General features: G+C 43.4%; 2 protein-coding genes and 1 long non-coding RNA gene across 5 annotated transcripts; 1 reads left to right on the top strand and 2 right to left on the bottom strand.

Annotated features, from left to right (window-relative positions):
- Positions 1-12756: 12756 nt before the first annotated feature.
- On the bottom strand, positions 12757-14258 carry Lipt2 (lipoyl(octanoyl) transferase 2). The gene is made up of 2 exons (XM_034510951.2): positions 13793-14258; positions 12757-13392 (listed from the first exon to the last, which is right to left on the bottom strand). The coding sequence occupies exons 1-2, from the start codon at positions 14256-14258 to the stop codon at positions 13163-13165; spliced, it is 696 nt and encodes a 231-aa protein (XP_034366842.1). The 3' UTR covers positions 12757-13162.
- A 39164-nt stretch (positions 14259-53422) lies between these two features.
- Positions 53423-57360, bottom strand: LOC143443155 (uncharacterized). Of its 2 annotated transcripts, none has more exons than XR_013111924.1 (3): positions 57132-57360; positions 55960-56059; positions 53423-54345 (listed from the first exon to the last, which is right to left on the bottom strand). It is a non-coding gene; the product is annotated as an uncharacterized LOC143443155 (long non-coding RNA). The 2 variants fall into 2 exon arrangements; XR_013111923.1 differs by having other exon boundaries at positions 53423-54324; positions 57132-57356.
- Positions 57361-57399: 39 nt separating this feature from the next.
- Pold3 (DNA polymerase delta 3, accessory subunit) lies at positions 57400-96124 on the top strand. 2 transcript variants are annotated; one of them, XM_034487917.2, is made up of 12 exons: positions 57400-57559; positions 59111-59166; positions 65920-66022; positions 69659-69698; positions 71333-71465; positions 75820-76081; positions 77558-77630; positions 80532-80694; positions 83667-83773; positions 87189-87292; positions 88350-88428; positions 92788-96124. In XM_034487917.2, the coding sequence occupies exons 1-12, from the start codon at positions 57500-57502 to the stop codon at positions 92988-92990; spliced, it is 1383 nt and encodes a 460-aa protein (XP_034343808.1). In that variant the 5' UTR covers positions 57400-57499; the 3' UTR covers positions 92991-96124. The 2 variants fall into 2 exon arrangements, with proteins under 2 accessions (XP_034343808.1, XP_034343806.1); XM_034487915.2 differs by having other exon boundaries at positions 83661-83773.
- The last annotated feature ends 23552 nt before the right edge of the window (positions 96125-119676 follow it).

The raw sequence follows: 119676 nt of genomic DNA, 5'->3' as shown, positions 1-119676 counted from the left end.
TGCCTCTGACTACTGTCCACCCTGTGTCTGTGGAGGACTGGCTCCAGCAACTCTGAACACTGCAAACTAAGAATTCTCAAGTCTTTTGTATGAAAATGGTGTGACATTTGTATATAGTCTGTGCACATTTTCCTACACAGTTTAAATCATCTTTAGGTAATTTATAATACATAATACAATATAAATATTGTATAAAGAGTTTTTGTACTATATTATTTTGGGGAAAATGACCAAAAAAGTTTGTGTATTGCTGGGACAAACTTGAGATGTCGCTCAGTTGGTAGAGCGCTGCTATAGCGGGCACGAAGCTCTGGGCTCGAGGCTCAGCAGCACAAGACTGGACACAGCAGTGCAGACCTACAATCCCAGCACTAGAAAGCTAGGGCAGGAGACCAGAAAGTCAGTGTCATCCTTGCCTAAATAGCAAGTTTGATGTCAGACTGGAGTACAGGAGATCATGCCTCAAAAAAAAAAAAAATATTAAAAACAAATCAGGACAATCCTTCCTTCCTCTTTCTTCTAAATATTTTCAATCCATAATTCCAACCAACTACAGGCAGGACCTTCTGAGACCCAATTTCCAACTTCTCAAAACAGGGTGAATAATTTAACCATTGGGCATTTAAAATTGTGTATGAGATATCTCAGGTATACTGGGTCCTGATGTTTTGGGCTGGGAAGGGGTGAACAGTTAATGATCTGAATGCCAACAGCTCTTGTCATTTGCCCAGCTTTCCAAGGGGCTCTGTCCATTCTCTGACTATGGATCAGGGTCATGTGTCACACAGGGTCCCAGCAGAAAGCAGGCGGCACCCTGACACTGGGCAGTTTGAAGAAAGTATGACAAAGGCTTAGCAAACCAACCCGGAGCAAGGCAGAACACCTGTTAGCAGGGGCAGGAAGGGAAACCAGCAGGAGAATGAGAAGTGGGGGTGGGGAGGGACAATGGTGGGGAGGGCATCCAGACTGGAGCCATGGCATTTGCTAAAGGCTACAACCAACCATGCTGGAATAGGTTTCTCTTGCTCCTCCTCCTATTGGTCCTCTACCTCTGCCTCCTGTTGGCTCAGCCCAGATGCAAACTCCAGAGCAATGAGGACTGTGCTGGGCAGAGAATGTTGGCACATGGAAGGACAGGGAGAAGGACCTAGCACAGGCAGTGACAACAGCCAGGAAGAGTGGCTCCTCTCCTGTTCACTTCCGGCCCTGGGTCTAGGGGTAATGAGATGCAGTAGAGGGGAGTAAGAGAACTAAGGCATGAGGAGGAGGGTTGATTCTCCACAGAAAGTAGACTGCAACAACCTCACTTTCAAATGTAGCCATGTGTCCTCCATCCTTGAGCCTCTGGCTGTGCTATCTTCTCTGCTTGACATGCTTCCTCCCAGGAAGGTCTCCTGCACTAAGTCAGATGTCCTCCTATCTCTCTAAGCCCCATTCTCCTCTATTTTCCCTTTCCATGCAGTATCACCCTGATTAAAATCCCCATTCCTGGGGACAGTACTGTCTGATGTGGGAAGAATTAGTTGCCTGGCTTCTCAAGCCTCCAAACTGATGAGAACTATGCCCTAGCTGGGGATGGGGCAGAGTGGGGTGGGAGGAGGAGGAATGGGGGTAGGAGGAAGGGGTGTCCTCCAGTCTGAGGGTGGTGATGTTGGAGCCCCTGAATCATAAGTGCACTGTTTGCTTTATTAGGTGCTTCAAATCACCCACCTCAAGAGTCATCGAGATATTCAGAAGGCTAGCAACAAATGTGGCTGTCTTTACTAGAGCACCATCTGAACACAGAAGTGCAGAATCTCCTAGTTCTTCCTAGTCTAGAAGCCATGTAGACAGTGAAGGCTTAGACAGAGTGGACGGAATAGCTAGCTGAAGACATCTTTGGCTCTGGGCCCTGGGCTAATTTACTTTAAGCTTCAGGATCATTACCTGCCAAACAGGAATCTTGGTCCTGCAAATCTCATAGGGTTCTAAGAAGCAAATGAAGGTATGGCTGACAAAGTACTCCAAAGTCTATTGTCTTAGGGTTATCGTTGCTGTAATGAAACACCATGAACAGAGCAACTTGGGGAAGAAAGGATTTAATTTGGTTTTTGCTCATCACTGAAGTCAGAACAGGAACTCCATTTGGTTTCACTTTGAGGCTTTTCTCAGCCTTTCTCCCTTTTAGAGAGATTTTGGCAGTTTTTGTTCATGCAACATGCAGTCCACTTAACAACTGACTGTTCATTTTATTTACAGATGTGTCTCTGCTACAAAGCTGTGACTCCTACAAAGGGCTGGAACCCACCCATCTCTGTCCTCAGAGTACAGGAGCTACTGAGACTCTTCATAGCAGATGGTGCAAGACACAGTATCTTCAATTGCAGGCAATACAGATTAAGCACAAGTTGGCCAATGAAAACCTGGTAAGGGGTCTAAAATCCATCTTACATGAAACAAAAGAACCAGAAAAGTTTTTCTTGAAGAGAACACTTCTGAGAATCCACTTGCTGATTCTGCAGACTGTTTCTGGGCATCTCTTCTGTGCAAGACCTGAGCTGAGGATCAGGAAGCCACAGGTGCACGACTACCATCCCAGCAGCAGCGCTCACAGTCTGGATGATGTTGGACACACAAATAAGGAACTATGACTCAGGGCCACCAGGAGGCATGAGGGTATGCCCAGGGAAGGCCTCTGAGAAGATGTTGCAAGAGGGTACAATTGAGACGACATTGCAGAAGGGCACAATTGTGACAATGTTGGTAACAGATTTCAGTTTACGATGAAAAATAACTATCTTTTAAAAATAAGATTTATTGCTTTTTGAATATATGTGTTTGGTTGAATACAGTGGCTCACAACTTTAATCCCAGCCATCAGGAGACAGAGGCAGGCCAATTTTGTGGATAGGAGTTCAGCCTGGTCTACATAGCAAGCTCCAACCCATCCGAGGCTACATAATGTGACTGTCTCAAAACAACAGTAATAAAAATTTATGTATATGTGTGTGAGCCTGCTTGAGTATACATGCACTGTGTATACTCAGGAGTCCCTAGAGTTGGAAAAGGGCATCAGAACCCCTGGAACTAGAGTTATAGGTGATTATGAACCATTATTTGGGTGCTGGGAACCAAACCTGGATCCTTTGAAAGAGCAGTAATTTCTCTTAACTGAGGAACCATCTCTCTAGTTCCAAAGACAAACTTTTGAATGATCAGACTGTGCAATAAGAAGTCATTCATACTGAAGACAGAAAAATCCAAGTTCAAAGCCAGCTTGAGCAACTTAGTGAGAAGCCAAAAAAAAAGGGGGGGGGGAGTGGGAGGCCAGACATAAACGTGTTGGTCTGTAATCCAGCACCCAGGATGTGGAGGCAAAAGGATCAATTCAAGGCCTGAGCTACGATGTCTCAAAACCAACAATGCAAAATGAAAGGTGGGAGCAGGGATGGGTGGAGCTTTGTGGTAGAGTGCTTACTTAACCACGCATAAAGCCCTAGACTCAATCCCAGTGCTAACAGACAGGGCAAGGGCCTCTCCAGAGGAACTGCTCTGCATCTGGAGGCATGTGAGTAAGGAAGCCGGGCAGCCCACTACACAGACTGAAGACTGCTGTGCGTTAGCCAAAGGACAGATGTGAAGGCTCATCCCAGAAGCTATTAAGTCACCACTTCCTCCAACATGCTAGACACTAAGGATATAAAACAGAATCAGAAGGCAGTGGCATAGTGGCACATACCTTTACTCTCAGCACTCAGGCAGAGGCAGGCAGAGCTATATAGTAAGACTGCACAAACCAACAAACAGCCACCAGAATCAGTCTCTCATATAGAAAAATTCACAGTTAGGGGAATTTAAAATATTAAACAATATGGCTTTAGTCTAGTGTAGTGATTCTCAACCTATGGGTTTTGACCCCCTTGGGGGTCAAATGACCCTTTCACAGGGGCTGCATGTCAGATATCCTGTATATTAGATATTTACCTTATGATTCATACAAGTAGCAAAATTACAGTTATGAAACAGCAACAAAAATATTTTATGGTTGGGGGTCACCACAACATGAGGAACTGTATTAAAGAGTCCCAGTCCTAGGAAGGTTGAGAACCACTGGTCTAGTGTCTGTTTGTCATTCTTTTAAGACAGGGTCTCATGTAGCCCAGAATAGCCTTGAACTTGGTGTGTACTGGAGGATGATCTTGAACTTCTGTTCCTTCTGCCTCCACCTCTTGAAAGCCAGGATTACAAGCACACCAAACCAAACTTGGTTTTCTGCAGTGGTGAGTATCAAACTCAGAGCTGCATGCACGCCAGGCAAGCACTCTACCAACTGAGCGATACCCTGGCCCCACATCCTTGTTTTTAAACAAAAGATTTTTGTAAAGCAAAAGATTACTAACAACTTTAATGTCTCCACTAGGAGCTAGCTAAATAAACACTGGCACAGCAAATCATTCAATGGGATACTAAATCATCCTTTAAAAGAACTAAGTGTTCTTTATGTACTGATCTGAAGCAACAGGTAAAGCAGAAGACTAGCACACGGTGTGCTACTATGTGAGAGACGGTGCCCATAAGCACATATATGCATTCATTTCCACATACACAAATCTCTCTAAGACATCTAAGACAAACAAGAAACATTCCCTGTGAGCTTCCAGGGAAGAGGGCTGAGTCTAAAGGGGTGAGGGACTAGAACAAGACTACATTCAACATGCTGTACCCTTAACTTTTTATTATGAGTACGTGCATCAGTAAAAAGCTGAAGGCCATGCCTGGAGCTGCATGGTGATGGACTCCCATCATCTGAGCACTTGGGAGGCAAAGGCAAGAGGTCAGGAGTTCAAGGTCATCTACAGCTGCATCATAAACTCAGACAAACCAAAAACTAATATAAGTTTTTACTAAAACAAAATTAATTCATTAAAAAATATAATCATATGCCAAGTGTGGTTGCATACATTCACAATCCCGATACTTGAGGAGCTAGTACAGGAGAATTACAATGACTTTAAGACTAGCCTAAACTACATATTAAATCTTTTAAAAACAACAAATATATATATATATATATATATATATATATATATATATATATATATATGTAATGCATGTATGCATAATTATAAAGACCATATAACAATGTGGAACACTGATAGTAAGCTTTGTATAAAAGGGGCTTTTTGAATGGAGCAAGATACACCTGGTCATGCTCCCAGAGCAGGTTCTGTCTAGTTTCCTGGCCATCCTCACCAAAGGAACAAGAGCCTGGACCATTAATTGCAGCCAGTCACGTCCGTGCCTTCAATATTGGCCCACCAGATCCTGAACAATCTGTTTACGCATGAGGAAGAGCTTCTGAACAAACAAGAGGGGGCTTTCTCCAGGGGGAAGCCAGGGTGCTAGATATCTTCCTCTTGCTCAGCTTCCTTCCTGGAGGAAGGTCCCCAGTGGGAAACCGGAGGTGAGCTCTGTCCTGGCAGGAAGGAGTTGGGAATCTGCAGCAGTGGTGACATGACGACGCCACAGTCCACTCTCTGCTAAACTCTTCTATTCTGTTCCATGTCTTCCCTGGCTTGGCCCTCCAGCTGATAGAGGCCCATCTCTTTCCAGACACCAGTCCCACCCCACTCAGAAACCAGCCCCATGCCTCTGACCAACTGTATGATCTCACTCAAATCACTTAGTCCCTCAGAGGTATTTTTAAAAGAGCTACTTCTTTTTCTTTATGTGTTTGAGTGTTTTGTTTGCATGCATGCCTATGCACGTTCATGCAGTGCCCAAGGAGTTCAGACAAAGGTGTTAGATCTCCTGAACAGGAGTTAGTGCTGGTTGTGACCAACCATATAGGTGCTAGGAACTGAACCTAGGTTCTCTACAAGAGCAAAAGGTACTTTATCTGCTGAGCCATCTCTCTGCCCCATCCTACCTTTATGGTTTCCACCCATAAAATAGTCCTACAGGCTACTGGGCAAATGAAAGAATCGTTAACTCTTTCTATGCCCTGTGCCAGTTCCATGGCCCCTGCTTGTCAGTCTCCTTGATCCATTCCTCCTCAGCCTGTACCTCATATATAACAGCCTTCCCCTCTCTCTCCTAGGCCCCACAGACTTAAACCACCACTTATTACACCCATGCACCAGATCCAGCTATCTCTGAGTTTTCTCCATGTTCACCTCCCATGACTGTCTCAAACTTGATCCCTCAAAAACTTAGCATTTTCCTCTCCAAACTTGGTTCTCATCCACTGCCTTCTGTCCTATCGATATCTCCTGGAGTCTGGCATGCATTTACCTGTACACCTGTTGTGTCCAACCCAGTTTTCACAGCATCCTACTATGTGGAAAGGGACAATAGAGAAAGATTGAAGCATGTGGCAAAAGGTACAGAGGATGGGTTGGTAGGGTTCCCAAAGGGTGTCAATTCTCCCACCTCAGGAGGATAAGAGATAGTTCATTCTAGAACCAAACATGAGTGGTCATGGCCTGGGAACATGATTTAGGTCACCTTGAATTCCAAGTTGCAGGAGGCAAGTAGTTGCATGAAGCTTTTATGGTAACAGGACAAAGAAAGCCATAAATCATGAAACACCAGAGAGGTAGGTTACAGCCAGGCTGTGGAGCCTCAGCTCTAAGCCTCAGATGCCATCTGATACCATTCATACCCGATGGTTGGTGGAGAATGGGGTTTTGTCAGGTTAATAGCTGTTTGTCAAGATCTTAGGTCTGACTTTATCTGCAGGTGGTAGGATGTTAGGTCCAACGCAGAGGTGAGCAGGGAATGGCTTTTTAGGGGCTAAACCTAAGTCATAAGAAACCGTCATTAGGTTCTGGACCTGCAACACTCTCTACAACACTTATGTTTAACCAGTTGGTCTGCCTTTGCAGACAACCTCTTTCCAGAAATTTTCATTCACGAATGCTTCATGTCCTGCTCTGGTCCTATCCCAAGCCTCATGGGTGCACTGTTAGGATTCCAGAACCCTTTACAGTAACTTCTCTTTTTGTTTTGTGACAGGGTCTCACTATGAAGCCATGTAGTGGCTGAAACTTGTTCTGTAGACCAGGGTCTTATTATGCAGACCAGGTTGACCTTGAACTCACAGGGCTCTGACTGCCTCTGCCTCCCTAGTGCTGGGAGTAAAGGTGTTTGTTATATAAATGCATACATAACATACATGTATACATGTATGTATGTATGTGTTGGGAGCCGACTTTAGCAGAAAGCGGCTAGATCAACTTTGCAGCCATCTGGAACCATATACCCTGACGAAAGATTTGGTTTTCAATAGCCTACAACAGCTGAAGCACACTCTGATATCCCACATATTTTGTGTTGCTGTTTACTGCCCCCAGGTGCAAGGTGCACGTGGTAGTCACGCCTGCAAGGCATTGCAGTTCACGTGCTGTCCACGTGCTATCTACGCCATACATGCCTTTAAGGCACACGTGCTATCCACGCCTGCAAGGCATTGCGGTGCACGTGCTGTCCACGCTATAGACGCCTGTAAGGCTTACGTCATATCAACACCTGCAAGGCACGTGGTATCCACGCGCCTACAAGGCACGTGGCAAAAGCCTATAAATAGCTCAGAATTCCCTTCAATAAACGAGACTTGATCAGAATCTCTGTCTTGTCTCCATTCTTCGCGTCTCTTCCCCTTTATCCCCACTCTCTCTCTCGCTAGACCCTGACCCTCGGACCGGAACGGGCAGTACGGGCTGCAACATGTATGTATGTAAAATAAGCTTTGTATTTGAGTAAAATAAGTGTACCTCTTTATGAGGTACAATGTGATATTTTAAGGTATATATGGATCAGATCAGGGCGATAAACATTAATTCCCTTAAATATCATTTCTCTGTGGTGAAAACATCCAAAATCTACTCTTCTAGCAAAACAGACACTTCATTAACTGTTATACACTTCATACAATAACAGAGCACCAAAACCTACTCTTCCTGTGCCCTGAAGACTGACCTCACCCTCCCTTCTGCCATCTTCCCTTGCCTCTAGTAACTATTATTTTAGTCTCAATTTCTATGAGATTGACTTTAAGATGTCTCCTTGTGGTGGTTTGAATGGTCTCCTATTGTCTCAGGAATTTGGATACTTTGTTTCCAGTTGGTGGCTGTTTCATCAGGCTTAAGGAAGTGTGGCCTTGCTGGAGGGGTGTAGCCTTGTTGGAGGGGTGTGGCCTTATTGGAGGGGTGTGGCCTTATTGGAGGAAGTGTATCTTTGGGGCAGATTTTGAGAGCTTAACAACTTGTACCACTTTGATTTTCTCTCTCTGCTTCCTGTTCTCAGTTTGAGATGTAAGTGCTCAGCTGTTTCTGCTGCCATGTCAGGTGCTTGCTGCAACAGTTGCTCCATAATGGTGACAGACTCCTCTGGAACCATAAGCCCCAAATTAACCCTTCCTTCTAAAAGTTGTCTGGGTCATGGTGTTTTATTACAGCAATAGAAACATAACTAAGACACAAATACAAGTGAGAGGATACAGCATTTCCTTTTCTGATTCTGATTTGTTTCACTCGTGGATGTCCTCCAGGTTCACTCAAATAACAGGGCCCCTCCTTTTCTAAGGCCGAGTAGTATTCCATTGCAGATATAGTACATTTATGTCATCCATTCATCAGCTGATGAACATTTCCATCATCATGATGGTCACTCACTGCCACTTCCTGACTATTGTGACTAAGGCTGCTGTGAACTGAGAGTGAACATATCTCTATGTTCACTAATTTCATTTATTCTGCATATATAGATGTGATGGTTTGAGTCAGAAAAGTCACCCATAGGTATTTAAACATTTAGTCCCTGGTTGGTGGAAGTATTAGGGGAGGTTTAGAAGGTGGGCCTTGAGACAGGAAGTATGTCTCTAGGGACAGGCTTTAAGACTAAAAGCTTTAAGCCATTTCCAGTTTGATCTCTCTGTTCCCTGTTTATGTTGAGATGGGAGCTCTCAGCTTTTTGGTCCTGGTGCCGTGCCAAGCTGCATACAGCCATGCCTCCTACCATGATGGACTCCTATCCCCTCTGGAAACGTAAGCCCAAATAAATTCCTGTTAGTTTCTTTTGGTCATGGTGTCTAATCACAGCAATAGAAAGGTAACTAATATAATTTAATAGTGAGACTTCTGAATCACATGGAAGTGGGTTTTTTTTTTTTATTTCTACTCTATTTTGTATGATGACTGTTCTAATCTACGTTCTCATCAACAGCATTTAAGGATCCTTTTCTGTACATTCTCACAAACTTTGTTACTCTTTGTTTTTTGACACTGGCCATGCAGCAGATTGAGGGAGTGTCTCACTGTAGTGTTTGTTGCCTTGGGTTTCACTGACCACTAGTGATGCTGAGTGTTTTGTTATATATCAGTGGGCATCCTGGTCCCTTCTTAAAAGGCCCCTCCATGGCTGCAGCATAGAACCAGTGCCATGATCCTGGGGTTCACACTCTGCTGCATCTCAGAACACTGGACCATCTAGACTAGGTTTTATAAACTGGAAGTGGATGTCAGCACATGGGCTAGTTGAGAAAGGAAGGGTAGTCCTGGAGTTAAGGAGAATGTAATTTAAGCTGTGCCTGCTTCCAGCTTCCAATTATCAATCGGAAGTCCATTTCTTAATGCTGGCAATTCATACATTTACATACCAACATACATGCACAAATCCTGTCAGCCAAAGAGAACACACCTGCAGACCAGCAATAAGCCATGAAAGCTGATGCCAGTGTGTGCTCCCCAAGTCCAAGCAGGGAATACATTTTGGCCTCTGTAGGTGTGTCCACATCAAAGGCATGGTCTTAGCTATTAGCACATACCCTAAAGAGACATGTTCTGCTGAGATCTCCCACTCCCAGCATAGCTGTAGCTGTTTTGTTCCATGCCTGCCAGCTATTTCATATTGTTGCTGTAATATGCCTGCCAATCATTGACACAGAAAAATAACTTGACTCAGAGTTTGTTCTCTATTATGTTCTGTATGTTTTGAGGTTTGTTAAACCTAAGAAATTCCACAAAGTTTTATGTAGGACCCATCAAATTAAAGGTCAATATGTACTGTCATGTCTAAAACGGCTTGAGTCAGAGCCAACCGCCAGGCAGCACGTCCTGCACATGCATATGACCTCATTATGGTTTTTGTGTATTTATCCTTTATAATTATGCTGGTGCTAAGAAATGTTCATCGCTGTAGTCTCAGCTCAGGAATTCTGAGCTATGACCCCGATCGATCAATATTAAGGTGTGTGTTCAATAAACCAGGCCTGTCTGACTGAGATTGATGTTTGCATGGTTTATGGGGCGACTCCTGGATCCCAACATGTACCTAAAGGGTCACATAAGAGCTAGAGCTGGTGTACAGCTGGGTAATATTGTAGACTGTGTATAAGCTTGTATCTGTGTGTATGTGTTGGGAGCCGACTTTAAGCAGAAAAAAGCGGCTAGAAAGCAGCTATCAACTTTGCAGCCATCTCGAACCATATGCCCTGATAAGAGACTTGTTTTTCAACAGCCTACAACAGCTGAAGCACACTCTGACAAATATCTTGTTTATCCCACATAGCTTGTTTTGCTGTTTAGTGACCTCAGCTGCATGGTGCACATGGTAAAATGTCTTCACCTGTGTTCTCCTGCTTGTGCTTATAAATACTCAGGATTTCCTTGTAATAGAGTCAATAGGTGGTGGTCAGTAGGAGGTGTGAATATAGTCTGTGGGAGACAGTAAAGGAGACTTGACTACAGATCCTCTGGCTTGTCTCTATTCTTCGAGTCTCTTCCCCCTCTATCCCCACTCTCTCTCTTGACCAGAGCACTTAGCCCCAAAGCGTGGGGCAGTGTGGTCAGCAACATTAGTGGCTCCCAAAGCGTGGGGCCGCCAAGCATGGAGAGTGCAGTCCACAACATGTATGCATTCCTCTGCTATGTTGTGTGTGTGTGTGCCATGTGTGCTGTGGTGTATGTGTACATGTGCGCTCTTACAGGTGTGTTAGCATTCATGTCCGTGGTATGTGTGTAGAGGTCAGAGGACAATACTGTCCATCTTACATCTTTTGCTGTCTTCAGTAAATTAGCCAGCTCATTTGACCCCACAGGTTTCTGGTGTCTCTCCTGTCTCTGCATCTCATATTACCACAGGAACTCTGGGTTTACTTCTGTCTTACTTAGGAGTTCTATTGCTGCAGTGAAACACTATGACCTTGTGGAAGAAACACTAAGATGCTGTGGAAGAAAGGTTTGTTTGGCTTACACGTCTATATTGTAGGTTGTCTTAGTTATAGTTTTATTGCTATGAACAGACACCATGACCAAGGCAACTCTTATATGAACAACATTTAATTGGGGCTGGCTTACAGGTTCAGAAGTTCAGTCCATTATCAAGGTGGGAACATGGCAGCATCCAGGCAGGCAGAGCTGAGTTTTATATCTTCAACTGAAGACTGCTAGCAGAATACTGACTTCCAGGCAGCTAGGATGAGGGTCTAAAGCCCACACCCACCGTGACACACCCACTCCAACAAGGCCACACCTCCTAATAGTGCCACTCTCTGGGCCAAGTATATACAAACCATCACATAGGCCATCATTGAAGGAAGTCAGAGCAGGAACTCAAGCAGGGCAGGAACCTGGGAGCAGAAGCTGATAGAGGACATGGAGGGTGCTAAGTACTGGCTTGCTCCATATGGTTGCTCTGTCTGCTTTCTTATAGACCCCAGGACCACAAGCCCAGGGATGGCACCACTGAAAATGAGCTGGGCCCTCCCCCAACCATCACTAATTAAAATTGCTCTACAGGCCTGCCTGCAGCCTGATCTTAAGGAGGCATTTTCTCATTTTCAGCACCTTCCACTCACATGACTCTAGCTTGTCTCAAATTGACATAAGACTATCCAGCATAAAACTCAGCTATAGCAAGCATTTTATCCCCTGAGCCATCTCCCAGTCCACAACTGGAGACTTTTTACATGGTTCAATTCTACTCGGTATTTATGACTGGTCTCCTGTATGCCAGGCTCAGTAGTTCTCTGCCAGAGATATGGAGGAAACAATACAGTCACAGCTCTATTCTTAAAGGAGCGTGCTGCCATGAGGGGAAGCTACAGGACCCAGGGATAGCTCCCTTAAGAAAACCAATGGAGGCAGGGCGGTGGTGGCGCACGCCTTAAGCCAGCATTAGGGAAGCAGAGACAGGTGGATCTCTTAAGCTCAAGAACAGCCTGCTCTACAGAGTGAGTTTGAGGATTGTTAGAGCTACCTGTCTTGAAAAACACCCCCCCCCCCCGCCGCCCAAAAAAATTCAGTGGAGAACAGAATGTAAAACAATCATAATGAGAGCAGTTCCTGAGCACTGGGTCTGTGCCGATATTATTCTCAGTGTGTTCCCTGTCATTAAGCTGTGTGACTCCTCTCTTGCCTAGGCAGATGCCTTCATGCTCCTTCACACAGTGAAAGTGTGGCTCGGGAAGGTCAACTCAGTCACCATGTAGCTGTTCTCTATGACCCAGAATAGTACAGGGGGGCTCAGACAGGATCAGGAGTTCAAAGCCATCCTTGGCTACATAGCAAGTTCTAGGTCAGCCTAGGCTACATGTCAAAAATCAAGTAAATGAAGGCAGGCATGGTTTCCGGTACATACTTAAATAGAGGGGTGGGTGGTCAAGTGAGGCTTCTTGAAAGTATAAAGCATTCGCTGAATTGTTGAAGACAGGTATAAGTATAAAATATTAATGTTATACTCCTTCATAAAGCTTTTTTAAATGAATTGAGGCAAATGTATTAGAACCATTAAAGCTTTTTTAATGAGGCTCCCAGGAAATGTCAGACTGCAGTGCAGTTCTTGCTGCATTTCTGGTAAACAGCACTGCAACCAAGAGAGGGAATAACTTCCAAAGCTCCACGAGTGAACCAGAGGCTCAGCCAAAGCTCCACTTTTCACAAGCTATGGGGACCAAACTAAGATGGCTCCTAAAAAGCTTCACAGGAATGCTTTATGTAGCATGCGATTTTTCATAGTATTTTCATAATGATCCCTGAGGTAGGTGAGATACAGGAAGTAACAGCTCAGGACCTGTCCTCCATCGTGGTCAGGAAATCAGAGTAGTTCTAGGGACTCAGTCAGACTAGGAGCTTTCTATTTATTGCAGAACCATCATCCCAAGACTAAGGTGAATGAGTGTCCTTCAGCTGGGGCTGTCCTCAGAGATTAATGTGCACTTGAAAGTCTCCTTGAAAGCCACAAGGAAAGATGGCATTACTTCATCCACAGTGACAAGTCTCTGAAGTGCCTCACTCAGGGACGTGACTCCAGTCCCAACCAGTCCACAAGGCACAATGTGCTCAAACCATGTGAGGTCGGTAGAACAGTTCAGAGCCAAGCCGTGGGATGTGATGTGTCTTCCACAGCGGACTCCTGCAAGGCAAGCCAAAATGTCTTAGCATAGCTATACTTCCCTTCTTTGGGGTTTCAGGATCCCACTAGTGATGAAAGGTAAGTAGGCCTGGGCCGAATCCCTCGGAACCTGGATGGAACACAGACTGGGTCTGGGGGCTACGTCAATGGCGGTGGGGACTGTGGTTACACATCGGCCGCCCTTATTTTCGAGATTCGTTTAACACAAGAATTGCGTTTGCATTGGGAGTTTTAAATTTTGGTATTCTGTCCCCCCGTTGTGAGTCACAGAAAGTAACCAGGCAATTCATATTGAACTAGAGGACTCTTCTGTCTCAGCTACTGGAGGGAGGTCAGTGGCATTTCTAGCCTGGAGCTCCCCTAGGTTGGCCCTGCCCCGGTTCCGCCCCGGCGCGCTCACCGATCGCGCAGATCTTGCGCTCGCCCAACCAGACGCCAGTGTAGGGCGGAGGCCGCGCGCGGGCGCCCCGCAGGCCCCGGAGCTCGCACAGACGCACTGCGCACGCCTCCAGCGCCGCCACGTGGGTGCGCAGGCGCAGGCCTAGGAGCCGCAGGTCAAGCACCGGGTGGCAGAGCAGCTGGCCGGGGCCGTGGAAAGTGGCCAGGCCGCCGCGGCCGGTGGCGCGCACCTCGGCACCCAAGGCCCTCAGCCGCGTAGTCTCCTCGGGTGTTAGGCCACCGCGTAGCCCGCCCGTGTACACGGGCCCCGCTGGCTCGCAGACCAAGAGCACACCCGCCTTGGTCCCTGACAGGGTCCCGGGGCGAGGGTCGGTCTGTAGCCGCCGTAGCCAATGCTCCTGCAGCGCCAACAGCTCGGAGTAGTGCACCCGCCCGAGCCAAACCAGCCTGACCACGGGCAGCGACATCGCGCGGGAAGCGGCGTGCGTGGGCCCCGCCTTCTGTCGGGTCTAGGGGCGGGGATTCTGGGCCACGCCCCTTAGCTACAGCCCTGAGTGGAGCTTCAGTTCTTGCCTACCTGTTGACCTGGAGTCCAGCAGGATTGCTCTTAGCCACCCATTCATTCCAATAATCTTTCTTTACTATGTTCTGTGTTCTGCAGGCCCAGTCCTATGAACGTGGCACTGCAGTGCACAGTGTTTGAGAAACGAAGATCCAACCTTGGGAGCTTACATGTTCACAGCTGACAAGCTAATATTAAAGTTTTATAGTGATGAAAGTAAAACAGAATTCAGAACTCAATACGTTGAGTTCCTCGAAAACTGAAAGGGAGACTAGTGTGCAAAGAGGTTTATTGTGGGTTGGTGTGGGATGTAGCAGGTACTTCAAGATATATAAGACTTGATAGAAGCAGGAGTAGGCAGAAGCTGTAGTTGAGCAGAGAAACAGTTGCATTAGATTCCTTCCTTAGCTATTCCCCAGAATGCTCTGAGTCTGGCCTGACCCATTAGAATTATTCTAGATTAAAGCAAATGGGCAGAAATGCATGTCCTATATGTCGCAAAAACAAGCTACTCCTGGGAAAGCACTGTTAACTTTGTAGGGGTTGCTTTCATTATAGAGACCTCGTCTCTGAAGGGAATTCCAGCATGAGACATCAGAAACCAGTTGGCCCAGAAACCCTTCCTAACCTGACATTCATACAGCAGAGACTATGCCAGAAAAGCCTCCAGAACTACAATTTGGAGAGGTAGATGCCATGTAAAAGTCCTATAAAGGGTCCTGAGCCCTCAGTCCCCAAGGCTTTTAATTAGCCCACTAGCTCACTCCCGTTCTTGGGAGTGTTTTTCTTTTTTTTAATAACTAGTCCCTGTTTCTAACCACACCATGTGTCTCTGGTGCAGTACTCTGACCTGGGACATGAACTCAGATCTGCACTGGCCACTAACTTTTTATTTCCTTTCCAGATATTGGCCTAAAGCCGGAGCCTTCATCCCTGCACTGTGGGCTTCCTCACTCTCTGAAAGCCCCCACCTCTGCCATGCAGACTCGCCTACCACCATTGCAGAAGATCCTCCTGCCTCTGCCTCCTAAACGCTGGGATGGATTTTGACTCTTGATAGCTCCAGTAACACTGGGTGTGGATGGGGCAGGAAGCAGAAAGAGGAAGAACAGAATAACAACCAGAATGAGGCTCAATGCCAAGAACTAACAAGGCGGACAGACTGGCATGGGCAAACATATATAACAGTAGGTTTCAGAGCGATGACAAAAGGTGTGAGTCATCGGTGGTGGGGATGTGGCTTTAAAAAAATAAACATTTCGATAGCTCCAGGCTCTGGGAGAAGAAGAGACATTGGGAAGCAGGATTACCTAAGGCCTTGTTCTGGAGCACCTAAATCTTATTAATAATTCCATATAGGGTAGGGAAAGTAACTGCAAGGATTAGGTTCCTGTACAAGATGTACTCAATGTTCCTGCTGAACACTTGTCCTGGTGTGAAGCATAATAAGCAGGAAAGCCAAGGATCTGGGGTCATTTTCTGTCTCGGTCACTGTGTATTTCTACTCCTTTAGGGTAGGTAATGCACAGTTTGATTCTTGGGTCCTCATCTCCCCTAACTAGCATCTGATACCTATAAGGTATCTGCAGAATGAAAGAACAAGCGGTTAAATCATTTGTTGTGCGTGTCATTGAACTGAGACCCTTCACCAAGGGACATGGCAGCCTCCAAGCCCCTAAATGATCCCAAATTTTCGGAACCTAAGGTGATCATCACTGTACAAATTGTTTACTTGTAGCATGCCAAATCCAATCTACACCCACCAGGCTCAGCCCAGAGTCTTCCTTCCCCAATCTGCCTGCCTCCTAATTCCCTCAACACTATGTCTGAACCTGTGTTGACTCTAATCTACGTAGGTTATCCTGGTTACCTGCCCTCTTGCCAGTCCCATGGCCCTGGAGCACAGATAATAGCTGGCACTTAGATAGTATTTGTCATGTGTTGGACATTCTAAAAACTTTAAAATCATCAATGCCTTTACTATCTGTCATGAGAATGCTATGTCAGAAATATAGATGGATACATTTACATCTTTCCACATGTCAGAATTTATTTAATAACAATAAGTTCATAAGATACATTGGTTGTACAGGCTGCTATTTGTATTCCCACTTTCCCTTGATAGCTGGCCAAAGCAAACACTGGTTCTTTTATTTCAGTCTTAACTACTAATTTCAGCTCTCAGACCACAGGTTACAGATCACACAGTAAATATATGTGTAAGTATGTATACATGTATGTTGGGGGCTGACTTTTAACAGAAAGCAGCTATCAGCTTTGCAGCCATCTTGAGCCATATACCCTGACATGAGACTTGGATTACAATAGCCTACAACAGCTGAGCACACTCTGATAATCTTGGTTTAGACACCTTGGGTGCGTGAGATTAAAGGTGTGTGAGATTAAAGGTGTGTGACTTAAGAGTGACCTAGAGATCAGATTTAGAGACAAGACCTAAGGGCATGATTATAGGTGTGACCAAAAGGCATGGCTTAGAAGTGAGACATATAAAAGGCAGAGGCAGACGGGAGAGAATCGGACACTTTTAGGAGACACTTAGAGGAAGAGAGACTGAAGAATAAACGGGATTGAAACACACTCTGTCTGGTCTCCATTCTTCGAGTCCGTCCTCACTCTCTCTCTCTTGCTGAACCCCAACCTGCGGACCTGAGTGGCATCTTGGACCGGGATACAGTGGCCACCAAACACGGGGCAGCCTGGGCCTCAACATTTTGCTTGGGCTGCGACATTTTTGGTGCCCGAACAGGGACTCGAGCTTAGGTTTCAACATTTTTTGGCAGAACGTGGGGCTAGTGCGGTTCTCAACACATGTAGGTTACAAAATGGCTACAAAGTATTGCAGTGCCCCATGGTGGAGTTCAGGAGGTTTCAAAGAGGTCAGAAACAAAGAGAGTCACTGAGAGTGGTCAGATAAGGTATTAATGAACCCAGCTGAAGGTATTGGTCACTGGCAGCTGAGTCAACTCAAACCTCCAGATCAGGGTGAGCCCCTCAGGCAAGGTGTGAGATTGTGGAGGTCACAGAGGTGAAGCAAAGGACTAGGTCAAGCAGATGAATGGGTAGACACAGATGGGAGGATGGTCAGTGGGGAGAAAGCTCAGGCTGCAGTTCTCGGGCAGTTGGATGTTCTCAGGATAGTTGGACATTCCCAGGACAGTTCTCTGCCTGTGATCTTTCAAAGCATATGCAGGTGGACAGAGGATGGGTTGCTACCACAGTGTTAGACGCCTTCCTCTTTGTGGGGTTCAGGCAAAGGTGTTGCACCCTTTTCTCTATTCGAAGTGTTTGATACATTCTTGGGTCTGGATTTCCTGATACCATTTTAATATGCCATGTATTCCAATATCCCCAATTTACTTTGATAAGTTTATAGGATGGCACCCTCTTTTTTTCTTTTTCTTTTTTAACTTTTGGAAGTAAATTATTTGTCTGTCAGTGGCTTGGGGGTGGTTCTAGACAGATGGTGTTATTTAAATACCTAACAAGAGCAAAGTCATCCTGCCTCTTTTTACAATCAAAATGGAGTCAAATGCTGCTTGTAAAATGGAGTCTTTCAGGGCAAGGAACAAACTGAAGAATGTCTGTTTTGCACACTATATATAACGGAGTAGAGGACAGTCTGATGTGAGCAATATTTTAATAATCCATAAAGTAGATGCTATTATTATCCTCATAGAACAGTTGAGGAAACTGGAGTTTCTAGAATCTAACTTACTTGCTTACTGCTAACTACCAGAAGGTAGCAAGGAAAAGGTTCACCTCTAGTTGGTCAAGTGCCAGAGTCCATGGTCTTAACCTTCTCTAATTGATCTTTAAATACACACACACACACACACCTCTTGTTTCACACATAATGGGCAGAAAATGCTTGCTAGGCAAGTGGATAAATGGATAACCATAGGAAGCTGAGTGTCTGAAGTTGCTGTGAGTTCCTTCCTAACTAGTGAGCCCCAGATTTTCCCTTTACTATGCTAGTAAATCCATCCAATGCAATACTGTCCCACCCCACATTTTACCATCCCATAATAGGTGACAGGGATTCAAAATATGATTTTTCTTGATATGGTGGCTCATATCTATAATCTTAGCACTTGGAAAATTTAGGAGGGAAATCAAGAACTAAGGTCAATTGGGCTAGCTACATGAAACCTTGACTCAAAAAAAAAACCTCACAAAATAAAATCAATGAAAGTGTGGTTTTTTTGTTCCTGTCTTCAAGAAGCTGCCAATCTTTGGGCAGAGATAGACCCATTCACAGACAACAACAAAGCAATATGCAGAAAAGGGAGCCATGAACTTTGCCCTAAAGGGTCAAGAAACCTGTCTTCATCAACAGGACAGAGTCATCTATATGTCCCCCCTGACCCTAGTCTACAGTACAAGGAAGAACAATCTGCCTTCTTGGCTGCTGCCTACAGTCCTGCCATCATGCTCCAGAGTTGCCTATAGTTTCAAGCCTAGTGTTCTTGCTGGCTGTCATGTCTCTAGATGGAATCTCACCCCTACTCCATGGAGTGTGACCATTGTCTCTGATCACCCACAACTACATGAGGCATACAGTCAGACCTGGGACTTAACTCTCCTGGTCTTCAGAACAGTTGGCAACATCCTCAGACTCTATTGAGGACTAAAGCTGGAACAGCGACGTTGTATAGAACCACCAACTCTTGTTGGGCCTCTTCTGTTCTTTCTTACAGATAATCTGAAATTGGTTTGTAGTAATGGTCCATTTCCCAATCAAATCATACACAATGCCCACCATTTGAAGTTGATGGCCATTTGAGGTACAGGAAGGGAACTCAGAAGGTCCCCTTCTTAGCCTCTTCCTCCCTGTATCAGCCTTCAAGTCAGTTTTTATTAAATTTGCTTGACTGAAAAATCATTTAGATTAATTTATATTAAGTGTATGAACATTTTGCCTGAGTGTACATAGGTGCTTCCCACAGAGGTCAGAAAGGGTTTTAGACAGCCTGAAATTGGAGTTACAGATGGTTGTAAGCCATCATACAGTGCTTCTCACCCCTTCCTAATGCTGTGACCCTTTGGGTTTTCTTCTTCTTTTTTTGTTTTTGTTTTTGTCTTTGTTTTTGTTTTTGTTTGGTTTGGTTTGATTTGGTTTTTCGAGACAAGATTTCTCTATGTAGCCCTGGCTGTCCTGGAACTCACTCTGTAGACCAGGCTGGCCTTGAACTCAGAAATCCACCTGCCTCTGTCTCCCAAAGTGCTAGGATTAAAGGCGTGTGCCACCACTGGCTCTGCTGTGACCCTTTAATACAGTTTCTCATGTGTGGTGACCCCCAACCATAAAATTATTTTCATTGATGCTTCATAACTAATTTTGCTAGTTGAATCATAACGGAAATGTCTGTGTTTTCTGGTGGTCTTAGGGGACCCCTGTGAAAAGGTCATTCAACCCCAAAGGGGTCGCAGCCCACAAGTTAAGAAACAATGCCCCAGAAGTACCAGGCTTTTAGACCTTCTGAAGCTGGAGTTATAGACTGTTGTGAGCCACTTGATGTGAGTCCTCAGAATAGAACCCAGGTCCTATGGAAAAGCAGTGCATGTTCTTAACCACTGAGCTGCCTCTCGAGCCCCACTCAATTTCCCTTTTTTCAATCACCAGCTTTTAACAGTCAGGCATAATGGCAACTCCCTCCCTCCAGCTTGCTCTCACCTGCTTCCTCCTTCACTTCTACAGTGAGCCAGAAATCTTTCAAAACCCCATGGCTGTCTGTAATGTGCTCTTAACCACTGAGCCATCACTCCAGCCCTAAAAGGCTTTGTTTTGTTGAAAGAAAATTTCCTGCTTACAGACTACTTTGGCCTAAGTATTTTGAAGTTTACATAACGCATACCCCCCGTGTTCAGCAAGAAGCTCTCACTGTGCTTCTCTGGCCAAATTCCTGAAAAAATCTTCCCTCTAACCATGCAAGAATGGCTGTTTGATTTTCACTTGGCAAAGAAACATGTTATGGATCGCTTCCACTTCCTGGTGCCATCCTAGTTAATGAAGCACTGACACAAAGATGCTCACAATCTTGTCCATCTTTCTGACAATATGTATTATGTTCATTGTGCAAGACAGTGAAGTAGATGCTTGAACAATAAACGACTGTAACAGTCCCTCTTTCTTTGTTGGTTAAGCCAGGTAGTTCATCAATTTTTTGTTGACAATCAAAAAAAAAAAAAAAAAAAAAAAAAAAAAAGGAAAAACAATCACCAAGAAAGGGTGGTAATAGAAATGAAACCAGAGAGTGATCTGAGGTAATGTCCACAGAATGGTCCCTGTGAGAAGGCTGAAGACCAAACTAGTGCTGCCAAGAAATACCCCAAGCACAGAGAAGAGCCTGTGTGAAGAGTTGGGGGCATTGACTGAAGAAATAAAGAAAAGGTACGTATTGCTGTTGTGAAATGAGACCAGACCATGGAGAGCCCCAAAGGTCACTTACCCTGAGATTGTCATTTACATCATGCCACTGTCTTAGAACCATTCAATCTTTCCTCCCCAAGTCCCCTTTGATCATGACAACAATAGAAACCCTTACTAGGAAAAAGTGGTAGTGATTTAAATGGTGAAACAAAATATAATTTATTATCTGTCTTTTTAATTTTCATAAAATTTATGTCAATGTATATATATATATATATATATATATATATATATATATATATAAAAGCATGTACTCTATAGTTTGCTATAGTGTAGATCCATAAATAACACGACCATGAGGCTGCATTCTCCTCCTCTTCTAGATTTCTCTCCCACGGGTTCCAGGGCCAAGAAGCAGGGCAAGGGAAAGCTGGCAGGGTACTGAGAGTGGAAGTGATTGAATGTTGAATGAGGGTCTGGCATTTGTGAGGTTGAAGCCAGGATGGCCCACTGGGAAGGCCAGGCAGGCATGGGAAGGTGAGCTGCCTCCCGGTCTGGAAGGAAGAAGGATGTCCGGGGTTAGGGATGACGATGACACTAGTGTTTGGGGCCATGGGAGAGAAGTGAGCTATCTATATTAAGGAGGTAAGGTGGGCGGAGGTTTCAGGATGTCCATTTTGGCCCATGTTGCAAAAATAAATGTGTCTAGAAATAAATATATACGGAAATAAGTAAAGGATTTTTTTTTGTTTTAGATTTTTTGTGGGTTTTTTTTTCCCCCTAACTCCATGTTTCTGCTTCACTTTACCAAGGACAAAAGTCAGCATTATAAACTGAAAAGGGAAACAACGAGATTTTAGATTTCAGCTGCATGGGGAAATTACAAATGAGCGCTGACGCTATCTTTGTTTCTTTCCAGTATGAAAAATACCTTGTCTGAAGTGGGCACCCCGCCACCATTGGGAGAACCGTGAGAATCTAGTTTGTTCCCAAAACAGTGCCACCGGGAGGTGAGGTCATCGGGAACATTACTTTTCCCGATGGCAGACCTGATCAAAAACATCTAACTGCATAAGTAACAGACAATGCCCCGGAAGAAACTGAAGTGGTTGTCACACAGCTTCTGGGTTGATGTAATTATGTCTGACCTGGGTGCCCCAAGGCCAGTGATTGTCCGGGTTTGTACTTCTGGTCTGTTCCAGAGAAAAGTGAGGGTGCTTTCATGTCCTACGGGTAAGCTTTTATCGCTCAAGCATAGTGTCTATGAGATGCTCTTTTCAAGCTCTTACAGAGATTGAACTAGGAGTTGGAATGAGGAAAGAAACTGCTAATCTGCATGGCAGAACTGAATATTCTCAAACTGACAGAGAATCTGGAGGGACATCCAGTGAACTTACTCACTCTGTTCGTTCGTTCATTCATCCATTCCTTCCTGAGCCTACTCTACCCCAGCATAGGGAAGTGAGGACCTGGCAAATGAACAGACTCAGTCCCTCATCCCTGCCTTCATGAAGCTTGCAGTACAGAGGAGATGACTTGGAGTGGGGGTGGGGCCTGAGGAGGGACAGACCGGAAGTGGAATGAATAATTGTGCCTATGCTCTGCAGGGCTGAGTGTGTTGCATGGATAGGGGTGCAGAGAACTCAACTTGTGGAAGCCAGAAAAGGTTTCCAGAAAAATCTACTCGAAGTGCGAGGAGAAGTTTGCCAGCAGATAATGGGGAAACTCCAGTACAGCATTACTCAGTTGCTTCGGTGTAACAGTCAATCCAATCCCACAGCACCACGGCCCTGCTTTATAGCTTTTGAGGTAAAGCCAGCCTGGGGTTCTGGAAAAGATTAGAACAGTTTCTCAAAGCCTGCTTTATGGAAACTCCTGTAGGGCCCGAACTTATCCATGAAAGCTTTTTAATGTTTTACTCCATTTTGATGATAATGCCAATAAGTGAAAGCTGACAGGCTATTGGGAAATGCTCACCTGCCCTGACACTTTGATGTTTGGCACCTTTGTGTTTGGGAGTATTCTGGTGCCAGATAGTGCTTCATTAACTAGGATAGCAGCAGGAAGTGGACACGATCCATAAGATGCTTCTATGCCAAGTGAAAGTCAAACAGCCATTCTTGTGCCGTTAGAGGGAAGGTTTTTTTGTTGTTGTTGGGGGTTTTTTTGTTTTTGTTTTTTTGTTTGTTTTGTTTTAAGAATTTGGCCAAAGAAGCATGGTAGGAGCTTCTGGCCAAACACAGGGCTGAGTTTGTAGACTTCAAAATACTTTGGCCAAAGCAGTCTGTACTCATAGAATTTTCTTTTAACAAAAACAATGCCTTCTTGGGCTGGAGTGATGGCTCAGTGGCTAAGAGCATGTACTGCTCTTGCCAAGGAATCCGAGTTCAGTTTCCAGCAGCCACACTGGGCAGCCCTAGATGCCTGTTACTCCAGTCCCAGGGTATCTGGCACTATCTTCCACCCAACATGTGCACTGGTGTGCACAAAGCTGTAACGCCCCCTCCCACATACACCTACTTAAAAATAAAAATAAAGTCTTTTTAAAATGATGCCTTTTGATGCATGGCACAGAAAATGTTTGTTTAAGTTTTAGAAGGTCAGTGATTTTATTTACCACTTACTTGCCTTGCTTGGTAGATCACAAAGAACCCAGACTGGGTTGAATGAGCACACGTAGGCAGCTTAGCTCTGGTCAGAATATCCTTAGTTTGAATGAGTATGGCCTTCGGAACTACAGAGATTCATCTAGCTTTGCAACAACTAAGTTGTTTTACCCAAGGCACACCCTTTGGAAGTGAGGACCACTTGTCAGCTATCTAAGAAACAATCAAGCGTTTCCTGGCTGAATGCTCCCACCCAGTGAAATCACCCACACCTTCTGCTTAGCTGGGTCCCCAGGGCCTCATTTAGGGATTTGTTAGATTGAATGGAACTGAATAGAGACTTAACTCTGCCTAGCTCTTGTCCTGCGACAGTACTGTTAGATTTGACAAGTCACTTCCACTCTCTGAGCCATACACAGACTCTGCTAAACAGGGTAAGAACACACTTGAAATGGATGTTGGAAGAAGTCCTATCAATCTTTAGTGTTCTACACTTTTAAAGCTGTACTGCAGCAACTGTAGGAGCCTGGTGGTAAGAATATGCCTATGGCAACAGGGTACTCCCAGGGTTACATTTGCTGCAGTCCATGCTCATGAATTATAGCAAGAAAGGGGGACATGGATGGCGAAGACACAACCTACCACATGTGATGCTGTTTGCCCAGAAAAATGCCCTCATCAGCTTTTCTATGTGGAAGGCAAGCCTCCTTCCCTCGATTGTTGTATAGAAGGTCCATTTGATTTTAATTGATTTTATTGCCTTTATTAGCTTATGACATATAGCACTTTATCTCTTTGGCATTTTCCATGTTTCTATTTTCCTTTCGGGCACATGGTATATAGTTTTAATAACTGTTTTAATGTATTTCTATGTTTGCTCTGATATCTGCATCCCTTTCAGATCAATTTTCCCTCAGTTCTCCTTACTATGGGCCATGTTCTCCTGCCTCTTCCATGTCAGCTTTGATTCACTCTCAGCCACTGGGATTTCTTTCTCTTTGAGGGGCTTCTTTGCTTGTTTGTTGAGACAGGGTCTCACCATGCAGCACAAGCCTCCCTTGAACTTGCAGTGATCCTCCTGCCTCAGTCTCTCAAGGTCTGGGATTAAAAGTGTGAGCCACTGTACACAGACACACACAAAATAAAATGAAATTTAAAAATAATAAAAACAGCTAGGATGTGATGGTTTTTAATCCCAGCATTCAGCTTTCAGGAGGCAGAGGCAGGTGGGTTTCTATGAATTTGAGGTCAGCCTGGTCTACAGAGTGAGTTCCAGGACAGCTTGGGCTACACAAAAAAACCCTGTCCAAAAACAACAATGACAACAGCAATAATAATAATGATAATATTTGAGACGAATCACTCATCAACAATGAGGACTGTATCATTGATGACAGGTGAAACAAAGACCAAACCTCTTACAAGATGGAGACAGAGTTATTAATACTCTCACTGTGATGGATTTGGGTGGAATGGTTGTGGAGGGGAATACACCATCTGAAAAATTTAGTATTGGGAATTTGTGATCATCTATTTTCTGTTGTTACTATAGAGTATCAAAAGCTGGGTACCTTATAAGGAAAAGATACTTATTTAGCTTCCAATTTTAGAGCCACAGCAAAGGTGTTGCCCTCTGCACAGCTCTGGTGATGACCCCCGTGGCTCATCAGTATCCCATTCTGCTGAGCATCAGGGCGGGAACACATTTGAGAGGGAGCTATCTCGTGGTGAAACAGGAAATAATAAAGTGAAAAAGCTGGTCTCTTATAATAACTCATCCTCAGAAACCAACTGATTGTTAACTCCATGGGGTTTAAAGTCCCCATAGAAACATGCCTGTGGGTATGACTCTGAGGCTATTTCCAGGAAGGTTTAACTGGGGAGGGAAGACCTACACTGTATGTGAGGGGGACATAGGCTGGAGGTCTGCACTAAATAAAAAGGAGACAGCTAGAGGGCCACCCACATCCATCTCCCTTTGCTTTGTGACTTCCTACTCAATGTGGCCAGTTTGTTCCTGTCTCTGTTGCCATGACCGTCCAGCAGCCATATCAGGGACTGCACCCTCAGGCTGAGAGCCAAAACAAGTCCTTCCCTTCCTTGCCTTTGTCAGGCATTTTGTCACAGCAGTAAGAAAAGTTACTACTAGAGATTCCCTGAGAACTACATTAGTTCCTTCCAAGTGCCATACCCCTAGTGCCCTAATTATAGTGCCCAACATTCAGCTTAGAGGCTCTGCCGTCTCCTACACTGCCACGCTGTGGACCAGGCTTCTAGTACAGAAACTCCCAGGTAACCCTCAAGCCATATTTAAACTGTAGCAGAAGTATAAGAGAAACAGCAACCATTTCTATCATGGAAATTGGATGACAGTAATAGAATTGAGTTTTGCTAGGCTCATGCATAATTTAGATAATAATGAGAAATCATAGGCAATAAGCAATGAAAACTTAGAAAAAGGCTCTCAGCACCTACATGGGGGAGAAAGAAAAACCTAAGACCTGAGCTGGGAAATAGATACAGTTGTCAGTCTCCAGAGGAGACTTAATGGCCAAGCAAGGATGGTCAGACACCAAGATGTAGGACTCTGACTCTTGGATGGTGGAGTAGGGGGATACACAGGAGTAGGGCTGGGTTCTAAGGAATCTTGATCAATGAGACCAGAACACGAGGCAGGTAGGGGTCTTATGGATTTAACGATAAGCAAAGTCAATGGTCAGAAGCATCTAAAAGCATCACAAGCTGACATCGCACATCAAATGAAGGGACAAAGTCAGGTTTGTCAATACTTACTGTGAAAGGAAAAGGGTGAAGTCCTGGAGGCCTTCATGGTAGGCTGAATGGTTTTAAAGATCAAAGTGTCTCTCCACAAAGTTATTCCAAAATTTACAGCAGTTACTAAAGTCACAAGAATGTGTGGGTGAGGAATGGTTCTCCTCTGTACCAGGACTAAAGTACAGAGACTTGGACACCTATGTACTCGGATGGCAAGGTGTAACATTGTTGGGGGCTGACTTTTAGCAGAAAGCAGCTATCAGCTTTGCAGCCATCTTGAGCCATATACCCTGACATGAGACTTGGATTACAATAGCCTACAACAGCTGAGCACACTCTGATAATCTTGGTTTAGATACCTTGGGTGCGTGAGATTAAAGGTGTGTGAGATTAAAGGTGTGTAACTTAAGAGTGTGACTTAGAAGTGTAGAGATCAGATTTAGAGACAAGACCTAAGGGCATGATTATAGGTGTGACCAAAAGGCATGGCTTAGAAGTGAGACATATAAAAGGCAGAGGCAGATAGAGATCAGAGAATCAGACAGAGGAGACAGAGAAGAAGACACTTCAGAGAGTACAACTTGGAGTAGGAATTAGGCATTAGGTAGCAGGCACTTGGAAGAGAACTTGGAAGAAGTAACTTGGAACTTGGAGGCACTAGGAACTAGGGACTAGGAACTTAGGACTTGGGACTTGGAGAGAAGAGAGACTGAAGAATAAACGGGACTGAAACGCACTCTGTCTGGTCTCCATTCTTCGAGTCCATCCTCACTCTCTCTCTTGCTCAACCCCGACCCGCGGACCGGAGCAGCAGCTTGGGCTGGGATACAGTGGCCAACAAACTTGGGGCAGCCCGGGCCTCAACATTTTGCTCGGGCCGCGACATAACATGAAAGGAGCTGAACAATGATAGAAGTCAGGCAGCAGTGCCTAATCCCTGTGCTGTGGAACTGACTGGAAACCAAGTAGATCATATTGGGTACTACTGTCTATTGGAACCACCCCAGTGCCACAGAGGTGGCTGTTTACCTCTTGGTGTTTGGAATGAGAATGTCTCCTGTAGGCTTGGGTGTTTGAACGCTTGGTTCCTGGCTGGTGGTGCTGTTTGGGGGAGGTTTAGGTGATGTGTGCTTTCTGGAAGAAGTGTCTCACTGAGGGCTGGCTTTAGGAGTTCACAAACCTTGCCTTCCAGTGTGCTCTGGCAGCTGTGTGTTTGTAGATGAGGCTGTCATCAGCCACCTTCACCACACCTCCCGCCTTGATGGATGATGGAACCTTAGCCCAAAGTAAACTCTTCCACAAAGTGCGTTAAGTCACTGTGTTTTTATCACAGCAACAGAAAAATAGCTAATTCCATTCAGTCACACTATTACCTCCCTGTTCCCTTTTGTCAGTCCTTTGTTATCCCTGAACCGAGTCCCTAACTTACACTATGGAGGTGGTCTTTGCTACTTTGTGGGTTCTTCTCTTTCCCACCCTTTAACCTGCCCCTCCTCCCCAGTTTCTCCTCCTAACAGGAATTTTCCTAATTCCTAAAAGAATTAGGACAATCCTGAATCTAATTTCTTTCCTTGTGTTTCTTCTTTGACTATGGCTACTAACAGGCACAAAAACAACCTCCTTAAATGACCAACAATCACACACACCTCTTGGGGCCCTAGCATTTATCTGTCCTCCAAAAAGTTTCCAGAATTCCAAATATCATACAATCGCAGAAACTATCTGCAGCTGACAACCCCATTCCTCTGCTGGAGTCAGAGGCAAATCATAGTCAGCTGCTGTGGACGGTCTGAAGCAGCCCCATATCCCTACACCTGGGATTAAAATGAAAGCACATTCATATAGTATTTCTTTGTTTTTAAAGAAACCAAAATTCCACAATTGTCACCACAATTCCCCCCTCCTGTTTTAAGACATTAATTATGCTGGGTAGCAGGAAATCATAAACAGACATTTTCAAAAAAAAAAAAAAAAAAAAAAAAAAAAGAACTTTTTGGGTCAGTGGCCAAGGTTTTCAGGAGACCTCTTCTGCTCAATTCTAATCTTTATCAGTTTTGATGGGATCAACAGCTTTTCATTTCCTATAGAAATGTAAACAAATCTGTGTCCCCAGTGCAAACCTTTCACTGGCTTTCATTCTGATGTTACTACATCCTTATAGTATATAGGCTAATTTACTGCCACAGTTTTTTTCTATAACCCAGTGTCTCTGGCAGCTGTTGTTCCTTTCTCATTGACATTCAGAAAATTTAGTTAACAGAGAACTATTTAGTCTATTCCTGGGGGGCTTTTCTTCCTTTTTGTTATATAAGCATTTCATTTAAGGTGTGATTAGACAGTTCTACAACTGCTTGTCCTGTAGGATTCTGTAGTATACCTGAAGTGTGCTTTATATTATCATATGCAAAGAATTGCTTCATCTTACTGGGGACATATGCAGGGGTACTGTCAGCCTTAATTTGAACTGATGTCCCCCATCATAGCCATTACTTTCAGTACATTTGTAATTACAGAATCAGCCTCTTAGAACTCAAAGCAGTTGCCCATTGAAACCTTGAATATTTATCAATGGTATAATATACAAACCTTAGTTTTCCAAATTGTGCAAAATGAAACATATCCATCTGCCAGATTTCATTTCTTTTGATATGACGAGGGTTACTTCTAGCAGGTAATGGAGTTTATTTATACAAAGAACAAGTAGGACATTTTCTTATAATTTCCTTTACTTGTTGCCAGATGATAGAAAAATTATTCTTTAAACCTTTACTGTTAACATGGTGTTTTCTCATGAGAACTTGAGGCTTTGAACCTATTTCCTATTACTAATAGGTTAATCTCTTCATTTCCTTGTGCTAATGGACCTGGCAAGCCTATATGAGACTGAATATGGGTGATATATAATGAACTTTCTATGTCTGATTACCTGTTGCAGTTGCATAAATAACAAGGTTAATTCTGAATTATCTGGAATAAAGTCAACAGTTTCTATATGCAGAACATATTGAGAGTCACATATTGAGAGTCAGTAATTATACTAAAAGAGTCAGGAAAATCTAATAATACACTAAGAATTGCATACAGCTCTGATTTTTTAACTGACGTATATGAGCTTTGAATTACTTTAGTCATTTTATCTGACGTGTGGCCTGCCGTTTCCAACTTACCCGCATCAGTATAGAATGTAGGTTCTTCAGGAATTGCCATTCTTTATATAATACATGGGAGAATCCAGTTAGTTCTCTTTATAAACTAAAAATGCTTGCTTTTAGGATATTGATGTTAATTCCTACCAAATAGTTGCTACAAGCTCTTCGCCAATCTTCATTGATTACCAATAATGACACAATCTCAGCATTAATACAAGGTACTACTATTCCTGCTAGTTCTGTTCCTGGCAATTGAAGTAGTCTTATTCTACCTTTTATGATTAAATCAGAAATGTTTTCTATGTAAGTCTTTAAATTTTTAACTTTGTTTGTGTGCTAAGAAAACCCACTCCACAATACTATAGTCCTTTTGCATAATAAGCCCAGCTGAAGGCAAAATAACAAAGATACAATCAAGTTTGGGATCTATGCAATCCGAATAGGCATCTTGCAGTCTCTTTTTATCAGAATTAACTCTCTCTGCTTCAGCTTTAACCATCTTGGAGTGTTTAAGTTCAAATTTCCTTGTAACATTGGAAACAAATTACTTAAGTCTTGATTAGTTAATCCAATGGTAGGCCATAGATAGTATCTCTCATTAATTTTTGAAAATCATTAAGATTTCGCAACTGATCTCTTCTAACTCTACCTTTTGTGGTTGTTGGTTTTTTGTTGTTGTTGTTTTTGGTTAACTTTTTTTTTTTTTTTTTTTTTTTTTGTTTTTTCGAGACAGGGTTTCTCTGTGTAGTCCTGGCTGTCCTGGAACTCACTCTGTAGACCAGGCTAGCCTCAAACTCAGAAATCCACCTGCCTCTGCCTCCCAAGTGCTGGGATTAAAGGTGTGCGCCACCACTGTCCGGCTGCTCAGCCAATTTTTCAACAATTTTTGAAACAAAATGTATGAAGAAGAAAAAGAAAAAAACAGAACCCTTCTGTGGGAGCAAAGTAGGAGATATCCCAGTAGTAGGAACTGGAATAAATGTTGTGTTGCCTTCTTAAGAAATAATATCCATTCTTTCATCCCTGCCATTTCCTCTATGGCATTTGAAATAGAATTTCCCATTTTTTTCTGTATTGAGCCCCACATTGGGCACCACTTGGCAAAGGTCTTTGCTGCTTTCCGGGTTCTTTTTTTTCCCCACCCATTAGCTCCCTGGTTTCTCCCCCTAACATTAGAGAGGGAGAAATAAAAAATAGAGGGGAGAGAGGAACTAGAAAAATCCCTGAATCTAATTTCTTTTCTTTTGTTTCTTCTCTGACCATGGCTATTAACAAACAGCAACAGCCTCCCTAAATGACCCACCTAGGGCCCTCTGAAAAATTCCCAGAATTCCAAATACCACACAATCATAGAAACTATCTGCAGGTGCAAAATCGTGCCTCTGCCAAAGCATGAGACAAATTATAGTCAGTTGCTGTGGGCAGTCTGCCCAGCCCCACATCCTGACACCTGGGATTAAAATGAAAACACACTCTTATAATATTTCTGTGTTTTAAAAGAAACCAAAATTCTAGAATTGTCACTATAACACTCTCTTTGTTAAAGTGTCCTGTATGAACTCTGTTTTTCTGAATGACCTAATTGTTGCAAAATGATAAACCTATCTAGGTTCCCCACTCAGCTCAATACAACTGTGACAGGGTCTAGTAAGTATTCTGTTTTTCTTTGAGTGTCCACTGAGTACTAAGCACTTAAACATGTTACCTCATATGATCTTTTGGGTATTGTTTTATAGTTCAGGCTGGCCCTGATGCAATTACAGGCATGTGCTACCATGCTTGTTCATGAGTTTGTTTTATTTTCTTTATTCTAGTACTGGAGTTTAAGCTCAGTGCCTGGCACATGCTAGGCAAGTACTTTCATTTGAGGGTGTCAAGGGCAGCTGTAGCGTGAGGTCAGAAACTCTCTCCTAGCTTTCACAACCGGATTGACAGAAGAATGTGGGAGGGATGGTCCTGTTCCTGCTGTCTTCTCATATGCAACCCTTTGGAGTTGAATGACCCTTTCACAGGGGTCATCTATCAAATATCCTGCTTATCAGATATTTACACTATGTTTCATAACAGTAGCAAAATTATAGTTATGAAGTAACAATGAAATAATTTGATGGTTGGGGGTCACCACAACATGAATTGTATTAAAGGGTTGCAGCATTAGGAAGGTTGAGACCCATTGCTCTGATATTACATAAAAATCATGTGTATGCTTTCTCTTTTATGAATCTGGGACTACAGGTGTATGTAACCACACTTGGTAGAGGGTCACTTTTAAAGACGGTGGGCCAATTCCCTTTATCCAGATTCGAACTAGTTCCTAGAAAATACCCAAATATAGCCTCATAGTAATAATGGGAGAACAGTTTGCTCTTGGCCTAAAATTCCATCAAATCTCTCATCTTTAAATTCCTCAAGCATACGCTCAACTCACCAATTTCTATCTTCTGATCTCCAGTGTCCCCAGATATCAAGCTTTCTGAGGGTTTTATGGAAGTTTCCTAACTCTGTTAGCCTAGAGAAGAAGAATACTTCTCCTTCTACACATGGACCATGGCTTAGTGCAAAGAACACTGGTATAAGAGATAGAAACTATGAGCACCTGTGATAAGTTAAGATTATATCCTTAACATAACAGTGTCTAGAATTATCTAGGAGACAAGACAAGCCTCTGGCATGCCTGGGAGGAATTATCTAAATTAGGTTAACTGAGGTGTGAAGACCCATTTCAACCATGGGCTGCACCATTCCTTAGGCTGGAGTCCTAGTTTGAATAAAAATGGGAAAAAAAGCTGAACGCTGGTATTTACCTCTTACTGCTGTAAGTAGACACCATGACCATTGCAAGTTTTATAAAAGACAACATTTAACTGGGGATGGCTTACAGGTTCAGCGGTTCAGTCCAGTATGATTAAGGCAGGAAATGAAAGCATCTAGTCAGGCATGGTAGAGGAGGAGCTGAAGTTTGTCTGAAGGCTGCTAGCAGAATACTGACTTCCAGGCAGCTAGGATGAGGGTCTAAAGCCCACACCCACAGTGACACACCTACTCCAACAAGACCACACCTCCTAATAGTGCCACTTCCTGGGCCAAGCATATACAAACCATCATAGCCTCTCTCTGCTTCTGATGGTGGGTTCACTATGACCAGCTGTTTCCTGCTGCTGTCATGCTTCTCTGCCATGAGGGAATGTCACCTTTGACTGTGAAGCCCTTTCTTCTTTCAAGTTGATTTTGTAGGGTATTTTGTTACAGCAATGAAAACGATAAGGAATGCAGCTCTTGTCTGGGTTCTGATACTAATTCATTATGTGTCCTTTTCAGAAACTTGCTCTTTCTGGGTCTGCCTCCCCTGCCTCAGTGAAGTGCAGGTGCTATTCTGAGTCACCACCCACTTATTTACGAGCCAGTGACTATAGTAGGCTCTGGGACTCATCCTAGAATAAACTATTAATCTCTGTACTCTTCCTCATCCAGTTACCACTCACCCCCAAAGTGGGCAAATCGATGAGTCCTGGCCTCTAATCAGAGGCAGCAGTGTGTAGCCTCCTCCTGCAGGGATATTGATGGGATCTGGGGGAAGGGGTGGCATTTCCTCTGAGGGCTGCATTGCTGTCTGATACTGCCCACCAGCCTGGTCTGTCTGGCCTGGAAGTGTGGCCTGAACAACTGCAACGGAAAGGTTTATTTGTAGAGGCCAGGAAGTCCCCATGACCCCTCTCCAGCCACCTCTGAGACAGGAAGCCCTAGGAGGAAAAAACAAGAGATGAGACACTGGCTGACTTCCCGGCTCCTAGCACTCTGCCACACTCTGGCCTGGAGCATCCCTCCTACCCAACAGACAGTGACCTTCCTCGGAAGCTCTTTCCTTGTCATTGGGCCCCAGCTCCTCAGTTCCTTTCCTGGGGATCCAGAAGGAATTAGGTGATGCAAAAGGGGTAGTGAAAAGATGAAGAGTCTCTGAGAAAGGATGTGTGATGTCCTATCCTCACTTAAGTCTGGCATCTGGGAGGAGGGAAGAGGAATGAATGGAGTGGGAAAAGTAGGCAGTGTTAAGGAAGGAAGCAAGTGACTCAGCTGCCTGAGCTTCATCTAGACTCTCCAGGGCCACAGACAGTCCAGGAAGGGGCTGGGAGTGACTTCCAAGCCTCTGGGCTTTGTTGATTGGATTCCTTGGGGACAACTTACCCACAGCACCCCCTTATGCACATACCACATCCACATAGTAGCTGAAAAGAACACTTTCACAATTAAACTTATTCTATGTGGAGCAGAAGAATCAGACCCAGGCACTTGAGCATGCTAGGGAAGCACCGTATCACCAAGCTACGCAGGAGTCCCACAGCCAAACCATGGATAGACTTATTTATGGGAACAGCGAGGCAGACAAAGTACGCTTGGAGCCCAGATTGTGAATTAAGGAAGTTCGTGGGTTTGAGCATGCCTGCAGGGATAATAAAAATAACATTTTCTTTTATTTTTTAAAGATTTTATTTTTAGTTTATGTTAATGGGTATGTAACTGTGCATGGTATATGTGTGCATACATGTGAGTGCAGGTGCCTCCGGGGCCCAAAAGAGGAACTTTAATCCCCTGAATCTGGAACTACAGAGCTGTCTAATGTGGATGCTAGGAACTGAACTTGGTTCTCTGGTAAAGTCGTATATAGTCTAAATTACTGAGTCATCTCTCCAGACACACATGAATAAATAAACATAATACAATGAGAGAGAGAGAGAGAGAGAGAGAGAGAGAGAGAGAGAGAGAGAGAGAGAGAACCTATATTTTTGTTTTGCTTCAGGCCCTATAGTAGCTTATCCTGACTAAGTTAGGGTCTGTTAGACGCTCCATACGCTCCTCTCAGCCCACAGCTGTGTCAAGCTGGGAACCATGACCTCTGGGAGGAAATGTAGGGTTAGGTAAGTAATGTGCTCATGGTTACATACTTAGTACGGGATGCAGTCAGGATTCAAACCAAAGGCCAACTCCAGAGTCATTGCTGATCCTGTCTTTAGTGCTACCTTGCCAATGCCCGTGTCTTTTCTTCCCACCAAGGAGGAATGTAGGTGGGAAGGCGGTGGTGGAATGCAGAGCAGTGCCTGGGGAACTGTACCACAGCTGGAATCTCAGGGAATTATCTATATGCACACTCACACACACTCACATACCCTGGCTCACGCTCTCACATCTTCACATCCACTTACACTTACCACCTAGCCCAGGGCCTGCCTGCAGCCATGGTCGGATTGAGACAGGATGACCCCATGACAGGCTTCATATTGGCAGTTCAAGAGTCTAGGCCTAAATCTCTGTTTCCAAGAACTGGGCAAATCCAGGCAAGTCAGTTACTGAAAACAAACAAACAAACAAATCAGGCCTCAGCCAGCCAGTCAGATACTGCTCTGCCATCAGAAGCAGCCGCCACCTGGCCTGAGGCACGGGCAATGGGTCAGCAACAGTTTCCAGACTTCCCCAGCAATAGTTTTCAGTACCCCATGCCCCAGCAATGGTTCTGGGTCATCCCAGATAAAGATAAAGGTCACCTACCCTTCCCCAGAATTTCCCTAATGTGCTTTAAATCAGGCCTTTGAGCTCATTTGGGTGTCTCCATCTTGGAAATGTGACCTGGCCCATGGGTCAGTCACTGGGGTGTGCAAGAGAGAGAGTGGGGATGGAGGGGCAAGAGATGAGAAGAATAAAGCCAAGACAGAGTATCTGATCAAGTCTTGTTTATTGAAAGAAAATCATGGGTATGTAAGTACAAGCAGGGGAGTGCAGCTGGAGACACTTTACTACTAGTGCCTTGCATCTGGGGACACTAAACAACAAAACAAGATGTTTATCAGAGTGTGCTCAGCTGTTGTAGGCTACTTGCAAGTCTCTTGTCAGGGTGGAAAAGTATCAACCTTCAAATATATGGCCCGAAATGGCTGCAAAAATGATAGCCACTTTCTACTAGGAGTTTGCTCCCAACAGTAATGGAAGACACGCCCCACTCCCCACCCCCCACCCCCTCATGCTAGATTTCTGCAGAATAAAACGCTCTTTGCTTTTGCATACTATTTGAGTCTTGGGTATCATTCTGCTGCACCATGGACCCTTACAGGATTATAGTTGTCCTTATAGAGACAACTTCGAAAGGACTGCTGGGAAGCATGTGACCTAATCATGTGACTCCTTCATTTGGCAGATGAGAAAACTAAAGCTCAGAGAGGGATGATACTCTTTAGATGGCATAATTTCCAAGGAACAGAGCTGGGGACTGTTGGTCTCAGGATCAGCTCTAAACCCAGTGACATCACACCTAGGCAACAGCAACCTGCACATCCATTGCCAAGGCCACATATTCCCAGAATCCACTTGGCTCACCTCCCACATTTACCTGCGAGCTACTATGTCACCATTCAAATAAATAGGCAGACCCCTCTGACCTGTCTCTCTCTCCCCTCCCCGATTCTTCTTCACTGCCACCTTTGCCCTTTTCTCCTACAATAAACCTCATACACATGGAACTGTTTCGGTCTGGTGTGGTCTGTCCAGACACGAGCCGCACTTTTAACTCAACAGGGAAAACAGGCTAGCCTCCAGACTCCAGTTTCTCAACATTGCATGAGAGCAAATTATTGGGGGTTGAAAGGGAAACCAGGTGTATCAATCCTGAACCAACCAGTCTCTCCCTCTCCCTCTCCCTCTCCCTCTCCCTCTCCCTCTCCCTCTCCCTCTCCCTCTCCCTCTCTCTCCTATTGTCCTTCCAGATTGGACTCAGGCACTAGCATCTGAGAAGTACTTGGTTCTGATGCCTGCTGGGCACCCAGTTTCCCCACTCACCTCCACCTAAGTCATTATTGCAATTCTATTACTCAAGACTCAAAGCCACCTGCTTTGGGGATCAGGCAATGGGAACTAGAAAAACTAAGTTGTTTCTTCATGCTTAAAGAAGACAAAACACAAAGGAAAAATATAAACAGGACCAAGAGGGAGAGGCTTAAATCACCCCACAGAAACAAAACAGCTTCTGTGGAGTAAAAATACAGAGGAGCAGGCACCATGCCTTGAAGGGCTTACCCTTGATGGGTCAGGGTGCTGAGACTTCCTCTGGGCAGTCTTCTGGGATAGCTCTCCAACTCAAGTTTAGCATAAGGCTAAAAACCCAGGGGTTTCACACACTCCAGTGTCTATTTACCCTCCAGCCCCTATAATTTGTTTGTTTATTTTTTAAGTCTTGTTTGATCTGGGTTCAAAATTTGACTGTCAGTAAATGTGATTTGGGAACATTGTAAGATCTCTCTGAGCCTCAGTTTTTTTGTTTTTTTTTGTTTTTTTTTTTTAGGTAAGCATGACAGAATTTGTCCACACCTGAGGAGATTGCTGCTGTGTTGTAAAGTCCATGTCATGTAAAGAACATGCCAATGGAAAATTGTCCCTTGACCCCTTCCCTTCCCAGAAAGGTGAGGCCACATGGTCCCAAGAAAAACCACAGGATCCCTCCCTTCCCAAGAAGGGTGAAGACAAATGGTTCCAAGAAAAAAAACAGTCGTTATCAGACAAATAGAGCCATCTGGCAGCAGATAGTTCCCCATTAGAGGGTGCCCCCACAGCCCATCAATGCCAACCGACCAGTTTATTGCTAAAAAACTGCCCTGCTCAAACTGTATATAAGCTTCTGTCCAAGTGCGTTCACCACTGCTTCTTCTGTGTGAGTGAACGGCCCCAATGCATTGGACCAATAAAATCCTCTTGTAATTGCATCGATTACTCTCTACGAGCTTCCTTCTTGGGGTCCCAGTAGTGCAGCCATAGGACTCCACAGTGTGAGACTAGTCGCTAGCATCAACAGAGCCCTGGGCAACTCAGGTCTAAATCTCTCTTCTATTGCTCTAACAAAATACCCAAGACCATGGGTTAATTTATAAAGGATGAGAGGACCTAACTCACTCCATTTTAGAACAGGCAGCCATGTTAGACCTTAAGCTTCAGAAGGACAGCCCAGGCTTCTTGGGGGAAAAAAAACGCAGAAAAAGGTCAGCCAATCAGCAACTGCCCTGACATCTGGCCAGGGGCTTACAACAGATATGAAAAAGTCCCTATATAGTAGCTCTCTCTCCCTCCAGGTACAAACCAATCAGAAGTATACAAATATACCATACCATAAGCTCAACCAATCCTGATGAAGGTTACCTAACCACTACTGGAAGACACCTAACTGGATTTAAAAGGGGGCTTTGAGCCCTTCCCCCACCAAGTCATCATTTTGCTTGGATGGTTGACCCCTACATGCTGGCTGTTTCTGCAGAATAAACGTTCTTTGTCTTTGTATATGATTCCAGTCTGGAGTCTTCTTTTAGTGACTTTGGGACCCTTACAAGAAGAGGAGGTTATCTGACTGCCATCTACTATGCTTCTATTGAGGACCATGTGTTGTGACTTACATGGTGGAAAGCAGAAAGGACAAATAGGACAAGTGGAAGAAATATCAGGCGGGAGCTGAGAGCCAAATTCACTTTTATAGCAACCCACCCTTTTAAAATTAATCTAATCTCTCAAAAACTGCATGCTCTGTCTGAATGCTCCAATTACCTTTTAAAACTTAATGACTTCTTTTGTTTGTTTGTTTGTTTCTTTTTTTTTTTTTTTTGACAGGGTTTCTCTGTATATCCCTGGCTGTCCTGGAACTCACTTTGTAGACCAGGCTGGCCTTAAACTCAGAAATCCTCCTGCCTCTGCCTCCCAAGTGCTGGGATTAAAGGCGTGTGCCACCACTGCTCAGATATTTGTTTGTTTTTTGAGACAGGTTTTTCTATGTATGTATCCTTGGCTGTCCTGGAATGCACTCTGCAGTCCTGAGCTGGCTTTGAACTCAGAGATCGGCCTGCCCCTGGTACCCAAGTGCTGGAATTAAAGGAGTGTACCACCACTAACTAGCATGTAATGACTTCTTAAAGATCCCACCACCTCACAATATTTGCCTTGGAGACCACATGTTATTAGGGCTTTGGGAAGGGGCAGACATTGGCTGTCACCTCAGGCTATTAGGAAGATAACGTTGACAAAGCAGTTATCACAGTCCTTGGAAGACAGCTTTTATTTCAGAAGTGATCATCATCCTTTCTTCCTGCCTCAAATGTTGAAGAAGCATGCTCTGTGTGCCACACTTGGTATTGAGCGCCGTTAGTCACTGTTCTATCGCTGTGAGGAGACACCATGACCAAGGCAACTCTTACAAAGAAAGCATTTACTTGGGGTCTTGCTTACAGTTTCAGAGGGTTGGTCCATTATCATCATGGCAGGGAGCTTGGTAGCAATCAGGAAGGTATGGTGTTGGAGAGGTAGCTGAGAGATTTACATCTTGATTCACAGGCAGTAGGCAGCCAGAGCAAACTTACCAGAGAGGGGTAGGGGGAGAGAGAGGATGAGAATGAGCTTGGAGTAGGCTTTTGAAACATCAACACCATCCTCAGTAACACGCCTACTTCAGCTAGGCCACACCTCCCAATCCTTCCCAATCTTCCTTCAACTGGGAACCAAGGATGGAAATATATGAGGCTAAGGGGACCAATCTCATATAAACCCCATAAGTGTACAGAGCATATTTAGACCCATGATCTAATATAATCTCTATAGCAGCCTTAGAGAGGAATTCGCATTTGGACATCCGAATTTTATAGGTGAGGGAGTTGGCAGTGACTGACTTGTTCATAGTCACTCAACAGATGCGTGGCTCTTGACTCATCTGTGTATCCTCCAATTGCAGAAGGATGCTGTCACTCCTAATCTTAGTGAGGAAACTTGCTTGAGATGATGTAGTGAGGGTGGTGTCTCATGATGAAACCAGAGCCTGAAGAGATCAGAGCTCACTGTCTCCAGCAGGAGAGGAGACCTTAAATAAGCAGCTCCCTACAAATTAGGAGGTAGCCCTCAGCAAATACTGAGTCTACAAGCATCTCAATCTTAGACATCTATCTAATCCTCCAGAATCATGAGAAATAAATATTTGCTTTTTTAAGCTGTGTTATTTTGTTATAGTAGCTCAAGCTGACAAAGACACAGGCAAGGGGCCAAGATATAAATGTGTGTTGTTTGATTGCTGAGCTTAAAGACTATGATGCCATAAGACAGTCTTACTTTATTTTTTCATTTTTGTTCGTGGATTATATGCACGCTTGTGTGGGTAAGCGCATATGTACCTCCAGGTGTACATGCGCATCTGTAGGGCCAGAAGTCTGCACCTGGCTTTTACATAGATGCTGGATGTAAACCTGGGTCCACGGGCCTGCTTGGCCAAGCATGTTACTAACTGAGCTATCTCTGCAGTCCTGAATTCTCGGTTTTAACCTTTCCTCATCCTAGTCCACCCAGGCTGCTCTCAGCACTGACATCTCAGCACTGTCAAGCCTGATTCCTTAGTTGTAGGTACCCCAAAGACCACTGAGGAGCCAATTCCAATGTAAACACATAAGGATCTTTATTATGAGCTCGCAAGCAAGCTCTCACAGCCCCCATTGCAGCAGGTGAAAGTGAACGCCCTAAGTCTAGGGGTGCAGGGTATTTACTGTGGTTACAGCAAGCTTGGGGAATTTCTGTACGGGTCAGCATGTTAATATTTTTAAAATTTTATTTCTGGTGTAATCAACAGGAACCAAACAGGGAGACAAAACCACCTAACAAACAGGATAGCTAAGTTATCTATTCTCTGTGGGATGTCTTAAGTTATCCATATGTACCTTGACCCTGCTATTGCAGCCTGACTGGCTGTTGCTAATGGAGGTGAGTTGCTTTAGGATGCTTACTCAGGAGGACTCTGATTTTCTTCCTGGTATTGGAGTTTAGCCCCTGGTCTTGCACAAAATGGAGTTCCTTCAAAAATGGAGTTGATTGGGCTTTACACTGGTTCTTGCCATACCATAGCATGGCTCTGTCATCCCTTAGTTGCATGGGGCATGACTTTTATACTTATCTTCAAAGGCCGTAAATGATTACTTGTTTTAGAACCAAATATGAGTGACCATGGTCCAGGAAGACAGAATTAAGTTACCCCAAGTATCATGTTCCAAAGCTGTAACAATTTATAAAATTTTTGTAGTAATAGACCAAAGAAAGTTATCATTTCAAACATATCAGTGGAAACATCCAGAGGGTGGGTCACAGCAAAGTGGAGAAAAAGTGCTACTCTAGGCCTCAGACACTATCCTGTGACATTCTTAGCCTTTGGGTGGAAGCCAGTGGTCTTTCTGCCAAGTTTGCCTTCCAAATGGTTTTATCTGTTAGTCACAAGGATGCAGAAATGGAACCAAGAGTGGCTTTTGAGGGGACCACAGGCAGCCCAAGACACTCTGTAGTTAAGCTCTGGACCTGCAGCAATGCTACCTCCCCATAGTCACTGAAGTTCTAAGCAGTTATTCATCTTGCACAAGGCTCAGTGGAAGCTGTGCCTTCTTTCTAAGAACTTCCTTCCCACTTTGCCCACATGGGTTTGCCCAATACACTTGACTCTTTTATGCCTAGCAAAGTACCAGCTCTGTTGTTTTTTTTTTTTTTTTTAAGACTCTCTTCAAGGTCATCTCCATAAAAACTTTCCAACCTCCCTCAACCCAACCTCAAGCCAGGCTAACAGGCTGTTCCTTTGTGCGCTTTGTACTTTTGGCTGGGTCCCTTGTGGTGTTCCATAAGTGAGGGAGCGTCTGCAGGGAGAAGGCTTCACAGAGAGTGTTCTGTTCCTGGTTCCATGAGGCTCTCTCAGCAGTGGGTCTGGAGCTTGTAGGTACTTAATAAATTCTTACAGTGACTGTAGGCATGCATGGCTGAAGGAGTACCTGAATGATAGGTTAAATAATTACATTTGAATAAGAACTACATTTCTAGATGTGGGTGCCAGGGATTAGCACTGCTGTGGTTGTTGCCTGGCTTGCTCATTTGGTTGGGGCCTGACCTCCAAATACCTCTCTTAAATGATGAACTCTGCTATATGAGTCTTGGAAGGAGGTAGACCTTGTCTCTCTTAATAGAAGGGAAAAAAGCCAGATATTTGGTTTCCCACGCCACCCCCAGAGCTATTCTATGCACACACATCGGAACATATGTCTAGACAAACAAGTACATTTCCCCAGAAATGTAAGAAACATAAGCCACACGAAAGCAAAGCCAGGCCTGGTGAGGCAGTGCAGTAACGCAGCGCTTGGCAGGTCAAGGCTGGAGGATCTGAGGTTCAAGGTCTTCCTCAGATACATAGTGAGTTCCAGGCCAGCCTGAGAATATGGGAACTCCTGGCTCAATAAAAATAAAAAATAATAAAAAAGTCCTTCAAATTGCCCTTCTAGAATCTTACTGCAGTTGCAAAGGCTAACTTGAAATTCAGCTTTTTCTTTAGGGATCCACATGCTTTAAAACCCTGCCTCTCACCTGGCCTGGCATTCAGGAAGTGAGTAACAACCACCCTCCTCATCTGACCTAACTGTTAGCCACAGTGCAAGGACACATAACCTTTACTTTTTTTTTTTAACTCGGCCATTGATACTAAATAATTGTTTAGATTTTTTTTTTCTTGTTTATTTTTTGAGATAAGGTCTCATGAATCTAAGGCTGGCCTCAAACTCCCTCTGTGGCCTAGGCTGGTCCTGAGCTCCTGGAATACCTGCTTCCATCTCCCAAGTGCTGGGATCCTAGACCCTGGCCTAGTATCTGGCGTTCTCTCTCTCTCTCTCTCTCTCTCTCTCTCTCTCTCTCTCTCTCTCTCTCTCCTACCTCCTCAACTCCCCTCCCCATGCCCTAAATAAACTTTATTCTATACTATACCATCCTGTCATTGGTACCTCAGGGGGAAGGGATGCCTCAGCATGGGCCCCTAGAGGCATCCCCTTCCCCAACACTAAACATATTCCTGGCCTTTCTTATCTTTTTATAAAACAACAGTGTGCACCACCCACAAACTGCCAAGATTGTGTGTGCCATTTTTAGAAAAGTTTTACTGAGCCACCATTTTACATGTGGTATAATTTGCCTATTTAAAACATACATTTCAACAACTCAATTGAGTCACAGATATGTGAAACTTTTCCCATAGTCAGTTTTCGAACATTTTAGTTATCTTAGAGACTCTGTCTATAACAGCACTTCCCACACCATCCCACGATCTCCTCAGCCCGGGGCAGCCACTGACCACTGATCCACTGTTTGCATTATTTCCCTATTCTGGACTTTCATATGAATGGAATTGTGTAGTACAAAGTCATTATGGTGGCTGGTTTCATTTAGCTTGTTTATAAGGTGCATCTATGTGTAACATGTATCTGAATTTCATTTCTTTTTCTAGTTAAATATTTCATTGTATACCATACATTGCTCACTCATTCTCTAGGTGACAGTCATTTGGGTTGTTTCTACATGTTTCCCATGATGAAAAGATGCTACTACGAACACTTATGCACAAGTTCCTGTGTAGACATTTTGCTTTCTGTCCACTTAGAAATCGTTTTTAAAACATATTTTAGTTTCCATCTGTATGAAGTCTTCACCTGTGTGCATGTATGTGCACCACTTGTGTATCTGGTGTCCATGGAGGCACACAGAGTCTGTCAGATACCCTGGGAATGGATGTATGAGTGGTTGTGAGACACTGTGTTGGCAGGTGAACTCTAGTCCTTTGAAAGAGCAAGCTGAGCCCTCACTCCACACCCTAAAATACTACTTAGGTGCAAAATCTCCTGTTCTTTCAATCTAGGCAATCCATTCAGTTAAAGTTTGTCTCACAGAGTGTTTTCTGATTGATGAAGTCCTCTCTTTCTTGAGAAAAACCAGAACCTTTTCGTGGAAGATAGCGAAAGCAAGCTGTCTCTGCAATCTGCTGCTCAGTGTCCCACATTCCTGCCAGCCCTTTATGAGGGACCAGGCTCCCCCCTAAAAATCACATCTGCAAGCACGTTTGTCATGAGACATCTACTCAATACCCTCATTTCACAGTTGGGGTGTGTGGGGTACCTAAAGGTCTTACATCCCAACATCCAGAAAACACATTACCGGTTCCTACGTGAAGCCTGAGAGCAAAGTCTGTGCTCTGCTGAGCATCTAGCGCTTGCCCAGCACAGGGACCAAACATGCCAAACATGGCTGAAGATGCAGGAGAGGAGAAGTAATGCCACAGAAGACACCGGCAGAGTTTGAAGGCCACTAAAGACTTCTAGAAAATGGACAATGGCTGAGATAAATAAGCAAATGGAAAGAGGTCTGTTATGGCGCGCGCGTGCGCGCGCGCACACACACACACACACACACACACACACACACACACACACACACGGTGTGGGGCATTAAATAACCATTAGAGAAAGAAAGCCAGACTCAGATAGGCTCTGGAGAGGAACGGGTGAGACTGCCAGCGCCTAGCAGAGCGTTGTACTTCACGCTGCTGATTACTTGTTATAAAGACTTAGTTTGATCCTTCATTAACCCAGCCTAAGAAACAAAGGAAAAGAAACCAAACCCAAAACAACAGTAACAAAAATAAGTTTCAAACCAACTCTAGCCTGCTTTGGCTTCCTGGGAAATCTGTCACTATGTGGACACTAATTGTTCCTCCCTAACCCCTGTCCTCCCCTCCAACCAGCTATTAGGAACCCTATAATGGTGAGGGTCAAGAGGCCTAAGTATGGATCCCCAGTGCATCATTTTATGGCTATGTACCTTGGTGGAAGTCACCAAACACCTCAGAATTTAGTTTTCTCAGTTTTAGTCAGCCCATCTGAATGATGGACCATGACAACCTTGGCTCTCTTTATGCTGGGCAAAGCTCCGTACAAGCTAACGTCTAACACCATCTTAATCTTACTGAGTCCTCACAACCATGAGGAATGGGGATACCATCACTCCATGTTCTTCTGAGGATACTGAAACTCCCAGAGTAATGGAGCAGCTCACTGAGGAGCCCTTCCCCAAAGGGTGGCAGAGCTGTAAATCATGCCCGGCTTGCTTTGTGCTGAAGCTTTGCCTCTTGAATCTTTCTCAGCCTTTGCGCTAAATGACTTACTGAAACTTCATGGCTTAAAGAACAATAGTTCTTTCAACAGCTGGCAATCACATGGGTTTATACAGTATAGCCCACGATTATGGCCTTGGTCATCTCATTTGATCTATTCTAACCTCTATGTGCGTCTGGTCAGCTGGTGAGTTAGATGTCACTGGATGATCTAAGATGCTCTAACTTGAATATTTGGTGATTGGCAGTTGCTGAGACACCTAAATTGTCCTCCATGTAGCCTCCCGTCCTCCATTATCTGGCTTAGGTTTGTTGACATGGTGGTCCAGGGATTCTAAATATAAGAAAAAAAAAAATCAAGCCTCTATAGTCAAGCATTTTCTAGTCACTGAAATCACTGAGCCAAATCAGGAAGCGTGGAAGGGTACTTTCATCAGTGTAGGAAGGCTTGGGAACGGAACTCAGCTGGCACAGTGCTTATCTAATGTGTGAAAAGCCTTGTGTTTATCTATTTAAAAAGGTTTCAAATTGGCTACTTTATGGGTTCCTAATTCTACCACCTTTCTCCATCCTTATCCCTTCCAACCCTCTAACACTGGGTAGACAAGAAAGAAGGCTAGAGGGGAAAGGGGGCATTGACTGATTAGGGGTGTTAAGTTCCTTGGGGGCAAGTTTGATCTTTGCAGTCAGGATATCCAATTTCTTCTTCTCATCACTTTGTGGATGACCACTTGACAAACGGTAACAGCAGCAACCAGCAATCACTATCACCACCACCACCACCAACAACAACAATAACAACAACAGCAGGAGCACCAGCAGCCAGCAACACCCCATTTGGGGCTCTTGCATTTATAAACCCTCTCAAGAGTCCCCAGAATTCCGAATGTCATACACTTGCAAAAACTATCTGCAGCTGGCAAAATATCATGCTCCTGCCAAAGCATGAGGCAAATCATAGTCTGCTACTGTGGACAATCTGTAGCAGCTCCATATTCCACATCTAGCATTAAAATAAGAACATATTCCCATAACATTTCCCGGTTTTTAAAGAAACCAAAATTCTCACTACAACTTTATGTGTAGGGGTGTTTGCCTGCGTGTATGTCCGTGTACTGCATGCATGCAGCTCCCTCAGAGGCCAGAACAGGGCATCAGAGTCATTAGAACTGGAGTTACAGAAGGCTGTGAGCTGTCATGGGGGTGCTGGGAACCAAACCCCAGTCCTCTGGGAGAGCAACAGGTGTCTTTAACCCTTGAGCTGCCTCTCCAACCTCAGCAACTTCATTCTTCATTGTCTTGTTCTCTAATCAGTTTTTCTGAACAAAGCTTGTTTCCTCAATTAACTAACAAGTCCTGAAAGACTTAAAACTCCCCTGATCCCACTCCCACCGTGTGTGTGTGTGTGTGTGTGTGTGTGTGTGTATACACATTATTGTATATATGTGCAGTCTCTGTGGGCAGCTATCAATGTCAGGCATTCAGTGAACACTTATCAAATGATTGAACACCAGTTATCACACAGGTCCTGAACAGTGACAACACAGAAGTAAATAGCATAACTTTTCATAAGAAACTCCTAGGGGCTGGAGAGATGGCTCAGCCATTAAGAGCACTGGCTACTCTTCCAGAGGTCCTGAGTTCAATTCCCAGCAACCACATGTTGGCTCACAATCATCTGTAATGGGATCTGATCCCCTTTTCTGGTGTGTCTGAAGACAGCAACAGTGTATTCACATACATAAAATAAATACATCTTTAAAGGAAAGAAAGGATTTGCCTAGTAGAAGAAACAAACTGACATTGTAGTGTCCTTGAGAAAACCTCAAGTGGTAATGGGGACACAGAAGATCCTTAAACTAGTGGTACAGGAGGAGTGGGGAGGCAGAGAGGGCACCAGGAAAGTTAAGTTGGGCGAGGGTGTGCTTCTGAACAGGCCCAGCAATGCAAAGACTCACTATAAATACAACCAAATGTAGGATTGAGAGTGTGGCTCAGTGAGAGTCCTCTCGTACCACACAGAAAGCACTTGTTTTGATCTCCAGCACTGCAATAAACAAATTAATATAAACCAACTAATCAGCTAAATGTTCAAGGATTTAACATCAATTGTGCTGGTGGAGCACAGGAAAGTGACACATAAAGGGTTTAGTGGTGGGATAAAAAGGTTTAATCTTAAGTTCTAGATCCTAAGATCCATCTAACAGATGTGAAAACATGCTCACACCGAAACTGGCATGCAAACTGTTTAGCATCCAAACTGGAAACAACCCAAATGTCCATTTTTCATTAAGTAAACAAAATATATCATACTCATATAATAGACTACTACTTAACAGTAAAAATTACCAAACTATTGATGATAGTTTGGGTGTTAAGTGTGTCCAAAGGCTCACGTGTTGAAGACTTGATATCCCCGATGCAACAATGTTCAGAGGTGAGACTCTGGGATATGGTTGAATTAATCCAGGCATGGATTCATGTCCATGGGCTATTGAGAGGTTGGGATGAGGTATAACTTTAGAAAGTAGGTTGTTGGGAGAGTGCTCTTGGAGTACTCTTGGAGGGTATACTGTATGTCCAGACCCTTCTCTCTGCTGCCTGGTCACCATGAGGTGTACTGTGCTCAATGCAATGGAACTAAGCAACTGTGAACTTAAACTCCTAAGATGGTGAGCCATGTTAAACCTTCCATCCTGGTCATCCTCAGGTTTTGTCCCAGTGTGTGACTGACGTGTGCACTTGTGGGTAAGGAGCTCGAGTCATTTGCTTGGGCTGCAGCAATGAAGAGCTGCAGGGTAGGTGACCTAAACAACAGGAACTTATTTTCTTGATAGAAGTCTAAGATTAAGGATTAGTTGACTTCTGAGCTTCTCTTCCCTGCAGGTAGATATCACTTCCCTTTGTCTCTACATGGTCTTCCTTTGGGAATAGAAATGGCCTCCTCTTCCCTCTAGGGCTTGCATCCTATTAGATCAAGGCCCCTCCCTGACCCAGTAACCTCATTTATAACTCAGATGATCTCTAAGTACAGTTATGTTCTAAGGAACTCAGGATTCAGATTTCAACATAACAATCTTGGAAGCATAAGAATGTGTGGGGTACATAATTCAGTCCATAACGGCAACCATACACACCCTCCATGTCATGTGATATAGGAAATTTCTAGAAAAGGCAAAATGTTAGAGACAGAAAGGAAATGAATGCCTGCTTGGGTCTGAGGGGTTGGAGCAGAGATCGACTGCATATGTAAGACATGAGTCTACAAGAGAATAGGGGTGTGTGTGTGTGTGTGTGTGTGTGTGTGTGTGTGTGTGATAGAAATCTTCTAAAATTTGATTTTGATGATGTTACCACAACTTTATAAAATTTCTGAAACTTATCCAACTCATACTAAAATGGATGGATTTTCCCAGTTAAAGCAGTGTGTGCCCTAAAGCATCTTCATGTGGAGTGGCCAGCCAAAGTCTGTTTGGCATGAGAACTGTGCTTGTGAATGGGGAGGTGGAACCACAGGGAGCTGAGGTGACCTTTGCTCAGGGCTGGACCAAAGGAGGAGAGCCACCTGGCACCTGCCCTTAAGACAGCTGACCTGTGGAAAATATGGCCCTTAAGACAGCTGATCTGTGGGAAATGTGGCCCCTGCTGACTGCCAAACAGGAGGCTAGGTTTCCAGAGGAAGAAATGCCTCGTCCAAGTCTCATTCTGTGCCTAGAAGAGGGACAGTCCCTTTTTCTGGCTTAGCAGAGTTTTAAGAGGCAGAAATGGCTGACAGAGGCAGATGATAACGTTTGCAAATGAATCAGAGAACAATGGGACAATGGGCAGTGGTAGGCAGTCAGAAACTCAACACTCCAGACTAGGAACATTTCTGACTGGCCTGCTATCTCTCACTAACTCCATCATGTCTGGTAGCTTGCTTGTGGCCTTGCCACAGTAGGCCCAGCTGAACTGCACTGAATCAGACACATACAGGACCTCACAGCAGACTCAGAACAGAGATGTGGATACCTTCAAAAAATTAGGGGAGAGAGAGAAAGAAGAGAGAGAGAGAGAGAGAGAGAGAGAGAGAGAGAGAAAGAGAAAGAGAGAGAGAACCTCCTGAGAAGCGATTAGTACTATCTATGATACTATGTTCTGTGAGGACATAATAATAGCCTATGACATTTTGACATTGAAGAGAGAGATGAAGACAGGACAAGATCTAGGAAACCCAGAACCTTTTCTTCTGTGCTGAGAAATTGAGACTTTATCCTCGGAGCCATTAGGAACCATGGAGGAACAAGCAGGGAACATAAGGTCATCTTGAACCTGGTGCTGGGATAGACCAGGACAGGGCAGGAGAGATGGGGACACAGATGGAGCTAGAGAAGAAGCTAGTGAGCATGAGTTTCCTTCTTAAGAAGCCAACAACTTAAAAGAAGAACAGGGATGATGAAGAGGATGAATCACAGCAGGAGCAAGGAGGTCCAAGGCTGTGAAGGAAGTGCCCTGGGGATACAGCGGAAGGGAAGCCAGCAGGGCCAGTGTGGGGAAGCCTGGCCTCTGATTCTTTTACTCCAGGCTTAGAAGAAACAATGGAAAGGTAGGACATTTCAATTAGTCAGCCTAAAGTATATGGTATACTTCTTTCTTAAAAAAAAAAAAAAAAGATTTAAAATTACACGTTTATATATGTGTCTGTGTGCAGAATGTGCACGAGATTGCAGATATTCACAAAGGCCAGAAGAAGGCACTGGACCCCTGGAGCTGGACTTGCAGTCGGTTCTGAGCCATCTGATGTGGGTGCTGGGAACCAAACCTTGGACCACTGCAAGATCAGTACCTGCTGTTAACCTCTGAGTCTCCAGCCTTCACAGTATGCTTCTTAAAGTTGGGTCATGCAAAGGCTGTGTGTGTGTGTGTGTGTGTGTGTGTGTGTGTGTGTGTAAGGGACGTTTGATACAATCCTCTGGGGTCTCTAGCAGCAGTGTGCCTTATAATACTCAAGCCAGCTTAGAACCTGGATTTGGTCCCAACTGTTGCTTTTTTGGGCCATCCATCTTCCTGCATATTTCTGATCACTGGGCCCTTGAAGTAAACTGGATTTCCCCAGGTAGCTTATCAGTAATGGCTACCCTGATAACAGACCATAAAAGAATTTCAGTGGTGGAAGGAAAAGGAAACAACGCCTTCCACAAACGATATTCTATAGCTCAACAAAAGGGATTACAGAACAGAACAATACGCAATTCAACTTCACCCTTCTATCCATTCAATTATCTGTCGACAAATATTTGCTAAGGACTCACCCCAAGCCATCTACAGCTAAGTGGGCACTGGGGGTTGGAATGAAAAGGCCTTTTGAGGATAGCCCATTCCCTGGGAACCAAGGCTGTGCTGAATGCCACCCTTTTGCAGATTCAGCTGTTAGTTCCTGCAGCTAAAGGCTCTGACTGAGACCCCTCCATGCAGTCCAGCTCATGATTGCACTTAAAATAGTATGAGTTTTTGTTGCTGTTGTTGTTGGTGTGTTTGTATGTGTTTCTTCTAACTAGATCATGCTGGTTTTCAAGCATGTACTCTTTAGATAAAAATGTGTCATGATGTCAACAAATTGGATACCCTAACCTCACATGGAGGTGCCTCCAGAATGCTGATCATGATTGTCTTAGACAGGGTGTCTATTACTGTGAGGAAACACCATGATCAAAAAGCAAGCTGGGGAGGAAAGCGTTAATTTGGCTTACACTTGCATATCATTGGAGAAAATCAGGACAGGAACTCAAGCAGGGCTGGAACCTGGAGGCAGGAGCTGATGCAGAGTCCATGGAGTGGTGCTGCTTACTGGTTTGCTTCCTATGGTTTGATCAGCTTGCTTTCTTATAGAACCCAGGACCACCAGCCCAGGGATGGTACCACCTACCATGTGCTGGGTTCTCCCTTAATGATCAGTAATTTAGAAAATGCCTTGCAGCTGGATCTCATGGAGGCATTTTGTCAACTGAAGCTCCTTTCTCTTTAATGACAGTAGCTTGTGTTAAGTAGACACAAAACCAGTCAGTCAATGACAGTTGCTAATACAGATACCTGGTGCGTTTCCTCTAGGGGAGGCGCAGATGTGCTAGGAACCACATAACCCTCCACAGCCCCTCCCAACTCTTCATTTCCACCTGGCTAACTGGCCAGAGGCATCTCCAGATCTTCTCAATTTTCCTCACCTTTCACCTCACAGAACCCTAATTGAGCCCACACTCCCTGGCTGATGTCTCCAGTGGCCTTCTAATTACCAAACTCCTCTACAGTGACAATGAAGGGGTACTGGTACTTTTGGCAACTGTAATTCACGTCTCCTTTTGTTTCCAGTGAGCCCTCCCAGGGATCATCCTCCCTGTCAGTTTCCTTTCTAGGCATCTTCTTCACTGTCCCTTAACTGCTAGTCTTCCCTGAGTGAAGGTCTGTTCCCTGGGTGATCTAATCCTCCTCACTGCCTGTCACCCTGTATAACTAACTGTCAGGCTATTAATCCAAGCCTGAGGACAGGCATGGTCCGGAGCCTGCTGGACATGTCCAAATGGGGATTCTTGTTTATTTTCTCTTACAATGTGATCTTTTCCAAAGCATTCTCCAAGCCATGCAAACCCCCCCCCCCCCCCCCGTGAAAGGAACAAGTGAAAATATTTAAAGTAGATGCAAGAGGGGAATGGGGGCTTCTGGCTTTTTTTTTTCTTTATAAATGACTGAGTTATTAAAAATACACATGGGAGGGATTGGAAAGATGGCTCAGAGGACTGAGTTTGGTTCCCAGAACCCATTGCCTGTAACTCCAGCTTCAGGGGATCTAGTGCCCTCTTCTGGCCTCTGTGGGTACCTGCACACATGTGCATACACACACACATACAATTAAAAGTAAAATGAGGACTGGGTATAGTGGTACATATCTTTTGTTTGTTTGTTTGTTTTGTTTTTGTTTTTTTCGAGACAGGGTTTCTCTGTGTAGTCCTGGCTGTCCTGGAACTCACTCTGTAGACCAGGCTGGCCTCAAACTCAGAAATCCACCTGCCTCTGCCTCCCAAGTGCTGGGATTAAAGGAGTGCACCACCATCGCCCGGCAGGTGGTGGTACATATCTTTAATCCTTGCACTTGAAGGCAGAGCCAGATAGGGCTCTGTGAGTTCAAGGGCAGCCTGATATACACAGGGAGTTCCAGGACAGTCAATGCTATATATCGAGATACTGTTTCAAAACAAACAAACAAATAAACAGACAACACTAACAACAAGGAATACAACAAAGTCTTTTTAAAAAAAGATACATGACCTTCTGGAGCCAGGTGTGGGTAAAATCGGAGATAGGAGGGGTGGTGCAGGTGGGAAAGAACCAGCAACTTTGTGTTCTCTCGGCTCCCACACTTATTTTTGATAATAGATTTTTACATTGACACACTGGTGTGTCTTTCACAAGTATTTGGAAGCTCATCACACTGTCCTTTGGGCTCCTGTCCAGAGGTTGATGTAACCTGGCTTTGCTGGCTTTACATGCCATGACAGTGCTTATACAACATGTTACACGTTGTCATAGAAGAACTTTTTAAAAAAAAAACACTGTAGGCTGGTGTGTGTGTGTGCGCACACACATGCGTGCTTTGCCTGCATGTGTGTCTGTATACCACCTCTGTGCAGTGCTGACAGGGGCCACAAGAGGGAATCAGAATACCTGAAACTGGAATTATAGACCGTTGTGAACCACCATGAGGGTGCCGAAAATCTAACCCAGGTACCTTGGAAGAGGCAGTGCTCTTAACTGCTGGTTCTTCTCTCCAACCCCTAGAAGAACCTTTTTGAAAAGAGGAAATGTGGGCCTGTTATTTATTTTTAGGACATACTAAAGACAATATTCTGAGTTCATTTTTTTCACATATTTTGCATGAAAAGACATGCTGTCTAGCCTCAGATACCTAAGTTCAAAGTTATCTCCTTATTTCCTATTTTTAAGTGTATAGTCACCCCCTTTTGGCATCATGTGATGCTCTAACATAACGTCCAATTGTAACCCCAGGCTGTAAATTCTAAAATGAAGACCATGTTGTGTCCCTATAAGGTCATATAAGATCTGGTATATAGGCAACGAGTACCAAATGCATTAATATCCATCTGACACTTCTGTGTCAATAAGGCCTGTTTCTCAGTCCTGGAGCCCAGGGTGGGGTTCCCCTTCCTATCAAAGGCCTACCCCTTTGCCGGTAACTGGGTAGGTACTATGTTTCTCACCCTGTCCAACACTGAGGCTTATCTGTATTCCTACTCAGGTCCCTGACAGAATCACAGTGCTCACTGCTGTCATGGTGGAGAAGATGAGGAAGCGAAAGGAAAGGGCAGCCTTCCGGAGCTGATGGCAACCTTAGGCTTAGCCTTGATTCTCTGGCTCCCACTGCTGGTGTCATATGACACTAACATGCTTAAGTTTTATTAATTTTTGGCTCTCAGGCTGACTGCTGGTCCTGGTTTCTGGACGACAATTGAGTTCCCAGCAGGACACACTGATATTAAGCATTGTCCTCAAGGCAGAGGGAGTGAAGGTTCCATTTGCTCTAAAGTTGTGTCACAAAAAGTGTAGGCAAAAGTGTTAGCTTCACTCCTTTTTGAAGATTTGCAGTTGATGTCTCAAATATGGAAAACCTTTCTGATATCTGGAATAAGACAATGGATTGATTTTACATTGCTTACTGCTTCATCCTTTTCTTTTTTCTCTAACTACAAAAATTATATAGATCTGTAAAAAGTCAAGCAACTGGAAAAAAGAGAAAAACAAAAAACAAAAACCAAAAACCAAAAAACTCCCAAGGATTAGAACAAAAGGCAGCCCGATGCTACCACTAAGGCAAGCACAGCTTTGAGCAGGTGGGCATCAGCATCCCTGGATGGGCAGCTTTGAGTAGGTGTGTGTTAGCAAACTTGGACAGGAACATACTTGCTTCTTATGCGGCTGGGAGCAAGCTACTTACTCTGAACATTTTCTATAAAATTGAGACAAAGACTTAAGTTATGTGACATCTATACATTAGTATACAGGTAATATTCACATCCTAGGTTGTTGAAGAGATGACATGAGAATCTTTATTTTTTTCCATTTTTATTGGATATTTTATTTACACTTCAGATGCCATCCCCTTTCCCCATTCCCCCCCCCTTAGAAAACCCCTATCCCATGCCCCCTTTTCCTTTTTGCACTTATACATTTTTTAAAAATGTTAATCAAAGGCTTTATAAGTTTGGTATTGCTTAATCAGAGGTGTAACTCACTACCCAACCTAGATATATCAACTATCTTTGACTGGTGGAGATACATGAACATCTGCCTCCCTGTCTCCCCCCTCTTTCTCTCTTTCATCACCTAGCTTCTCCTCTCCTTCTTCTCCTCCTCTCCCCACTCCTTCTCTTCCTCTCAGTACTTCTCCCACCTTAGCTCCTCCTACATATCACCCTTCCTGTTAAAATGAAACTTTCTTCTCAAAATACAATTAGAGCATAATTATGCCAATTTGTACCAGTGAGGTACAAGATAGTCCCAATACCCAGTCCATCATCCTGTTGACCAACCAGAACCTCTGTCATCTATCCTAACTAAAACATTTAGTTCTGAACCTGGCTTTAGGATGAATGTCAGCTGACAACCATCCACTCAAATCTTTTCTCTCAAGGTAAATAGCCAGGATTGGCTATGAGGCTATAAGTTTTCAACCCCGTCAGAAATCCAGAATGACTGAGTTAACTATAATTGTGGGAAGCACAAAGCATAGCTTCTAAAATTTAGCCAATTTATAGAGACCTCTGAACACCTGGACACTCCCTCTACTACAAAACATTGGAGCATCAAATCTTCAGCCTTCTGGCCCAGGATCATCTGACAGACCTTAGTGCTGCAGAATTATTAAGGGCTGATTACTCTGTCTAGGCAGATATAATCAGTCGACTGTTCTGCCAAGTGTGTCCTTTTCTGGACAGTAATCTGTCTGTAGAAGGAAAGAGGCAATTCCTGTCCATCGGCTGTCTCACCACAACTGGAGTAACTCCAAAGATGCTCAATTTCTTCTTAGAATTCAATACAGGAAGCTGTCAGGAGCAGACAGGTCTCTAATTAAAATGAACATTAATACAGAAATGTTTGTCACGGACATGAGAATCTTTAAATACAAAGTCTATCGTGGCACCTGCTCATTCAGTGATGGTAAGTCACGATGGCTCATCTGAGCTCGACTTCTTTCTCAACAGTATTTTCTCTTAGATCTCAATGCCTTCACTGTAACTAAACTTCAATGAAAATATATTTATTGAGAGTCTATTACATGTGGGTGTTATGACATTATGAAGACAGTAAGTTGGAATTCTTATTTATTAATTATTGTGTGCATGTATGGGGGCCTGGGTGTACCATGGTGTTCGGAGAGCAAAGGACAACTCCATGGATTCAGTTCTCTCCTGCATCTTTATGTGGCTGCCTGGGACTGAACTCAGGTCATCAGGTTTGTGTGCAAGTACTGTGCCTGCTGAGCCATCTCACTGGCCCCAAGATCATATTTAAAATAGTTTTTGACCCTAAAACCTTTCAGTGAATTTGTAGACACAACTGTAATCTCTTTGACATGGTTCTACGTTTATTTACAGGCATTTGTTATGATTCTCTATGAAACCCACACAATCCATTTGCTGGGTTTCTATGAGATTAAATGAAATATCATTTTAAAAGCACTTGTTCAATATGTCTGTTGCGTAATAACACAGTTACCAACTATTATTAGTGTGATCGTGGTGAGCATAGTTTGAATGCTTTATGTGTATTATCTCATTTACAACTCCAGCCAAATAGAATGATTTGATTTCTCATCTGCTCTTTTCCCAGTCTTTTCACATCTTCCAGGAAACCCCTGGTTGACCCAAAGGTCATGCCCTAATCTAGTGCCTCACCTGTTTCTTCTGCATATGCCTCATCTAACTAGCAGCTTTTTCTTTCTGATTTTAAAAGAAAACCTAAACCATGCAGTCTTTTCAGTTTTCACTATCCCTATTTGGTTTTTTGTTTGTTTGTGTTTTGTTTACCCCCTTCCCTTCTCCCTCTTGCTCTGGCCCTGCTCACTCTGGCCCTGCTCTCTCTGGCCCAAAGGTTTTTTATTTATTTATTATATGTAAGTACACTGTAGCTGTCTTCAGACACCCCAAAAGAGGGCATCAGATCTCATTATGAATGGTTGGGAGCCATTATGTGGTTCCTGGGATTTGAACTTATAACCTCCAGAAGAGTAGTCAGGGCTCTTAATTACTGAGCCATTTCACCAGCCCCTTGTCTGTTTTGATACAAGTTCTTACTATGTAGCTCTGGCTAGGTTGGAGCTCCATAGGTAGACCAGGGTGCTCTTCAGCTCACAGAGATCCACTTGCTTTTGGTGGAATAAAAAGTATACACCACCATGCCTGACAGGACTATTTTAAGCCACTTCTCCTCCCCTTCCTCCTCCCCCTCCTCCACCCTTCCTCCTCCTCTTCCCTTACATCTCTCTGGAGAACGTAAGCTCCATATGTATTCTTGACCACAGCTCTACCCCCTCCACCCCAGCACCTAGAAGACTATGTGGCCCTTTGTAGGCTTTTGCAAATTATATCTTATATGAATTCATGCTGCAGCAAACCTTTGAAGCTCTTATTCCCATCTTACAAATGAATAAACAGACTCTTAAACATTAAATAACTTACCTAAGAGCACACAAGTAGCAGATTCAGGACTCAAACCCAGTCAGTTTACCTCCACAGCCTTTCCCAATTGGATTCCCAGGATTGAATTGAATTACAGTGGCTAGAGGTTATTAAGGAGAGAGAGAGAGAGAGAGAGAGAGAGAGAGAGAGAGAGAGAGAGAGCAAGAACAAGAGAGAGAGAGAGAGAGAGAGAGAGAGAGAGAGAGAGCATGCTGTTAGCAGAAACTTAAGTAGAAATTTCCCAGTCTAACAATGTTTAATGTTTCTCTCAGTTTTCCTGAGAATAAAGTTTATGTGGCTCCATTACGAAGCTTAGTAGAGACAGCAGGATCTGATTCCTTCCATGTGTCTTCTTCCAACATTTCAGTAGTTAAGAACAATCTGAGACAGTCTTTCTACCTCTTCCCCTCTGGAAAACCTTCACCAATCTCTTATTTTTGAGGGATTTTAACAGGTAGTCCTTTATCTATCTCTTCTGTCACTATTGCCCCTCCCTTGCTGTGTGCCAGTGCCTGAGAAACACTTACAACAGAGCATCCACTTAAAGTTTTGGCTGAATAAAGATATCAAATGGCAAGTATGGGGCACGTCATTTCACTCCATTGTTGATACAAAACCATAGTTCTCATCTTAAAGGAAACGAGAAATAGTTTATTCTGGGGCTATTTTGAGTGTCTATGGCCTGGGAACCCAGATTTAGGTTATCCCAAATTCCATGTTCCAACGAGGAAGCAGTTTCATGAAGTTTTTTATGGTTCTACAGAACAATGAAATTCACAAATCAAGGCAAGTTTAAAATATATTCAGAGAAGCAGCTACGTAAAGATGGGGGAAGCTTTCCTATAGGTTCAAGATGTTATCTGATTGCATCCTTAACTTTTGGGTTGGTAGGAAATAGTAGTCTGCTAAGTTAATAGATTCCAAAAGCTTTCTATACGTTAAGTTACCAGTGTTAATTACGATCCGGAAGTGAGTACGTGAGGCTACAGAGGGCTAGAACTAGCCTAAGATAAGGCAATTAGTCTCTGAACCTGCAACATTCCAAGCTCTTTACAGTACAGTAATCAGTCAATCAATCTCTGCAGGCTTGGCCTCTTTTCAAGAGTTTGGTTCACACCACCACCACACCACACCCTATTAGGAATAAAGCCCAGGCTAGGAAAGTGAGCTACCATTGAATTCCAGTGTTAGACAGCAAGAGATATTTTTCTCACTTTCCAAGCGGAAAGACTCTAACTCATAGCGGTGAAATATATGGTTATGAGTCAGTCTACTTGTGGCAGCGGACAGATCCGAAAAGTTCTCAGTTGCACAAGGACAACTACGGTCTCATGCCTCACTTCCGGTCGGTCTGACTCCAACTTCCCCCTTCATCAGTCCTGGCCGGCGGCTCACTAGTTTGGCCCTCATCCGCCGCCGTAGTGCGGCGCCTTGGTTGCCCTAGGAGACGACCTGTGACCTGAGCGTGAGCAAAGCTGTTTCCCGCCGGCGGGAGCTGAGGCTGACGCGGGTTGAGCGAAGGGCTCGGAGCCGCACCACCATGGCGGAACAGTTGTATCTAGAAAACATAGACGAGTTCGTCACGGACCAGAACAAGATCGTGAGGAGCTGGGACCTGGGGGGTGGGAGGGAGGTGCGGGCGTGCGAGGCGGGTGTGACGGGCACTGGGCCTCCCAGGTCGGCTGGGGGTCTCGACCCCTGGTGCCTGTGGCTTTACGGGGACCGGCCGAGGTGGGCACTAGTCACCGCAAAACACCGTAGGGGAGACACGCCCTGCGGGAAGAGCCTCCGGGGCGCGCCGAAGCCCGTGGGCCTTTGCCTGGATTGTGGGTTCGGGGGCGTGGAGCCTGGAAAGCAGGCGGGGTTCGTGAGGGCTCCTCTTCCTTTTCTGTCGGACGATGGCCCCCTCAGGTCCCAGGGGTGCAGTTGCGTAGGCAGGACGACTTAGGGGTGGTTTACTCTCCAGAGACAGTTTCCTCTTCCTGGAAATCCTGGAAATTTAAATATCGAAAGCGGCTCGACCCGTGCTCTCTGGGCTAGTGTAAAGATCTAGAGAGACTTGGGTGTGAAGGAACTTTGCCCTTGTGAGCCCGTGGACACAGTTTGGAACAGGGTGGTTACAGTGACTCACACCTCCCAGGTCCTCTAGGCTTTTGTGTTATCCCTAGAAGTGGGATTTAGCCAAGGGCCAAAAGACGCGTTTATGGGCCATTAGTACTGATTAGATAATTCTTGAATCCTACGTCTGTCTCTTCCCCTCTGCCTCTGTCTGTCTGCCACTCTGCCTCTGACCAATCTTCATTAGTCTTCTTATTGAGAATGCATCATTTAGCATTGTAAGAAACAACAGACATACCGGGTCAAGGAAGGATGGCCGCTTGATGCCTCTAGTTCCTAAAATTACCCCGAGGCTACATTTATCCATTCTTCTCATTTTTTCTTTTGATCCCCACACCACCTGTTCCTCTTAACGTTTATAGTTGCAAATTTACTGAGAAGTTCCTGGGTTGTATGCTTTTCCATAATGTAGGTTTTAGATAAATTTTAGGATAGTTTTAGGTAGCTTCTCAAAGACAAGAGTGTCAGAGAGCTTAATAAGACAAGGGGTGTGAGCGAAATAATCTTTGCATATACTTGACTTGGCTTGGTAGATTCTTAAAACGTTTTTAAATTATGTTTAGTCTCTATATAAAACTTTATATATAAAATTATATTTAGTTTCTCTCTCTCTCCCTCTCTCTCTCTCTCTCTCTCTCTCTCTCACACACACACACACACACACACACTCACACATTCACACACTCCCTTGTGCTATGGCACATGTGTGGATGTCAGAGGACCAGTTCTCTCATCCCACTCCAACAGATGAAACCCAGGTTCTTAAGGGTGTGGTAACAAGTGCCTTTCCCACTGCCACTGACCGTCTCTCTGACCCACCTTTGTAGATTCTTTTGTGTTGATTAGTCTGTGAAACATTTTAGTGTTTGTAAGTTCCCTGGCCTTACTTGTCACATGTTTTTCTCTAATTGGTATCTACTGTAGTTTATAGGACATAGCCATCCAAGAATAAGAATCTTTCGGAGCAGTCTCTTGACATTAATCTGTCCTCTGAATCAACTAATAAAACCTTAAAAATTGTTTTTTGTTTCAGGTGACTTACAAGTGGCTAAGCTATACACTAGGGGTTCATGTTAACCAGGCCAAACAGTAAGTTCATTTTACTGCTAATTTTAATAATGTTGGAATTTTTCTTTCACTTTGTTTTTATTTATTATTTTCAGCATAATCTTTTTATTGATTATTTGGGATTTTTACATCATGCACCCCAATCACACTCACTTCTCAGTCCTTCCAGGCCCAACTCCTACACTTGAGGCCTACTCCCCGTCCCCACCCCCCACCCACTCCCAAAAAATCAAAAAATTGAGTTCAATCTGAGTTGCCTGTATAGTCATGGAACATGGTCAAACTCCCAGTGGCCAGCCCCTGGAAGAAAACATTCACTTCATTTTAATTCTCATAGAATACTTAGGTTCAAACTGACTTTCTTCCTGGGTTAATAGGAAAGAATATTATTTTCTCTACCTTTGACTACTTCTGTCTGTCTTTTGAACTGTGTGGGTATTCATGTATGTGAATGTGGTTGCACACAGGCTACTGGGCACACGGGAAGGTCAGAGGACAAGCTTGGTTTCATCCCTACCTTTCTAACCAGTTTGAGATGGGGTCTCTTGTTATCTGCTGTGTACAGCAGACTGGTTGGCCTGCAAGCTTCTGAGGATGCTTTGGTCTCTGCCTCCCTCTTACCACAGGAGAGTTGGAAATCCAGAACTATGCTACTGACCCAGCTTTGCTTGGGTTCTGGGAATCTGACCTCAAGTCTTCATGAGTTTCCCCAGCCCTGGTTTTCTCTCTTTTAGATCAGTGAACTTGTATACAAATGTGTTGTGATAGTTTGCAGCCTCCGGTTAACATTACTTGTGTAGTGATTTGAATGAGAATGATCCCCCATAGGCTCAGATATTTGAAGTCTTGGTCCCAGTTGGTGGCACCCTCCTGAGAGGTTTAGGAGGCCCAACCTTGCTGGAGGCACTGGAGGCAAGCTTGACTGTTTTATGATCTTCCCCATTTCATGTTCACTTTCTCTGATTCATTGGTTATGCTTGCATTTGAAGATAGGAGCTGTCAACTTCCTGCACAAGCACTCTTGCCTGTCACCCCTCTTTCCATGGTGGCCTCTTATCCCTGTGTACACCCAGATAAACTCTTTACTCTGTAAGTTGTTTTTGTCATGGTCTTGTATCAAAGCAACACAAAAATAAATTTAAATGGGCTAACCAGTTTTATTTATAGCTTAGATTTTTTATGTTTGTTGTCTTAGATCTTTATGTTTTCACATGTGTTTGTTAGACCTAACTTTGGCCCATATTTTCATAATAGTTCCTGTTGCTGTGATAAAACACTGACTAAAACCAATGTGAGAAGGAAATGGTTTATCTGTCTTACAAGGCGAGAATCTAGAGGCAGGAACTGAAGCAGAGACTGTGAAAGAGTACAGCATACTGGCTTCTGACTTGTTCAGTTGCCTTCCTTATACAGCTCAGAACCATTTTGCCCAGGGACGATACTGCCTACTGTAGGCTGGGCCCTCCATATCAATTAACAATTAAGGAAATGCCCTATCCTCAACAACTGGAGCAGGGGCTGTCCCCTGTGGGTCCCATTCCCCTAACTTAGCAGCACCTTGTCTGGCCTTAAGGGGGTAGGATGTACTTAGCTCTTCAGTGACTTGATGTGCCAAGGTGGGGTTATTGGGGGGGGGGGGGTGGAAGGAGCATCTTCTCCCTTCTCAGAGGAAAAGGGGAGGGGAATCAGGGAAGGGATGTGTGTAGGGTGACCATGAGTGGGGGTGGAGTTGCAATCCAGATGTAAAGTGAATAAATTAATGGGGAAAAAATGTCCTACAGATATACCCATAGACCCATCCAGTGGAGGCAATTCCCTGTTCCTAAGTGTGTCAGAGTTGACTGGAGCTAATGATGATTTAGGTCAACATGTGTTTGACACTAGCTGCCTGATGGTATATGGTATGAGGACTAGAGCCAGTGAGATGGCTCAGGTAGGCAAAGGTGCTTGCTCTTGAGCCTGGTGACCTGAGTTCAATTCTGGAGACTTGGAAAGGGGGTAGACTCTCAAAGGCTGTCTTCTGATCTCCACTCTTGAGCTGTTGCATGTATTATGTGCACACACACACACACAGGCGCTCTTTTGATCTCCACTCTTGAGCTGTTGCATTATATACACACGCACTAATTATAATAAAGATAGAGTGTTTGAGTGAAAGTAAAGCAAGTCCTCAGGATGGATAGAGCACTGCTCTTCTTGATTCTGCAACACCTTTTTATTTCTTTTGTTAGAACAGATCTAATTTGAGGCCAAAAAAAGAAATGACAACTTTTAAGTTAATGTTAGAGCATTAATCTGCAGAGCTGCAGAATGTTGTCCAAAGAGGAGGAATTATTTATCACTTAATCATTTGAGGACACACGTATGGGCTAAATGCCTTCTTTGGTTTGCTCTGCTCCTGGACAGTCTGGCTTTCATTTGTTTCTTTAGTAGTAGGAGCTTTCTTTGAGCTGTAGCAATATGGTACATGTCTTAGAAACCCCTGATTTCTTGAGCTGACTGGTTTGGCTTTGAGTTAACATTATAGGTGTAGGAGACTGACTTTAGCTGTGATGTTCAGGTTCTTCAGAACTGAAGCTGTTAGCTCAGGGTTAGATTTAGACCTGTTTTTAACAAGATTGCTCAAGATCAGCTTTGGTTTAAACCTAAGAGTTGCAGTAACTTTGGGAGTGAACACAGATAAGAGCTTTATTTATTGTTTGTAAACAGGGCCTCACTATGTAGGTCTGATTGGCTTGGAACTCACTTTGTAGACCAGGTTAGCCTTGAACTCAGAGATCTGCCCACCTCTGCCTTCTCAGTGCTGGAATTAGAGGCATGGACCATGACTGGCTGTGCTTTATTCATTTCAATGATAGGTGTTTGAGTATGAAATGAAGCAACTGTTATTACAGTCACCTAATAGACATTAAAGTAAAGGTTTGAAGGACTAGAGTTATAAATGATTGTTCTAGCCTTAACATGCCATTGGCCCTGTGTGCCCAATTGGGTAGTGGTTGTGTTGTTCAGACTCCCCTGTACTTGTGCCACCTGGGCTAGCTCTACCTCTTTGCCTGGGTGAGGGGCGGGGCCAACTCTTATTTTTAACTGTTTTATAAAATATATTTGAACTATATTGAACCACTAAATAATTTACCCATTGAAAGTATATTTAATATTGTTAGTGTGCAGCTGTCACCATAGGCTCGGTTTTTTTGGTTTTTTTGTTTTGTTTTAATCTTTCAAAGCAGGAAAGATATTTAATGCCAATTCAGGAATCATCCCATTTGGTAAATCAGAAGCAACACAACAGATACATAAGCAAACACTTTGAACCATTTAAAAAATAACTAGAGGTGCTTCAGCAGTTAAGAGTACTGCATGCTCTTCCAGAGAACTCAGGTTTAATTTCCAGCACCTGCATGGCAGCTCACAGCACCTGTAACTCCAGTTGTAGGTGAATCCAACACCTCCTTCTAGCCCCCAGGAGCAGTGCTCACATGTTGCACAGATGTACATGCAGTCAATCAAACATTCATACACATTAAAAACAAAACAAAATAGCTCTTAGCGTCACTACTGATGAGTCAGATGCAAATTCAAATGCCTGGGAGGTACCTTTTTCTCTCAGTACCACCATAGTTTTACAGTGTTTCACCACTCCAGCTGTTTTTTAACCTGTCTCTTCACCTCAGGTCTCCTAGACAACTATTAATCTTTCTGTCTATAGAATATTATACATGTACACACACATACATATCCATACTTACCTTGTTTTTTTCAATTAATGTTTCAGAGTTTGTCCAAGCTGAAGTATGTATTGGTTTGTATTTGTTTTTATGGCCAAATACTATTCCATGATGTATTAGTTTCTTAGTTCCAGGGTTGCTCTAACAGAGTTCTGCAAAACATCAGAGGTTTATTGACTTCTGTACTGCCGGTTGTCTATGCACATTCTTGGTGGTGTTCTTTGAAGCACAGATGATTTGATTGTTGGTCAAGTTTGTCACTCTTCTGATTACTGTGAATGTGTAACAAATTAGTCCAAACTTTAATTGAAGAAATAACCTTTTTTTTTTTTTTTTTTTAAATTTATGAGACAGGGTTTCTCTGTATAGCCCTAGCTGTCCTGGAACTCTCTCTGTAGACCAGGCTAGCCTCGAACTCAGAAATCCACCTGCCTCTGCCTCCCAAGTGCTGGGATTAAAGGCATGTGCCACCACTGCTTGGCCACAAATAACCATTTTATCACTCATAGATTCTGCAGTGTGGACAGGGCACAGTGGGAATGGCCCATGTTAGCTGAATGATATCTGGAGTCTTAGCTGGGATGTGTCAGCCACTGCAGCCCAGTCTTTAATCATCTTTCTGTACATCTGGCAGTTGTTACTAGTTATCAGCTGAACTTTAGCTGGGCTGTAGACCAGGGTGTTACAGGGCTTGGGCTTCCTTGCAGCATGGTGTCTTGAAACAGTCAGATTTCTTATACAGCTGTTCTAGCACACAACAGAAGCCACTCATCTTTCTGACTTGCTTCACCCTCAAGCAGTCCCTCAAAAGTCCTCCCTGACTCAGTGCCTGGGCTGCACTCCTAATAAGAAAATGTATAACAGTATCTAGGGAGGGAAATACTGTCTCCGTCATGTTTAGAAAATATAAAATGTAAATTAAAAGGTATGGTTAAGTGCGTTAATCCCAGCACTTAAGGCAGAGGCAAGTGGATTTCTGGGTTTGAAGCCAGCCTGATGTGCAGAATGAGTTCCAGGACAGCCAGGACTACACAGAGAAACCTTTTCTTGAGGAAACAAAACAAATTCTTGTTTTTAGTTTTTTTTTTTTTTTTTTTTTTTTAAGTATTATTTTAGTCTTTCACAAACAAGATCCTTCCTCAGTGACTTAAACATAACTTCAGATTGAGAAAATGTTACGGAGACTAAAATTGGTTTAGTTCTGGGGGAAGTTGTGATTAGAACTGATAAGGAGAGGAAAGTGAATGGTCTCAAAGGGGAGGTTGTAAGTCATCATATGTGCAGGAAATATATTCTGCAGGAAGTCAAGGTTTTTCACTCATTTTAAAGACTATTTCACATGTATTATTAGAAATAGATTACTTGCCTTTATTAAATAAGAAACACGTTAAAGTATAAATAAATTTCTTTTTTAAAGGCTTGTTACAAACTCAGTAAAAAGGGAACTATATTAAAAAGAAAACAAAAGCAAGTAAGAACAGAAACTAATAAGAGAACAAGTGGGGTTTATTTGGGAAAACCTGTGCAGAAGACAGTGACTTGCTGACACAGGCAAAATCAAGAGCTGTGGAGAAAAGACTGCATTTGACTGACATGCTTGAGAGCATGGTGGACATGGTACTTGCCTTTTTGGTTTTCTATTAGCATGGCCCTCATTATCATAAACAGTCAAGGGTCCACCTCATCTGCCTTTCTAACATAATCTCTGCAGTGGGGAAGACGCAAGAGAGCAAGGTAGAAGAATCCGTAAAATTAGCAAATAGTGCACATTTTGTATGTAAGCAACTGATGGTGTACAGAAAGGCAGCCATATAAACCTATGGTAGAGTGTGGTGTAATAGGCATCAGAATACGTGATAGGGCATAAACTCTGTTAGCACTCAGGAGGCAGAAGTGCTCTGCTTGGCTAGTCTTGTTAGAGAAGGCTTGGAGTAGTAGGAATTAGATGGGTGGAACCAGCCCTGCCTGGCCTGGAATTCCCTATGTAAGCCAGGCTGGCCTCAAACTCACAGAGATCTTCTTGCCTCTGCCTCTCCCTCCCTAGGATTAAAGGGAGGCAACAGATGTCTGTGATTCAAGTTCCTGCCAATTTTAAGCTTAACACTCTAGGAAAGACATGGCTGGTCCAAATGGGTAGGAGCTGTGACTCCTTTGTTCACTACTTAGAACACAAGTGGGCACTCAGGGAAGTTTTGATTCATTTTTTAATCTGTTGGCTTTTTTTACTGACTTGCATTTTAAAACTTCACTATGACAGCCTCACAGATAATGGAGGTGAAAAGGGAATACAGTTGACCCTTGGACTTGAAGTAGTCTAGTAAAGCAGGTTGGAGGGCAGAGTCAAGAATTAGTTGGGAGGGAAAACAGACTTGCAACTCATTGCATAATAATGACTCCCAGATTTCTAGCTAAGGTGGGCTGAACAAATGATGATGTCATCAGGGAAAAACAAAGCCATGGAGTTGAATAAAATAGACGATAAAGAATACCACAGGGTGCTCAAGCATACCCCATGTCCCAGGAAACCTGAATGGCTAAGGGAAGGATGTCATGGGAACTGACTGCAGGAAAAAAATGAAGCAGTGTAGCAGGAGACTCTGGGCTGTGGATCATGGATGGTAAGATATTGATATTAACTGTCTGAACTTGGTTATAAGAGTTATTCATGTAGTGATGGCTCTTCTGCCTTATGCTTGAAGATATGAAACCGAGAAAACTTTATTCTGGATGCCATAGCTAGATAATTGAGTCACTTTTATATCTGCTATTTAGCCATTGCCACTGTTTGGCTATGGGTTCTGTCCTTCTTGGCATATTTCTAGATTTACCTCAGTTACTTCCTGGGTCTCTCAGCCAACTTAAACAAGTTGGCTCCAGTCCAATGTTCCATCTAAAGTTCATCCATTGTTTTTTCAGAAATCTGTTCAGTAAGTAAAAACTTGTGCTGTTGAAAACTCTGAGATTTTATATGTGTAACTTCCAGGTCATGGGTCAGTTGATGAGGAAGATACACACTAATGAGTCACTTCTGCCTTGTTTGGAACAGGATGCTCTATGAATATGTTGAAAGGAAACGGAAGGAAAATTCGGGAGCTCAGCTGCATGTTACCTACTTGGTGTCTGGCAGTCTTCTACAGAATGGACATTCTGTAAGTTCTCTTGTAACAAAGCTTCATGGTCATGAGATATAAACATCATTAGAAATAACGGGAAAGAAACAAGATTGAATGGTATGGAAATTTTAAAGTACCTCTTTTTTTTTGTTTGTTTGTTTTTTGTTTTTTGAGACAGGGTTTCTCTGTGTAGCCCTGGCTGTCCTGGAACTCACTCTGTAGACCAGGCTGGCCTCGAACTCAGAAATCCGCCTGCCTCTGCCTCCCAAGTGCTGGGATTAAAGGCGTGCGCCACCACCGCCCGACTTAAAGTACCTCTTAAAGAGAGTGAGCATTCTGAAATTTTAGACTAAATCTGACACCCAGGAAAGGTTATGTAATCTTGGCTGTGATGAAGAGACTATCACTGTTAGTTACCTAAGAAATGAGACGTTAGGGAATGGCTTTTCTTTGAACCTCTTTTTCCTTTTGAATATGGATTGAAGACACTAGTATTTAATTTTCATCCTCTTAAAATTTCAAGTCACAGATTCTGGTGTTAAAAAAGGAGGAAAAAAAATTAGGTGACTTTGACCTTTCTGAAGGCTTAGCTGCTGGTACAGACAGAAGCATGGGCTGGGGAGTATGTGTAGTCTCCTGCGTCTTTTTCTGTCTGGTCCCATCTGCATCTAACCCACCAGCATAGGGTACTGTTGCGTTTTTCATCTCAACCACGAAGAAGTCTTAGTCTCAGGTCTGGTGATCTTTTGTTGACTTCCATTTTTTACCTCAGAGGTGGGCACAGGTATCACAGGTACCTTGCAAAGAAGCACCAGAAGCTCTGTTGTCTTGTACTGAATCCAGGGAACGTTCGTAGTTATTGCACATTGGCTTCCTGTCCAGCAAATGACACATCTCTGTCCCCACTTTCCTTGAGCCTGTCTGAAGACACCATTATTTCATTGTCATCAGCCCCAGGATCAGGCCCCTCATGGAGATTACTAAAATGTCCTTTTTACTTTCCTTTTGACTTTCCCTCAGAATTATACATTTACAGCCTCAACTTCATTTGCCATAATACTGACGGGAGTTGTGTTTTCACAAGAGTCCCAGACATGTGAGATTTAAAGCTCTTAGGTGAGCTTTCTGAGGAAAAGCAGAACTTTAGATTCAGATCCCTGTGTTCTGCACCCAGTTCTGTGTTGGCATACTCTTGAAACACTCAGGTGTTTAGTCAGTAGTGGTTCTCCACCTGCTAACACTGCAACCCTTTAATATAGTTCCTCACGTTGTGACCCCAACCACAAAATTAATTCATTGCTACTTCATAACTGTAATTTTCTATTGTAATATAAATACCTGATGTGCAGGATTTTTTATATGCAACCCTCCAAGGGGTTTCCAAACTACATTTTGAGAACCACTGGTTAGTGGGTTCTTGTTATGTTAATTAGGGCTTGTCATTACAAGTTCTCATTAGCTTTTTTATGTAGTGATTTTTAGTTGTGAATGATTTTTTAAAATCACCACCTAATTTATTATTCATTTACCAGACATTACGGAATAGACAAGTTTTAAGCTAGAATCTATGAAGAACTTTTTTAAAGAACAGGTTTCATTGTGTAGCTTGGCTGGTAGACTAGACTGACTTCGTATTCACGGATCCACCTGCCTCTAGTGCTGGATTAAAGGTGTCAACCACCACACTATGAAGAACTTTTAGTTGTACATGCTTATAATTCTAGCATTTGGGAGGTTGACGCAGGCAAGTCTGGCAAGACCTCTCAAAAATGTAAAATAAAATTCTTAACAGGTAACAGAGTTTGTGATGCTGTGCTTACTGGGCCCTTACTTGGCAGGTGTCACACCACTACAGTAGTCAGCTCTGTGCTGATCTGCACTGTTGTTGCGCAACAAGGTGGCATGTCCACTGTTGAAGCCTGTGCATTTTCAATAGCCCCAAACAGATGACCACTTAGCCAGTCTGAACTCCCTGGCTGTCTAGACTATTCCCTTAGGTATCAGTTAATTACTGCCTCTACGGCTGCACTGCACATCTGCAGTGTTTTAACAGTTAGTTCTTAGTGCCTTTTTTTTTTTTTTTTCCTCATAAGCTCTGCAATTTTGAGTAGAATGAGATCTTTTGGGGAATGTCTGGTTTGTATCTATGATCATGTAAGTGTGCAGGTATGGGGTGTGTGTGTATGCACACATGCATGTAATGTATGCATATGTCTAAGGGTATGCAAGCGTTTGTGAAGGCCAGAGGACAATCTTGGGTTTTACTCCTCAAGAGTTGTCTCCTCTAACTAGAAGAAGCCAATAAAAAGAATTCATGAATTTTCTTAATTCAAATTTATGATTACATTTCTAAAAAGCTTTTTTTGATATACTGGAGAGATTGCTCAGTGGTGGAGCACAGTTGCCTAGCATGTACAAGGTTCTGGGCTTGACCGACAGTACTGAAACACCAAAACAAATAAAAATTTATGTTGTTGCCAAACATGGTGGCTCACACCTGGAATTGGCAGCACTTGAGAGCCTGAAGCAGGAGTTACTAAATTTGAGGCCAGCCTCAGCACAATGTGAATTTCTGTCTCCAAAAAACCAATCAACCAAACAAAAAAGGCTTGTTTGATTTTTATATTGCTCTTCTATAGTGAGGATTTTGGTGGTTCTTAACATTGACATAAATATGTATTGCTGTAGCCAAAGGTGAGATTTCGAGGAGAAAAATGATTATTTTTACTAGTAATTACCGAATTTTTTTTCAAGAATTTTTATTTTGCAAGTTTTTTTTTTCCCTGTAGTATATAGTCTGCTTTAAGTTACCCATTGTGTCAGTTTATCAGTTTAAGATCTATTTTCTCAGTTCTCTTTCCTTCAGGAAAGGGCAGGCCTCTCAGGGATATCAACCAAACATGGCATATCAAGTTGCAATAAGATTAGGTTGGACAATAGTTGCAATAATATTAAGGCTGGACGAGGCAATCCTGTAGGAGGACCAGGGTCCCCAAAGCAGGCAAAAGCTTCAGAAACAGCCTATACTACCTCTGCTAGGAATCTCATAAAAATACCAAACTATACAACTATCACTCACACACACGCACACGGCTTAGGTCAGTCCTATGCAGGCTCCTTGATTGTCAGTTCAGTCTCTGTGAACCCCTATGAGTCTAGGTTGAGTGCAGGTTGGTTGATTCTGCATGATTCTGCAGGTTTTCTTGTAGTGTCCTTGATTCTTCTGGCTCCTACAATCCTTCCTGCCCCTCTACTGCAGAACTCCCTGAACTCTGTATAATATTTGGATGTGGGTCTCTCTGTCTGTTTTCATCAGTCGCTGAATGAAGGCTCTCTGATGACAGTCTGGGAGTATAGCAGAATAGACAGATGTAACTTTTATTTAGTTTCATAGATTATATATAGTTATCATTTTTATTAAAAATTGCTTTTACACCGTTTGAGATAGTTTTGTTTCATAAAAATACTGAGGCTAGCCTCTCATTTTCCTTAATCTCTTTTCAAGATGATGTAAAATATGCAAATTAAAAATTAGTCAGACTGCCCTATACTGTAGTGTATTTTCAGGGTACCCAGTGTTTTTCTAATTTCATAGCTAAACACAACTGAGTGAAGGAAGCTGAAATTCTGAGTTCTGTGACTTTACTACTGATGAGGTGTTGTTCTTTGCAGTGCCACAAGGTTGCAGTAGTGAGAGAAGATAAACTGGAAGGTAAGTCTGAGCAGCTGAATAAGCTTTTCGCTTTGCCTCTTACAGCATTGATTGTGTATAGTCTGTATAAAGTGTGTTTGGCTATTTAATCAGTCTTATATTTCTTTTACTAATGGCTTTTGAATCGTTAATCTTTTTACATTTGCCTAACTTCCCAGTTTTGAGGCTGATCTTTATAAAGTACATCTTTGACAGAATTTCAAGACTCATGATAGACGTAAGAAAATTGTCATGAATTCCAGATGACATGGCTTCTTAAGCTATGGATTGGGATACTATGTGAGGTTGAATAACCGAATCTAGACCTTGCAAAAAAAGATTAGTAAACTGAACTCAGAACAACCAAGACTTAATAAAATATCAAATGTGGTAAACAGTGAATGTAGCAGTGTATGTGGGATGATGAACCCACAAAATGTGTGTTTCGTGGCAGTGCTCACGCATGTTACATCATGTAACCTCACTGCAGCCTTAGTTCTAAGCACATAGTCAGTACTCCTTACCATCTTGCTATGCAACACCAGTGAGTGTGGCCTGAACCACCTTGGCCCAAACTTGAGCCTGTGTATGACACATGCTTGGTGGATGTTCTCAGTTGCAGTCTTTTTACTGTATGTGTAAACTTCCGTGCTCTTACAGAAACATAATACTTTAATTACAAAAAACAAAGAATTAATATTTTCCCACCATCGTTCCTTAGTGTATAAGTATCAAATTAGTGTGTTGGGGGATTGTATTTATGTTAGGATATTAGATTCTAAAGAGTGCTATTTGAATTGCTCCTTGTTTTATTTTAAAAAAATATTCAGTAAATTTCAGCTTGGGTTAGAACAGAGTGACTAACAAATTGAAATGGCCTAAATTTACCTCTTCTATTTTGTACTTTGTATTTCTGCAAAGTGATAGCGTTGTCAGCACTGATGGCTATAAAAAGCAAAATATTGATCAGCTACAAAGCATTGATATGTCCTACATTCTGCAGGATCAAATATTCAGCCAAGATTTCAATTAATAGATATTTAAATTGTGTACTTATAGATATGAAAATGTATACATTTGTATAAAAAATCTCTGGGTAAAAAGGAAATGTTAAGAAACTCCATCATATGTGGTGGTTAATATGTTCCAGACTCTGTGCTAGGCTGTGGGGACAGTGAACAAGTTAGGCACAATTCCTTCCCTTGTAGAACCCATAGTTTACTCCTATGATAATCATCTTTTAATTTTGTTCTGTAGACTCAGTTCATTAGTAATAATATGTAGTTGCTTTCTGTAAACTGAAGTTGAAACATACAAGTAAGTCTCGGTAGAGATAAATCTTCTCAGGTAGTGATTACTTAACTGACTGAAAACAAAGCTTCATAATCATTAATCATCAATCACTATTTGCTGACTATCCCTGGGTGAGTAATACTCTCACAGGTGCTATACTTAGAAACAACTCAGCACCAACATGTCCCATTGCAGACAGAGGCTTGATGTTCTTCTACTTTATATGTAGCTATTTGGCCTGTTAGAGTTTTTGGACCACCATATAGATTGCAAATGGTTTTAGTGCAGAAGAGTTTCTTGTTAAAGTCCCCACAAGCTCTGAAGTTGTGTATTAACAGACTGCTTTTCCTGTTGACTTGTAGCAGTGAAGTCCAAGTTAGCTGTGACTGCCAGCATCCATGTGTACAGCATCCAGAAAGCTATGCTAAAGGACAGTGGGCCTCTGTTCAATACCGACTATGACATCCTTAAAAGCAATTTGCAGAACTGCAGCAAGTAAGCTCCTTAATGTTCTTGTGGGCTTCTTTACGAATTGATTTTGTAAGGTGTTTACACAGTGGCTGCCTCTTAAGAGTGAGTGCCAAGTCTAGTAAAACCCCATTTATCTTGCAGTAAGACACATGCCTAGTTTTATTAGTACATCATAAGGTGAAAAATAGCAGCCACAACCCATATTGAAACCCCATTGGACTCCCCATAAATCTATTTCTCATATATTTATCCTGTCATCACCACCAGAAATGTTTGTTGTGTCCCTCAATACCCCTTTGCCCTAGTCTCTGCTTGTCTGACTCTTACCCATCCTTTAGGAGGTAGATAAATGTTGCCCTTCAAAGAACTGTCTCTAAATTTGACATCCCGTTTCTTCCAGCCAAAAGTAACTTGTCCCCAAAGCTCCATAGCCAAGATCAGATCTTCTAAATCTTTTGTGTTCAGGGCACTGGACAGTGACAGGCTATGATGTGTGTGGATTTTAGACACTGATAATCATAGGTTTTAGTCATGTTTTGCTACTTAATAGCCCAGTGCCTTTGGACAAATTACTTAATACTTTCTAGCTCCGGTTTCTTTATTTTTAAATCAGTTATGATAATTCCTACTTTGTGAGATTGTACTGAGGGCCCAAGTCAGTTCTTTAAAAATATTCTTGGGTATCTACCATTTTGATTTAATAATAATTTAAATTCAGGGGCTGGAGAGGTGGCTCAGTAGCTTAGTGTACTTATTAACCTTGTAGAGACCCAGGTTCAATTCCTAGTACCCTATATAGTGGCTTACAACCATCTATAACCCCAGTTCCAGGGGATCTAATGCCTTCTGACTGACCTCCTTGGGTACTAGGTGTGCATATGGTGTACAGACTGGCAAAACACTCTTTCATATAAAATCAAATAAATTAATTAAAAGATAATTTGAATTTTTTTGGTGTATATCTGCTGTGTACCATTGAGTTGTTTTGAGAATGAGGCCTAGTACCTGTTCCTGAGGTTGGTGGCCCCCCGAGAGAATACTACAGTACAGTGCTATCAAGAGGAGTGGCATGAAAAGAGTTTGGAGACAGGCATTTATTTCCAGCTTCTGGATGGGTGGAGTTAGGGGAAAACAGGTGGTTTTTCCAAAAGGTTGAGGCATCTAGGTTAAGACTCAAAGGTCCAGTAGAAATTGTCAGATAGTAGTGTCAGAGTAAAGATGGAGCTGAGAGAGAAACCTGACATTGCATAATCATTGTGGTTAAAGTGTAGGGTGACAGACAGTTGGGAAGTAACTAGAAGACTGGAGTCAGACTCCTTTTTGAGTGCTTTCATGGAGCTTAGGCTTGATTCTGAGAAGAGCTGTTGGGGTTTGGATATGTAGATTTGCTGGATATCTCAAGTAAGGATATTTATTTCAATAGTTAAGTCTCAAGGTGAACAGAAGGACTTTGGATTCACATAAGCTGCTGGGCCAGGGCACAGATACAGCCGTGAAGAGAGAGTGTAGAATGAAGGACAGAAGATGAACCTAAAGGTCATAATTTTTACCAGTTATCTGACTTTGGACAAAATATTTAGCCAGGCATGGAGGTGCATCCTTTGAGCCCAGCACTTAAGAGGTAGAGGCTAGATGAGTAGTAGTTCAACATCATCCTCAATTATGTAGGAACTTGAGGCTAGCCTGTACTACATGAGACCCCAAATCATGGTTTATCTTCTTGTTGCTGACAAAAGTAAACTTTAAGGAGAAAGGTTTTATTCTGGCTTGCAGTTCAGTGGCACAGTCCATTATGGTGGGGAAGTCAAGGCTGCAGGGTCTTGAGGCGGCTTGTCATATCATAGTCCCAATCAAAAATCAGAGTGCAATGAAAGCATGTTCAGCTCACAGTCTCCTTTTTATATAGTCCAGGATCTCATTCCAGGAAGTAGTGCCACCTATGGTGGGCAGGGCTTTCTACCCCAGCCAGATCAAGATATTTCCTTACAGGTGTGCCTAGAGGCCAGACTCCCAGGAGATGCTAAGTCTCATCAAATTAACAACTGAGAGATTAACCATCTCATCCTTTTGGGTGGAGAGCGCCGGTTAGAGACAGGGTTTTTCTGTGTAGCCCTGGTTGTCCTGGAACTCACCCCATAAACCAGGCTGGCCTCAGACTCAGAGATCCTCCTGCCTCTGCTTTCCAAGTGCTCGGATTAAAGGTGTGTGTCACCACAGCCCAGCTAACCATCTTGTCTTATCTGGGGGTGGGACATAAATTAGGAAGAGAGGAGAGGAGAGGAGAGGAGAGGAGAGGAGAGGAGAGGAGAGGAGAGGAGAGGAGAGGAGAGAACAGGAGAGTTTATCTCCAATAAAAACATTTGTGCTTATTCTTAAGACTTTTGTGTTTTAGAAAGTCCTGTGAAAGCAAGGAAGCGAGAGCTCAGGTGGAGCAGTCCTCTCCTATTCTCCCAGGACCACTCCAGCCTAACGTGGTCTCTTCCTGGGTGCCAGTTGCTGGTCCTGATCCTAAGGTGTGGAATGCAGACCAAATAAAGAGTTGTCTTAGGGCCAATTTTAGATGCTGACAGTGAAATAAAACATTGCCGTTAATGTTAATATTTAGAACCGCGTTTTCTTGGGCTAGGCGGCAGCAGCTCTGCTTAGCTCAGGCCGCCATGCTCAGTGGCTAGAGGCCACACGCTCCACAGCTGGAAGCGGCCAGAAGCCACCAGCTAGCCAGAAACACCGACCCTGGCCCCCACGAGGCGCCAGCATGGGAGATGGTTCTGGCAGTCTTTCACACTGTCTCCACAAGGTTGGGCTGAGCCCAGACCATCCCGCCATCCATGCGGTACCTATAGAAATGAGACTAATGTTTAAAGATTATCCAATAGCTTTATATGTTTGGTAATGCTCAGATAACAAGAAGCCCACACAATTAGCCCAATACTTAACCTGGATATTACAACTACCTTAGACTGCTAGGGACATGCGTACATCTGCCGCCATTTTCCCTTCTCTCTCCGGTCCACCCTCTTCCTTTTCTTCCTTTCCTCACTCCACCCACCTCTCATACAGCCCAGGCGCTGAGCTTTATACAAATGTACTATTGCCTTTTCCATTGTACCTGGAAGCGCTGCAAGGCTAGAGAGGAAGACCAGTGGGTAAAAGTCAATGATTTCCGTCTGCTGTCTTAACCAGAGGTATTCTGAGTGGGCCATAGTGACTCAGTGGAAGGTTTGTGTTGCTCTAAAGCTACTTAGTCAAAAGTTACTTCTGAAATGAAATACTGTCAGTGACCATTTGCGTAGGCAGTTATTCTAGTTAGTTTTTAATAGCTCCTATTTCCACATGGTTTCTATATTTCTCTTTCAAGTTGAGGTGATACACTGAAGAAGAAAGGGAAGCTAGAAGCTCCCCCTGATCTGCAAACCAGTCATTCAGCCCAACTCATATGCTGAGTTCCTATAATACAAAGAATGAAGAGGGCCTCCAGGGAACTTTCACCTACCCCCATAAGCAAAACACTGGGAAGTAAAATGTTTTCTTAATTAGGAAAAGCTGGGGAACTCTGCCTTATGTCTGACCCCTGAGAAGGCTCAGTAGGTTCCCATCCACATCATGCACTGTGGCATTACAGTCATGTGAAACAGGCACATTGGCACTTACTGCAGACTAAGAGGTAGACTCTTCCCAGTAATACGCTAATGCAGACTATTATCCAGACGTCACTAGCCTTCGGTATGTTGCTCCGTGGTCTAAGTTGGTATTTTTAGAAGTGAGAAACAAATGGATGCAAAGGAGCATGAGTTAAAGAAACGAGTGGCTCTATCCCTACTTCACCCTTTAAAGTATAGCACACTGGCTAGCAGAGTTGCCAAGAAATTGGTTAGTAATGTATGACTGTTAGCTCTGCTTCTGTTGATAGTTACTTCTCGAACTTGGTCAGAGGACCTTCTGGTTTTCCATAGATGGTGAGATTATTACTGTTTGCTGGAGAATAAGACGTGAATAATAACAAGTATAGATGCTGGGCTGTGGAGGTGCATACCTTGAATCCTAGCACTCCTGAGGCAGAGGGTGGCAGATTGCTGTGATTCAAGGTTAGCCTGGTCTATACATTGAATTCTAGGACAGCCAAGGCAATGCAGAGAGACCCTGTCTAAAACCAAAACAAAAAGAACCAAAATTCAAATAAACGAAAAAACAAGTGTGTTCAGTATGATGTGATAGAATGCAATTAATGAGAACTAGCTTCCTGACTAGGTAAGTGCAAATTATAGGCCGAAGTTAAATTCCTTAGTTTTATATTAATGTGGAAAGATATCTAGAAGGCACAGAGTTTGAAAATGAGGTTTGATAATGACATTAATCTTATACTCACTTCTTTCCTTAGGTTTAGTGCCATACAGTGTGCAGCTGCAGTTCCCAGAGCTCCTGCAGAATCCCCATCTTCCAGAAAGTTTGAGCAATCAAATCTTCAGGCAGCAAGTGAGATACAAGCCAATGAGCTGACTACCAATGGCCATTGTCCACCTGCCTCCAAACAGGCTTCCCAGCAGCCCAAAGGAATTATGGGAATGTTAATCTCTAAAGCTGCTACTAAATCCCAAGACACCAACAAGGAAACCAAAACAGAGGCCCGAGAAGTAACAAGTGTAAGTCTTCTTTCCAGTAGGTCATTTTTATGTAACAGGATGGGGATCTAGGAAAGCCTTCATGGTTTCCATGCAAGTCTATTTGTGTATGGGTCCCATGATCAGTTCTAAGTTGTCTACTTTAGTTTAACATTTATGATTATTTGAGGTCTTGCTATCAGGTCCAGGCTGGCCTCAGACTCTGGCTCCTCTTCCCTCTTTGCCTCTCTAGTGCTGGGAAGAAGCACTAGAAGAGCCACCATGCCTAATGTAGTTTGACCCATGTTTAATGTCTCCTCTGATAGTCCTTTTCCCCATAATACTTCTCACCAATATTGGATTCTCTTTTTATAAAATGGTGATACCTGGCTTGTACACTAATAAGATTGTTGTGACAGCATTGAAATAACGTACATAAAAATCACCCTGAGAACCTGCAAGTTTGAGGAATTGTGTATCAACAGTGTGACATTTGAGAATACGTAGCTAAGGTTTTGCCATGTGTGTCTTCCTTCCTGGCATATTTAACATCCTGCTTTTTATTCTTGTCCTTATTCCTCATTCATTTCTTTTTGCTTTTTATTTCTCAGTAATCTGAACTAACTTAAGGTTGTTTAAAAAAAAAAAAAAAAAAACAAACCTGTCTTGGTTTGGTGGTACATGCCTGTTATCCCAGTATTCAGGAAGTTGAGGCTGCATGATGAGACTCTATCTAAAAAAGAAAATAAGAGAAAAATGCAAAATCTAGAAAGTGCAGTTCTTGTTGCTACTAATTCTTCCCGTCATTGTTGTTTTCAAGCTTCTGCTTTGGGAAAAAGAGGGAAGATGGGGAACAATCCACAGTGAATCCCTTCTGTGCACTAACAGCCTGGTCTTTGTGGAAAGCCACCTGTTTGATTCTTACTATTTTTTGTTGTATGGGTAAGACTTGAACCCAGACTTGTGAAGCAATTTGCCTGCAGGTCATACTGCTCTGAAATGGTAGGTCTAGGATTCAGATTCACTTCTGAAAATTAAAAATACTTTACCCTCTTTCCCATTGTTTATCACACCACTCCCGATTTAATTCTTTTAAGACAAGTAGTTTTTAAATGTGCTCAAGAAAAGCTCAGATGTATTCACAAATTTTATAAATGGAAAGCAAACCTTGGGAATTAAACAGATGTTGTCTGGTGATATGGATTCCTCTCCTGGGTCCCTGTAGCTAACATCTGCACATTTTGCTCTAATCTATAGAGTCAGTGCTGTTAATATAGAGTTGGTACTGTCAAGGTGGAGTGCTTTGTTTTTGTGACAGTTCTTCACCTGGCCTGTGGTGACTTTGATCTTGTTATGTAGCTGAGGATGGCCTTGGCCTCCTGATCCTCCATGTTCCACCTCCCATGTTCTGGAATGACAGTCCTGAATGTCTAGAGATTGCCTGAGGCATGTACTCCAAGAGCAGCCTAAGTGTTAAACAGAATTTAAAATTGTGTGTTTTCTTTTTTATTCTTTTAGGCATCTTCCGCTGGGGGCAAAGCACCAGGAAAAGGGAATGTGATGAGCAACTTTTTTGGAAAAGCTGCCCTGAGTAAGCACGTTCTTTATGTCTTTGAGCTCACAGGTGAACAACTGTAGTGATACAGAGGCTGAGGCGGAGACCACTAGTCTAGTTTTTGCCTATCCAGGCGTTTCTTCTTCCTAACATTCACAGTGTGACGACCAATGTATTGATGAAAGGAACCAACCACTCAGGACACTTTCTGGGTGTACTTGAGAGCTCTTGGAGGGCAGTTTATATTATTTCTGCTTTGACTTTTTGCCTTAGAAAGAAAATAAAATAATCACTTAATGGAGCTTTTGGAAATGGGTAATTAAAATGAGAGAGTGACTGCCTATATAGAGTTACACTTAATACCATGGATACTGGCTTCAGTTTGCTTGGTGTGATTCTAACTATTACTGTCTCTCCAGGGACCACAAAAATAAATATTTTGCCTTTCTTAAGTTGGTTTTTAAGGTTACTTACAGCACTAAATTACATGTCAATGTGAATATAGGCAGTAATGGTTGGGCATTAAAAATGCAGCTCTTTTTTTTGGAAGGAAAGATCTCTTATTTAAATAAGAATTCTTTCTTCATGGAAAGAGCCAATAGTACTTGTCATATCAAGTACTCATCCCCTGGGGATACATGGCAGAATACCAAGAAGAATGTAGGAACCACAGGGTACTTACCACACAGAGATCTGTGGCCTTTTGTTGCATTGCTGATCCAAGCAAAATTAATGTGAATTTTGCTTTTCCGTGATGGTCGGTCAGTACAGGAGGAGGACTGGAGTGATGGTGTTTTATTTGCTGTGGAGGCTCTCAGAATGTTTTTCATTGTGAACATAGAAAGTGTTTGGAAGGTATCCAGAAGCATGTGGTGCCAGAGCAGTACATAGGAGGCTCCTGTTTCTGTGATCACACATCACACTGTCATTAGCCTGTATGCCTGGTGCTGGGACATGATTCAGTCCCATACCATTTCTTAACAATTTCGATGCTTGTGTTGTTGTTTCATGTGTTTGTAATCTTAAGATTCAGTGAAGAATTTTAACTATTGAAAACTTTTTGATTGCTTGTATGTGTGTATATCTGTGGGGATATGTTCACATGAGTGTAGTTTACCATGGAAGTCAGAAGAAGATGTGGGATCCTCTGGAGCTGGAATTACAGGCCATTGTGAGCTGCCTGCTGTGCATGCTGGGAATAGTTAGAACATGCTCGTAACTGCTGAACTTCTATAGTCCAAAGTAAAGAATTTTTTGCTTTTTGTTTTAAAAATATGTAAGATATGGGAATATTTTCTAATAGTAAAACAAAAAGTCAAATTATAAAATGTTAATTGAATACCTACTATGTGCTTGTCACTATTGCACATTGGTGATAGAATGGAAAACAAAACAAAAAAATCTTTCCCCATAGATAGATGCAGACAATGATAGTTTACTTAGCCTTTAAAAGAGTGAAATTCTATTGCTTGCAAAATACTCACTTTCCTAGTCAATTTGGGATATTTCAATGGGAAAGTTTGAAAATCACAGATAAGAACCACAGAATTGAAAATTGAAGCAATGATACCACCACTGGGCTAGTGAAGTCTACCATTTAGGTTTCCCACACAAACCCTCAAAAATATGAATAGGTTGCATTTTACATTTTGACCCATTATCTACACTATCAAAAAATATATGTGCTTTTAACAACTATTGTACTAACATGCACATACCAGCCAAGGCTAAGATAGGTGATTTTCCACATGGTAGATGGATTGAGCAAGTTTCAGAACAGGTAACCCAACCTGTTTTTCTGAAGAACCACTTGCTGTATATAGCTTTCTAATTGTATATTCTGGCTTTGCCTATGAAAAGCTGTCACTGGGTGTGCATGAGGCTAGATTATGCATACTGCATTTTTTGTTGGCTGGGTCCTTTCTGTCCTACATGCTGCTTATGTGTGTTGTGGTGTCTCAGCTTAATGTGGAGACCCAGAGCAGGAGTTGAATTGACTGAGGCTCGTATCCAGAGCTCACTTAATGTTTGTGCCTGATAGTAGTTTTGTAAATATTATTCCAGTTCTCAAAGAGAAATAATACTTTTTGGACTTGCCCAGAGGAAAGCAGGATTTGGATTAATTCAGTTTTATCATTGAAGGTGGTAGTGAGATAGGAGCATCTAGGCATTCAGAGGTAGAATACAGGGCTTGGAGAGAGAATACCGGGCTCAGTAGTTACAAGCGCTGGCTGCTCCTCTAAAGAACCAGTTTGAATTCCCAGCACTCACATGGTGGCTCACAACCATCTGTGACTGCAGCCCCAGGGGGATCTAATGCTCTCCTCTGGCCCCACAAGTACTAGGCATGCATGTGGTGCACAGATAATACATGCAGATAAAACACCCATACAAACACAAGAAGTAATTTGTTAAAGGTAGAGTAGAAAAGATGTTGCTACGGATTTAGCTGTCACCCACTTCTAAGCTGTAGTTTTGAACATCATGACTATCTGTAGCTTTGCTTCTCTGTTTGAAATTAAGATGAACTTAGGGGCTGTCACACCTGACGACCCAAGTTTGATCCCTGGGATTTGCCTGGTAACAGGAGAGAACATAGCCTCTAAGCTTTATACATGTACCATGACATACACACCCAGCATACATACAATAAAGAAGTAGATGTAATTAAAAAAAAATTAAAGCTGCAAAGCTGAATTTGGTAGTTTTAGTTTAGGCCTTTGCTGTCCTTTAGAGCTGTGATGTAATGAGAGATTAGTGGGGAGCAGAGATGAAGATTGCAGATGTTTTCTTAATCAACTGTGCTCTCCTTTAGGACAGAGACTGTTTTTTATCCCTTGCTCCTAACATGTTACCTGGCACATAGTGGACTGTCACAGAATGATGGATTAATATTGTGTGATGGGTTATATTTCATCTGTTATACTTTATTTGTAGGTAAACTTAAAGTCAATTTGGATTCAGAACAAGCAGTAAAGGAAGAAAAAACAGTGGAGCAACCTCCAGTGTCTGTCACTGAACCAAAGCTGGCAGCTCCCCCAGCTCTGAAGAAATCCAGCAGAAAGTCAGAGCCTGTGAAGATGCAGCAAAAGGGAAAAAGGTGGGAGGAAAATTGTGTCCCTTGTGGGAGGGAGAGACTTGACTTGTGGAGGTGAGACGGTCTGCTTGGGCTTTCTGCAGCAGGCAGGTTTCAGCTCAGCATTAAATCCTACTTAATGCTTTAGGGATGTAACCATCCAGGTAGAATGAAGACAGAAGCCCCACAGCTCATCTAGTGAGTTAGGACTGCGGGGCAGCTGGTTTGGGTGATTTAGGATCCAAGGCTATATTTTTGTCTCCATTGATGTAAATTGATTGCCTCTGCCTCCAGACTTCAGTTTAAATGTGTAGACACTGTGTAAGTGTGCCTCTGTGTGTGTGCGCGTGTGTGTTTTACATCAAATTACCCAGTGAGAAGTTACTGTTTCCAGTCCAGTTTAAGAGAAGAAGTTCTTTGTTTTCTTTTTATATCAATGAGTTTATTTTTCAAGTGGTAAAATGTAATTAGAAAAGAAAATAAAAAGCACACAAGCTGTTAAAAATGGATCCAGGAGTTTGAGACACTACCTCATAGCTGGTAGGAATTAGTCTGTTGAAAGAAATTCTAAAGGACACTGTCAGCACTGATAGGCCCACAAAGAACCAACTTTTGTGGTAAAGTTGGAGCAACAAAATAGTGACATTTCAGAGGGATAAGGCTCTGTCCAGTAGGCCCTACCTCCCTAGAACACATGATATATGTGGATTAAAATGTCCCCAGCCATGATCACAACACTGACTAGAGGCTGTTACCAGGCATGTACTCAGTATTTCACCATTAAATAGCAAGTCAAGTGTAGGGTTTTTAGTAGGTGTCCTTTACCAGGTTGAGGATGGTTTTTTCTATTCCACGTTTGCTGAGGGGCTTTTATTCATTGGTTTTACATTTTAACATGCTCTTTCTGCTTTTACTGAGGTGGCTCATACACCTTTTCTGTTAATATGGTGGATTATAGTGATTGACATGAAAATGTTAAAACAGCCTCACATTCTTGGGATTAGCTCCTGGTCATATTTATTTATTTTACACACTGCTAGATCAGTTGATATAACCCTAGAGGGAGGGGGTTGTTGTCATATTTTTGAAGATAGCTATATCCTCAAATATCTATGTTTTATATCGTCTGTTTTCTTTCCTGGTAATTGGCTAGCTTTAGTATCAGAGTTGTGTTAACTTTATAAATTAAGAGGAGTTTCCAATTTTCCAAAGGACTTTGTGAATTTTATTTTGTATTTTTACATTTATTGTCTGGATGTGTGTGTGTCGGGGGGGGTGTACATACCATGGCACAGGGCATGCTTGTGGGAGTCAGTTTCTGTTTCTACCATGTGGGGCCTTTGGATAGAACTTAGTCCATTAAATTTGGCAGTAGGCACCTTGGTCTTCTGAACCATCTTGGCCCTATGTAGATATATTTCCAATACATTTAAATATATGATAAAATCTATCAGTGAATCTGGGCTTGGATTTTCTTTATAGGAAGGATTTTTATTTTTGTGTGTGAGAGCTTCTTTAAATAGTGTTATTCAAATTTTCTAGTTCCTTTTGGATTGGTTTTGAGTAAGTTGTGCTTTTAAAGGAATTTATTTCCTCCAAGTGCTTGAGCTTATTAAAGGTGTTCATGTTCATAATCTGATAGTCTTGTTTCTGGTTAAGACTACAGAATCCTTTATTCTCTATTCTTACTTGGAAGTACTGTTTTCCCTCTTTTGTAAAAGGCTTATTAATTTTTTTCTCTTTAACAGAACAACTTTAGGCTTTTAAATTTTGCTTTCTTTTCTGTTTCATTGCTTTCTGCTAATATGTTTGTTTCTTTTGGCTTACATTGGGTTTATTTTATTTTTTTCCTAGCTAAAATAGAAGAAAAAATGATGTTCAAAATGAAATAAGACAGGTACTTAATGGCAAAACAACCCTGGTTTACATGTCTATATGACTGTAACACAATAGCCTGTAATTATTTATTAAGTGAATGCAGTAATGGAGAAAGCAGACGGAGAAGCTGAGTAATGTCAAGACAGAGTCTAGGTTTTTATTACATCATTAGAATGACTTTATGGTTTTGTCTGTGCCTTTGTTCACATTGTTCTTTCATTTTAGAATAGTTGTCTTCCTTTCCTACCTGTTGAATATCTACTTAGCTCTTAACAGTCCTGTCCCACAAAGTTATTTGTCCATTAAATTTTATCATGTTGTATAATAGCTAGTGCAGTTGGCCAGAGCATGTTCCTTTTGAAGCAAGGTTTCACTGTGAGTCTCAGGTTGGCCTTAGTCTTAGAATCCTCTCTTGAAATTATAGACCTGTGCCTGCCAGAGCTTCTTGAGAATAGTATTTCTTTCCTGAGCTTTGCATTATGATTGTTTAGCTGCTTATTGTGTGTTAAAAGACTAAAAGGCTAGTCAGCGGGGTTGGGGGAGCATCTAGAGGACTCTAAATAAACTGACCTATGGAGAACTGGAGAAACCTTTTATTCTGGCCACTTAGAGTTGTAGTTCTAACAGTATATATCTCTGAAGAACCAATCTTCTCACTGGGCATGGTGGTTTACTACTTAGGAGGCAGAGGGGCAGGGGCAGGGGCAGAGGCAGAGGCAGAGGCAGAGGCAGAGGCAGATTTCTGTGAGTTTGAGACTAGCTTGGTCTATATATCCAGTTCCAGGATAGCCAGCACTACATAGAACCCTGTGCCAGCCCTATAATCTCAGCACTCAAGGCAGAGAGGCAGGTGGAACTCTATGAGTTGGAGGCCAGCCTGATCTATAGAGCAAGTTGCAGGATAGTCAGGGCTACACAGAGAAATCCTATCTCAGAAAAACAAAACAAACAAAAAGCAACTCTATGTCAAACAAAAAAGGAGTTAAATCTGTCCTTGTTTGTTATTTTTCCCCTCTAGAATTAAGACTGTGAGTTCTAAAAGAAGCTGCATAGGAACATATGCATACTTAAACATATGTTCTGTATAACGGGTTTACTTTATTCCTGGACAGCAACAGGGGTAAGCGAGTAGACTTATCTGATGAGGAAGTGAAGGAAACTGAAAACCTGAAGAAAAAGAGGAGAAGAATCAAGCTTCCTCAGTCTGATAGCAGTGAAGATGAAGGTAAAAATTGCTAATAATTTTTGTTAGGGTATCATTTCTTGGTTCATATTCAAGGACCTAAAAATGTCATTGTGAACTACAGTGAAAGCAGCAGTTCTAGCAATGATTCCTCATCGAAATCTACTTTAGTCTTTTGATCAGAATAGTGATCATTTGGTAACTTGTGAAAATGTATGAAGCAGAAGGTGTGAATTTGTTACACATACTAAGAGCTTTCTTTTCTCTTTAAGGCTGGTGTTCCTTTGGCTGTTTGTGTGCATATTGTAGAATTACATGTACACCTGCACACACGTGAACATGTGCATATACTTCTTCCACTCACAAAGCTATTAAGACTGGATAATCTAGTGTTATTGAAAGTGCCAGCTCTGAATTGAGTTCCTGTGGTTGATTGTAGCAGACAAAATAAGAATACCCACAGGCTATTAGGGATGTGTTTGCAGTGGGGAAGCAGTATAAAGAAATGTGATGTCAGTGAGTAGCACATGACAGAGCAGAGGCCCTAGGTTCTTTCCTCTGCCAGAGATCATTTTGGCATCTGACTTAAATCATTTTATTCTAAAACATCTGTCTGAAAAGCCATCAGGGTTTTGTTTTGAACCTTTATACAATCTCTAACTTTTCATTTGTGTTCCACTGATTATAATAGCTAAGTCTGCCATCTCAGGCTAGGCACTAGCAGATTTATTATAGGCGTGTAGTGATGACAGGAACTCCAGAGTCACACAGACCTGGGTTTAAATCTTCCTGCACTGCTTCCTGTGATTTCTGATGTTAGGCAGAGACTTAATTTTTGTGTTTACTCCTCCAAAGTTACAATGTCACTACAAACTACAGCCCTTTGTGAACATGAAGACAATACATCATAAGTGTCAGGACACAACTTGACACCAGTAGCTTTTCACACCTCAGCAAAGCCTCTTCTTCATCCTGGAAATGTTTTAAGCACCTTTAGTAGTTCTACATATTTAAAAGAATTATACCAGGCCTGGAAAGAAATATCATTAGTCTTTGTGTTCCTAAGAAGAAGTAGTTTTTATAGCTGTGTTAGGTACTTGCTACTGTTTTCAGTCCTTGTAGGTTGTTTGTGCACATTGTTTTTCAGGTAATGATAGGTATTGTAAAAATATGTACCAAGTTCTAGGAAGTGGTGATTGCTTTCCAGGAATTGGGATTTTTAGTCTCTGCCAGAGGACTCTTGACAAACAAGTGGTGGTTACATTGCTGGTTAGTTGAAGCTAGTTTTCCCAGCAAAGCTGATGCTTTGCCACATGAATGTTTTTCATCATCGACTACAAATCTATTTCAGATACACTAGTGCACAAAGCATCTGTTATATTTACGTCAGTAAAAGTGTGTTAAGTCAGAAGACTTGGCTTAATGGTAAAGACTGAATATGGGCAAGTTTTTTAAAAATGTCTTTGAACCTCATTTATATGAGACAAATAATGATTTGTGGAGTTATTACGAGAATGAGTGGTTAATGTTTATAAAGTAGAAAATGTTGGTTGTTTATCCTTCCTTAAAATATTTAAGTTTAAACAGTCTACATATACACAGTTTTTAAAGTCAGATAAAACAGTTTATAATGATAATCCCTACCATCTGAATCACTGAACTGACTTGTTGTCAGTGCTCTTCCATCTGCCTTCCATCTCTCCAGATGTGTTGAAATCCCTTTATTTCTCTGTTCTCTTCTCTTCCATGGGATTTTGACATTTTATTATTGTATGATTCTTTGGGAGGAGGGCTAGTGGGAAGGAGGCAGTATCTGCAGTCTTCCCTTGACCTGAGTATTCCTCACCCCTGACTTTATTCAGGAAGGGCTTCCTCTCCTTGATTTAAAACAAACACAATTACTGCTGCTCTGCATCAGTGCAGGACAACTGTGGCATCCCTGCCTCTTTGAGGTGAGATGTAGGTAAACAGTTACGAGCAGTGCTAGGAGGGGCCCATGAGGGAGCCATTGGAATTGTTTCCCTTTATAAGTCCTGTTGTTGAGGAACTGAACAAAAGTACCCAGGTTTATCACTGAGCATTCAGAATTTCTTTTCTTTGCTTTCCTTGCTGCCTAGACTTTCCTCCGACCACTGAGGTCCACTTGTCTAGTTAGCCATTACTTCAGAATATTGAGTCCTTGGTTCTGGTCTGTGACACTTTTCTTGCTTAGGCTCCCATCGTGCACTGGCTTCCCAGCTAGACTGACACTGTACTGCTTTGCTTTCCTTTCCTTTCTGTCTCTTGCTCTACTGAGCTTATAAAGTTAGGGGCCCACTTCATACGTGAAGTGTCTCATTTATTGTTTTATCCTGGTTCCTATGCTGCTTCACCTCTTTAGGTCATTTGGCCATGATCCCTCCACTATCATAATTTCTAACACTGACTTAATCAGGAGAAATTCAGTTCCAAGATTTGTGCAAAGAATTTGAATGTAGCCTGGAGCTCCAGGGAACAGGTGAAACTAAGCAGCTGCCAAGGCCCACGACCAGCAGTTTCTTTGTGGTGATTCAGCAGCAGGTCAGGGTTAAGGGCATAGCTCAGTGTCGAGTACTCACCTAGTAATTCCAAGGCCCCGTGTCAGGACCTCAGTTCCAGACAAACAGTGTGTCTGCTGCAGCCCTTCCGCTCCTCTCTGATGGCCTTCTCCCGAACCTCTGTTTCTTTATTGAGAAACACTGGGATTCCTTCTCATGGTGCTCCATTGTGGACACCATTTCCACTGCATTCTTTCGCTCCTTTTTTCTGCCCATGCTTTGTGTAGCAAAGTAAGCCTTATCAGTCAAGTCACTAGAAATAGTCCCATAGAAATTACTAATCGGCTCTGATTGTTAGATTTTTCATGGAAATTAGGGCTAAGTAAGTCATCCTTAGATCACAGCAGCAAAGACGCCACTAAGGTGTGTTGAGTAGAGCAGGCTTCTGGTCGTGAGTGATACGAACATGGATGGTTGGGTTAGGAAGGCTGTGGAACCACACTGATGGGTTTAAATCTTGCTATGAGTTGTGAGCCTTTGCAGTTGATGGAATCTCCTGAAACCCCTGTTTATTCAACTGTATTATGAAGTAAGATCTGTCTCTTAGCTGTGTGAGGGTAAAGTGAAACTCCTGACATGTGGTAAGTGATCAGTATCTTTCAACCAACTTCATGCTCTGATCTTGTTGTAATAAAACCCTTGGCCAAGATAATCTCTAAGGTATTGTCAACTTTAGAAATTCTTTATTCCCCAATTGTAATTATGTAAAAGTAATGTGTTTCTTAAAGTTAAGTCTCTAACTGCAGAGTCCTTGGTTGTCATGAGTTACTGCTTGTAAAATACCCTGTGATAACCACAAGTTTGAAGGCAGATGCAGTGGAGAGAAGGCAGTGTGCTAGTTAGAGCTTGTTGTCTTCATTAAGCCTGTTCCATTTTCCCAGTCTTTGCAGACTCTCCTGAGATATATGAAGCAGACTCACCATCTCCACCTCCTGCATCTCCACCTCCTGATCCTATTCCAAAAACTGAGCCCCCTCCTGTCAAGGTAAACCCACCAGAGTGCTCCATCCTGTGTGTCTTTTTCTCTCTCAGGAACCTACAGTCACCATGTTGAATTGTGTGTCACTTTCTCTGGGCTTGACCAGTGCTTGTAGCTGGCTCTATCTCATGGTGCTCCTCCTCAGGTTGGCCACATGGACGTGCCTCTCTTCTCACGTAAGGGGAGCCATTGCTTAGGGCATAGCCTTAGGAAGGCTGCAGAGGTAGCTCACAGGTAGATCTGGGCAGCCATTTGGGTTTCTGTGACTGTTACCATATGGCTGCTGTGCCACACAGCTGCAGTTGGAATTGTGCAAAAGAACGTCCTGCCTGCACCAGGGCAAATTATGAAAGATAAAACAAAATTTAAATTTGTTCAGGGAAAGGACTGGATGAGAAAAACCACAACAGCCACATGCAGTTTTGAATGCTCTTTAGCTGTGGCTTGTCCTCGTCTGTTAGTATGGATGATGAAATGTTGAGAAGAGACTGCTGATAAGCCGCCTCCTCTTTGTAACCATTAGTTTTCTTAATCTACTCTGTTAAGCTTTCTGTAAATCTCATGCTGTTACATCATAGCCTAAGAATGAGATGAAAGAGACAGTGGAGACAAAAGGAAAGTGATAGTACTGATGTGTGCTTCTGGCTAAACTACCTGGGTACGGTATTCCAGTGCCAAGGCTATGCATAGCAAGTGTCAGAGCCCTAAACATCTCTGCCCCAGCTTTCCTGGAGAGCCCTTCCTTACACAGCCTACCGTATGCAGTGTATGCTGTCCTTGTCTGTCTCTTCCACCAAGGTCCTTAACCTGTTTGTCTTTTATACCAAGAATACAGATCTTTCTAGCATGCTGCTTTTCTTTCTATAATTGGGAGGATGCCAGTGCATACAGTAAGCATTATGGCAGTGCAGCGGGGCTGTGTAGAGTTTCTTTACCTTTTATAATGGCATGTTAGGAGGTGGTTTTTAGAGACTTAAAAGGTTTTTAGAGACTTAAAACATTTCGTTATTTTTCTCTATAGCTTCACTGGTCAACTTAATATTGTTACTCTCTGATCTTTTAGCGTTCAAGTGGAGAAAACAAAAGAAAACGAAAGCGTGTACTAAAATCTAAAACCTTTGTGGATGAAGAAGGCTGCATAGGTAAGACAGATGTTTGGATCAGAGGCACTAGAATCCCCTGCAGAGCAGTCTGTCCCAGATGTGAATGCTCATGGGACTTAGCTCATGCAGGCTGCTGCTTCTGGTCTTTGGCCCACACTTATAATACAGACTACAAAGAACACTGCGGCAGAGTCAGAACACTGAGCTTTTGTGTGGGTCCTACACCATGAAATAAAATTCTGAGTGTGTGCCATCGAAGTCATGTCATCTCTGCTGGAGATTTTCTTGATCTGTGGAATGGAAGAGAAATAACTATTTTGCCTCCTGGTGGGGTCTCTGTGAAGATTCAGATGAGGTAGCAACACTGTCTCAGACATTGAGAAACATTCTTTTAAATAGTGATTGTGTTAAACATTTTCAGTAGTGGAAAGGAAGCTTCCTGCAGATGATTAGACCCTGGAGAGAGTCAAGTGTTTGGTGCCCAGTCTCATTCATCTTAGGAGAGTCTGATTGGATCTCCCTGCTTCCTGTGTGTTCCTTCTTGTGCCAGCTCAAGCTCTGTCCACAATTCAGTGGTCTTCTGTGGGGCTTTTGGGATTCAACACTTGAAATCTGTTGACATGCTCAGATTCCAACACCATGCTCTCCTGTCTGGAAGCAGTTATGGGTTTAGGCTTGTAGCCCTCTGGTCTGTTGGAGCAGGGATAGTTCTTTCTCCTTTCTTATGGTACCCACCACTAAGTAAATCTCCTAGAGAAGATTCTAATGCCCTATCTTTTTGTTGGTTTGGTTTGGTTTTTGAGGCAGGGTTTCTCTAATATAGTTCTAGCTGTCCTGGAACTCACTCTGTAGACCAGGGTGGCCTCAAACTCAGAGATCTGCCTGCCTCTGCCTCCTAAGTGTTGGTATTAAAGGTGTGTGCTACCACCACCAGGTTGCCCTGTTTTTTTGTTTGTTTGGGTTTGTTTGTTTGTTTGTTTGTTTGTTTTTTGATTTTCCTTGTTTAAACTTCTATCTTTAAAAGGTTGTCTGCTAAAGAATTGGCTCTTCCTTAACAGGGTGCCCATTAAAGCTCATGCTGATACTGTGTTGGTTGCATGCCCTATGCTGCTATCCCATCTTCCGTTCTTCTGGCAGGCTTGTCACTATGACTGCCATCTGTAATTGGGAAGTAATACTCTCTGCATGTGCTGGTCCTCTCTTTGTGCCACTTTTCCTGAAAATCTGTGCATTCTGAACTTTGGTATGTGTTTTTTGTTTTGTTTTGTTTTGTTTTGTTTTTTGCTTTTAGTATTTTATATAACCAGAATACTTTAACTATTTGAAGTGGGATATATTTTTTTAATTGAATTAAAAGGCAAAAGCATCAGTGAAGTTTTTTTTTTTCCTCATCTTTAAAGGAAGAAAGTAAAGGATATCTTTATGAGAGTTCACTATGATCTGTGGCTAATTATTTATTGCTTTGTTTTGAGCCCTCATGTTTTGAACAGACATGGAACATGGGCTTCTTTGTGAGCCTTTCTCTACATAAGACCGTTAAGGCTCGCAGGCAGTGATGGGAATTGCTCACATAGCACCTTTTTTGTAAGGTTTTTAGTCCAAGTACAACATAATGGTTCTTGGCTCTAGTTACCAGCACAGGCTCTGTTTCCTTCACTCTGTTTCGACTGTGCAGATGGACCCGCACAGGGGCTTGCCCTTCTCTTGCTAGATTTTGTTTTCCTGAGGGTTTATAGCAGGAATCCTGATGTTGGGCCCTGAATTAGGTTGTGGAGAATTTCTGATCAAGGAAGGGGTTTCTAAGAGCAAAGAAACTGAATGGAATGTTGTCCACATAGCAGGCTTCTTGGAGTGTCAGCCAAGGAAAGTGACGTGTTCAGCTAATACAGAGGGGCTGTGCTTTGAAGTTCAGACCTCCTTTGTCCTGTAGTTTGAAGTAGCTAAGCTGTGACTGTAGGAACACTCCTTTAGTGTAGATACACCAAGTATGCTGCTTAGTATGGCCTGGCCGGTTTTTAACTTTCCACACAAAGTCAGCCAGGAGACAGTTGGTGATTTCACCAAGAAGTAATAAAATTACAAGATAATCCTGTCATATGATAGTATAGACATGCTGCCATTTGACTAGGGAATATAGCTTGTGAAGTAACAGGGTTACTACTAACTCTGAAGTCATGTCACTTCCTTTCTCTACACAGCTCTTCAGATCTTCCTGACATAAATGAATAATAACATCTCAGAATTTTGTCCCATGAATTGAGTTGTATGATACATGTAGCATAGTACATGTTGGGGATGGAGGGTGTTCTGGGATCACCCAGTACTTGCTGAACTGTAGATATTCAATGGAAATGTCTCAAGTGTCTTTGCAAAAAGGTTGACAGATTTCTCTAATATTATTAGCTATGTGAAGTACCTGAAAGTCTTGCTAAAATTGGAATTCTTCTGCATCTTTCTTGTCTTTTTCTTTTCCTTTTTTCCTTTTTAGGCATGGTCTCACCATATAACTTAGGCTGGTCTCATCAGGGTTCTCTCACCTGTCTCCAAGTATACAGATGTCAGGAGCTTGCATCACACCTGACTGAGATGCTGCATTTCTAATTAGATCACCAGAGTGTCCAAGTCCAGTCTGAATTACAGTTTTAAAGCTTGTTACGTCAAAGTGGGTTCTCAGTTCTTGAAACTGAGGACAAATCGCAAGACTTCCATGGGGAGCTACTTGGTGGTTTTACAGCCCTGTTTTGTTAGGTGGGTGTAGGTGAAGGATGTGCTACAGAGGCCGTAGCCATTTAACCTCCAGCAGGGTGTACTGTGAAGAAGGAGCACTGGGAAGTCTTTGCCAAAGACTGCCAGGTGCATCCATATATGCATATATCTGGTTGTATCCCCCATTTTAATGGAGAGGGGACATTGATTCATCAATGTCACCCAGACCATCAGTGTTTGTGCCTGGGAATGTGTTTAAAACAAGTTCTCAGGTTCCACCACAGACTTGCTGCTGAGTGTGAAACGTGGAGCTAGAATCCAGCAGTGTTCCCACGAGGTCCCCAGCTGACCCAGTGCATGCTCACATTGAGACAGCCTAGACTTTAGAACACAGATAGTTGGATCCCTGGGCCTGTGCCTTTGGAACAGTTTAATCAGTATATTTTAATTAAAAGGAATTATCAATGAATAAGATTGTGAAATATCTCTCTTCTTTGATGGGGACATGTCACCTTGGACTTTAACGCTTTGAGTACTTTTATACATATGAGATCACTTTTTCAGTGAAGAGATGTTTCCCTTCACAGCTTCTGTATCACGTGATGCATCCAGAAAGGCTGGGAAAGACTGTGGGTGCTGCTGCTTTAGTTCTCATCTCAGTGAGGTAGCACTGTGTGTGGCCTGTGGCCGATGCGGATGAGGCGGTGGCATGGAAAGTCTCTCCATCTGATCTGTGAGAACATGATTGGAACCCTGCTTCTGCCTGTGCATACTGGGGCTGAGTGTGATCAGCCTCTAGCTAGCATAGTTCTTTTCCATGTTTCCTTTTGGAAGAATTTGGAGAGTTTTAGTTTTTAATGTGTATACTGCATGCATGTGTGTGCATCACATGTGTGCCTGGTGCCCAAGGAGATTGATCACAGAGGACATTTGACCCCCTGGAGTTGGCATTTCAGGCAATTGTGAACTTTAATGTGTTTTCTGGGAATTGAGCTCAGGTTCTCTACAGGAATAGCAAGTGCTTTTGGCAGCATCTCTGCAAGCCCATTTTAATGGCAGAGGAAAAACTTTTGGCTGCTAGGGAGTAAGAAAACTGGTAACATTGCTACTTATTTTATCATTGTCTGTCCATTAAAACTTTCAAATATATCATCTAGAATGGCTTGTTTGGGGCAGTTTTTAATCATGATGTAGGTTGTAGCAAATCTTGGGTTCTTTAGTAGTCATTCAATTTCAAAAACTGAGCAGCTGAGTAACAAATTATGGCTTCAGGTGGGGGCAGTGGTTGACACCAGGGTAGAGTGAGCTACAAGTCTGCATGGTGGGAGAATGCTTAGGCAGAATTAGAGATGTGTAAGTGTGGGGGTCATAGAAACAGGATTCAGGAAGCCAGACACTGTGGAGTTTAGAAGTAGGTGTTTGCAATACAGTTCATATGCAGGGCTCAGGAAGTTAGCCAGTGTAGACTAGGACCCAAGTAACAGATGTGGGCAATTAGATGATAATGGCCCATTTAATGATGTGGGACACCGTGGAGGAGTAGAGCTTTTCAGCCCCATCTATAGGTCATGTGACTGTAGGTATTTTCTGGCTGAGTCTAGATGTGTTTTTCCAGTAAGAAAAAGATGCAGGCTAACTTAACATTTGGTAAATGACTCAAGCCACCCATGTCCTTCTTTTTTCTTATTCCAGTGACTGAGAAAGTCTACGAGAGTGAGTCCTGCACAGACAGTGAGGGGGAGCTTAAGATGAAGCCGGCCTCAGCACACAGACCTCCTGCTGCCACTGTGAAAAGGGAGCCCAGAGAAGAACGGAAGGGCCCCAGGAAAGGGGCTGCTGCTCTGGGCAAAGCCAACAGACAAGTGTCCATTACTGGCTTCTTCCAGAAAAAGTAAATACTGCCTCTGGAAGGACTTGGGGTGGTCAAGGGAGAAGACCAAGTATAGACTCACTTACTGTGTAAGTTTGCCTAGCTCCTTGCCTCACCCGGATCAAGTGCTGCTCTGCCATCATGGGACATGTGTACCACTTCTGTTTTATTTACCCAAAAGGAAGTCATCTGGAAGCAGGAGGCAAAAGAATATTTTAAAAACTGTTACATTGTAATAAGTTTATAAAGCACAATCTTTGACCTGCCTAGGAGAATTCATTCAAGAATTCCCTGCTGGGTCCCACTCGCCCCGTGCCATGTTCCTCTCCTAGTCCTCTGTGTTCTGTGAACTTGTGACAATGTTTTATTTTATGAATTCTACTGGATGAGTTCACTACTTCTCCATGTTCCTCTCCCTACTACCATACTTCTGTCCCCTGACCCCACAAAACTGTTTTCTGTAAATCTTTTAAGTCTTGGTCAAATGAGAAGCTAAAGCTAAAATCTTCTGTAATTCCCTATCTCATCAGTATAGTAAGTGACACTCCAGTGAGTGAGGCTCCAGGCTAGGCCAGCGTATATTGTCCAATCCTTTCATCACGGAAGCTCCCTCACCCTCCCTCATCCTCACTGGTTAGGGCAGAGCACAGAGATGTGCTAATGTACCCAGCCTCAGCAGAAATGACCTAGAGTCACATGATGGGCAATGACAGAGCTGTTAGGTTGCCAACAAGGGTACACACATACTTATGTGTGGTTTCTTTCTTCCTAATTTCCATACTTAATACCTAGAGAGTGGAACCTGTATGGTGAGATGAAAGATTAAAATAAGAAATGCTTTCTATGCACCAGATAATTTCTCCCTCTCAAGGAAGTACAGTGTCCAGAATTGTCAATTTTCCATTCTGGGAAGGAAGGGAGAACTTAGCACACATTTCTACACAGATATTGCTTCTCTGTTTTGTCAAGTTCTTCATTTGCCCGCAGTACAGGCTCCCTAGGAAGAGATCGGGGACTGACTGGCTATAGATAGAAACAGCAAAGTAAACGTTTGCTTTTGTAGTTGTGTCCTGATAATAACATTCAGTCACCTTCCATTCTGGCCAGGCAGGAGGTGAGCCCATCCATGTTGTGTGGCAGTGGCTTTGTACACTGAGCTGTAGGGAAGGGAACACAGACTCCATTGCTGGTGTGATTCACCCAGGGGGGGGGGATGAGGGGTGTCTGCCCCAGCCCTTCCACTGAGGGCTGGCTTGTGTCATAAGATGTAATCAGTTGCCTACTATTGAAGGTTGGGGTTCAGGCTGACCTTGGAATTTGCACAGCTGCTTTAACAAGCAAGCATGGGCTTGATGGAGATGAGTTCTGGCCTTACGTTGAGAACTTGAGGCAGATGCTTTGTCCATCAAGCTGAGTAAGGGTTGGTGTACTCCAAAACCTTTTTTTTTTTTTTAAGTAGAAAAGAGTGGAATGCCTGGACTTAAGCTTACACGAAGCCTCTGGAGAAGAATCCCCTGTTTTCAGTGGTTATTTTTGTCATTGCCTCTAGTCATTTTTTAAATGGGAATGGAAAAGTAGAAGGCAAGCATCCAGTCTTTAAAAAATCTGATTATGGTGGGATTTCTAATAAAACCAAATTTGAATTGGAGCTCCAGTGCAAGTTGGAGTTGCATCCTTCAAGGAAGAATGCAAATCTCTGATTTCTGTACCCAGCATGCCACCTAGGTTCTTCTGAGCTGCCTGCAAAGCTAAGCAGGCATTGAGTGGTGGCTTTTCTCTCCAGTCTACATAGTGCTCAACCAGGCTACCCATGAATTAGATAAATTCAAGAAGCTGTTTTGAAACAGAGCTTCAAACTGAAATGCTGACCAGGAACAGGCTGGTTTTCAGTTTATGTTGTTAAAAGCACATACCCATGGTCTGAAATGGACAAGTTGTTTGCCATATCTTCATCTTTTTAGTCCTGTGGGAAATCTTAGTTTTAGCCAACCTTACTTTTCAGTTCATTAGGAGGAAAATCTAGTCCTGATCTTGCATTCTGTATTGGTTTGGCTTTATCCCTTGCTGCCTGGGTGATGTTGGGCAAATTTCTGTCTTTGGTTCCCTAACAAAGTTGAACTAAAATAAGCCACTCGGTATGGAGTTGAACTGTTATCTGTAGCCTGAATGTGGTCCACAGTGACAGGCACTGGTTGGATGCAGGCACACAACCCAAATGGTGCCCTCCCGGAGGCCTCCTGGCTTTACACCTGATCGAAAGGAGAAGATGGTCATTATCTTGTCTTATGACAGGTTTTAAAGAATAGAATTTTCTTTTTATTGAAAGATGCTTATAGAAAGCAGTATTTACTATTCCTTAAAACATTTCTTGTGTCTTAACAGATGCCAGAACACAGGAGCATACAATAGAAACTAGAATGTGTTTCTTATCTTCAGGATCCCATGGACACAAGTCTATAAAATGGAATTGCAGGGTAGTGAGTGCAGTGGTAGTAAGTCAGGTCCTTCAGCGCTTTCTAGAAGGTAGGTCTCAAAGTAAGCTGGGGAGAAAGAGAGAACCACACAGTCCTTTGAAGGACAAGTTGGATTTTACCGAGAGAGCAGAATGGGGAGGATGTCTCCGGCAGAGAGCATGGCTTTGGGTATAAAGGGATAGATTATAGAACCAAAGTTTGTTTCTTATGTGTATGGATATTTTACGTGTATGTGTCTGTGCATTATGTGTGTCCCTGGTGCCCTGGAGGTCAGAAGACGGCATCTCTGAGCCACCGTGTGGGTGCCGGAAATGGAACCCTAGCTCTCTGCAAGAGCAGCAAGTCCTCTTAACCACTGAGCCATGTCTCCAGCTCTCAGACTGTAGGATTTTAAAATGGGGAAATACATTGCGATGTGAAGTTGGGGTACTGCTAAGTAGTTTGGAATTTGCCCATAGATAATGGAGACCAACTGAAAAATGTTCAGAAGGTTTTCTTTTTTTTTTTTTTAATTCCATTAGAAGTCAGCTCTCTGATGAGTGACAGCTGGCATGTCCCACGCTGCAGTATGCTGTGAGAGCACATCTGTCAGTAGGTGCACTACTACTGTAACTGAAGTCTAGTAGTGGGAAAGTGCTAATGAAATTAAAGAGACTGTCGAAGCTAAAGCTGCTTCATTCCTGCAGCTGCCGTAAACAGTGCGTTGTTCCCCAGACTCTCTTCCAGCTTACACTTCTGTAGCAGAATTGGTTTCTAAGGAGTGATTTCAAGAGCTGATAGTTCATTGACACACTCAATGATAGGGACCTCTACTTAGCTTAAACCACAGAAGTGGGATGAGAACAGGACAGGTTCTCCTAGCCTTGCTCCTTTAAGAAGATGGTGCTTGTTATACAGAGAGCAGAAGAGAAGAGCCTTATAAGGAAACGAATCGTTTCTTGAGGACAGGGTAGAACTAGCGTCTAATAACGGAGCTGCCAGAAACGCACTCAGTGTCAAGATTCGTTTTAGTAAACTTATCTCTCCTTTCATTGGTTCTGGGATCTCAGAATGCTGTATAATGCAGCTTTTACCACCATGAAACCTTCAGGGGCTGCCTCGTTTTGTTGGGAGAAGGGAGCATTGCTCTCTGAGTTATTACCCGGCAGCTCTGTAAATTAGCCCATGCTGTCACCGTGCCCTCTCTGAAGGGCACATTGTACCCAAATAACTGCATTTAGGATCGGCTATTGCCACTCCCTGCTGCATGACACTTCTCCCCTCTTGTGTTTCTGTCCAGTTTTGTGTGTGTGTTCTTAAGTGTGGGCCACCCACAGATGACCACCCAGGCTCCTTAGCGAGAAGCTGGTAAGGTTTCTGGTCTAATTTTCCATTGGATCAGAACCCACCGTAACTCCAGAATTGCCCTTCCATTTCAAGCCTAAGTTGCCACACTCCCCTCCTTTATTTTTCTCCCTCACTCTTGCCAGGCTCCTCATTCCTTGAGGCCTCCCCTTGGCTCTCACTACCTTCTTTTTTAAGGCTCAGAGTTCTCTGTGGCTAGCCCTTCTTGAGCTTTTCCTTCAGTCTCTTGGGCTTTCCTTTTCCTGGACTGCACTTGAAGGATGGAAAAACTACCTTGTCTAATGTCTTCTTTGGATCTTTCAAATGCAAAGCCCCAAGCTGTTGACTGATTGTCACCTTGGTCCCAGACAAGAGACTCTGGCATTTGTAAGAACCTGTAAGTCCCTCCATTTTGGAGACAAGTCACAAACACACTAACTTGTTTCTAACAGCAGTGTTCAACAATGACACTGCTTAGATAAGTGTTAGGAAACCGATGGGGAAGGGTTACCACTGTGTGGGCACTCTCAGCCGCTGGAACTTCATCTACCATCTATATACTGTAGTCTATGTAAGGAAAGTACGAATGCCGGACTTTAACATAGCTCCTGTCCACTCTGAGACTGGAGAGTTGCAGACAAGTTTTGAGCAGATGACTAGGGTTATTTTGAGTCAGTTTGTACAGTGGTTCTCTGTAGGTTCAACTTGATTATGTAGAGTCCCAACAGGTTTGACACACTGGATAGCAGGGTTCTCTGATAGAAGCATAAGCTTGAAGCAAAAGGGCCTCTTCAGCATTGAACAAGTTCTGCTCTCCGACTTCAGCTTCTCCATTTAAAATGCACAGCCATCTACCTGCTGCAAACCATTAGTAAGATAATGTGTGGGCAGCACCTTATAGTTTGACACATTAAACTGGAGAAAAGAGCTCATTTTGAGCACCTACTATGTGCCAAGCATTGCATATATTAACTAACTCTTGCTCCTAACAACCCTGACATGAATACTTTTTGAGACACTGTCTCCTGTATCCCAGGCTGGTCTCAAACTCACTGTAGCCAACGATGACCTTAAACTATTGATCCACTCCACCTCCTGAGTGATGGGACTATGGGCATAGATCATCACACCCAGTTTCTGTGGTACTGGGATGGGATCCAGGACTTTGTACATACTAGGCATACTGAACTATGTCTCTAGTCCACTGGCACCTTTATCCCCACTTTGCATGAGGAAACAGGCAGTTTGCTCAAGATCAAGATACATACACACACACACATACATCATTACACATATACATCAAGACTCCATTGCTCAGTCTTACTCCTCCATGTGGTGTAACATATTGGCTGCATGTTAGTTTATCATTTCATACTGTCCAATGATGACTGATGCTCATTTTTTCATGTGTATAGGTGTTTTGCTTGCATGTATATCCACACCATGTGTGTGCCTAGTGTCTGCAGAGGTCAGAAGAGGTCAGATCCCCTGGAACTGGAGTTACAGGTGGTTGTGGAGGGATTGGGAATGGAACCTGGTCCTCTGAAAGAGCAGCCTTAAGTGCTGAACCAACTTGCCAGCTCAAGTGGAGATGCTCGTTTTTCTAAGTGGAAACCCTGCTGGTTTCTTCAGATCCCATACATCCTAATTTGAAGCCTGTCTCAATGTCTACCAGCCGCTCATCTTAGGCCTCTGCAGCCTCCCGCCAAGTGCTCTTGAAGCTATAAACAGCCATTATGTTTTGTATACCATACTTACTAACTTACAAAGTTAGATAAGCAGACTAATAAATGTTAGGAAGAATTTTAAAAAGAATTTAGAACAAGTTTAGACAAAAATAAAGTTTTCCAGTCGTTTTGGGTCACCAGGAAACCCTGTAAATTAACCTCTTGGAGGAATCCATCTATTTGGTTTCAGTTGTAATCAAGAATACAGTTTGCCTTGAGAAGATCATCCAATTCTTGGCCTTGCTGTTGAGACAACCTTCGTAAGAATAACAAAGGACATTGGGCATTTTTGCCCTAAGTAAGCCATGCTGCAGGCTCACAGGTAGAAAGTAGCCCCGGGAAAGTTGTTGGCCATTTTTGCAAATAGGTGAGACCATAGCCATCATCTCCATTTAGAGGATCAGAACCTCATTGCTGGCACTTGGTGGATAGAGGATTTGTCATGCAAGTGGGAAGACAGTTCCCACTCAGTTCTCAACTCCCAAGTAAAAGCCTCACAGGCATATTGGCTTGCCTGTAATCCCAGCAGTCTGGAGGTAGAGACAGTATTCCCTAGAGCTGGGTTAGCTAGCTGGACTAGCCTAGAGACCCACCTCAGTAAAGTAGAAGATAATGGAAGATGACGTTGACCTCTGACCTTCGGCTTCCACATGCACAAGCACCTGCATGTCCACACACGTGCAAAACAACAAAACCCTCCTTCAGCTTAAAAAGTGTACAAAGATGGTACAAACAGCAAGACACCAACAGAGTGCTTTCTGGTCTGTCTGGATGGGCTCCTCAGAAAGCAAACAAACTATCAGACCAGAATGCCCGATTGTGACGTTTCCCTTGTGTCTCTTAGGTAGGGTCCACACTCACCCATGTGCTACCTAACAAGAGGCAGAGTCCGGATACCAGTCAATTGGTGACCTCTAGGTTCAGTTGAGAGTGACCAAGGAAGACACCTGGATTCTTAGGGCCTCTACATGTGTGCTCTTGCATGTTTGCTTGCACCTGCATACATACCAACATGCCTACACATGCCCATACAGCACACACTCTGAATTTAAAGAGATTACAAGAAAGTAGAAAAAGTGAGACATTTATTTTTAATAATAAAATTTAAGTGAACAGATAGAAGAATCAGAACCTTTGCATGTCTGTGCTTAGCAGACCTGGATGGACTCCACACAAGGATCAAAACAGATAACTTTAAAATTGTCGATTGTGGGTGAGAGATGGTGAGCCATTGTCTGTAATGGCCCAGATCTATCTCCCTACCTGGAAAACTGCACCAGTCAGCTGGAGGAGGAGGCCTTTTCTTTGGCTGATAGTCTAGCTAGCCTGGAAGAAGGGCCAGAGGTGGATCCTGGACTTTCTGACTTGAAGCCTGAACCTGTTCTGACTTGACTGCCTGAGGGATTAAGGGGAGATAAATGCAGGAGGAAGCACTAAAGCTGACATGTTGAGTGGACTGTAGTTTACCAGGTGGGAAAGGGAAAAGCGCATTGCAGGAAGAGGAGGAGCGGGGACATGGAAGAGCACAGTGCTTGTTATCAGTAGCTTAGTGGATTATGACGCCAAGTAATCGGGGTCTTTGCTGAATAGTTTAGACTTTACACTATGCAAAGAATTTTAATATGTTAGATTTGTACATTAGAAAAGTTATCCTTAATGGCCTGAAAAGAGCTATGAGCTACAGGATGAAGCCAGAGCCAAGCTGCAACTGCATCTTGAGAGAACAAGCAGAGGAAAAGAATTTGAAGTTGGATTTTGTTCCATTCTTAACAGATGACTGCCTTGATCCTGCTGGAAGCCTAGGATAGGAGAACGTTAGGAGTGACTTCAGTGTGGGGTGATTAGTCTTTGTTGGGTCACCTCCTGTTTGGAAATCCCTTGGCTCTTGCCTGAGCCATGGTCCTGGTTACAGCATGGAGATGGGATTGGTTCCACAGCTCCTCTCCGGACTCATGGAGTCCCTTCTCTGACGCACATGCACACGCTCTGATTTAGACCTGGGATGACGGCAGCTCTCTGGAATCCTTTGGGCCAAAGTGACCCATATTCTCAGACTGGTCAACTAAGTCCAGCCCAAGTCATGTTTACCATGTACCTACCAGATGGCCAGGTGTTTCTTTATACTTGATAATCAGTTTTAGGAAGTGTAGTCAGCTCAGGTTTTGTGGTTTGGTTTGGTTTGGTTTGGTTTGGTTTGGTTGTTTGGTTTGGTTCTGTTAGGTTAGGTTCGGTTCGGTTTGGTTTGGTTTGGTTTGGTTTTTCGAGACAGGGTTTCTCTGTGCAAGCCTGGCTGTCCTGGAACTCACCCTGTAGACCAGGCTGGCCTCGAACTCAGAAATCTGCCTGCCTCTGCCTCCCAAGTGCTGGGATTAAAGGCATGAGCCACTGCTGCCCAGCATCAGCTCAGTTTTATGAATTAAGAAATCCGGAGGCTGCCCAGCTAGGCATCCACTGGAATCATCAGACTTGGGACACATGATACAATGTTTCTCAAGCAGTAAGGGCTGTTTTTGCCATAAACCCCAAAGTTCACTCCTAAAACGTGGGAACTGGGTATAATTCCCATATCCTAACTTGGCATGTATGAATTAAGTGAATTCCAGCCTCTACACTTTAGAAGCCCCAGAGCACCTAAAGACGGACACCGTATTGGTTTATAAAAAATGCTTGGCCTTCAGAGTGGCATTGATTGGATGGAGCTCAGTGCCCATTTAACATCAATGTGAATTGTTTTGAAATCCCAGAAGACTCACTAAGTAGTCAAGGGTGACCTTGAACTTAGAACCTCCTGTTTCTGTCTCCCAAGTGCTATGCATGTGCCTGCCACTGTTAATTTATGCAGTGCTGGGGACTGAACCCAGGCCGTCATGCGTGCTGTATAAGCACGCTACAGCCAGAGCCATAGTCCCAACCCAGTGTGATCTCTGAGACAGTTTATTTTTTTTCCTCTTTTACTATTTTACTTAAAAAAAAAATTTTTTTTTTTTACTTATTCACTTTACATCCTGCTCCCTGCCCTCCTCTCTTCCAGTCACCCCCTCCCACAATCCTTCCCTCCTCCCCTGTCCCCTTCTACTCTGAGAGGGTGGGGACCACTGGGTACCCCCCCCCCCACACGCACACATCAAGTCTCTGGCTAGGTGCATCCTCTCCCACTGAGGCCAGACAAGGCAGCCCAGCTAGAAGAACATATCCCACATACAGGCAATAGCTTTTGGGATAACTCAACATTCCAGTTGTTCAGGATCCACATGAAGACCAAGCTGCACATCTGCCTTATGTGTGGGGAGGCCAGGTCTAGCCTGTGTATGCTCTTTGGTCGTTCAGTCTCTGAGAGCCCTAAGGGTCCATGTTAGTTTCTGAGTCTTGGGTGCTCACCTACTTTGCTACACAAATAGCTCCCTGAAGGTTACCGTGAGGACTGGAGATAATAAATGTTCCCAGTGGTTGGTCAACAAATGCTATTATTATTTCTAGAGCAATGCTTTGGCCATTAATCTCACTGTAAGAAAAATGAGTTGTCATACTTTGTTAATTTTTCCAATTCAGTTTTATTCAGGTGTCCACTTTATGTTACAAAATAACACATCGGCCTCAAAACTGACCTCATAGCAAAATGAGGAATGAGTGCTGGTGGCTGGTGTTTGAGAGGGTATCCTTGGGAGAGTGCCCAGTTGTTGATCTACTGGTTCCCTCTGACCCACCAGCACCCCTGCCTTCTAGGTCTGCCATGTGCCACGCTGTGTGTGAATAGAAAACACTTGCTTCAGCCATAGCCCTAGCTGGACAGTACAGAGGGACAGCAGTCTCAGTACACATTCTGTTTCCCTAATTGCGACATCAGAGGATGCCATGATTGACAAAGAAATAAACAGACCCCAGCAGTGGTGAGGCCTCCCCATCGACGCCTGGGGTGCTCAGGCAGTGGTCATGCCTGCAGCTCAAGCCCATCTGTTTTCTCTGGTGGCTCCTGAGTACCGTCCCCTTGTGGTTTGCATCATTCTCCAGACCAGCCAACTCCAGCCCTCCTCAGTCCACTGGTTCAATAGCCGTCTTATTTCAACACACTCCTCCTCTCTTTGGGCACCAGATGTGAAGTTTCAAAGCAGCAGAAGCCAGTCTGGCCAGCGCCTGGACACCTGCTTCAGTGGGCAAGCCAGTCAGCTGCTGCTTCTGATGGTGTTGGCCCTCTTTCAGGACAGCATGGGGTGTAAACTCCACCAAGTGCACACACAGGCAGCTGAGGGAGTCTCGTAAATTAGGGCTTTGTTTGTTTACCTCAGGCAGACATAGTGGTGTAGTGAAAAGAGCCTGGCCCTCAAAAGCCAAAAGCAAGGGTTTGACGGCTGACTGGTTAGGTTTTTTTCTTCTTTTCTTGGTATGTGTGTGTGGCGGGGGGTGGATTTAAGACACAGTCTTCATAGTGCTTATCACTAGCATCTGTTGGGGCATTGGCTTATGGGCGGTCTCCATTACAATACAGGTTTTTCAGGAAGTCGGGAACTGTCCTGTCTATCCTGTCGCTGAAGCAAGGACAGTGCTTGGAACATAGCAAGTGCTTAGAAAAGAATGAATGGATGAATGGGTGGATGAATGAATGACTTCCAAAACTACTTCTTTGATTCATTGGCTTGTGATTTGTTGGGAGCTGACTTAAGCAGAAAGGGGCTAGACTCTCCACACTGTCAGTTCTGAATCCTCTGCGAGCCAACAGGGTCCTTCGTGACTGGTCAAAACTCCGAGACGTTCGGCTCCGCCCGGGTTTCAGTTCCACTTGCGACTGCTACCTCGCCGATAAGGAGAACGCCACACTCAGGATTCTTCTGACAGCATTTATTGAACAGCTCTTCAAGATGGTGAAAAGGGGAAGGACGCTGAGCTCAGAAAGCCCGCTGCTTAAATAGAGCTTTGGGAGACGTGCAGATCCCTCATTGGCTCAAATCTTTCATCCAATTGTCATACTCGGTTTTTGCGCCATGCGCAGGCGCATTCTCAAGTAAAGCTTCCGTGAAGAACCAGGAAGCAGAAGCCTGCGCCATCTTTTAATGGCAAATGCGGCTCCTCACAGTGATTCTAGGAAACTCATCTATCTTCTTTGGGTTCAGTTTTGTCAACTCTAAAATGAAGGCTTTGAGTCTGTCTCTCTTTAAGATTTCAAGAGTTTACTCAAAAGGAGCTGGTGACGTGGCTTATATGGTAGAGTGCTTGCCTAGTATGCACGCAGCCCCAGGTTCAATCCCCAGCCCCAAATAAAATGGCATGTTGGAACATGCCTGTAATTTCTAGACCTGTAGGGTGGATCAGAAGTTCAAAGTCATCCTCAGCTACATAGCAAGTTTGAGACCAGCCTGGGATACATGAGACCCTATCGCAAAGAAAAGGAATATCAAGAAATTGCCCTGTGTCTCTGTGCTTAGCATTCTGGCAAGTCTTGAAAAACAGTTTATGACAAAGCCAGAAACAAGACTTGCCCACATGAAGTTTTGAGAGAAGTAACCAAATATGTACATTCATATAGAAATATCAATTGGGGAGGCGGCTCAGTTATCACACTGCTTGCTACACAAGTGTGGGAGTGCTAGTCTGCTTCTTCTTTACATTCTTCGGGTCTCTAAATACCGGACCTAAAAGCCTTCTACTAGGAAAACTGAATGTCTCATAAACAAATCTGGCCAGCTGATTCTTTCTTAGCACAGTGCTCGTGTTTTGAGAAATCACAAACAAATCCTAGAAGCGTTCTGGATCATTCTTAGAACACATTCTTAGACCTACTTGCCAAAGGCTCCTTTGGATGCTAGATGTTTAAAGAGTGTTACTTAGCATGTCTATGTGGTTTTACCTGCTTGTGTGTCTGTGTGGCATGTGTGTATGCCTGGTGCCTACAGAGGCCACCGGAGGGCCTCAAATCCCCTGAGACAGATAGTTGTGAGCCACCATGTGGGTACTAGCAATCAAATCTGGGTCCTCTGGAAGAGCAACCTGTGCTCTACCCTTAACCTCTGAGCCATCTCTCTAGCCCCTGTAGGAAGGGTAGGCACTTAAAGAAACTCTGAAGATATCTTTCTAAAGAGCCTTCCCAAAGACTGTATCGGTTTCCGTGTGCTCATTCTAGGGGTGAGTGGAGCATGGAGTTTAGCTACACTGCTTTGTGTTCCTAGCAGGTCATGTGCTTCCAGCCACCTGCCCAGGAACTCTCAAACACATGCCAGTAAATTTTCAAATGTCTTGGCTACCTCAAAGGCTGGGCACTCCTAAGCCTTTCTGCTACCCCAGGCCAAGCCCCCATTCCCAATAACATTGGAGCATCTGTCTTTAGTCTTTTAGCCCAGAACCTTCTGACAGACTTTGAAATGGAGCAGGGACTATGAAGGACTAGTTTGTTCTGTCTTGGCAGAACTAAACTGTCAACTCTCCTGCATTGTGTGTCCTTTCCTGGAAAGTATTTTTTTTTTTTTTTTTTTTTGTCTGTAGATGGATAGGGCAATTTTTGCCCTGTGGCCACCTTTCCACAGTCAGCAACCTCGTGTGGAGATGAAGATGCTTAATTCTTCTTTGAAGGAGAGTGGGGAAGCTGTCAGGAGCAGACATGCCTCATTGTCAAATGATCCTTAATAATGAAATAACATTAAATGTCATATTTTGAGGATTTCTGATGTTTTTGAGAACTATCTATGTAAAGAATATTTGAACTGTTAAACCTTAGCTACTCTTATTATTTTTATTTGAGTAAATTGAAAGCTCTTTATAATTAAATTATAATCTAACATAACCATGAGTTTACTATCTGGCCCTTGATTTGTGTTACTTAATCATCTTAAACAGATTGTAATACCAGCTATTAGAAGAACTGGGTCAAAGCCTTGTGTTCTTAATTGAGTTGCAGAGGTACAATGACTATCTAAGAGTAACAATATTAATTTCAAATTTTGTATCAGTATACAAATTAATACCAATGAAAACCTCAATTCTCTATCAGTATATATTCTGTTCCAATGTAAAAAAATTATAACTTCAATTTTATATTAATTACAAAGATTTCTATCAACGTAAGATCATGGCCACACAATGTTTTTGTTCAAGAATAAATTTAGTAATCCATCCCATCTATTTCCTCCCTGTTCAAAATTATGACTATTCTCAAATTATTCCTTAAAATAACAACCTATCTGTAATTTGTAAAATAATCATAACCAGACATCCAAACTTAAGGAATCAGGCTGACAACTCTTCTTGGCTTCTCCCTGCTATTCAGCAGGAAGTGATGAGAAATTATTTAAAGGGATAAGGAGGGGTAGGAAAATATAAAAAAAATTTATTAGACTTAAGAAAGCTAGGTTTAGCATCTGTTATCTAGTCTCTGTATGCTTAGAATACTCAAGGCTTGACTAAACTTCTTACTGGATCTGTCTGAAAGGTTTGATGAGGCAAGATCATCTGGAATCAGTAGCAATTCCTGAAGCTGTTCTGAAAGCAAGTATCTGGACAGCATCAGGAAGCAGAGGGTTGGAACAGCAGGTCAATTCAGCACCTCTGAGGATGAATCTTGTCAAAGCTGTATGTTCTGTAATATACAAATTTAGTACCATTAAGATATTGGTATGGATTGTGCAGGGTGTATAGATTAGTTAAAGATGAAGACTTGTTCCTTCTTTAAGCCTGATGGAAGACAGTTGTCTTTTTTAATGAGTTAATTTTACCAATAACTAATTGTGGTAATTTTTATTTATGCCATATGAAGAAGGGCTTGAAGGGCCTTAAGGATTCTATAACCAGCAAGATTTGTCTAATTTTAGCTGAAGTTTTGGCTAGAGATATTTGGCTAGAGTCTAAGTCAGTTACAGGACTGTTCCCATGTTGAGGATTTAGATCTTCAGGGGCTCTTCCCCTGTCATATCTGACCCATAGCACTCAGGAAGGGGCTCAAAGCCTTTTCTCCTTTCCTATCAACACAGATATAGAACCTCTCTCCCAAAATAGCATGTCCTTGGTCCAGTAACCAGAAATCATTAAAGGTATAGCTAGACCTCTCTCCCAGAGGAATTTTGATATAACCACCAAACTCATAACTATACACATTTTGATAAATAAAACAACTCAATGCAATTAAAGCAATCTAAACAAATATCAACCATTGAGACAGTGCTTTTTTACCACCTCTTCCTTTTCGACCTATAATTTAAGGATTGAAAGCCTCAATATTTATACACCTCTGTATTTAATTCTAATTAAATCCCTTTTTACTTAGTGTACGAGATTATTTATAGGCTCTATTTTTGTCGCACCAGGCTAGGCAATCCCAGAAATTCCATGTGGACCCATTTGAGAATTTGCCCTGGCAAGACTTTAGAATTTCTTTCAAGTATTTTTTTTAATTTACTCTTCCTACCTTTTCTCTTTTGTGGAGCTTAATATCTCTGTATATTTAAGAACATTTAAACAATTACCATTATACACTCTTCTGTTCTTAAAAACAATTAAATCAAACTTTAAAATCTCTATCATTTGATTATTTGCTTGTAAAAAGTAGGCTGTGTCTACCATGATTCTCTGCCTCTCATTGTCTTTCTCTTAGCAGCTGGCCTGATTCTTTGTACAGTAGGGGCTCTCTGCGTCTTAGCTAAGGCTCTCCGAGGTGGATAGAATTCTTTAAAAAGGGACTGGAGTAAATCTCTGCAGGTGAATGTGTACTTTTGTTCCAGTTTTGTGGCTTGTGAAGGAACCATGTGACTCGTGACTTGGTTCGCTGAGAAACCAATTAATCCTCCTCTTAAACTATATAATTGCTTGTGTGTATTCCATCTGAGAATTTTTAAAATATTTTTACAAGTGGGTTCTCACCACACGTTGAGCACCATCCATAGTGTGGAGTTTAGCTACACTGCTTTGTGTTCCCGGTAGGTGGCATGCTTCCAGCCACCCACCTGGATTTGAGAATGGAACACACACACACACACACACACACACACACACGCACGCACGCACGCACACACGCATGCACGCACGCACACACGCACATGTGCCTACCACTTAATTTTAAAATGCCTTGGTTACCTCAAAGGCTGGGCACTCCTAAACCTTCCCCTGCTACAGGCCCAATTGGGGAAGTGGCCAGTAGATACCCACCCAAATTCTCACATGGCTGGTTGGCTTTCTCTCCTATAGCTCCTGTATCCCATCCTTCTCCCCTGAGTCATGGAAATTCTCCATCTATTCCCCACTGCATACTAGCCTAAATAACTCTAAGGGTCCCACCCTGTCTCTCTTTGTCCAGCCATTGGTCACTGGCATCTTTATTGACTGATCAAAATTCAATTGGGGACAAGGACCTTTATTGTTTGGACATACAGATTTCTGACTGAATCAAAACATTAGAACCAATCTCCAACACATGAGAATGTTTTTTTCTGGCTGCCTCAAATCACAGAGGCCAAATCTAACACAAGTGCCTGATGGGAGCCAGCTCCCAACCAGACTGATTTTGTTCACTCGCAACCATTGACTATTTTAATTGAAGAAAGAAGCCTGAGCTTTAGGGACAATGCCCACAGGGAGTAGGAGGCATGTGGAGAGAGAGGAGAATGTGGAAAGACTCAAGCCTCTTGGGGTGTGTGGTGGGGTGTGTGATGGGGTGGGGTGTGATGGGGTGGGGTGTCTGACAATCTTGTATGTTCTGCTGCTGCCACTCAGAAAGTAGTGTGCTTCTGGAGCTTGTGAGTCCTAAGTACCTAAGAAGGGGCTGGCAAGCGTGCTTCTTCAGAAACCTGGGAACCTGAGTTCAAACCATTAGCACCAGTACAGAGGTCAGGGTGTGGCTGCCGACACTTGTGACCCCAGTGCTGGATGGGGAAACAAGTACATTCAACCAGCCCACTGGCCAGATAGCTTAGCTACAGTATCAAGCTACTGATTTAGTGAGAGGCCCTGTCTCAGTATGGTAGGATCAACAGCGATAAAGGGAGACACTTTACTTCCCTTTACCTTTCCTGTTCTAGCCTTCACATGTATGTGCGCACACATGGACACACTTGTTTATACACCACATGCAGGCACAAATGTGTGCATGTGTGCATGTGTGCATGTATGCACGCGCATGCGTACACACACACACACACACGCACACACACACACGCACACACGCGCACACACACACACACACACACGCACACACGCGCATGCGTACACACACACACACACACTCATGCACACACACACACACGCGCGCACACACACACGCACACACGCGCACACACACACACACACGCACACACACACACGCACGCACACACACACGCACACACACACGCACGCACACACACACGCACACACACACACACACACGCACACACGCACACACACACGCACGCACACACACACGCACACACACGCACACACACACACACGCACACACACGCACACACACACACACACACGCGCGCGCGCGTGCACACACACACACACACGCACACACGCACGCGCATGCATACACACACACACACGCACACACGCACGCGCATGCATACACACACACACACGCACACACACACACACACGCGCACACACACACACACACGCACACACACACACACGCACACACGCACGCGCATGCATACACACACACACACACACGCACACACGCACGCGCATGCATACACACACACACACACACACACACACACACGCACACACACGCACACACACGCACACACACGCACACACACGCACACACACACGCACACACACACACACGCACACACGCACACACAGAGTACCGGAGAATTGAGCAGTTGAGTTTGGAGGCGGTATACTAGCACAACTAGAGCTAAGGCCCAAGGTTGTTGCCACATCCTGGCCTAGTCTCTGGGGATGATGTGACTTGTGCTTTTTCATCTTCCACTCTGCCTTGCCTAACAGACTGATGCTCGGTGTATGTTTCAGAACCAAGCCACGTCAGCAGTTTATTGTCACCCAGACAGTTATTTCATGTGCCAGGCTGTGGAAGTTGAGGATTCCGACAGTAGGGTTCATGCCCCTCAGAGTTTTAATCTAGTGAGGGTCTCCTACAGGTAAGTGATGTAAACTCAGGGCTGTGAGGAGAAACATGGGGTGTGTGAAACCATTTGCAAGGGCTCCAGGCCAGGCTTGGTGAGTATGGTACGGCTAAAGCAAGCATGCCCACCAGGGCAGGAACTGCATATGTGAGTTCATTGCTAATTCTGAGGCCTCAGCACAGGGTGGCTGCTTCTAAGCACTGGATCAATGGCTGAATGGATGGATACAGTGATAGTGATATCTGAAAGAGTAGGCCAAGCTGGAGCTACGAAGAATGTTCCAGATGAGATTACAGAGGCAGAGGGAAGAAGGCCGTGGTCAGTCTTACAAACCATGTTCAGAAGTTTGACTTTTGTGTTATGGGAAGTAAGAAATCCAAGAGACATATTAAATGAGTAGTCGAATCTGATGAAAAAGCTACTATTAGCCATTGACCTGAAGTTACAGACCAGGATTTTATGTGGGTGGTTTATGAGTGCACATGGCTGTGTGTGCCCAGTCTTATGCACATGGAAGCCAAAGGCTAACACTGGGTGGCATCTCCTATTGCTCTCCATTTAATTTTTGAGACACGGTCTCTCACTGAATCTTAGCTAAATCAGCTGCCAGCAAATACCCCAGATCCTCCTGTCTCTGTCTCCCAGTACTGAGATTCAAGTGCACGCTGCTCCTTCAGGCTTTTTAAATGGATGCTGGAGACTACAGTCCTCCAGCAGGCACTTTACCCAGGGAGCCCTTCCTCTCCATATTAAGAGATTTTTACATATAGTCTCTTCAGTCAGAACAACCCTGCAAGGCATATCCTATCCCCTGGTTTACAGACAAGATTATGTGTTTGACCTAAGGTCAAATACTGCAGCTGGTATTGAACATTAGGCCCTTTAAGATGCCAAAGCCTGGAGAACTTGGAGCTAAACAACCACCACTATGTACAGAGAACTGAGAGATGTGTTGGGGTCCACACTAGCCCCATGTTGGGGCGGCCAAAATAAATGTTGCAACCCAGGCAAAATGTTGAGGCCTGGGCCGACCCACGTTTGGGCGGCCACTGTATCCCGGCCCAAGCTGCTGCTCCGGTCTGCAGGTCGGGTTTCAGCAAGAGCGAGGGTGACGGCAGATTCTACCTAATGTCTGAGATTCGTCTCTGATGATCCCTCTATAGTCTCTGATCTCAGTCTATATAGTCTCTGATCTCAGTCTATATATTCTCTGATCTCTGGTTCTGTCTTCTATAGTCTGACTAATGTCTTCTATCGTCTCAATTCTGATCTGTTCTGTCTCTGCCTTTTATATGTCTCACTTCTAAGCCACGCCTCTAAGTTACACCTTTAATCATGCCCTTAGGTCTTGTCTCTAACTCTGATCTCTATACTTCTAAGTATACTATTAAGTCACACACCTTTAATCTCACACACCTTTAATCTCAAGGTATCTAAACCAAGATTATCCGAGTGTTCTCAGCTGTTGTAGGCTATTGTAATTTAAATCTCATGTCAGGGTATATGGCTCAAGATGGCTGCAAAGCTGATAGCCGCTTTCTGCTAAAAGTCGGCCCCCAACAGAGATGTTTGAACCAGAAGTAACCAGGAAGTTGAGCTCTCTCAGAGTCCCCCTGAGCATTCAAGGCCAGGCCTTGAGGGTACAGTGATGTGAAGTGAGTACAAAGGCCATCCTAGACCCTCCTTAACAAAACTTCAAAACCACCCTCAAGTGGGATAAGAACTGTGGCATTCTGCTTGGTTTTAGTTTGGGTCTCCAACACTACCCCACCACCATGCCTACTTCCCTCCACTCAGCCCACCCCTTCCCCCCAACCTCAGTTACCATGGCCAGCATTTTCCCTGGAGTGGCAACTTCTGACTTTCGTTGTGAGACTCACTTAACTTTGAGCTGTGGCGCTTGGAGCACACATATCCAGAGCCACTTAGGCCCGTGACGGAGCACCAGGAAAACCACCACTCAGCTGGCCTGAGGCTGAGTCCTAGCTGAAGCAAGCTGGGGACCAGGGGATACAGGCAGGGAGGTCATTGGTATCCCTTACACATCCTGGCAGCATACATAACCTAGCTGCCTACCTGCTCTTGGTAGAACTTGAGGGAGATGGGCAGAGGAAGTCTTAGCGGGCCCAACAGCAAGTGAGAGCAGACCTGTAAACTGCCTGGATTTTCATTTACCTCTCAATTCATAAGATTCTGACAGAACTGTTATAGAATGTGGAAGTCTTAGGTAGAATATTTGAATGAAGCCTCTGACATCATTGGCAGAGTACTAGACAGGACATGGGTACAATCCCTGGAAAGCAAGGTTGCAAAAGACAAGACGTCTGGAGAGATGACTTGGGCTTTGCAGTTCAAGTGTGAGGACCAGGGTTCGGATCCCTAGCACCCATGTAAATGCCAGGTGAGTGGCAGTTGCCTGTAATCCCAGCACTTGGAAAAGGAGACAAGATCCCTAGAGTAGATCCCTGGCTAGCTATACTAGTTGTATGTGAGCTCTAGGTTCGATTGAGAGATCCTGACTCAACAAAGAAGGTGAAAAGTGATAGAGGAAGATTTCCCGTGACATCCTCAGGCCTCCACACAGATGCACACGCATGCACACACAGTCCCACACAAGCACATTCATCCAGTCACAGGCATATATACATTCAGACATACCATAACTCATGCACATGCAAGAAAGGAAGAAAGGAAGATAAGAAAGAAAAGAAGGGCTGGAGAGATGGCTCAGTGGTTAAGAGCACTGACTGCTCTTCCAGAGGTCCTGAGTTCAATTCCCAGCAACCACATGGTGGCTCACCACTATGGGATATGGAATCTGATGCCCTCTTCTGGTGTGTCTGAAGACAACTATAATGTACTCATATAAATAAAATAAATAAATCTTTTTTAAAAGAAAGAGAAAAGAAAAAAACTCAAGACATCATCAGTCCCACACTGCAGACTTCACAAATCTAGTCTAGTTGAGTCACCAAGGAACAACTGCAGGACAGCCAGAACAGAGGCCCATTTCATAGGTACAAGGATGAACTATCTAAAGTATCCAGGTTTTAACAATAGAGATGAGCTAAGAACTAGTGAAATGGGGCAGGGGTCAGTACAATGATACTTTAAGACTTAAGAGACTCATCCGCCTTGACCCAAGCGGCATTTACAGACAGAGGTTCTCAATGACCACAGGAAACCATTCCATTGCACAAAAGATAAACTGTGTTTTTAAATAAGATTCAACACCTATACTTGAGGAAAAAAAGAGAAAACAACTTTCTAAAAACTAAGCAGGGGAATGTACACTCAGTCTGTTGACTGGAGTCTCTGAAAACCTGGGCCTCAGGCTGGAGAGATCGCTCAGTGGTTAAGAGCACTGACTGCTCTTCCAGAGGTCCCTGGTTCAATTCCCAGCAACCACATGGCAGCTCACAGCTGTCTGTAACTCCAGTTCCAGGGAACCCGACCCTTTGCTATTTGCTCTACCTTTACTATTTGTTTCTGTGCAAACCACCAGTGCACATGAAATAAAAAACTGAAAACCACAGGTCTCATATAGCACACATTCTGGTGAAATACTGAGGACCTTCCTGCAGCACTCGGGAACAAAGCCATGGCATGACCACCATCACGTCATTTGACATTATGCTGCTGGAGCTTGTCAGTACTTGATATGACAAAGTCACGAAAGGCTTTCAGACTATGTTGGAAGAAGTGACACTGCGTTTTCAAAGAACACTGTCATGTACGCGGACAAATTTACTAACCTACAGCTGTCTATGTGCTAGCAGTGAACAGCCGGAAAATGAAGAAAAATTGATATTTATAACAGCTTAAAAGTATCAAGTATTTAGAGACAACTTCGATAAAATATTTAGGACATTTACACTAAAAGTTACAGAATATTGATGAAAAACAGCTGAAGTACATAAATTAGTGGAGGATGCCACCATGTTCAAGGATTGAGAGGATGCTGTTATTAAGGTGGCATTTCTCGTTACATGGATGGATAGATTTTAAAAATACCAATCAATTCCCAATAGGCATTTCTTTTGTAGACACTGACAGCTAGGGACTGACAAGATGGCTCAGCGGTTCAAACACTTGCTGCAGAGGCCTGAGGACTTGATTGCAAATCCCCCAAAACCATGTACATGCCAAGTGCATATGGTGACTCTCCTGTAAATCCACCCTCAGAAGACAGAGACAAGGATCTCCAGAGCTAGCTTGCTAGCTAGACTGGCCATATCGGTAAGCTCTGGGATTGACTGAGAGACCCTGACTCACTAGATAGGGCAGAAGAACGATAGTGGATGATTCCAGACATCAGTCTCAAACCTCACATCAACAGGTGCACACTCACCCCTACACACACATGCAAACATACATTCACATGCACACAAGAAAGAAAGAAAAAAGAAAGAAAGAAAACTAGCTAGCTACTGACTCTGAAAATTACACCGAAATATAAATGATCTAGAATAAATTTTGTAAACTACAACACTGAAGAGTATACACCACTTACTTTAAGTAAGCATTACTTACTCTCTAAACTTGCAACAGTGACACGAAAATCAAGAGCATACACCATTGACATTTTCTGGAAAAATTAGATTGACAGGACTGAATTGTTAGTCTAGAAATACAAAGTAGCCAGCTGATTTTCATCCAAAGGCCAGAGCAGTTCGATGCAGACAGAGAAGTCCACTCATCAAACAAGGCTGGAAGAAACTATGGGAGCATTTTCTAGAAGGAAGCAATGCCTTCTTTATCAGTGGTTCTAAACCTGTGGGTCATGACCCCTTTGCAGGGTCAAATGACCCTTTTACAGAGGTCACCTAAGACCATCGGAAAACACAGTTATTTAACATTATGATTCATAACAGTAGCAAAAGTACAGCTATGAAGTAGCAACAAAAATAATTTTATGATTCAGAGTCATCACAACATGAGGAACTGTGCTAAAGCATTAGGAAGGTTGGGAACCACGGCCTGAGACGATGGCCATGACCTTGGGAGGTTGAGGTTTCTCAGACATGGCCTAGACAATGAGAAATGTAAAAGAAAAACCAAAATGGAATTCACCAAAATACAGAGCTCCGCCCAGCAGAGACACCATAAGAAAGTGAGCAGGAGGGAAGCTGGCAGGCTGTCCACACGCCTCTGTGTCTCTGTTTGACATGGGAGTTTGTGCGTGTGGTGCTGGCACGTGAAGCTAAGGTCTTGTACACACCATGCAACAGCTCTACCACCAAGCTTCAGCCCCGGGCCTTTGAAATCATCTGTAAATGCTGAGACAGGGTCTTTCTGAGCTGCCTTCCCAGCCCTGAACCTGCTGTCACCCAGGTAGCACCTGAAGTCCAAGGGTCTTCCTGCCTCAGCCTCCCAAGTACTGGCACTGCCAGACCTAGTTTTAGAATGATTCATATCTAGAACCTAACGGCTTCTATGGCCCAGCATTAGGAAAACTAAAACTAAAATATATCCTAAAAAAATTGGACAAAAGATTTGAATAGGCACTATATAAACACATGTGAGTTGTCAGTAGTTGCATGAAACTGATTGTTCACCAAGTGTAATGGGAAACAATGAAGGCGTATCACATGCATATAGTGGGCAGGTTGCTGTGAACAGATTGATGAGCAATTGATGTTTGACAAGAGGAGCCAGATGGTGAAAGGGAGAAATAACAGTCCTTTCAGCAACTGACTTCAGACCATTAGATACCCACACGCAAAGGAATGAGACTACGCCCTTCTTACCTTATAGGAGAACAGAGCAGGGCAGGGTAGAGGTTTTTCTTTTTTCTTTTCTTTTTCTTTTCTTTTTCTTTTTTCTTTTCTTTCTTTTTTTTTTTTTTTTTTTTTTTTTTGGATCTGGAGTTTCAGTTTTGCAAGATGGAAAGCTCTAGAGAGTGAGTGTAACCAGGAAGTACTCAACACTATTAATCTGTCCCTTTAAAAACAGTTGAGATAGGGACCTGGAGAGATGGTTCAGTGGTTAAGAGCACCGACTGTTCTTGCAAAGGACCTGGTTCAGTTCCCAGCACCCACATGGTAATTCACAACCATCTGTAACTCCAGCTACAGGGGCTCTGATGCCCTCTTCTGGCCTCCTTGACTATATACCCTCTCCTGCCACATACATAAGTAAACAATAAAACAAATCTTTAAAAAAATTTTAAAATGTATTAAAAATTAAACTAATAGGTCCTAACACCCAAACAAAGAGCTAAAATTTATTAAAGTCTTAGAAGAAAATGGGCCAGTCTTCATGACTTTGAAATAGGCAAAGCCTTTTTAGAAACATTGAAAGTAAATGAGCTAAAGAAAAGGTAAATTAGCCAGGCATGGTAGCTTATGCCTACAGTCCCAGCTTTTGAGAGGCAGAGGCAGATGGATCTCGAGAGTTCAAAGCCATCCTGGTCTACATAGTAAATTCTAGAACAGCCAGGACTGTTACACAGAGATACCCTGTCTCACTCTGTCCACCAAAAAGGTAAATTGAAGTTTCAAGAGACATCTTCACAAACACAGAAAAGATAACACGGGGAGTAACTGTGAATCACCCTTAGACAAGGGAATTGTATCTAGAATATATAAATAATTCCATAATATAAAGACAAATAATACAAGGCAGGGAATATGCATAAGTTGTTCTCTCAAAGAACATGTAAATTTCCAATGGACATCTGAAACATTCTCAGTGCCACTAGTCATCAGGGAAATGTAAACTGGGATCGCACATGCTTCTCTATCCACTGCAACAGCCATAAAAAGGAGACACACCAATATTAACGAGGATGTACACCACTCGAAACCCTACAGAGCTTTGGAAAATTAGCAGTTCCTTACAGTTTTGAACACATTTACCAGAAGTTCCACACCTAAGTATATAATTTCAACTCCCCCAAAACATACATCCACACAGAAACTCATACATGGCCCAAAATGTAAATAATCCAAATGTCCATCAAAACAGTGAGTGAATGAGTAAAATGTAGTATAGTGATGGAATAGTATTTATCCCTGAAAAGCAATGAAGGTGCATTACAGGGCAGACATAGTTGTTCTCACTGCATCACATGAAGAAAGCTGGGGACATAGGTCATATACTATCCAGCAGTGGGCTGCCAAGTGGACCAGAGAGGCAGAGCACACAGTTAACTGAGGTTCTATGAAATGTCCAGAAATTACCAACTGGATTTAAACGGAGCATAAATTAGTGATTAAAAGACTCTTGGGGGTTTCTTAGCTGATGTGTAGGAGGCAGGTAGGGGTATGAATGAGTTCTGAAATTTTAAGAAGAGTAATAATGTCTGAAGGCATTGCAGGGGTGAATGAAAGGAGTAGGGAGGCATTGCAGGGTTGAGTGAGAGGCATAGGGCAGCATTACAGGGGAGAGGAAGAAGGGTATGGATATTTGTTTTTCTGATGCTGGACAGTTGGCTCTGTTCACTAAGGACTGTGGCTCAGAGAGTGGAAATGTCCAGCTGTTAGTGTGGGGGAGGGGAAGGGTCTGCAGACCTCAGGCCTCAGAGGGAAGCACGAGTCTGCCATTCCCTAGCTAAGAGGCGATGGTTTTAGGTGAAGTAATGGGTGAGCTGGCCAACAAGAAAACAGAACTGCAGAGCCCAGAGTGGGCAGCTGATGCTCCGGCCCTTTCCAGTGTTGTTTTTTTTTTTTGTTTGTTTGTTTGTTTGTTTTTGTTTGTTTGGGGTTTTTTTGTTTTTGTTTTTCAAGACAGGGTTTCTCTGTGTAGCCTTGGCTGTCCTGGAACTCACTCCGTAGACCAGGCTGGCCTCGAACTCAGAAATCCGCCTGCCTCTGCCTCCCAAGTGCTGGGATTAAAGGCGTGCGCCACCACCGCCCAGCTCCAGTGTTGTTTTGTTTTGGTTTTGAGACAGTGTCTCATGCTTTCTGTCGCTATGATAAAACATGGACGAGACCAGCTCAGGAGGCTGTGTTTGGCTTACAGTTCCTGATCACAGTGCATCACTGAAGGAAGATAAAAACTGAGACCAAAAGCAATTTGAGGAGAAAAGGGTTCGCCTTGTGTACAGGTTAGTTTGTCATTAAGGGAAGCTGAGGCAGGAACTGGAGGAGAGTCCCTGTAGGAAGTCTGCTTGCAGACTTGCTTGCCCTGGCTCACTCAGCTTGTTTTCCTATACAACCTGAGACCACTTGCCCAGGGGTGGCACTGCCCACAGAGGACTGGGCCCTCTCACATCAACCAACTGGCCTCACACTACCTATGTACCTGAAGATAACCTTGAACTCCCAGCTCTCTTGCCAAGGCCTCCCCAATGTGCTAGGATTTCATGTTACATGACACCATGCCAGATTCGCTCTGCCCTTCTTGTTTGGGGGAGACCCTGACCCTGAGCATTCAGGTGACAGTAGAGGTGTGGTGTGTAGGGGGCTGACTCAGAGGACCCGGGTTGCTTGTTTTAGTTCCACACTGCTGTTCAGCCTTGGACAGCCAAACTTAACATCTGTGCCTCAGTTTCCTCATAGGCAAGCAGAGCAGAGACAACACTGTCAGTCCTGTACCTCCCGAAATTGTTGTGGGACCAAAAAGGAGAATGCATGAAAAGTGCTGTGAGCAGGAAGGCCTCTCCTGTGTGAGGGATTACTGATGGGGTGGGAGATGGAGGAGGCCACGAAACGGAGGGATTTGTAAGCATGGGCATTACTGTTTGCTCAAAATAAAGTAAATAAATAGATAAATAAAAGGGAAAGCAAGAAAGACAGAAAGACAGACAACCCAGCATCAGTAGTAAGTACTACCAGGTGCACAGTGTAGTTTTCCCAACTTTGAGAAGCAAATAATAGAGAGGGGCCAACTGGCTCGCCCAGGAGGCCTGTCCTCACCAATTGAATCTGAAGTCACGGCCCAGGGAATGGATGCAGGCACTGGCCCAGGGCAGCTGGCCTTGTCCTAGTCCAGCAGGGCTTGGGAAGGAAAAGGCCAACAGAAGTCATCCACGTGGCCCTGGTCTCCAGGCCATACCTAGTCCCAGATGGCCCATGAAGGGTGCTGCCCACTGGCCAGAACATGTTCAGAAGAGTCGCCATAGTTAGACAGAGAATTGCATGGCTTTACCCCAAAATAGGCAGGCCAGATTTCTAAATGGCTCCCCAGGTGGCTAGTCTCATTAGTGCTGAGGGTCTCGTTGGGCCATGGTCCAGTTGCAGGAAACTTAGTTCTTTCCAGGCCTACAGATAGATCTTCCTAAATCCCTGGCTGGCTATGAGCCCCTGAAATCTGTGTGTAACCTGGGCACAGTTCTTAAAATCCAACTGTAAGATGGCCACACTCCCAAATCTTCCCAGCCAGGGCCAGAGGAGACCTTAGTGAACATCTGGTCAGTCCTTTCATTTCCAGATTGAGGAACAAGAGGCTCCAAACGTTGCTAATGGTCAGAGGACAGAAGCTTCTTGACAGGACTGGGAGCAGCAGAAGGCCAGCCTCTGCCCTTCCTGTCTCCTCTTCTTTACTGATGATTTCTAGCCTCTCCCCTTGGGACTCCCTTCCTTTCACCTCTCTACAATTTTCTGGCCAGCTCTGCCAGCCTCCAACTCTTCCTGCTTTCGCTGGACAGCTTCAGGGGTGAGGACGGAGTGGAAGCTCTGAAACCAGCCCAGCTCCATGAACGGCACAAGTCAGCATAAAATGTCTTTCTGGGGCTGGGGAGATGGCTCAGTGTGTAAATGCATTTGCTGGGCAAGCCTCATGATTTCAGATTGCTGGAACCCATACGCAGTGGCACGTGTCCTATAGCATGATGGGAGATGGAGACTGGAGAATCTGTCAGAAGCTCACAAGCCAGCTAGCTGGAGGATTCCATGCCCTCGCCTCAAAACAAAGTGGAAAGAAAGAACTGACTCTCCTCCTCGCCCCAAGATGTCCTCTGACTTTCACAAGTGTACTGTAGTGTGCTAATCAATTAATTATTAATTAATTTAGGGCCAGCAAGATGGCTCAGCAGGTAAAGGTGCTTGCTGGCGAGCTTGAAAAACTAAGTCATTCCACAGTTAGAAGGGAAGAACTGACTCCCACAGTTTGTTCTCTGACCTCTCCCATACTCTCACTTGCACATGTGTGTGTGCCCCCAAGCCCCTAGTAAATAAATGAAAAAAGATTAAAAT

This window comes from Arvicanthis niloticus, chromosome 1, assembly GCF_011762505.2.
Source record: "Arvicanthis niloticus isolate mArvNil1 chromosome 1, mArvNil1.pat.X, whole genome shotgun sequence".
Lineage (NCBI taxonomy): Eukaryota > Metazoa > Chordata > Mammalia > Rodentia > Muridae > Arvicanthis > Arvicanthis niloticus.
Note: the sequence above shows the minus strand (reverse complement) of the source record. Positions and strands in the feature narration are given on the sequence as shown.

Coding starts and splice junctions, on each gene's coding strand:
- Lipt2 (XM_034510951.2), bottom strand. CDS start 14,258: ATGTCGCTGCCCGTGGTCAGGCTGGTTTGGCTCGGGCGGGTGCACTAC. Junction 13,393..13,792: donor GCGCAAGATCTGCGCGATCG/GTGAGCGCGCCG, acceptor CTTGCCTTGCAG/GAGTCCGCTGTGGAAGACAC.
- Pold3 (XM_034487915.2), top strand. CDS start 57,500: ATGGCGGAACAGTTGTATCTAGAAAACATAGACGAGTTCGTCACGGAC. Junction 77,631..80,531: donor TTTTGGAAAAGCTGCCCTGA/GTAAGCACGTTC, acceptor CTTTATTTGTAG/GTAAACTTAAAGTCAATTTG. Junction 87,293..88,349: donor CTGAGCCCCCTCCTGTCAAG/GTAAACCCACCA, acceptor CTGATCTTTTAG/CGTTCAAGTGGAGAAAACAA.